This window comes from Echiichthys vipera, assembly GCF_963691815.1.
Source record: "Echiichthys vipera genome assembly, chromosome: 7".
NCBI classification, from domain to species: domain Eukaryota; kingdom Metazoa; phylum Chordata; class Actinopteri; order Perciformes; family Trachinidae; genus Echiichthys; species Echiichthys vipera.
In genome coordinates this window covers 7941722-8085900 of record NC_139832.1, presented here as the reverse complement: position 1 = coordinate 8085900, position 144179 = coordinate 7941722, and the positions used below count along the sequence as shown (strand labels likewise).

Sequence of the window (144179 nt, the reverse complement as noted above, 5' to 3'; positions counted from 1 at the left end):
TACAGCATACATTTTGTCGTAAACCACATTATATAAATATTATCAAAAATGTTTTGGGACATTAAGGTCACTGTTATGTCCTCATGGACACAATCATGTTTGATAAATTAGATAATTTTCCAAGACCACATCCTCATTTTCCCTAAGTAAGCTACTCTTCCATATTTTTCCACATTAGTCTCCATTTATGATTATGAAAGAAAGCTTGTCAAAGAAATTCCATATCACTCATTTTTCCACGCTGATTGCTGCTACTGAAGCATTCCAGACGAGCGCATGTCATTACGTCTACCTAATCCCACATTAGTCTCCATTACTGAGACATGGCTTAATGATTCCGCTATCTCCACAAATTAGGCCGCCACTGCTTTTCTCCCTTTCTATCTCTCTGACACACACACACATGCACACACGCGCACACACACACACACACACACACACACACACACACACACACACACACACACACACACACACACACACGCACGCACGCACGCACGCACGCACGCACACACACACACACACACACGCACACACGCAAGCACACGTGTGCTTTAAAAAGCAAAAAAATTTGCACACAAAGCCAAACACGTTTTCCGTTCATGCACGGCTCTACTCTTGAGAACTCCTTTCCAAGCCATTTAATGCATGCAGGACTTTACGCAGCCAGTAATGTATGTCTTAAACAGTAACGTCTAGCCTATAATGTCAGCCACATATGACACACATTTTATCGGCTGACTTACTGGTTAAACCCATCCAGCATTACAGAATGAATGTAATGAAATGTAAACATAAATCAGTTCATGGGGTCACTCTGTAAGGCAAGACTAAGGCAAGAGAATTTGGGTTGCGCGCGCACACACACACACACACACACACACACACACACACACACACACACACACACACACACACACACACACACACACACACACTCTAATTCCAAGGATTGATATGCTGTAGAAGACTCGTCTTGCCCGATATATTGTGGCTTTTACTGCTGTTGGCTTGTGTTCCACTTAACGCCCTGTACTTTTACACACACAGTATATCACTCACCTGCCTCTCAGCTCACTGCTAATCCAGTGGGCCAATGGGTCACTGTGAAAGCCCCTGACTGTCACCAGGCAGAGCAAATAGAGTGCTGGATCACATCTACAATACAGCTAAATCACACAAACCTTTTTGACTTTCGTAGGCTTATATCTACACAAGGGAACGCTACAAATGCATATACTATGCTGTGTATGTAACACAGGAACACACACATTTTGAGCATAAAACTTGAAATCATTTGACAATTTTCAGTCCTGGTTTCTTAAAATGAAGATTTAAAAGAAACGTGGTGTTCTCAAATGTCTTGATTTTTGTCCAATCAAAGGTCTAAAGCCTGAAAATATCCTGTTAACAGTGGCATAAACCAGAGTAAGCAGCAACCAGAGAATAGTTGGCCTTTTTGCTTGAACAAATAACTCTTAAATTTGGTGATTAATTTTTTTATTTGCTTACGGATTTATTTAAATAAGCATGTTTTCCTATAAAACAGTTTTGTTTGTTTGTTTGTTCGCACAGCAGAACTTTTTCTAAATAAACCAGTTCAAAATTAGCAAAGGAATGCATTGATAATAAATGATAATAATGCACTTCTTTCAAATTCAGCCAGTATCTCAGCCAGCATTATGCGTGTGTGCTGAAAAAAATCTGGTGTTGATACACAGACCTCTGTAAACAGGAAACAAATAAAGTAGCTCAGACCGAGCCACTCAACACTATTACGTTGGTGCTTGTGTACTTGTGGATGCATGAAGAGAAATACATACACACATACATATATATATATATGTATATATATTCATTGTCATACCTATAACAGACAAAACCCTCTATCCATGACGTATGCAATTTATATTCACATAAACCTCAACCTAATTCATATATATGGACAAAGTGAGGACCACAACAGAAGTGCATATTTGCAAGCGTGGTGGCACATCCAGAGGGACAGCAGCTGACTGATTCTGAAGGGAAGGCCTGAGTCATCCAGCTGTGAAAACAGATGAAGTGAGAGTCCAGACTCTTTCAATAAGACTGAGCTCTGAGCTAACACATGGACTAATGCAGTCCGGGAGAGCAGGGGATTGGCAAGTTGTCTATCCTGGTTTGCAGGTACACCCAAACACCAAAAAGGAAAACATTAATAAATGAAGAAAAATCACACTGGGTGGAAAATGTCTGGAGAAATTATTTTACTGTAGCTACTCAATTCCTTAAAGTTAAGAATGTCTCATGACACTAAGTGTTCCAAAGCATTTTAACCCCTTAGTAGTCACACACTTTCATAAGGGTGATGAGGGTGGGGGACTGGGGAAAGAGCAGGTCAACAGTAGATGTTACATAGAAGTGGTGTGCATCATGTGAAAGCTGAGGAACTGAAGATTACTTCATGGTGCAGCTCAGCACTGTGTGTCAAGTTAGTTAGTAAGTCATGAATCAGAAATAGAATAATGATAATCAAATTAAAATCAATTTTGAAAGTGTAGGCTTAGAACATATTGCTGTTATTTTATGATTTACAATCTCATGCTCTATTATAACTCATAGGTTCTAGCAGGAATTGGTAACAACGATTTGGTGCTACAGTTAACCATGTTTTTTTTACCACTCGAGAATTGATAACAATTGTCAAACCCTCTAAAACACCACATTGAGACACCCAGACCTGGAGGAACACCACAGAACAAGCGGTGATTTGGTGTCCAACGTTTTTCATTTGAAGATGAAAAATGATCTCACTACGATGAAATGGCTATAATGGTGAGCAACATCATCACACATAAATACAATTTGACTCACTGAATCCACAAGAGTCTCAGCTCCCCAGTCGGACCTAATTTATGACACTCCAAGACTGTTTATGGGCCCCTGTATGCATAAATATTCAAATGCAACTGCATTTTAGAACAGGCCAAAATAACACATACATACAATAACACACTACATGAGAAAAACTGATTGTTTTGCCCCAAACTGTCTGGGATTGTCATAAAGTGGGTACCTACAGAACCAATTATTTTGGATATCTTGAGTTCAGAGGTCAAGGGACCCCTTTGGAAATGGCCAAGCCAGTTTTTCTTGCCAAAATGTAGCCTAACTGTGGCGCCTTTTTTTTTTGCCGCCTTCCTAACAAGACATAGATGTTTAGTTTTAGATGATACCACCATCTTCATTATAGCTCTATGACTGATTCCACAAAAAAGTAGACCAGAACTGACTGCGGGCCATCTGACCATTATGAAGTCAAAGGCCTTTTTTCCCCCTTCAAACAGCATGTGGTGGGATAAACAAAATGTTCACATTCTTCTGTTTTCTGCAGACACTATTGTTGAAAAAACTTGGGCAAATAGATGTGATGGTATTCAACAAAATAACTACTTGTTTTCGAAGAACCACGTCATTGTGCAAAACAAGTTTTCTTGGGAATTGATTTTTCCACAAATGCAAAAATGTATAAGCTGAACAGGGTAAGTACTACACCTCAACACATCATAAAGGCAAAACTCACTTTTGAGCCAACATGGTCATTTTAGGCCCAGTTTATCTGTTCTGGCATCACATCCTGTCAGATTGTTGCCTTAAGTTGGACCTTCCTCCTGTGGCTGCAAGGCATGGCTGGTTAGTTATTGAAAACATCTCATCTTCCAGCTGTAATTTAACTCATGGCTGCACACAAGACACACAAGTATATGTGCACACACTAAGCAAGAACTGACACACGGGTCTTATACAAGACTATCCGGTTATGAAAGTTCTGTCAAGAGTACAGCTCCTATGATCTTAGGATGATTGCCATTCAGCTTGGTGGCTCGGAGACCAATAGTGCTGTCAGTGGGCAATGTCTGCCAGTGTGTGTGTGTGTTTCAGCCGTCCCAAACTCAGTACTAGTGCAGCGATGTGCTTTTGCATGTGGAATTATGTCACGCAAATGCCAGAATATTTTCCTTGTTTAATGAAAAATAAGCCCTCAAGGCTGAATAGGAAACTAAATGACTTGTAAAAGAGGTGTTTTTTGCAATGTGTGCCGCCTTGATAGTAAAGTAAAAACAGCTGAGAAGTGATACAGGGCAGGAAAATTAGTCTGCAACTATAATTTAGTTTTTAACATGGTCTGTGAATTATTGTAATATATCTGTATTGCAAGTCTGTCTTTAATATACAAATCACACTGAAAACCGCGTATTACCTTTTATATTCTTGCTGATTGCAAATCATGACTGTAACATCAGTTTCTATCCCACACTTGCCAGAAATGAAAACCACGTCCTGACAAAGGGTTGCACTCCATTAATAAGTATGTTAGAAAGGAGTTAAACACCTTAAATAAGTATAATTTATTGCTACAGATCTTAGTAGCTTAATGGACAGAGCAGGCATCGTTGTGGTTGTGATTCTGACTGGGGAGTGAAGGTGCACATATCACGCAGTCTGACACCTTTTCGACCTTTTATGAAGTGTTTCTAAGTGGAAAATGATTAGATACATTTAAAGAACTGTCAACAGGCTGTACACAGATGTGATTAGACAGACAGCTAAACCCTTTAACTTCTGCCTGAAAAAGTGCAAAGTGAGGACAAATTCAATCCCATAAGAGATCTCACAATCTCCTTGGTAGCAAATAAGCCATAAAATGCAGAGCAGAGGCAAAAATCTCCGGCATCTGCTTTTCAAAAGGGCCATAAGGGAGTCTCGACTTTCTCTTGGTTACATAAACAATGGAGCTTTAAAGTCCAAATGCCTTTACCAGTACAGCTACTGCCTGGCCACTGAGGCAGTTTCCTCCCCCTCCTTCTTTGCACAAACGTACCCTATAGGCCACTCTGGCTGAGAAAAGCTGCATCTCAAAACGACCAGAACCAAAATTCCAAAGGCTCGTAACTATACGCTTGGTAAGTACAAACATTTTCCCCATCAATTCAGAAAAAAGGGGATTGTGTGAAATATAAATATCACTTCATCGAGGTATTATAAGGTTGCAGGACGGACTAAATCACAGGGGAGGGAAATGAAGGTTACAAACAGAATCAACGTTGACAGAAAAAGCTAAATAAAGGATTTATGAGAGAATGAAAAACAAAAGCAATACGAAGGATGAGAGAGGAAGGACAATTTCATTACCCCTTGAGTGTTCCCAGCCTCAGAAAAGACACCCGCTCTTTGTTTACATCTTTCAGGCAACTCATTGTTTTTAACAAGGCAAAGAACTTTCCCGAAAGCAGAAAAATGAGCTTTGTTTTTATGAAAGAGCGAAAAGGAAAGTGAGCATTTCCCTCGATGTGAGCCAGCGAGCATTTTATAGAAGTGATAGTACATGTGTCTATGCATGTATGCATGCGTGGGTAGGGGCGTGTGTGTGTGTGTGTGTGTGTGTGTGTGTGTGCGTGTGCATGTGCGTGTGTGTGTGTGTGTGTACGCATGTGTGTATGTGCGTGTGTGTGTGCGTGTGAGTGTTTACACAGCTGGAAGTAGAAAGCGGAATCACTTCAACTGGCGGGGGTTCCTGGGGTGTCTGCTGTGATCCCATTAAAAGTCAGACAGGCTCTGGCACCCTCTCCAGAAAACAAGAGGACCTCACTTACCAAAATATCCCTGCATTAGAGCTCAAAAAACCTGGCCAAATCCCTACAAACCCCTGCTGAATTTACTTAGGGGGCAAATGGTTCCCTCTCTAAACTCCTGATAGCTGATTGCTCTGGCAGCATCCAGGTGGATCTGCTGAGTGGCCCACAGCCCAGTTTCCACTCCATTCAAGTTTCCACTCAGACCTAGACCTGCCTCCACACCTCACGCTCATCTCTCGTGCTCTCAATCCAACCCGCCTTCTTCACATAGTCCTCCTCAGGCCCAGTCCAACAGCTAAAAACGCTCCCGCCACATTGATTGAAATCTCATATGAGCAGGTGTTGATGTATCTATCTATCTTTCTGTCTGAATGTCTATTCTCTTTCTCTCCCTCCTCCCTCTCGTCCTCCCTTTCTGCTCTTTACCATAGCTGCCCCTGGAGCTTCCTGTTAGATGTGATTCACAATTGGAGAGGTATCACGCTGAGCATAGCTGTGGTGGGGATCAAACCAAACTCAACAACCCCACTCCTTGATTTATCCATCTCACTAATCGCTCTTCTGAGTCATGGTCTGAGTTACGGGACAGAGAGCAGCATAGCACAGTCCAGCATTACACTATCGATCCCCAGCCCACCACAGCCGCAGCCTGCCTGCATGCCTTCCAGTTTCCAGGAAAACTTACTGGCTACGCTACGATACTGGTGGGGATCGACAAGCCTCCAGGGCTCACTCACTTCTCCAGGCAAAGCTTTTTCACATTACACACACGCTTCAGGCAAGCATCCACGCCCCACCAACTCCATACATCAAAAAACAAAAGCAAATGCCTTGCAGCACAGCCTGCAGATCATGAAACCAAACAGGCTGCTCACTAATCTTCTGGTCACTGTCCTGCAGTCAAAAGGGAGGCCAGAGCCAATTAGCTGTGAGGGTGAAGTGGGGGGAAGTGGGACAGTGAAGGAGCATGCTGCGGTCCAGCAGGGCCTGTAATGTGGATCAAAGCAGCATAAAATGGACTAAGTCTCTGTTTCATTAGCCTGCTGTCCCAGCCCTGCTCTGTTTACAGGCCTGATTGAACTGCAGTGAAAGCAGATCACGGGCTGCACAGTTATCGTTTGTGCACCGTCCAGACCAATTAAAATCATATCAATACATAAAAAGGCTGCCAGATCCTGCAGGGGAAAACAGTGGTGTGGCACACAGAGTGAAGCACTCTTGCATGTAATTAAAGCAAAGACCAAGCAACTAAAATCACAGCATCGGATTCACACACTGTGTGAGGTTTGGAGAATTGTGGATTCAAATGATAACCACACTTAAATCACAACCATACAGACAGACAGACAGACAGAGAGCGTGTCAGTATGTAGGTCTATATCTGCATAAGTTTAGCTGAGTTTTAGTATCAGAAGCAACATTTTGGATGGGAAGATTCAATCCATACCTGTGCGGCCTTTAGTCTTGGCAAATCAGTCACGCGAAGGTCAAAACTGGGGCTGGGGGGACACAAAAGGAAAATGTGTTATGCAGCTGTAGCCAGATGCTGCCAATAAACTGGGTCATCCTCGGGCCATTTATACAAGTCTTCAGTACCAATTTCAGCAGCTTTAAAATAAGTTCTACGTCATCCATTAGTGATGTAAAAGCAAAATGGGCTTTTATTGCACTTAGCAGATTATGGACATCGGCCTTAATAGAAGACTGTAAAGATCAGTCGGACCAAATCTTTACTTACAAAGATAAAACCTCAATCCTCTGAAGGTGAGCTTAAATCCTATCTCTCAAGCTACTTCTCCAAATGCAGAGGGTGGAATCTTTAGCAGCCATAAACATTTGACAGGGTTTTACAGCAGAGATTAACATGTTTAAAATGTGGCATATTAATGTGGAAACTGTGATGATTTAGGGCAAGACTGAGCAAGAACAGTGGGGTACAATAAATCTGTCTTGATCCTGTGGGGCAATTTTTTTTGCAGCCAATTGAAGCAGCCACACTAAAACAAATTCAACAACTAGGAAGAAACAAGTGATTCTTGTAGTTTTTGGGTGGTATCTTTATGGTTTAATGCACTTATTGTAAGTCGCTTTGGATAAGCGTCAGCTACATGAATGTAATGTAAAGCAGCCTCCATTAATTTGAGCAGTCAAGACCAAGTTTGGATTTGTAATGCAAACATATTCAACTGGGAAGGTGCTGGGAGTAGCAATGGGAAATATTCAAGTTTAAGTTCAAGACCTTTATTTGTGCCTGAGGGGAAAGTGGTTGTGTTGGCAATAAAAAACTTTACAGGGAAAGACACACACACACACACAAAAAAAAACCATAAATAATACATAACCGAACCACCCACATAAAAGCACAAGGGTAAAAGGTGATCACACACACAGTACAAAAGTTACAAAATTACTAAAACATAAAATGAAAAAAAAAGAAAATTAAAACATACATACACAAAATATCTCAATAATGAACATGGTGCAATATTGACCAAAGAATTCAAAATCATCTGGGTGTATATAGAAATATAGAAACATATATATAGAAAGGGTGTATGAAGTGTCTGGAAACTGTGTATGAAGAGTGTATGAAGTGTCTGGAAACTATCACATCGAAGACAGAAAAGCCCATTCAGGAGCCGATTGGCCAGACACTGAATGTTGCCGGTGAGTGTTGTGCTATAATCTCCGTGCGCGTTTATCACCATTGTAAGCTTGTTGTTAGCAGTGTAGTCAACCATGGGTAGCATTAAGCTAGCTACCTAGGTAATGTAAATGCCATTGTCACAGTAACAAAACCCACGGGATGCTATTCAAAGCACTGGGATGTAGAGCTCCCCGGTGCCTCGTCAGTGTCTTTATGCCAGAATAAAACACTTAGACGCTTTGACAGAATCTTACTGCAGAACAATAAACTGTAATATCACAGATGACAGTTACAATAAATAAAAGATAAATACATTCTGAACAGTAAACTTCAGTGGAGATTATTAGAAACTTAAGTCAGAAAAAATGAGAGTGAAAGCTTTTGCACATATGCAGATTGTTAAACATTTATTTTATGTGAATATACACTGAATGTGTGTATGAACATCACTGGGCCTTGCCAAGAAAAACAATGATTAGACTGAAATCCAGGACAGCCTTGCTCACTGCCTGCCATAAATTGCAGCATCTACTTGGGTTTGTGATTCCATCATTCACTCATCTTTAATGGTGCCCGGTGGAGTTTTCTTGTAAACATTTATATTTACAACAAACTGCATTGTGTGTCTCCTTAATATATAAAGAAATGAGTGCATTCATATAATGAATTGATTTTTAAATTTAGCATTGTTTACGTCCATGTTTACCAGCTTGCAGTCTTCTTCTTCAGTGCCATTTTCTGTTCCTGCTTTGCAGCATATCTTTCCACTCAATCGTATGTAAACCAACCAGCACTCTCCCCAACATGTTGCTATTTGGTGCAGGTATGGCAAGCTATGGCATGCAAAACACCGGAAATGTTCCAGCCTGTGCCCGCCTCTAGCCTGCAGCCTTTACAGTGTTGCCAACAGCTGCATCTTACGGGACCTGTAGGCTGGCCTGGGCCATGCCGACCTCTGTTTCACAATACAAGAACTGTTGAATAATATAAATTATGAACTGCAATACAACTACTATACAACAGTGACATAAAGTGAGTGAAATTAATTCCAAATCATCTATTTTTAACTACTTCTGTCATTTAGAGGTCAATAGAATTATTTTTGCACAAAGCACAGAGCTTTGATGATTAAGACATCCCAAACACCTGCACACATTCCATTTCAACAAGATCTGCCTATAGCACCTAACTGTAGGGAGTAAACAGTATGGCACGCGCCTGAACTTATTCTTTGGGAAATATTCCTCATATGAAGCATGTCTGCAAATAAGTGGCTGACGGACCCTGTGCAGTCCTGTTTTGATAGGCAAGGAGTTGAGTGTTGGAGATGAGGATGTGTGTGAAAGATTGGGCCTGCTCAGAAGCCGCTGTGCATGAAGCCTTGGAACGCACACATGGAACACGTAATTGGATGAAAAACGGTCTCTCGTTGGACCAAGACAGCTTTCTGGCACGGTAATAAAAGCAAGAGTTCAGTCCAGGCTTATGTTTTTTGCTGCCTTCATTGTGTTTGCAGCACTTTTATTTGGTTAGCCCCTTTGAGTACTCTACATCCTCCCTGAGCCAAAGCATGCATAATGTCATGAACCTGTGTTGTTCGATAGTTTACAAAAAAAGTATAAATCCGGTGTAATAAAGGGTGGAAAAGACCTGTTTCCAGGAGTGAGTGAGTGAGAGAGAGAGAGAGAGAGAGATTGGCAGAGTGGTTGGCCGTTGTGCTGCTGCTGCTGCTACTCTCCCTCTCCAGTGTTGCAGGTCTCTTGCCAAGATGGACTAGTGCTACGCTCCTGGTTTTAGAATTTTATCACAACCACACACAAACACACAGCGAGTCTTCTCTCTGCTTGGCTTAACCCACACACTGACACTATCAGTGCCATTCACACATGCACAAACCAATGATGGCCGGGAGGAACAAGTCAGTGACATGCTGATAAGTATCACAACAAGAGAGGCAGCAGTTGCATGCACACAAACAAAAATAAAATGGTAATGTGTACGCCAGACATGGGCTGACATAGTCTATGTGATTTACAATCCATGGCCGCAGAGAAAGAAACCATATGTGTCAACAAGCTCTTGGTTTTACTTGCTTTTTGCAAGCCGGCTGCCATAATCAACAGAACATATTTCATTCAACTGACTCCCTGGGAAAGTTTTAATTATCTCTTAGAGGAAATAAAATACGAGCCCATTCCCTTTTAGTTATATGGGGATACTATCACATGGGATAGTGAACTACCCTCTGACCTCTGTTTGCATCTTTCACATGTGATTTGTTGAGAGACCCAAAGTGTGATCTTGAAATTCCCTTGGCTGTCTATGACGGCATAACAATATGGGAAGTTCTCTGATGTCTGATGAAGTCACTGCAACCGTAAAAGCAAAGACAGGATCGATGTCAATAAAGGAATCTGCTGTAAAACTCTTGAAAAAAACCTTTTTCTATAACAACAAAAAATGTGTTACAATGTTAAATCAATTTTAAATAAATGGTAAATGAATTAACGTGCCTGAAATAACTGTGATATGATGTAAATACACTGGAATTAATTCTACACCTATATTGCTGATACATATTGACATCTCATCTCATCCCAGCTCATCTTCATCCCCTTATCCGGGGTCGGGACACGGGGGCAGCAGCTTTAGCAGGGGACCCCAAACTTCCCTTTCCCGGGCCACATTAACCAGCTCTAACTGGGGGATCCCGAGGCGTTCCCAGGCCAGTGTGGAGATATAATCTCTCCACCTAGTCCTGGGTCTTCCTCGAGGCCTCCTCCCAGCTGGACGTGCCTGGAACACCTCCCTAGGGAGGCGCCCAGGGTTCATCCTTACTAGATGCCCGAACCGGCTCCTTTCAACGCAAAGGAGCAGCGGCTCTACTCCGAGTTCTTCCCGGATGCTGAACTTCTCACCCTCTCTCTAAGGGAGACTCAAGCCACCCTCCTGAGAAAACCCATTTCGGCCGCTTGTACCCGCGACCTTGTTCTTTTGGTAATGAACATATTGAGATGACGTCTTCAAAATTGACATTAAATTGATCCACTGGGATTGATTCACCTATTCAAAGTTATCTGAATTCTAATTTTATAGGAAAATAGGGACACTTGGTTTAAGTTCATCTTGACCTGGAGGCTTATGTTAGAATGAGTGTATGGGCATAAGAAAAAATAAGGCCTGAGGTTATATGAGGGAACATTTTCTGTGATGTTGTTTATCCATTGTGAACAATGAGGACAACAAACATAAAGGCATTTTTGATTTGGTTAATGATGTTTTCTTAGATGACTGACACGATCACTTTTGGCACGGAGGCCTTCTTGCATTGCTGCCATGTGACACCCAAACTAATGGGAGCTGAGAAGGTGCTCATAGCTCTTGCTTTCCTGGCTGCTCGCTTGTCCATCACCTCAATTGGTTACTTTTCTGAAACTTTATAGTCTTTTGCAGTCTTGCTACTAGATCACTGGCTCACAGCCCTACTTTTTCATGTGTAAACAGCAATTGCCAGGCTTTTTATAGATCATTTCAATCTGTCTTTAAACCACAGCCTTGGATGGACGATGCTTTCACACAACTACTGGAGCCATGTCTTGTTTATATAGAGGATACATCCAGCCCATATGAACCTTCAACTTCTCAGGCATGAAATTAATAAGCCACATGCTATGGCCGGATGATATTGCCAAAATGTTCTATCCCAACATAGGTAATGCCATATCTCAACTACTGTAACACCATATAGCATGTTTTATGGAAATTCAATAAAAATGGTCTATATGAAATAGCCACATACGAAAGCCACAGGATTTTCAACATCACAGTATAAACTAAATAGAAAACAATATATACAATTGACATTTTAATATGATTTTGAGGATATATTTTCTTTTCTAAAGAATGTGATAACGTCAGTCTCAAAATTGTAAGACAGACACAAAGCACCAGTCTGCTCCATGGAAACCCTTTTGTGAAGCCATGCAATGCTGTTAAACATTCATCGGGGTAGTATTCCCTCTTTTTGAGTGAACGTGAACAAGAAATGAAGTACAACAAAGTCACCAGAGCTAATGACATGGCGGGCCATTGTATTCCAACAGAGGGATCCACTTTCATGCAAACTGTCTCTGCATGCTTCCAAGTAAGTAAGTAAGGATAAGTTCAGTCAGGAACTTTTGCACTTTTTTGTAGCTGTATCTCTTATGCATCATGCCATTCACTCCTCTCACACATGCTCACTTATAATGCCCTTGCTGTCCTTGTCTGGGTCTGTTAATCCTGATATCAGGTGTTCTCATCTATCCAATAGCACAGCGACACACCGATATTGTTAGCCTATCATCCTGGTGCCTCTTTTTAATTATGGTTTTCTCTCTGCCTTTAGTATATCCATAATGTTAGGCCATTTAAATATGTTCTCCTCTCGATAGCTGTCCGCTGGCATTTTGTCATTTTGGTGTCAAAAATGGCACCTCCACCTCCTCATCACTGCCAGTTTTCGCAGCTTTATCAACCAGTCTCAGCAGAATAATCAGCCTCCACCACCACCAGTGTCTGGACTCCATGGGGAGATTTATCTCGCTTCTGCTCAGAGCAGACACCCCCCTATTACAAATGTCTCTGTAGAGGCTAAAATCCAAAGACTTTCTGTCAGGACTTAATTATCACATTTTATCTGACATAACAAACAACTAACTTTACTTCATTCCCTTGTCTCTCCTGATTGAAATGAGGCGTTATTGAAAAGTACCAGATAAACCACCTTTCACCGACTTACCTAAATCAGTTTCCAACACTGAGTATGATTTTATGGATGTCACCCCAATTTCCATACTGTAGGTGCTCAAATATCAAACAATTGCCAGACTTCAAATCAAAAGTCTGCCCTGGCTTTGATAAGTTTTCGCTACTCACACACAGCCACAAACATGCAAGAGTATTGGTGTCTTTCACAACTTCAGACCACACTTGGATAAATTGATTATTAACTGAGAATGTAGCAATAGATGGGGTTTAATGGCTTTATAGGAAATAAGTAAATGGTTTGGGCTTTGAGAGCTAGAACTGAAGTCTGGCTGTCATACGTCCTGTAAACCCAGGCACCTTTGGGAGGGTTGGTTTTAGTCACAGGTTTACATAAATACAGAAAGGTTATTAGAGAAAGCAGATTTGGAGAGGCAATGAAAAGCAGACTGTTGCTGACTGAAAAAAGTTTGTTGATTAACTCCACATTTGTATCTGGCACACACAGATACTCTTTTAATCTATTGCTATCTCTATTTTGAGTACACAAAACCAATAACCAATCTTTACACACACACACACACACACACACACACACACACACACACACACACACACACACACACACACACACACACACACAGCTAGACAGATCATTTTACAATCAAAGCATATCACGAGTCAACTGACATCACTGTATTGTGAACACCAACACCACAGAGCTGAGTTGCAGAACACTGGAGTTGTTTTTGAAAACAAAGTGTCATCCCGTCTTCAGGTTTAGGAATTAATGTTACAAAAGTAACAACAAAACACCTGTAGTGTCACCAGAGAACACTCTACAAGCCAAGGGTTTTACATAAGAGATCACAGTGAATGCACAATCTGAAACATTGTCTACACTTTAAAGCCACACAACAGAGTTGGGTTACAGTTTTGCTTCTTATAAATCACTGTCACAAAGGCATGTGAGGAGTATTGACTTGAACAGAAGCCATGATATAAATCTAATCCTCTTCAAGTGATCCCGAGGTTGGACTCTAGCTGTACCTAGTTGATCCCAGTTCTCGCTGAATTTACTGAAACCATGACTGAACCAGCATGACATATTGTTATTCCTTTTTCTAATTAGGTCAGAATACAGTTTTTTTCTGATTTATTATCCATCTGAGAATAAGACCCTGGTGTGCTTCAGTCCGACCTGCATCAAGAAAACACGTTCCAAGACCTTGTAGTGACCCTCAAGTCTTTAACACTGCTTCATTGCGCAGCTAACATGCAAGTACTTCTTTAAGGCTTGCAAGTATAATTGTAAACACATTGAAAACAAAGCTCTGAATATGTAGACTCAGGACTGCCGATCGATAAGAAAGAAAGAAACCCATTATAACTGCAACCTCTGGCTATTCTTTTGACAGAATGACCTTAGCATAATTTTTCTGCCAAATAATCCATGTTAATTATGATAAGCAGCCTTATTACACACCCTTGGGGTAAAAAAGAAGTTGCCACAAAAGGCTGTTCGGTTTGTGCTTGGCTGCAGGATTGTCGGACCATTCTGATTTATCCTGAAGTAGAAGTGATGTTTACACATTACTCGACAAAATTAAAGCCTGTTCCGATGAACACTGAAACCAATCAATCCCTCTACAGGCAATGGTCCTCACTAAATGTTTGCGTGAAAATACCATCTGTTTATAGATGATGATCAAGACTATGAATGTAAGCCATAGAGGGCAAAGCTAGTTCATATGAGGACACAGATAACATGTTTTTAAGCATGTTTTCCATACAATACTTCTGGGCTCATTTATTTGAGCTTCCTTCATTCATCAACATCAACATTCTTCATGTCCTCCAGCAACGTGGTTATCACGCTTGATCAGATCACAAATTTGCGAGATGTGCAAGTCAAAACAAATATCTCAAGTTATCATCATTATATATTTCTCTCTAACACAGACACATTCAGTCATATGAACTATTAGTGTAAGGTGAATCTGCAGGAGGCATCAAGGTCCTAAATCAATATCACGCTGCCATCCAAACCGACAGTAGCGATGGCAGCCTGAGGCCAAATCACACTTTTGCAGGAACAAAAACATTGCAGCAGTCTGCACAGAAACACAAACACCAAAAATACCACAACCTATCCTATCATATATCATTCCACCTGCAGAGACAGAGAAACTAGAGAGGCCAGGAACCTACACTACCACATACTACATTAAACCAGTATTCCCCTAGGAATCGTGGGCAGAATTAATGAAAAGACACCTACAATACTAAATGAGATTTTGGTTTATACACTAAATTTTAATTTAAAAAAAAGAGTTACAGGCATAGCTACTTAAAAATAAATCATTAGATTGTGAACTTGCAGTCCAAACCAGCTAGACCATTGATTTATGGAGAGCAGAGCAGTGGTATTGCACCTTTGGCAAGTGAGATCACTATTCTACCCCAAAGCGGCAAACACCCGCTCACCCGACGTCCATCCTCTAACCCCTTCCAGCCCCCTCCTGGCTACTGTACATAATGACCTACCCCGGAAAAGTCAGAACTGTTTGTCAGGCACTGAAACATAAAAAACAACACTAAAAGTGGAGGCTACTTTTAAGTTGCACCTTGTTCTGCCAAGACATTTAATTTATGACAAGGTTTGTCTACAATAACACATTAAAGCCCTATGAGACGGTAATACCTGTTTTTATTCCACTTACAGGAGGAGTATTCAGTGGAAAGTGGAGGAGAAGAGACATTCTGGTCAGAGTCGAATAACACTGCAAATGTACTCAAGTGGTTATTTGCTGCAGGAAGAGTGTGTGCTGGAGCTGGACAGCATGTACTGTATCTCAGAGGGAACTAAAGGCATTTGGTATCGTGGTCAGGTTGGACCCAGAGCCAGCGTTAAGAGTGTGCCTCATGTCTCAAACAATGCTTCTGAGTTACAGCGCATTGTTTGAGGTTAGGGCATGTGGTCTGGAACACATTGTGAACTCGCTTTCTGTGCCTCTTCATTTAAATCTCTGCATTCTCAACAAAAGAAAAAAGTTGACTCTGAAGTCAAAAGTTTAATCGGATTAACACTGTTCAATACACTCATTCATCTCTTTATGATGTATACTCCTCCATTTTGTTTCTTCAATGTCATCTTTGCATGAATGCTGCACACATGATTCATATATCTATAGAGGTACAGTATATCTACTAAGGATCAAGAAAGGCTCTTTGTCATGTGTCCAGCTGTGACACTGCAGTGAATTTATATACAGGATTCTGACAGAGCTTCAAAGAAACTGTGTTGGAGTTTTACTGACGTAACCTTGGTGTTTGAAAGATGCCAAAGGTCATAAAGTGAATTTATGTCGTTTTACTTTACAATGATATTACAGTAGCAACACAGCTGACCCCACAATGGGCGGTGCAGTAGTTAGCAAAGTCACATCACAGCAAGAAGGTCCTGGGTTCAAATCCAGAAACGTCTGGGAGTTTGCACATTTTCTCATATCTGTATAGGTTTCCTCCCACAGTCCAAATACAGTATGTACTAGACATAAGGGTCATGGCAGTCTGTCTGTATATGTTACAGTATGACATGTTCCCAAGTCCTACAGCCAAATTCAGGCTAAAAATCTGTTTCGATACAAACCAGTGGGCGACATCATCAGGACTTCGCATCCACTTCAGTATAGCCTTTGTTAACTGAAGTAGGGTTTGCAACCAGACTGCCAGGTTAAAGGATTTCATTACCTGACCACACTGTCCAGTTAAATTAAATGTATGCCTTTTTTTAAGGAGGGATTACTGTATGCCAGGCACTGTTGCCACTATCCTGATGCAAAGCAGGAATAAAAACTCAAAATGTTTAAATTACACGAAGAGCATCGTGGGTGATTTTGTTGCTCCGAACAATCATCAGTGCTGCCAACTCCCATGCACTGACCGTGAGACTCACACAATTGACATGTTTCCCATGCTCCCTCGCCGCTCTCTCGGCCAGGCTTCCCTGGCGCACCTGTGGTGCACCTGGGCACATGGTGGGATCAGAGGGAACCCTTTATTATAGGTGTGTGCAGTAAAGGCCGTGGAAGTCATGGCCCATTACATTCACTGCTTTCACCTGCTTTTATCAAAAAGCTATTGGCGAGTTGTTGTCTTGGACTTGGGACGGAAGCTATGTTTAAACTTTTGTTTTGAACCTGAACAATCTTTATCACATCATGGCTCATCACAGCCACACATTTATTTGTATTATAATAAAAAATGTGGGGCTCCAGGTGACGCTTTGGCCAGACTCGGTCAAGAAAAGATGACAAGCGCAGCCGTTATGCTGAGTGCTCTGTGTTTAGGATGAAGTTTAAAGATTATGTTTTCCTGGATTACCATTAGTCCTATGACCACTTGTAAAAACATAATGCACTACAATGGATGTACTATGGTGTTCTAATTTTAACAGGATATATAACCACTGTCATGGATTGTCCCTAACTGTAACTGCCTTTTCCCAAAGAGACAGCAGGAAAAATATACAAACATGCATCAGAGTTAATGTTTACCCTGCAGTGCAAACACCCAATAAACCTGTGTGGAACGTACAACTGAGCACTGGAGTATGTAAAAAGTGAATACACATAGTAACCGTGTACACACACACACACACACACACAAACGCACAGTGTTTTCAATGTGGCTAGACAGATCCTTTTACAATCAAAGCATATCACGAGTCAACTGACATCACTGTATTGTGAGCACCAACACCACAGAGCCAAGTTGCAGAACACTGGAGTTGTTTTTTAAGCATACTGGTGACTATTGACACTGACACTGAATTGGTTGGACGCCACTTATTGTAGAATTCATATTGTTCTCATATTGTGAAATACATTTAGGACCAGCTGCAACAGAAAATATCCATTTCAAGCATCAATGACAATCCCTGTGACAGCTAGGAGTCTGCCACATGGGCTCCGCCTGCCATTAGGGTGGGGGCTTAGTGAAAGAGGCTAGCAAAACAACATTCTCCAGCTATGCTAATTGGCATACTTTCACATGGGCTGGAATGCTATGATAACATCCACCTCCATTCCCAGAGGAGGCCTTGATCCTGCAGGCGTTTACTGGGTCAGGGGACCTTGATGTGGATGAAAGCAAGGTAGAGGGGCTTCATTATGGATATACAAAGAGGAGGATGGTCTCTCATTCTTGGACAGACACGTGGTATTTGGATATGTTGGGGGATGCTGATGCTTTTCGCAATGGTATTTGGATGCACTGGGGGATAGAGGGAGGCTCTGGCTAAAATTTCTGTCATTCAGGGGCCTCTGCTGTCAGGTAGCTATCACGCCCCATGCACAGTGGGAGGCTATGAGGCAGGGGGACTGGTGAGGAAGTGGGGTGGGTTTTGGGACAAAGTGGAGCCCTGTCTCTGCAGGGACGGTTACAGAGGCACAGGATTGATGGGGTGGTGATGAGAGATGGAGATGTCAGGGAACAGACACCCATTCAGAGTGGGACCAGTATGAGAGGCCTACTGGGGAACTCTGGGCCCCATCATCATCTCTACTCTGTGGCCTGGACTGGGGAAGAGAAATTGGGCTAGGGAAGAATAGAGAAAAGGGGGGACTGTCCAGTAGAGTTCACACACATCACCCCACTATGGTTATATTATTCTGGAACGTGACCAAAGTCAGCTGCCCCAGCGTCTACAGAGCCTACAGTATGTGTCCACGCAAGATGCTGTGAATCAATTACTTCTCTATGCTACCTAAGTAAAAAAAACAACTTCACAGTGTGTCATGCCTGTAGGTTGTGGAGAAAAAATAACAAACCTAGCTGGTCCCCTTGTTTGAAGGGCATGGCATTTTGGGTCACAGCTCCACCGCAGGGCCTCCAAGATATTTCTGTGAGAGACTCAGAAATGTGAGACTGATAAGAATCAGTGAGCTAAGGTCATACCAGGTACTCAGAGGGAGACTGCAGATGATATTCATATATGAGTCTAAGTAGGGATACTGTAATGGACATTGTACTACGATGAATCTACAGTGTTGTTGAAATAAACAATTTTTTAGGAATCAGAAGTGTCTTTGCTTAGTATAATTCTTGCAAGAAGGAATAACACAACCACAGAGTGAAGAAAAGGGAAGTTGTACTTTAGCTTGTAATGTAAAGATGTTCAAAGGCCAGCAGAATGTGTCAAAAAGGTCACCAGGAAGCATTCTGAGGGGGGGACACATACGTTTTCTAGCAGACACAGATTGTCTGAAACCAGTTTGTTCCAGACAGCGTATCTGTTTATGAGGCAGCAGTTCACCTATCTAAAATCAGGAAGTGTCTGTGCAAAGAACAGTTAAAAATGCATATGAGTACAAATGTTTTTTCCCAGTACAATACATCAATCCAACTTTGTCTCCCTCCATTCAAATACCTCAACTCAGGCTACCTGCTGATATGATTATCATTTTAACTGCAGTGTTTATCTTTTTACCAAAATCAAAATACTTTTCTGGATGGAACTCATAGAAACCAATTTGTGACAAGTGACATGCAAACAAGGTAAGTAGCGGGATTTGAACTGAGGACATTGCAATTGAACCGCCATTTTGATCATGTTTGAATTAGTCTGGCCGATAGCCAAACCAGTTAATAATGTCAGTATGGGTCCCAATAGTGATCTGGCGGAACAGATTGGTGCATACTTACATGTAAGGGTATGGTATAAATTACAACAGGAGATTAATAGACTCCTAAGAGGCCTTTCTAAATAATTACTCACAAGCTCTTTGTTAAATATTTTTTTCTCTGGTCACTCAATATTAATTAAATCGCTCTGTAATGCAATGTGTATTACACTTGGCTGTTGCCACAGACACACAGACATGGATGAATCGGCTATTGTTTGAGGTGCATGTGGCATATGCGTCAAGGGACAGAGTAACCAGAGACAGACCCTCTCCACATCCCCACTAGGGAGCTGAGCCAGGGAAACTCTAGTCACGTTCAAATAAATTCTTTCCTGTCCAAATTGACACCCTTCCGTTGCCATGGTGTGGCTTTGGTTTAGTTTACAGTAATTTGGGAGTCTGGGTGGCACAGGAATGTGGTGAGGGACAGAGGCTTTTGGTGCACTTAAGATGACTTATGTGCTCAAATTATGGGGTGGGTTTCCAACACTTATCACTTTTGAGGTTTACCTGCTTCTAGAAAGAAGCAAGTACTTATTTAAAATGGGTTAAATATACATTGTCAACAAAGCCACACTCCTGCACTGTTGATATTTAATCTCCCCTAGTTCTTGCTCTGTAATAAAGATCGTCGATTTCACTCTAATTATGGACCTATTGTTCTTAAATGAATAAATGTCAAAGTTGCCGTGTGTTGGTTAAAAGAACTCCGATTCTTTTTCCCCCTGACATTTCATACAGTGCCATTTAGTTGAACTAAAGGGGCATAAAATTACCCACTTTAAGGTCGGGCTAACTGAAGGTGCTAACCTCATGGGAAACATACTACGACGTGTCCAGAATCAATCAGGTCCTATTCGAAGTTGCCTCATGCTGAGCCAAACCCATTCCCAGCCAATGCAGCTGCTCTTAATAAAAATCAATAATCAACCTCACCAAACCGAAAACATCCAGCGGTGTTTGTATAGTTTGTATCAGGTATAGTATAGAATGTCCCACAGCAGGAATGAACATTCTCATGCTCACCAACAGTAAAGCTGGTGGAATCAGTTTGGTCCACTTCAAACAATTACAGACATACATGTGGTGCGGCCTTCATTTATAACAGGCAAGATCTAATAAACGTTACCCATGTACACAGGGAAGACAGACACATGGTGTTCATAAGCAACACCATGCTCTCCCTGCTAAAAGGTAATGGAATCCCCACTGCACGGAGAAATTAAATACATACATGGACATACAGTATGCACACATCCACAGCCAGATAGCATTTCTCTTACACTCACTGTCTCCGTTTCCCTGTCTCTTCCACACTCTTCTCCAGTCATATACTTATAATATAGATTGTCAGCACTTTCCGAATTCCTGTTTTAATGTAAAAACCTGCATTCAATTGGCTGATGTCTGGAATATAGCTCTTATTTAAGTCAGCGTCCATATTTTCCCCTTACAGGTAAAGGGTAAAGTGAGGACTATCAGCACAGTATCCCTACAAATGACATGCCTATACTAATGCAGAAAGCAGTATGTCCTTTATGTAGCAGAGGTCAGGGTAGTGGATGGGTGTGTAGCACATTTGACTTTCATGCAGGAGACAAGAGGGTAGGTCTTTCACATTTTTATTATAGTAAGCGTAACTAGCCCTAACAGTAACCAAGTGTACTAGCTGCCTTACCCTACCCATACCTTAAACATAGTTTATGTCCCTGAGCTTAATAATGCAATGCAATAGTTTCCATGCACAGCACAGATCGCATATAAAGTGAGAATTTTAAAAAAAGGTGGCTGCAATCCAGTGTTCTGACGGAATCAGAATTGCTGAATATCAACATGATTGTCTTGCAATAGGGTTGGCACCACCACATTTATATATGGTTTCAAACACATGACCAGGTGAGAAGTTTCCTTGCTAAGCAATGCACTGCTTGTGTTTTGCAGTCACATATCACCGCGAAAACTAAAGCAGTCTGACTTCACGCATAGAAACCCTATGTATTAGGGGAACAGGGCCAGCTATGCTTCATTCTGCTGCTAACATCAAACTGTTTCCACTGTCTGGAAGCAGGCTCCCAATGGAAGAGCTCATCAAAAAACAGCATTCACCAGATGGGAACTTCTACTCTACATTCCAAACCATCCACCATCTCCAACTGTGGAGTGCTGTTGATATCTGCAACACGGACCATCGGGGTTCCTATTGGTTTTAATGAGAGACTAGGCCGAATGTCAGTGATTATAAAGGAAGCCTATTATCATTATTACCATTCCGTATTTCCATATGCAGCTGCCCTGGCCTTGACCGCTTACAACCTGATTATTACAATAAATCTCTTCAGAAACAGAACGCAGAGCAGTTAGCTTCTTTATGGCTATTGGTCCTCGTTCCAAGGCTGATCACCACATAGAACAAAAGATCAAATGTGCAATGAGCGCAAGGCCGGGACAGTTAATCTCTCTATTTGAAAGACAGAAAAACATCGCAAGTCAATAAAACACTGAAGTAATGAAGTGTAGAGTTCACAGTGTGCCAGTGGAACAACCCAGCCTTGCAGTGTGCGACAACAAGGCCGAGTTAGATCCACAACAGTTAACGTTGATGCTGGAACATGAAGTAAAGCTGGATGACTCTGATATAGTATGCCTGCAGGAAGAAATACATAGTGCTGGCTTGCTGCTGGGAGATGAAGTGCTGAAGGAACAAGGCTGTTGTCTTTATGCCTGCAGTCTTGAGGAGAAAGGGGTATAATCCAAACACATGTGGAAACTTGTTGTTTTACTTCATTCTCCGTTGGCATCCTTTTTATATAACCCCACTGCTTAATGTATACTACACAGAGATTCAAGTGGAAACACCCAAATTCCAAGGTAGCAGCATTAAATCAAATATGTAGACACTCTTCAAACACACACACACATACACCACAGGGTGTTAAGAAATCATGTCCACATATTTCTTCAGGGGGAAAGAATCCTCTTAATATTTTTGATCCATCTCATCTACTGACTTGGATGCACAAAATTAATACATTTATTACGTTTATCGAAAATAAGTGCAACAAAACCTCACTCTGTCCCCCACTATATCTCTGATTCTCTTTTTGATTAATGCTTGAAACTAATCTTTTTTGACTTGAGTCACAGTGAGGACAGCACCGACTAGTTTCTGGTAGGTGCAGGGGAAATTTTACAAAGATATAGGCCAGTAAAACAGCAGATGTTATTAAGAACCGCTTTAATGGATCACAAAAAAATTAAAGAAAAACACTTGACCTGGCCTAGGAGAAGATTTATGTCCTCTGTTCTCCCCTTCTTTACTGTGGGACTACACCAAAATGGCACAAAGCTTAGAGTTGGTGCAGTGAGCTTTGAGCAGATTTGCATTTTTGCACACGGTTTGAGTTAATGACAATGTGTGTATCATTTTTATCTTGAGCCATTGCCTGAGTCTTTTGTGATGATGGGTGGGAGCCAAGGCCTGGCTCCACTGCTCCATGTAGGATCTGGCTCTGTTTACCTAGTCCTTATGGAGTCCAGATGGGCTTCCTATGACTCTTCTCTCCTTTACAGGCTTTCTGAGTCTGGACCACTGATTCCAGCAACCATTGCAGAGTTTGAAGGATCTCTTCTCGATGGGCAAGGAAGAACACCGATGGTTCTTAATTGGCAGGCAGGAGATGGTTGATGTTTCAAGTTGGATATCAATTTTATTGTGAAGCCCAGCTGGGGATGGAAGGATATGATCCAACACAGGAAGTGATGAAAAGAACTGGACTCCATTCCTCTGTGGGCTGAAGTTGCATTGGTGGAGGACTTGCAGCCTATATCAGTTCCATTAATCATGCAAAAGACAAAGGTTGATATGATACATTTAATGCAGAAAATAATCCTACACTGCAATCTCTTTTCACAGACTTAAAGTGGATTTTTCTTTTAATGCATGACTTGTTTGTTCCAAGTTTTACACTCTTTATGGTTAGCCTCAAAAGGAAACCAGGCCTTCCTCTCTTCCACAGAGAAGACAGGGGGCTTCAGGAAAAAATAAGCCCCTGGGCACAATGCATAGATGGTCTCTAGCCCAGTTTCTCTCTATGGAAAAGCACTCCTAATCCTTCATGGTAATAACTTCCATGTGCAGAGCCCCAATACTCCAAACAAAAACTGTAATAACATGGAAAAAGATTCATGTTATTGCACTGCATGTCATAATCTTTAAAAGCTGACACTTCAGCTTGACTGGGAGATGCACCTCTGATTACAGCTGAGGCTTTAATGTCAGGTCTGTTTGGATATGTCTCCAAAAGCCCCTCAGCACTCTGTCTCATACACATAATCACACATACAGTATGAACACATATAGTATGTTTGCAAGCCATCTCAGCCTTAAAACACATGCATAATGAATCTCAGAAAAATATATTTCCTTCATGGGAACTGCCTTCAGTATTCAAGTATAAACATATGGTCGAAGTTATTCTAAATCAATACTGACATAGGTTGTTGTCGTCCACAAAAAGGTACTGTACATACCTTCACTTGACTGACCTTTGTAATAAAGTCAGCACATAAACCCAACTGTGTGTCAAACCACTGCCTGTGATTACAAGCTGAACGCTGGAATGGACACAGCTGCTCTGTCACCCAACCAATATGTTTTTCTTTGTGACAGATATGATAGAATTGACACGCATCCAAATCAAATAAAAATACACCCGGACTTTGATTCTACAAGTCTTCATTCTCCACCCAACCTACTAATTTGCCACAGGCTGTTACAATTGCCGATGTCAATGTTATCAACCACTGATACCAGAGATAGACCCACATTCATGATCATATGCTTATATCAGTTGTGTACATAGAGCAAGTACATACACACGCAGAGCGGAAAAGTTCACCACAGACACACACATTTTATTTTGAAATCAGACTCTAGACCTTGAAACCTGAGATTGTTGGTCATGTTCCATGCACTGTCGCTAGGGAAACATCTGCAAGGTAAACACCTACGAATATGCACATGCATGTGTGCTCTATTAAATATCACTGATTGCACTCCGCTGCTTCCTCAATGAACGGGCCCTGCGGACACCTCTCTGCTCAGTATGATTTCTCCACACTTTCACCAACCACAAAAAACAAAGACAATGCTGACAGCCGTCCAGATTACACTGGCCTGAGCCAGGTCAGAGCATCACAGCTTCCCAACATATATTGAGACTTGTCAGCAGTGTCCTCGACTGCCGTGCAGTTTGGTTCCTTCCTCCACTTTTACTTACGGTTGGAAATTTTTGTGACACCACTAATGAACAGAAATATTTGATTTCTAAACCTCTGGGTTTAACTTGGGCCTGAGAACACTTTCAGCACAGAGCTGAGAATGAAAGCACCCTCACTTTGGAGCTGGATCTGTCATACAATAAGATTGGAGGCAGACAAATTGTATTTATTGCATTCATGTGGTGACAGACACTGACTTTATTTGTGTGTGAGCCAAATATATACATGTTCTTAGTAAGAGCATGAGCCACAAAACCGTCCTGACCCGACATTTAATGATCATGTTATTAATTTATGACAGAATGGGGTTCACAGAGAAAATGAACTGACATTTTCGAAGACAACCATGGTTTTGTATGGTCTCTTTAATCCCATCAGGGTCCTCACATGTGGCAGCACTTTCTACACATCCAGACTTGCATCCATGTCAAAAGAGCACTATGTAAGGGCTGTCATTGTTTTAAGACCAACCAAGAGACAGAACTGGCATTGGTTGATAGTTTGTGGGCTCAATGGAGGTAACGTTAAAGATGGTTTATTAATCTTTAGGGTCCTATAACAAAAGACACTCTGTTGTTGTTGTCACTTAATTTTCCTGAACAGATGATGTCAGGCTGAAGTCCGCTCTCAAGCCAAACCCACATCTGTGACAGCACAAAGCATCCAGCTCCAATGTAGCTGGTTTCCCTCATCACTCCTCTCCTCTGTTCCCCAAAACCAAAACAACCCATCTTCACCAGCTGCCTCCCTCACCAGTCGTAAAGTCAAAGTGACAGACTGTCTGTAGCACAAGTCGTGTCCAAGACTAAAGGAAGTAACAAGACCAATAATTATAATTGAAAGGAGGTATTCCACAATTTAATTGCATACATGGACATTTATATGCATCAACAGTTTAGCCAGTTGGAGAAAGGAGGCAAGTGGTGCTGACACTTTCCATGAGTCCCATTCATTACTTAACACCCATGTGCCATGACATTTACCCAGAACTCACTAGACTGGCCTGCAGCAGAGTGGCTGCTCAGGTCTTTATATGAATGATGGGTAAATCTGCTCTTAATGCATACAGTCATATGAACAAACACAGTCCTTCAGTCCACAGTAGTCCTTCTCACATATCAATGCCCCTGTTAAATCCTCTTTAATCCACATTGGTCTGTTTCTCTTTTTTCCCCATTGCCATTGCTCTGCTTCATTTAAAAAAGAATCACCTGGCATGAAACTGCTCCAAATTTTTACTTCAATGATTGTTATTCCAAAATCTGACAGATGACAAAAATACTGCACTCACTCAGTCACCCACCCACCCATTTCCAGCATTATGGCACGGATATTTCTGCACTGGCAGGTATAGATCCCTTGTGGCTACCTCTACCTCTTACATAACCCGCTGTCATGTTGCTCCAGGAATATTTGTTAAAAAAAGCTGTGAGCCATTGGACTACTGTAGCAGTGGAATGAGCAGGGTGTCCAGGTGCACTCAGTCCCCTTTCTGTCTTCTAGGACAACTACATCACCATCATTCTCCCAGATAACAATGGAATGATTGGATCTTCCTGAGCCACCAACCTGACTCCAAATTCCATCTGCAGGAGAATAGTGAAGGTATTGTTCCTTTAACACTCCAAAACAAACATAGTAGGCGATCTACCCTCTGCATTCCACTCTCAAATATGTCCAACATTTTGTCCTTAAAAAAATAATCACAAAAGATCATTTTCTTTTATTTTGACCTCAGCTAACAGGTCACTCCTACTTTTCCTGATTTATATCTTCTCTCCAATGCACTGTCCCTGTATTTTTTTTTCTTCCTATAAGCTCTGCCCTACTCCTTCATATCTTCCATTCCTTTTTGCTCTTAAAAAACAACAGCTCTGAGTGGTTTAACACACCCCAGTCAGGGTCAAGCAACACCCAGTGTCCACTAGTGACCTTGACAACAGCTGCAAATGCAAGTGCTTTGAGAAACACACAGTCAGAAGTGCTCTAGTTTGACTCACCGGATCTACAGTGCTGGGATAAGGCCTGACATCATGTCAGGCGCTCTTCTCTAGTCCTGCTATCTCCGCTATAGCACCACCAAAAATAAATGTGATCAGTTTAAAGAAATACAAACAAGCCAGAGCATTTTTCCCTCCTATCCCAGAAATTATACTGTAAGCGCGGTAGCGGGACCATACGCCAGTGCTGATACAGAGCTGTAGAGACTAGAGTTACGCTGACTGCCTACCCTCAGCTATCAGTGGGACAGAGAATACATACACGTATGTATGCAATTACACGTGCCAAATCATCCGTGTTGATTCAGCACAGACAGGCAAACAACAGATATTCCTGGGCAGATGAGTGTCACATCCCTAAAAATATACACTCTATACTATTCAGCATTTCTGACAGGTAGCAAGAGGTCCATCAAAGCCCAGATGTTAACATGAAAATGGATTATTTTTCTATGTAACTGAGATCATGTTATAAAAGCAGCTTAAAAAGGGGACCATGAATGGAAAAGCTGAGTGAATTAGGAATGGCATCCGTCCAGGCCTTCTGATGTGTGAATCAGTGGAGCTTGAATCAGAAAATGGAGTTCAGCTAGTTCACACAAATGAAGACGGATTAGGCGGATTACATACCAGCATGTCTTTACAGAGAAAATACAAACTCAAACACCTATTATACACTGCTATGTATCTTTCGTCCACTGTAATGGCATTTTCTTCATGGGTATAAAAACGGCAAATGTAGTGAGTGAACTGGTAACAGAAATTCCACAGTTTGTTTTTAGAGTGAGCACATGCCTCCGGTATGAGGCTGCATGAACTGATGTCAAGAGTGAAAGTTCAGAGGAGGTCACTTCAGAAGACCCCTTCTCAGAGCAACACTGGATGACAGATAGGACAATAAATATATAGGAAATATCCATTTCCAACCGTATTGGTACAGGACCTTATTGGAGAATAAGAGCATTTTTTTTTATTATCGTTTTGTCTAAGAGATTAAACAGCCCTCTTTAACACAGTGCGAGAAACGTCCCTAGTTTGAACTCCTAGTCCAGTGTCCTGCCAACATAAGCTTCAATCCTGCCAACACAAGCCAAGAAATTTCCCTTGAGAGTCAAAGTTCGAGAGTGTGACAATGGACTGACAGTAGGGGGACAATAGAAGAACTGTGGTTCCAGAAACAATAGGACAAAAATGTTCCGGGATCATACACAATATTGAGATATGACTGCGGTGTTGGGGTGGGATCTCAATGGAGGGATGACCATTGGGAGAAGGAAAGAGAGAGAAGCTGTGTAATGCATCTGTCTGAATGTGTTGGAGGAGTGCGAGTATCAGGCTGAGTGAGGACAAAGTGCAGGGCCTCATAAATCTACTGACAGGTGTCCCTTGCATCCATTCAGTGGCTGTTTGACATTGACTTGACCTACAGTAGATCATAAAAAACACTTTAAGTGACATATACAGGTATACGACATATCACAGAATGTGAACCTTATTTCTGATAGTTTCTTGGAATGTGAAAACAGTTAGATAATGTGGTCGAGGTAATCCAAAGTAAAAAAAAGAAAGATCCATTATCAACCCAGTGATATGAAGTAAGCAACAGTGTATATGGAACGTCCACTAAATCTTCTCTGTTGTGTTTGTGTGCATCCATGTGTGTGTTCGTTGCCATGGCTCCAATTATGAAGGACATTAAACACAAACTGATTACCGGCTTCATGATGCTGGCAGCATTCAGATATAAACATTACTGCAGAATTACAGAAGATATCCCCCGCTGTTAAGACTCATTCTTCTCCTAAAGATGTTTACTTCACCAGTATCATTATTAACCATTATTTCTCTATCATGGCTTGTGAAAATAATGGCGTAATTGACATAAACTGAACATTTTTTCATGAGTGTTAGAGGATTAAAAATGGAGCCTATTTAACCCCCACCCAATAATGAAGGTCGTGATGACTTATAAAATACATTATACTTGCATGGACAAATTGAATGCATTAAAGAAATAAATAAAGGATTTGAGAGTCACAGTCTTCCCAAGATGTGGAACAATGTGAAATTCCAACGTAATCCCAACTTCCCTTCCTGCTGTCATGCAGCATGCGTGCATTTGGCTGTGGGAAGCTGCAAGCTGTTACTAATTGATCTTTCTCACTCTGCCATTTATTTTATAATCCTTAAAGACATTTGTCACAGTGTTTTTTTAAATGAATATACTGTTTATTTAGACATCTGTTACTTAAGGGTTAAAGGTGGAACTATTGAGGAAATGACCATGATAACTGCTGATGCTGATGGGGTAATAACCAGGTCCTTCAGGTAATGACCCGGTCCTCTTGAGTTTCAACTCCTCCTTGTCACAATGTGTTGTACTGAAGTGCAGTTTGGGGTAGTGAGGGGAATGACTGGGAATTTGGGTATCATTGAGTTTTGTTTTTGCGTTTCGAGTGAGACCAGAACACAGCATGAGCACCCAGTCAGCGTAACACATTCAGACAAGAGTCAGTGTGTCCCTGGTCACTTGTTGAAACTCCACCAAGACTTTGACAGTGAAAAAGAACCATATGTGTGCTGAATGTCTACCCCCTTGTGGACAAAATACATATTGCTTAGCATTGTACAGTAAACCAATAACCAGAAGGTAAATGGAAAAACTAGATTTAAAACTAAACCCTGTTGCTGTTGAATAAATACTAAACTGGCAAATATTCACAGGTGCAGTTGGTTTAACAAAAGTGAATGTCATGTGAATGTCAAGGTATGTGACTCCTTTAATCCTTACTTCTGCCCTCACTGTTCTTGTGAATACAACTGTCAAAATAATATTCATCAACCTGGGACAAACCTGTGCTTTGACTGTTCATGCAAACATTGAAAAACTGTAAAGCATGCCAACTCCAAGCCCTACGGGCCCTACTGTAGGCAGGGCAACAATGTGCAGTGAACCTGCTTACCCTCAGCTGCAGAGAAATCACACTAATATCGCTGTCACCACAATGTGCTAACTTAAGACCCCTAGTCCAACTATAGCAGAAGTGCCCACACTCTTTCATGCACAAATAGATACAGTTTTCTTCATTCACCTCTCATATTCTCCTCTTTGCATCAGTCTACCTGAGAGTGAGGTTGGCATACTCTAGCAGGGAGATTTCTCTGAACTCTGATAAGTCTTTCACCGCAGACTTGAAAATATTTAGTCCCTTTGAAACAAGACTACAGAGACATATGCAATTTAGTGCATCATAAGGCTGTATGGGGGAGCAAAGATTTGGATGCCTTTGGCAACGCAGTTAGGCTCTGATACTGATCTAGGTGCCTACTGCTTACACAGTGACTCAATATGGTACAGTCTTGGCACAGTGGTGCCAATTAACCAAAGTAATCTCCTGGCACATTTTTCCTCAGTCAGGATGTATTTGATTTGTGTGTTAATTCTTTAAAACAGATGGATGGATGTTTTCTTAAATCCAATCAGTTAAATGTACTATTGCAATCTTCAAACAGCAAATAATGCATATGTACATCCACATAAGTAAATGTAAATAATAATAAGTCAAAGTAGAAATCAGTTGTTGCACAAAGCTGCTCTCATCCTAGTTTAACAATTGATGTAGAGAGCAGTGTGTGCAGCGGAGAGAGTGGCACACGGATGATATGAAATAGACTCCATTCTAACACCATATTGCAAAGAACAATCTAGTGTTTCAGCATCTTGCTTTAATCAGAGGAAGACAGATTCCAATCATTGCCCATTAAAACCCTCTCTTTTACAACTGACATGCAGGTGGTAGCACACATCATGCAAACAGGGCAAATAATGCTGTCATTCTTAGAAAGCTAACTCTTCTGTATGCAAGAGCATGGACAAATGCATAAAAGCATTTGAATAAGTTTCACAAGAGACAAAAAAAATTAAAAAATAATTAACAAAAGAGCTCAACTAAAACTAAATATCATGTGTGGCGAGGCATTAAGATCAAAGATCATTCCAATGATAATTATTATCAACTGAGCCAAATAAAAATGTGGGTGTAGTTACAATGCAAAGTAGACATCCATAGTAAATCATAGGCGAAGCTGGCACGGATGAATTAAACAACATTTGTGAGAGCATCTGTATTCGTGTATGATATGACTGTGTATGATGGTATGGATACCTGTTATCCAGTGCCAGTGCTATAAACCCACAGCACTGGCACAGGATGACTGGGACCCCAGGGGAACAGGCCCCTGCCAGAGTTCACAGCAACCCTGAGAGCAGAACACATCAATAACAACAAGAATAATTACCATCGGCATCCCTAGTTTGTAGCAAACTTGCACAGCAACCACACCAAGCACAGTGAGAGAGACGTGGGAGCTGGGTTCTTCTGGGATCTTGGAGCAAATTAAAACCAACGCTTTCTTTCCTGGGAAGGTCCCAGGGCCTTTGTTATCTGCCTATACACCAGTATGATTCATTCAGCTGTGTTATGGATGTTATTGTTGGCTGTGGGAAAGGTTCTTCTCATAACCAAGAAATACAGCAGAGATAAATGCCTTTATATCACTGTATCCCCATCCACCTGACATTTATGAGCAGTATTTGTGTTGATCATTTCATAACAGCTTGAGCAGGTGAAGCCCTCTTATTGTCCTGACTGAAGGCACTTTATTTCAGCCATAAAGGGATGAAGCCACTGCTCCAGATCCTACAGCCCCCCACCTTACCCCAGCACCAAAAACACACAAAGAATGCCACTAGCTCTCAATCATTTTACCTGACCCGGCCTCTCATATCCCACAAACCCAATCATCAGTGATTGTCAGTCAGCAGGTCTATAAAGCCTGGTGTTTACCCTGTCTAGACAGACTGGGGGACTGGCAGGCATGGGTATCTCAGTAGTATATAGCACCCAGTTTAACCACAGATGAGAGCTCCACTGTCATTTAAAACCGTAAATCAGCCCCTCGCACATAAACAGCCTATAAGAGTTGGGGTGTAGAAACCATTTGAAGAGTAATCTGAAAACAATGTTTCAAAGCATAAGAAGCTCAGCGAAGGAATTCTGTTTGATCAAACGGAGTAGCGCACTTGATTCCTGAGGCTTAACTGTGGGATGCAATAAATCATCAAGATAGTTTCTTGGGTTACCATACCATGTTTGTTAGCATGTTGGGTAAACATGCTTCTTGGATAAAGTAAGACAAGGTGGAATTGTCTTGGAGTTGAAGGTGAATTGAAACAGTATCAACCATGTGCTGCTCCACACCAGTAAACATTGCACTAAGGTGAACAGAGCTAAATTTTCACACTGGGCAAATATAAGAATAGTTCTAGCTGCGGGTAAAGCGCTCCTCTCTCTAAAAAACAAATATTATTTCCCCCCTTTAACTGGCCAAGCACTGACAGAGACATACTGTACTAGACCTCTCCTCAGTGTTTCCAGCTGAAACCTCACTCAGACCTCAATTTAACATGGCAAACAGTGATGCCTGGAAAAAATTATGCCACCACACATATTATCATATTAATTACCACCACGTATTTTTCGCTCACCAGGAGAAAGAATCACAAAATAGAGAATCAGAAAAATGAAAATGCTTTTCAACCAGAGGAATTTGTTTACGCAGAAGTTAAAATAAAGGGGGGGAAACAGGCTTAAACCATAAGAAATTTTTCAAAACACCACATTTTGTAAGATGGGCTTTGGAAAAAAAAAAAAAAAAGACCTAATTGCAACATCAAACATCTGCTGGAAGATGCAGGCTGAGCTATGTGATTGCTTTTCAAGAATACCAGACTTCTCATACTAAATATAGGGATGTGGCTGTATATTTGGGATTGTACAAATGCAGATAGGCACTGGGAGGGGGAATAACCTTCTGCACAGCTGTGACAAGTCCACTAAACAGTGTGGCTGCTGTTGCTATTATGCGGACCGATAGCGTCTGTCCCATCTACAGCCCTTTGACAGGAACCATTGCCATATCACTGGGAGGAAGTGGACCTGTTATTGTTATGGCCTCAAAGGCTTTGGGTGGTCCACATTCACACACATATGAAGAGAGACAGCAGGAATACGCAAATGTAACTATCCAAAACACTTTGATAGAAGTTCTCTGAACACCTGCAATTTCCTGTGAGAGCACACGCATGCAGTGCTTTCACCGAAAATTGCATATACAAAATTAATCTCTGGAATGCCTTTTTCCATGTAACCAATGCTAACTATTTAGATTTAAAACATTTACACAGGCAAACTTATCCATTGATGACTCACATTGCCACAAACACTACATAAACGCATACATGTGTATGGACATGGAGAGATACTGTATGCATCAGTCAGAGGCTAATATAGGTTCCACAGAAGTCTGTCAGTGGATGATGCGAGCTAGCAGAGATTTATCATGGCTTGAGCAAAACACAGACCTGTCCATACAACAACATGTTCAACCTTGCCCAAGATAAGCAGAACGGGGCAAAACTCTACACACAAGACACAAAGCTGAGCACATTAGCACGACAAATCTGTGAAAACACCAAGGTGCTGCTCTTTGCAGGTCTTTGTTCAGTCTTTGGTTACTTTTCTCTCTAAGATTTTAGCTCTAAAATCTGGCCCATTAGTAGCTTGGTTAAGTGTGTGCGGTGACATTTCAATGATGCATTTAAAGCTGTTGGGTTTTCAGGTTCACATTGCTCTGTTTAAAATACAATCCATCAGCACCCAACAGAGTAAAACATTACAGTATCCAGTTACCAGGAGAGAAACTCAAGATCTGAGAGGACACAGGTCTCACACATGCAGACAGGAAAGCACTCACCTCCCCTCAGACAGAGTGAAAGAGACATGCTCATATTGGCTTTAACAAACCTTTACAGCAGTCCTGCTCCTATTTTGTCATTCCCACGCACACGTCTCACACACACAAATACACATAGACAAATAGTGGCAATCAGTTGGAGGATGTCAGCCCCCAGACAGGAATTGCTCTCAGCATTTGTAACGTAGCTCATAAATCACTGCACACATTGGGGTAATGATCCATTTAGAAAGAGGGGTGAAACTTGCCTGTAAAATACAATGCCCCTTTTAGGGACTACGCCACACATTCACAGCTCTGCCTCCTGTCTGGCAGTGCTATCATTAACACCAGTATCACTGTGCACGGCTTTGTCAAAACCTTAACACACAGACGCAATGCATAAATATACCAGACTGGAAAAAGGTTTTAATGTTTGTGGCGGCTTCATTGGTGGTTTTGTTGGCCATCCCCTTAGATTTGCAAATAATTATGAGAATGTTAAGTTTTAATATTGGATTTCTGTGTCAAATAAAACTGATACATCTCTTGTCAAGTTTTTACATTTTAAGGTAAATGCCAAAATAAAAATCGAATACTGACGGGTCGCCATGATATCACAGTTCTAGTTCAGGAATTCTTCATTTCAATCTGAAAATATATTGTTGTTGGCATTTGTGATATGGTTATTAAAACATCTGATGAAAATCAGAGAAAAGGGAGTCTAGTCTGGCCTCCTTTTACTCTGATTTTATAAAATAGGACCAACTTGTGTTGTTAGACGATAAGCCAAAAGAAAACATAAAGTGAAAATATGACCCGAAAGTAGTGATAGACCGATATTATTGGCCGATATTTGTGTTTTTTAGGTGTATTGGTATCGGCCGATGCGGGCTGCTGCGTTCGTTTCATCTCAAAACTTAATATCATTTTGTTCATCAATTTAAAAAAAAAGTCCATCCACATAGCCTGATATAACAAAACACTGAAGAACATTTCTGCAAGGACCTGATAACTGCTGAATTTCTTTTTATTTAGATGCTTTACATTCAACTGTTGTTAATACTGTGTGAGAGGGGCTTGAGGCCCAAAGGAAGTAGATCCCAAAACCGATCTTCAACCTGATGTTCATATTCTGCGGATTTCCTCTACGTTAATTCCATCAATTATGTATTTAGCTGCAATCTGCAGACTATCAAGTTTTTGCAGGAGAAGCGGGGCACAGCCTACCTGGTAGCATTTTGGGGGTTTCCGATTGATTAGCATACAAACAGCTCTTTGAGGGCTAAGCATAAAATTTGATCTAAAGGTGAACAACAACAAGGGATCAGTTACCAATGACAGCATACTGATGAGTGTTTCCAAGTACTTGCCAATTGCAGTAATGCAATACCACATAAACATGTCAGTGTTTGTAAAACATGTATATCATATGAACACATAAAACTACCAGTGAATAGATCATCATCAGTCTCTTTATCTTGACAATTTCACATCACCACCACCATACCACTGCCCCCTAGTGGCTGGACCTGACATAACAGACCACCACTGTTGAATCTACTGGACTGCTCTCCCCCAGGGGCTGCTCAGCATTAGCCTGGCATCACCAAACTAATTGCAAATGTGTAGTAGAACCAATGAATCATGAGTTTGGCAGATTTGTCTGGTTTGCAGGCTACCTCAGCACACCAGTTTCCTTTATATAAAGCACTCAAGAGAGCTGTTAGGCTGTGCTGACAGTGTGTGAAGCTGCTTGCTGGTAAAGTCCAACAAGAGCTTCACAAGAATCCCTGTGACATCAATTTGCTAGTGACAACTTGCATTGAGCCTGACAGCAGCACCAACAATGGAAACAATGTTTTTTTTTACCAAAACGATGAGCATTCAAGAGTACAGAGAGCCATATTCACCAACATAGTGCTTTGATAGAAATCCTGTTTAATGGTCATGATCGGTAAAATCTAGACAAATCTCTCATCACTGCAGGTTATGTAGATTATGTTCCCCATCACAGGCAGGAATTTCATGTTTCCAAGGAGACTCATGTCAACTTCTTACCAGTAAATCATATAGTCTCTGCTCATTTTGCACTCTCTATTTGTATCATATCTCCATAGCTCTTAATGTATGATGATTTGTGAATAAACCATGGTGATAATACATATATTTACCTGTTCACAATTAACACCCAGCCTAAAAAATATCACACAATTTTCCATGTGCTACAAACCAGTGAAGGTTTTTATCATGCAGGAAGCACTGCATCTAATTTTCTACACTGGCATGGCGCCATGGAGGGAACTTTATCATGTTGTCATTAAGGGGAATTAAGAGTGAGCTTACTGTAGCTGTGTTGCCTTTTTAATATGGGAGAACCAAGCCTAAGCACCAAACAACCACCCCTCCCCCAACAATGATTCAAGACAAGCATGTGTTTATTTAAAGATGGCAGTGAAACAGTTACTGTCTGAACACAGATTGTTCAATGCACCTTTGGCACTGGGTCATGTGTACAAGCAATACAAAATAATAATAATTTAAACAGGTCAAAATAATTCAGCACTTACTGTGTGAGTTGTATCTCTTTCTGCAGCTGCTCTCTGTTGCTTGGTCACACACTCCTATCAGGGACAAGAGTAGAAAAAAATAGTCACACACTCAAGAGGAAGGGAGCACACACCATTGGCTCTCTACAGCACTCAATGAATTTGATATGTAAAAAAGACTGTATTGCAGCTGGATGAAAGACAGACACACATGACTGGAAGGCACATTATTTACTTATAAAAAAAGATACCAACAAAGCAACTCCTCTAATCCCAATGTCCCTTCCTCCTTCATGAGAAAGCTAACCATGGAACAGAAGGATTGCTTTATTACAAGTGTTCCTTGGACACACTTCAAAAGCTGAATGAAAACCCTGAATCAGTCAGACAAAACGCACATTGCAATACAAAAATACAAAGTCCATCAGGAAAATGACGAGAGAACGGCCCGGCTCATTCATCGCAGTGGTAAGAAACAGTACACTGGTGTACACTGGTATCACTGTTACATGCTAGATGCACGGCAACAGCTAATGAAATACATATGAGTTCCCTAATGAACATCAATATAAAGCCAAAAAAAGTCAGATTCCCTTGGAAGGCTGCATAAAGCGATGGCAGCCATGCTGTGTCAATCAAACTCAAGAGCTCCACAAGTGTTGAGGGTGCCAATAAAAACACAGCAGCTCGAACTGATGGCTCTCACAGTTTACTCTGAATCTGTGCCCGTTATCAATTGGGGGGGTTCTCAAGAAGGGCTCCAATCACTGTTATTAGTTATTCACGGCTTCACTTGAGGACAATAACATATCCAGTAATGCAATAAAAAGCAATATAACAGATGCCAGTGTTTTACAACTCACTAAAACAGCAAACTATTTGGTAAAAGTCGGCTTTACTAAATAGAAGACAGCAGGATTCTCAAACTTGGACAGCAGTAAGGAAAAGATAGACACAGCTGCTTGTGAGAGCTTGCAAGGTTCTTTGAATCAGTTTTGGTTTGAAGAACATTAAAAGTATCTTCCTAGCCTCCAGCGAAGAGTGATATATTAGTGGAAATGCTGCCAATGAGTCATATTATAGAACAGCTAGGCACCCCGTGTTAATTCCAGCTGAAGTCAGCCCAGCTGGATAGTGGCACTGCAATGTATCTCTGGTTAGGTTTGAAACATTTAAATCAAAACTGAAAAGCAAACATCAAAACTTTCATATGGATTTTCAATGTTGAACCAGCATGTTAGGGATGTGGCTGGTGGAGTTAGTGTGATTAGATTGTTTAAGTCATGAAGCAAATTAAGGTTAGGGCTAAAACGTCAAGGCCACCAACTAAGAACTGTAAACATATCACTCTTTCCTAAACAGTATCATCTGCTTGCACTTTTCTGACATGTGGTGATTAGCTTTCTGGGAGAGGGATCCCCTCTGTGGACACACAATTTGTATCTTGTGCAAAGCAATGAGGAAGTCCACAGGATGCTCATGTTCACGAAAGGACTCTAGGACATCTCAGGTTCTCAAGCTCTCTGACCATCCTTAGGAGAACACTACGATGATAGAACACAACAACCACATGTGGAAGGCATTGTGGGCAATTACAGTACAGTAGTTGAGACACTTACACAAGCTATGCAATATGTACACAGGAAAAGCCACAGCGTGCATCTCTGTCTAAAAGGGGATGGGGGGTGTATAAATGCTTGTAAACAAGAGTTAGGGTAAAACATGGTTCTCTGTGCCCGTAGCTAGAACTGCTTAGCTTGGGAGACAGGTGAGACACATAAAATAGATCACTTACAGGTGGAAATGAGGACACAACAAATAAAGGCAAGCATAAAGGTGCTTTTTGCAGGTTTTCAGCAGCTTACAGACCCTACAGACTTGTTGTTGAGGACAAAAAGCTGATGAGTTTGCCTTAAATCAGTGGATGGAAAGTGTCAACCAGACACTGTTTATTTACAACCATTGTGGTCTTGCCATCTAAATAATCATAGCGGTAAATGGGTACCCCTCCGTCAAATGAGAGCTTTCCAGTCAGACCCTCTGGCCACACACTGGCTGAATCTAAATTCATAATGACAAGACAACTGCACAAGCCATCTTACAGACACTTTTCTTTATAGACTGTGTTCTGAAAAAGCATTATCCTGTTTCATGGACATCGACTGAATCAAGGTGGATTGGCTGCGCTTAAGTGTGTGGTATTTGAAAGTTATTTCCAAATGGCCTCCTTTTTCAGGGTCCATGTACAGCACAATGTAACTCCCTAACCAAACACTAAGGATGTATCTCCAGAACAGTCAGAATAGATTGTGCTCAGCACAAACACTAGCTGCACATGACGATGCACTGCTGTTCTCTAGCACCGTGCCAGTGCAAAATAGTCACACTCAAGCCAAAGAACCACTGCCAAAGCCTGTGTAGCACTTGGATCTTATCAATTCAGTGTGAACATTATTCTCAGGTTACCATGAACTGTGGAAGCAGAAAGATATAGCCCTTAAACTTGTGGTTTTTTTCACACCCTAGAAACCAAATATCTTTAGCCTCCTTCAGTCAGTTTGGGCGATGACATTCACACGCTTGTCTTGGCTGGCTGGATAATTGCTGAGCATTGTTATCTGAGAATGGAGCTATTCACTGGGCGGAAAGTAATTTCTTCAGGACTACAATTAAAAAATGTATGTGATGTTCCCAGGGTTAAGTATGTAATCTGACAAAACAGAAACAGGCAAAACAAAAAAATTGTGCCAACAAATGTTCTAAATTATGAGAGGAGAAGAAATGAAGCACTGATTGTGGATTATGGCTTGAGTATGTAATGGTTCTTTGCACTTCTCTGACACTTGCTATCAAACCTTGTAGACTTATGTACAAACTAGTTCAATGCCTGTTGGGAATGCGTGTCTGTTTAGAGCAGGCCGATTGCTTGAAAAGAATGCTTGCATCATTCTCGAAACCTGCTCATCCAGTCGACTTACAAAGATTTCCTCCTCTTTATTTAGATGATGTGGCTACTAGCGATGCACCGATCCAATACCCGGATCGGACATCGGCTCCGATATTGACTAATTAGCTGCAGTTTTTTATTTTTTATTAATATCATACACCGCAATAAAGTTACTTAATTTATTTTTGCTGCTAATGTACACTTTGTTATTTGTTAATAAATCATATTAAGCACATTTAGATTTTTTGTAACAAGGCTAAATGTTTACGTCAAGCCTGATGCCTTCACTAACATGGCAAGGTATACGGTTCATTCATTCAACAGTAGTATCAGATCGGTATTGGGTATCGGCCAATATGCTTAGCCCAGGATTCGTATCGGATTGGATCGGAAAAAAACTGTATTGTGCATCTCTAGCGGCTATAGCACCTATTGGCCAGATGCCACTAAATTAGTAATGGTAACTCAGACATCATATTATACAGCTGACGTTGACAGCCAGCTATAGCAAAACTGTATGGAAGGTCAAAAATTTACCAAAAGTACCGTTTTTTGGCTCCAGAGATGTTCTGTACCCAATTGGTGATGATTGCTCATTTGTAGGAGTAGCAAAAAAACTGCTGTGGACACAATTCAAAATGGTGAAATCTCTATCTAGATGCAAACGGGGGTAGTTATACGGATAGCTTAGGCTAGAATTTTTGAAAAAAAATCAGAAACATTTTTGGAAAATAACAATACTCCCTTATCCAAAGAATGGATTCAAATAATATATATGGTGACTCAAACTGATCTCTGTTTCACTGTAGGCTTAAAAACTTTGGGGTCTCCTTCATCACGGACGCCTCCGGCTTCCCACCACCACCAGGGCGGCTAGCCAGAAAGACGAGCAGAGTGAATTGCCAAACAGTTTTTCTGTCATTTGATCATACTGCGAACCATTTTTCAGTGGAAAATGGTGGTTAGACGCCTGCAGCTGTTTTCCCCATTTCTCCTCTGCTTTCCCCAACACAGATCATTTAGGCAGATGTTCACTCCACCTGGGGTAGAACTGACGACCAAAGACCCCATGTGCTTATTATGGATATATGAAACATATCCTGTCTGTAAGAACTATCAGGTGAAGGGTGAGTTCACTCGGACAACTTCATGCCATCAAACACCCTAATCGCTAAGTAATCCACCTTTCCCTGAAGCTAAACACAAATTTATACACTGTTAACTGGAAACACACATACTTACAATACATCTAGTGTGTATGTAGCAGATGTTTACATTTACATATGGCGATCTAGCTCAAAGCATCTGTTCTGTACATCCCCATGATCCAAATTTCTTTCATCAGTACCAAGCAAGCCCAAGGATGTGTCCGCCCAAATCCCCAATCTGCTATGAACGCCCCTCTGTCCTCCCCTAACAAACCTCATATTATCCTAGCAACCACCCACCCACCTCTTCATCAGCAGGCTCCTGTGTCCCCTGCACTGATGCATCCAGGGGGACTCCAGGACTGCCTGAGCCTGTTATAGGGGCTCCTGAACCCCCACACACACCCACAGATACTACAGCCCTGTGTGGGCCTGTGGAGCCTTGGGCCTGACATGTGGAAGCAATCACAGCAGAACGAGATGAAATGATATATAGAACTAATAGAGATGGATCAGTAATGACCTAGATCTAATGTCTAATCAAAATACATTCACTCAGCACAAGCACTGACCTCATGGGTCTGGGTACATGTCTCAAAGTGGAGGCCCTGGTCAGTAATGACCTGGATCACATATCTTGTCATAACACATAGATGTGAGTGCCTCCATTATAAATATCAACCAAAACTACTGTTCACACAGAAACTCTCAACTCTAAAATAAGGCCATCCTGCTTATATCGAAAATATAAAGTATTTGAAAGTGGTTTAATAGAAAGATACATAAATGGCATAGAAATTCCTAGCTAAACTCTATTAAACCATTACCTGAGTTCAATCTCTCAATATGTGAACAAGCAGGCCCCCTTTCATGTCTTGCATACTCCTCAGGATGAGTCTTTGTAAGGATTTGTTTTCAGCTGAGTCAAATGCTTAAATTACAGATCATTATACGCTGAGGTCGACAGGGTTGGGTTGTGATAGCTGGTCCCATTTTTTGTTTTGGTTCCAGGTTTTTAAAGTCTTTAAGCTCTGTGTCTAACAAATCTTTATTTCCTCATCCTCTTTTTATTAGCAGAAGAGCATTGCACCAAACATTCAGACAGTTCACATAAATACTGTAGCAAATATGTATTCCATCTGGAAAAACTGTGGAATGTTATATTATTTATTATATTATTGTTATTATATATGTTCTGGCCTTCAGACGAAATGCAAACTATATCAAACTGTTGTCGTTTAGAATTGTTAAGGGTTTAAGGAAAAGTTACATTCTGGGAAATGCTCTGTTTCAATTCCTTGCCAAAGAGGGGATCATATCAATCTTATGGATAAATAGGTGGTTAACCTAGGTTAGCATAAAGATGGAACCAGGGGAAACAGTCTCCCTGGCTCCGTCCAAAGGTAACTATATCCACCTGTCTCTGTGTAAAACTGACAATTGTGGTTGTAGGGAAGGTTTTGTGGCAGGCATTTGTGTTTGTGTCTTGCTAGCTCCAGGAAACTACTGCACCCAGCTAAGAAATAGTCCCAAGGCCCACAAACACTGTACACCCACAACTTGATATTTTTTCACTGTTTATGCATTAAGACAAACAAGATAATGTGTCAGTTAGTGAACTTAGCTCGGTGGGTTTTTATAGCTTTGGAAAGAGCGAAGCTAGCTGTTTCCAGTCTTTATGCTAAGCTATACCCAGCTATTAGCTGTGGCCGTATACTCAAGCGACAGACATGAGAGAGGTATCATTCTTCTCATTTATCTCTTGGCATGAAAGCAAATAAATGTATTTCTCTAAATATTGAGCTATAGCTTTAAACTTAAATAGACTGATATGAGATTCAGATGGATTTGCATTCAACAAGCAAATTGGATACGGAATTGAGGTGAAATAAACTGCAACTGAAATTCAGATCTAGATGCAATGTCAAACTTTAAAACGCAAAGATACTGTATATGCAATAGTAAAATAGCAAAGTTATTACAATAATAATGTAAAGGAATAAGTCAAAATGTCTGTTTTTTGCATGTACTTCCAAACTGTGTCTCTACTTAAATTGACTAATGCAGGGCCTTTTTTTGCTTGGTCTTGACAGGTATTGCAGCTTTCTTGGGTACAAAAAGCTTCATACCAACACACACACACACACACACACACACACACACAAACACACACACACACACGCGCACGCACACCCGCACACACACACACACACACACACACACACACACAGGAATCCAAAGTCATGTTTCTGTCAATGTATCTTCAGGTAGCACTCTCTGCATCATAAACTAGGAATGTTTCTGAGCCAAAAGACAAAGAGAGAGCCAGCTCGTAATCTTCACTCCTCATTCATCTCCAACACACATTTGTTACCATCTCTTTGACAGCAATTGATCTTTACATGACATCAATAACAGCTTTGTGACCCAATTTTTAGAACTACGTACCTGAATGAACAATTTACGACATTCTGATTCCACTTATAAGATATAATTCATATGAGATATATTCATCTCAACTTTAACTGCAGATTGTTAAGCCAGGACCATTCTGAGAGATATATCATGCTCTATGTGGTACCACAGTTGGAAATATTGGCTTGATATATTCGGTTCAATTGGAGAGACTGGCTTGCTCTGGAGCTTGGTTAGAAAATAACACATACACGAAAACAGGAAATCTTAAATTTGACCTTTAAGAATGCTTATTGTGAGTGAGTGTGTGTGTGTGTGTGTGTGTGTGTGTGTGTGTGTGTGTGTGTTTTTGTGTGTGTGTGTGTGTGCGTTGTAACCAAACTCCTTTACCCACCGACCATGTAATCAAGAAGAGCTGAACCAGATGGCGGGGAATTTGTCTAAAAAATGAATGCTCTCTCTTAAGACACACACACACACACACACACACACACACACACACACACACACACACACACACACACACACACACACACACACACACACACACACACACACACACACACACACACACACACACACACACACACACACACAAAAACACCTATGGTACCACTTAAGCCATTTACTATAAGGCATTTTAACACAAATGTTTGATAATATACTCTATATTCTCTTTATAGTCTACACATACAATCCAACAAAATGTATTATCTCCTCAGATCTACAACTGTTGGTGACCATTATGCAATGGACCTTCTCTAACTATCTCACTGATGATATGCTGCCTTTTGCCCTGAAAACAAACTGGCTGACTTTGATGTTGTGTTTAGGGCTGTGAGTTCACTCAGTCCAGGCTCTGGGGTTTTGTTAATCCTTCAAGTTTACATCAGATTTCTCCCTGGGCCTTCTGAGGGCCACTGCCAGCCACACTCACTTCATCATGTTACTCAGCAGTGACAACACAGCCTTTGGGTGTTTCCTGATCTTGTCTCTCACTCTCTAATTGCACTAAACTGTTGCTGGGCCAAGACACAGCTGGGTACAACAACATTCACCTCATGTTCCTGGGCTGAGTAGAGTCGGACTGAGTGGTGCGGGCAGGGCGGACCCTTGAAATGAAAAAGGGTCTTGTTCAGTGCTGATTGCAAAGATAATTGTCAGAGCTGGAAGGCAATGAAGCCCCCTGCCTTTTCTCCGCTCTCCTCCTCTCACTCCCGTCTTCACTTGCATCATAAGTACCACAGCACAAACCTGAGCCACCGTCGTAAAGCACTGGACCCTGATTGGACTCGAACACCAACTCAGCTCTGCTAGAAGAAAGAGATTCGCATCATATCCTCCTCCATGTGTTTCCTGTGTTTTCCAGCTGAAATAGTGCATTCGATTTATTTCGGTGTGAGAGATTTAATGAGGATCTGCTTCTAGTTTTCTCTTCTTTGGGATTTGCCACACACTTTATGGAGGTCACTGAGGCAAACAAAGAAAAGTACATGACCTGACAAGCTGCAGAAGAGTCGTAAAGGTGCTGTGAAACAGACAGTATGTGTCGGACATGTCCTGTAAGTGAAAAACAAAACACTTGTGACTGACTGGGAGTTTAAAGTACTGAATAAATCTCCCTTCTGCCACATACCACCGACTCATATTAACCTATATATAACCTTAGCATCGTTCATGAGAGCTGTTAAAGTTGATGTTTAAACGTGCTATGTCAAGTAGTGTATGTCTGTCTCATGAGAAATAGCTTGGGTGTGGAGAATAATAAACAGATAGAAGAAGAAGAACATAGTAATTAGCCTTTACTGTGAAATTACCTCTTTAAATTGCTAGCCAAAACGCAACAGCAGTCGGAGCTATTTATCAAATATTTAGCTAAAACATAAACAGGATTTGAAATGAAAAGGAGGTGCTTCCAGTACCTAAATCAATTTATCATCTCCATCCATCCAGAGACATAAAAAGCACTAAAAACAAGTTAAATAATGAAAACCAAAGCTCCAATGAAATTATTCTAGCGTGACAGCGCTCATGTACTTAAGTTGTTTTCAGACAGTGGGTCATTATGGAGGCATTCTGTATTTTGAACTCCTCCACTACAGCTGTAAGTCACATCCAATCCTACTAACCACCTGTGCCATACACTATAGGTTGTTAACAGGAGATATATGACACAATTAATATAGCATGTTTAGCTAATGTCTAATATCTCAATAGCTACTATCATGAACACAGTTTTTTTTATACCGAAAATGGATTAACCTAACTTTAAAGACAGATTTTTACCAATTAATGTTTGTTCACTGCTTGCGAAAAAGATCGCAGCACCGTGATAACTTTTAAAAATGACCATCCCTGTCTTCACGAATGAAGTGAACTGTATGACATATCATAGAGCGTTTTCACAGCGCACATCACATTTTGACATGTCATAGCAGGAAAAGCACAGGTGTAATTGTTGGTAAACTTAAAAACTGCACTCCATTTAAGTAAACTTGTTCGAGGGTCCTGGCATAGTACATCCTGGTTCACTAGCAGGACTTAAAGGGACACTTGAGCAATCGTAAATAAAATTGGTTTCACCTGTGCTTTTCAAAGTCAAAATGTCTGCTGTTAAAAGGGTCTATTAACCTTTCTCACAACAGACGCATCACAGCAGGAAAAGCAGAGGTGTAAATAAAAAAAAGTGATGATGGCTGAATTCTATTTAGCGGCTCTGATTTCAGGTTCCTGTTATTGTGCAGGTTGGTTCACCGTCACTCTCACTGGGATACTTGAACAGAACCATCCTCTGCGTTATTAATACCAGCTGTGCTTATCCTACCTTTACAAAAGATGGTCTGTTATCATTTTTCCCTTCCTGATACCAATTCCAAAAACAAACTTGTGTATCAACTGATACTGCTTACCGATATGATACCAGTGCGTTAAAAATATCTATTATTTATTTTGTTATTATGGATGTAATATGATTACTATCATGGCCTGGATCAGGTTTGTAATACACGAACAATACACACAGAAAAAGAATGACAAAAAAAAAATGTTATTATCTATTTTGAGTTATTGTCAGTCATAACTGAAAAAGAACACAGATAAACTTAAAGTAAAAACTATTTCAGAGCTAAATTCCCTGGTATCAAATCGGTGCAGATGTGTGTACTCTGTACTCTGTAGAGTATCAGAAGAACTCTGATTACATGTCAAAACTGATGCACAGTTAGAAACACAATAAACAGGCCCCATCATCATCATCATCACATCCAGCTCCGTATTGCATAGCCACCTGTTCTTCCTCTATGCTGGGCTGATGGTCTGCGTGAACTCAACTGAGCGACTTATCTCTGCCGGGATGGGCGTAGACTCTCCAGGGACCTGTCCATTGCAGCAGTCTCATTTTGGAGTGAGGGTAGACTGAACTCTACAGTAACTCACTACTGCCTCCTGAGGTAAAAGTGGTATTACAAGACAGGACGAGTCGGGGCTAGCTGGTTAGCATGCTCATTTGAGTAGATATCTCTGCAACACAATACACTTTGTCTCACAACGTCAACACTTCTACATATTGTTGATGATAGTTAATTTATTATTGTTTTAAACAGATCGGACCATATATTACACATCGCACACACATCAAGAAACAGAATCACTGTGACTCACACCATTAAAAGTGAAGTCTACTCCTTATAATATACAATATGACCCCACTTTTTCCAACCTAATTTCCAGAAAGACACTTTATATCAGGCTAATGCAATACATGAAAAATGTAACCAGGCTTCCTCCTGGAGGGACTATTCCCAATTCATCACTTTTATCTGTCGCTCCCACTCTCAAGCCCATCTCTCCTCTAACTTTCCACTCTACACTATTACATGTGATAAGAAACAATAGGCTTATAAAAGGAAAACCAGGACTGAGCTGGCCAAAAGATGTGTTAAGATGCAAAAATCCTTTAATACCAATTGATCATGTCTCTGATAAACCTCCATGGGTGTATAAATTACTTCCCAGCTGGTATTTGTAATGTTAATTAGCTGACAACAACTACCTGCATTAACTTAACAGAGAATTGTAATGGTCTATTGGCTGTTACGAAAGTATGTCTGCGCTAAACATCTGTCAGTGGTTAAGTAAACGCCTGCCATCAGTAGTATACACGCAGGTTTTGTGATGCTTGCTGGGCCTGAAATGATTCTTCAGCTCAGACAAAACTGGAAATCATGTTGTAGATCTGTTGCTGTCCTCCTCCTCTTTCCTATCTCATTGTGTAATTCTCTCACCCCATTAAAATCTGTCTTAATCCATCTATCCATCCAAAAATCACTCCCTGACTGCAATGTGAGGGAAAATAACTTAATCTGCCTCACACTTTGAGTCTCTCTCCATATTTTGGCTTTCTATGAATATGAAAACTCAGTATCGCTCTATGCTTCTGTCATTTATACAGCCTGGATAGCCAGTGGCATGTTTAAAGACAGAACAAGGCTTTTCCATCTCTTATTCTCTAGTAACTCCATTGCTTGTAGTACATGGCACAAGGAGATTTGCTGTATATCAATATACCCTTGGGGTAAAGAGCTCATTTTATGAAAAATTATAAAAACTCAGAAAAAAACACAATAAAATATGTTTCTCTCCCCTGCATACATGCAAACAACCTGTAAATGAATGTGAGCTAGTCAGCCGCACACACTCACTCACACACACACACACACACACACAAACACACACACACACACACACACACACAATGTGATGCTCGTAAATCCTGATAGGTGAGTGTGTGAATACAATCAAAGACGGTGGGACGCAGTGTCAGACACTGGTGTTCAACAAATCCAGAAATCCAGAGTCCCTGTTTTCCTAGGCTGACCTCCTGGTAAGGTTGGAATGGAGGAAAACATGCTTGGAGTTATCAACCATTTATGGCTCCAGACAAAGCCTTGTACCGCATGCCACATCTGGCACAATCATATTTATAACCATAACAAAGATAAGAGGAAGTAAACCAAACACAGCCTCTCTCAGAGCAGCACTTACACATCTACTCAATGAAAAGCAAAATGGGTTTTCCTTTCATCACGTGAGAGCTTTCATGCAGTCGTTCTCCCATGGAATCAGAGTCGGCCTCGGCCCAAACTAGACGACCTCACTCAGTCCCTAACGTCTTTGAAAACAAAGGACCATTCTGGCATGTTAAAACTCTCAAAGTGTGAACATAAATACACTGCAAGACGCAGTCATTTCCGTCTCCGACCTATACTGTTAGAACAATATTTGTCTTTAAACTGAAGTTATCCCTACCCTGATTCATATACAGACATAATTAACCATGTTTTATTACTGAGTTGCTATCTGCCATATAGCAGTCCACGATAAGGAAAGAGGCAAAAGACGCCCAGTGTCAGGTACTGTGTTTCAAGTACTGACAACCAGGTCAGTGTGCTTCCTGCAACTGTAGCTCAGTATTCATTACTAGCCCACAAATGTACGGTACTGCATGTCAGTCTTCCCAGGAATCTTGTTATATGGACAGAGGCAGTGTTGATACCCATTTGGTTTCCTGCAGCTTACAGTAAACAGGCGGCTCTCAATAACTTGAATGAAATGTGCAAATTATGGGATTTGACGCTAATAAAATGTGTTACAATCACTTGCTCAAACAGACCACAGCGCTCATTGCATAAATGCCTCTGGTTCAACTCACACACTTAATATCTGCAAGTAAGTTCATGGCACTGTGACTGCGGAAAAAAAAATGGCCTCCTGTTTATTCTAGGACCCACCAACATTAACACTTAACAGTCACCATATCTTCAAATAAGTCATATCATGTATAGTGGAAGTAAAGAAAAACAAAAGTGGAGAATAAAAAGGAAAGCTCTCCATTGCCTACCTCATAAGCTGTGCACTGACTCCCAGAGGGCCACCTCAATGACGTTGTATGGGTTGTTGTGCCTTATTCAGCACTCCTGCCGTGAAATGTACCCCCTGGCATTATAGGTGATATTCTGGATTAGAAGGCTGTTGTTTTGACCTATATAAGTAGCTTATATATAGGTAACCACATTAAAAGCACACACTTTTGAACCTATGAATTGCAAAAAAAAATGGGATTATATTTAGGAAACGCTAAGTCAAATACATTCAACTTGCTCAAAAGAACCATTTAATTCATTTTGTTATTATGGCTGCAGTATATTCCCACAGAACATACAAAAAGGTGTTTTGTGTTCGCTATTATCCAAGTTTGTGATTTTAAACTCTTTAAAATAGTTTAAAATCTGTAAGTAACCAATGCTCTTACCGTTGTGGGTTACCTGTATACACACATATATATATATATATATATATATATATATATATACATTTATATATATATATATATATACACCTGTATACTACTCCTATAGTTGGAAACAACAGCCTTCAGATCCAGAATATCACCTTTAATGGGGGGGGGGGGTGCATTTCAAGGCAGGGGTGCTGAATACGGCACAACAGGTGTTATAGACGGTTATAGACCACAACAGGACAGTTGTGAAGACGTTTCTGTCGTTACCTCATTATTACCTATAAATACACAGTGTAATCCAGTATGTTAAACCCACTTTTGTATGAATCTTCAAACGCTTCTTTTACCAAAGCCTATTATAACACGGTTGGGGGTCCTTGGCATGATGCACCTGCCTTCAGTCTTCGCATTAAACAGTTGTCAGCCTGACAGCTGAGGCACAGTGTGAGCCGGAGGGCTGGGGGAAAGCCCAGCACAACAGTTGGACTCAGTTGCATTGGTTTCATTGTTAATGCCGGTGGTCAAATTCAAGTAAACACCGTAAAGAGCGGAGCGGTGGTCGGGAAGCACCCCACGAGCAAATGGTTACCCCCCCCCCTCCCTCTCCCTCTCCCCCCTTCTCACGTCATCACGTTTTAAACTCACCTTCCGTGCGTCGACGTAATGCGCATTTCAATTAACGCCGCAGACGCAGACGGCCAATAAAGTGTCAACTCACCTTCGACGCTCAAAAGGAGACGCGTTGACTCGAAGGTCCGAGCTGTCAACAGTTTGTTTTGAACGAACTCGTTGACCAGGAAGCACTTTGTGGAGCCGTTGCGTGGATGAGGTTGCACCCCTCCTCTCTCTCTCTCTCTCTCTCTCTCTCTCTCTCCTCACATCTGGTCCCTAAACTGAAGGAGTACCTCCCATCCCATCCCATCCCATCCGCGCAGCTCCACTCTGGACTCTGCGAACCCTCTCCTCTAAAAAGTGTTTGGACCATTTTTCACGAGTCATGAAATTCCCCCACGGTTGTTCTCGTTGCGTTGTCATTCGTGGGCTGTCTTTGAGGCTCCGGTTAAAAGAATAAAAAATGGATATTCTTCATCATAACCGCGGTTTTCCAGGTGACATAATGGCCAACATTCAGCGCGTGCACGGCTCTTCCAAAGCCTCGTGCTCGTTGACGCGGGGTTAAGTGCCGTCACTGTTAATACAAATGACGCGAGCCAGCGAGGGGAAGACATGCCATGCAGTATATACACAAATATGCATTAGTCATCGCAACAGACAGCCTAAAGAATACATATAAACATGCATTTGCACTGGTTTTATGAAGCTTTTGTTTATGTGGGGTCTGTATGCGTAACTTAAAACAGGCTTCTCTTAAAAGAAATAAAAAAGAAGATACTTTTTTAGTCAAATTCACTCAAGTCTCAGTCGTAAGGGGAGCTCCATATAAAAAATAATGTTTCTTGTTTTATAGATTTGAAAGAAATGCAGCTCTCAGTAAAGTATAAATTGAATTGTTAAGTATTCTTGGAATAATAAATCCTGATTTAGTGTGTGATGAAACTGTCCGTGCATGTTGGACTATTGGAAGACGCCTGTAGTTTTTATAATCAGTGGATTTCTTCTTCCCCCCGGATCACCCTGCTTTATTATTAGACTTAGATATTTAAATACGTACTCCTGCAAGAAGCAATATATCAGGTCGTACGCAAAGCAAAAACAAAAAAAAACAAGAAGGGATCATCAAAATCCTTTTAGCGTCTTGTCATCTTTTATTGAGCGGCCAAACAGACGGTTAAATTATTGACCACAGCTACAACTTTTGGACGTTCGACATCCAAAAAACTGACATCCAGCAGCCCTTTTCCATTTTACGATGCATGTTACCACAGCCATGTTGCTAAGCTTTCCCCGACTTGCTGCCATCTCATTTAAGAATAGAGCAACACATACATCCAGTATCCCCATCATTTAATGTCTGTAAACTCAAGTACTCTGTGCTCACATGCAACAGGAAACACAATGAAATGACAGATGTTTCTGAAGGCAACATTTGCATTCCTTGCTTGTGACCTTTAGGAATATTCAGCGAGTGAGAAAAACAAAATGTGTATAGACTGTGACACCACCGCTCTGGTGTAATCTGTCCGCTGGCATGAGACAGATAGAGCTTGGCTGTGGGGAGCTTTGTTTCCCCAAGATTAACAATTGCTGATTTATGATCCTGGAGACACATTCTGTTTGGATTTTTTTGCTCCAACAAATATGTTCACTCATCTTTACACATCCCGAGATAGCTCCTTCAGCCTTGTAAAGAGTCTGAGCGGGGGGAATTTTTTTGCAATTTGCAGCCAGGCGAGTTGCAGAGGTTAGTGCTTGCATGTTGAAGCAGATGCCAGCAGAGCTGCCGTCACTGCAGGAGAACACAGAGCTGCTGAGAGAAGGAAGGGAAAGATACACCGTCTGGTCTCTGTCCGTCACTCCACTCCTTCTCCTCAAACATGCAGTTGGCTTCCAAACAATCTCATCTCTCCATCTATCATTCATTTCTGTTTTTCAGCAGGTTATCTCAGAGGCAGCCAGAGAGAGGGTCCGTCGCCACGGTAACCGCTCTAGCTCCTGGATGAAGCCCAGGGTTGTAAAAGTGAAGAGCAAAAGGCTGTTACGAGCAGGGTCTGTTCCCTTCCAAGTCCAAGATTTAATGGAGGGGGTCACTGGGGGAGAGACAGTTGTCCAAGCCAACATTTTAACTCAGCTACATCAAGATTATTTTCAAGGGATGGACCAGCTTAGTGTATAATTTTAAAGGTGAGTAAATGGACTTTAAGAGAGTTTCCAAAGGAGAAAGAGGGAAAACACAAGTTGAGTGGGAGAAGAGGAATACGTAAGGGCCGGTGAGGGGAATGGACAAGATGAAGAGGCAGCGTAAAGGGAGTCAGAGACAGCAACAGCAGACTGAAAGGAAACAAGAGGAAGTTGCCAAGACTGTGGATGTTGTTTTATCAAGTTCATTTTGTCGCTGGTTCTTTCCCCACTCCAAAATACACCATTACATCACACTGAGCATGGGAAACTTCCCCAAACCAACACACAGCCTCGGAGTATCTCGTTTATCTCTTATTGCTGCCTGCAGAGATATTCATCATTCGCAAAGCATCACCCCAACACAACACAACAACACATTCTGCGTCTTTACTGACGGAAACACATAACCACTCAACGGGCTCAGAGTAGTTTTTCAAGAGACGTAATTACAGTTCAGACTCTGCGATAATGAGGCAAACATTAAAAAGTCTAAAAACCTTAATTTCAAAGCCTATTTGGTCAGGATTGCTGACAATACAGTGGCCTAATCCCATGGTTATTGAAGTTGACATGATACATATTTACTTCAAATATAGTAAATACATTAGCTCAACATGAAAAAAGACCTCAAAACCAAACCAGCATTTCACGCTCTCTTCAACTGTCTGGTTGTAATGGATGAAAGCAGAGTCATGTCCTGAAAATCTTTGAAGCCATTGTGAAGACCACGGGCGATGGAAATGAAGAGAAAACACAGAGAGAAACCAGAAATAAAACACACTTTTATGGCAACCACAAACATGTTTTATTCACATGAATGTATCTTTCACAGAGACAAAACTGCGGGGAACAAACAACTTCAAGGTTTCCCTAGTTCTCTACGAGCCACTTGTACTGTCTACCACTGGCACCATCTCCTCTATTTCATGGTCTTCTACCTCCAAAATGAAAGCTCCCCAAAACGTTCAGCATGGTACAATTAGATAAATCAAACAAACAAACAAACAAACAAACAAACAAAGCGGTGTGGCTAAAGCAATGTGAAAACAAGAAGAGTAACGGCAGGCAGGGCTCACAGCCGGGAGGCATAGTACAGACCGAATCATGGAGAGTGACAGGAGAGCAAACTAATCACAACAGAGAGAAGCTGTGCTCAGCTAAATCTACTTTCCACTGCAGTCCATCGTGACAAGTAATTTGGGGAAAAGGAGCACAGTACTGGTTGTTTGAGGTGGGATTCAGGGGTTTAACAAACCCTCATGGGGGTTTCGGGGTTAGCCGAGCAGCTTTACTCCAAATAACTCCACTATTTTCCAAAGTTGATGTAAACAAGCGTGTGTGATGATGAAGTGGCAGGGTGATGGTTGCATAAGCAGCATCCTTCCCTGGAAAGACAATAATCCCACTGTGTATTCTGCCGTGGGCCGGGTCCTTCTGGTGCTGAAAACACCAGATAGACCACAGCTGATGCCGGAACATGACGGTCTTTTTAAGTTCTCTGGACATTCCCACACTGACATCTGGTTGGAAATGAGGTGAGGAGTTTGCAGGGGAAAACAAAAAAAACAAACAAAAAAATGCTTCTTCCCTGATTCTTTATCAGTGACCTTCAGTATTTATAAAAAAAAGCTTGCTGACTTGATTGCTTGTCAGACTGTGTGCATTTGTCAACCTCTGAGACTTGTCAGGCCTGCTGGGAAGCAGAGTTCGGGGCGGTGTTGAACCAGATGGGGCTCTCAGGTGGCCACGGAGGTGACAATCTGCACCACTTCGCCGTTCTCTCTCTGGATGGCACCTTGGATGGCCTCTTTCACCTCCATGTCCGCCTGCAGGGCCGGGGCCAGCTCAGCAGCCTGGGACACATGAAAGAGAGGGGAGTGAAAAGGTGATAATTGGGAAGACTGAGAAATCTGATGTAGCATCCTGCCTGAGCTCATCAGTGTAACTAGAAAAGGCTGCGACACAAGTGTGTTTCCTGTGAACAGATGGAGACTAAACCATACCGCGGCCCCAGCCCGTGTCATTGTAGGAGACAAACAGTGAACGGACCAAAGATAGAAGGAGCAGAGGACTGACAAGAGAGATTAGAGAAGAGATATATCAGAGAGAAGAAAGGAGGAGACAGTTGGTGGAAGGGCAGAGAGTAAAGGCAGAGTGACAGGTGAAGAGAGACTTGACAAGTGATGAGATATTTGTATTTTAATGCTCTCTGACTGTCTCTAGGGTTGGTGTCAGACAGAGCGAGGTATTGTGTTTGTAAAAAACCTCAAAAGATGAGAGGTTCATGACTCAGTCCTGGATGATAACCACGAGGAGTGACTCACTCCTTCCTCAAATGCAAGCCAAAGGTTCCCTCAAACACACCTGCAGCATTTAATCCTCTCTCCAGCCCTGAATGCTGTCACTAGACAAAAGCACTGAATAGAGCACAGCTGTGCCACAGCAGCACACACAATGCAACAACACATGAGGCTGACACACTGTAACCACTGGCGGCAAAGAGGCCAAGTCAAACTCATATGGATCCATGTTTTTCACTTAGCATTTGAAACATTGGACATGTTGAACTGTCACAGTACAAGCCTTGTTTTCCATTTTGAAATACTCAAGGATAATGGAACCGGTGCTTTGAATTGTATGCTTGCATATTTGTGAGGAGTGTGGTCAAAGCAGGTTGCAAAATACAGCCACAAATTATCACCAACTCGCAGAAATGCCCTTTGAACTGCAAAAATATCCCAATGCGTGGTCCCCTACTTCATCTAGTTTGGGTAATGGAAACTATTAAATAAAGAGAGAGAAAAATGCAGAGATAAATAAATACAAAAGCCTAAGTAATTTTTCAAGAACTCGTATAAATGCTGCCATATGTTTGGAAACAGATGAGAGCAATTCTCTCCATTCGACACTTTTCAGGAAAGAGTGGAAAAAGAACAGAGCTAACCTTCCCCTGAACTTTGAACTGAGAGCCAGCAGTGTTTACACTTTAGGACATCAAAACCCAACTGTGATAACAACCCACCCTGTATCAGACAGGCCAAGCACCTACGCTTCCACGTAGGATACTTTACTAAATGGTCCTTTGCAATGTGTCTTTACAATGCAGGTTCAGTTTTTATTGGTCAATGTTTTGTCCTTATTTATGCATTACGTATTCTGTCTTGATAGATGTAGGTAGGGCCTTACTTTGTGAAGTTTTGTTTTTTTAAATGGAAAATCAAAAGAAGTGTAAGGATGTATCTATGTTCGTGGTGCTCACTGTCACACTGTATATTATGTTGGCACTGAAGTCTAATGAAAATCTGCTTTTGACAAGGTTAAATATTGTTTGAAAAATAAACACAACATTGTTAACAAGCAGTGTCATACTGTCATTGGCGTGTCCCTGCACCCTTACTGAACCCAAACTCACGAGAACAGAACACATGACTGATCAGACCTCTTCCTACTTTGTTGATTTCTGTCAAGATCTGTGTACGATCAAACATAAGGGGAGAAAATAGGCTCTTTTTAGACCTAGAGATCCATTCGAATACAACAGTTGAATAAACAAACAGTTTGATTGCTCGCTGCGCAAAGCAACATGGAGCACAGCCCTTGGAACACAGTGTATGAGGTGGCAATTATTTTGTATTTATGCTATCAGTTTGTGTATGATCCACACCCAAAACAATTAATCAATGAGATGCTTTAATCAGCTCTACACTCACAGGGGCAAGGAACCAATAACCTGGACAACTATGGACAACAAAGGGACAACAAGACGAGGTCTCACTGAGAGAGCAGCACTTTAGATAGAAAATCCCAAAACCTGGTGTGCGGCTGCAGAGATTTATATCAGGACGGGACCGGTATTTTACACAGCCGTAAATCATTTGAAGTTCTCTCTGTTTATACTATTACAACACAATAAGGACTCACATCAGGACTAGAGTGCACCCATTTGATCTTGGGACTTGATGGAAAGAAGCAGTTAGTTTGAAAATGCGATATTCAACATATTTGGGGAAAACAAAACGCAGTGAAACAATGGAAAAAGTGTGGTTCTTTTATATTCCTCACAGAGTTAAAGTGACCACTTCAAAGGCCACTGCGCCGTGTGCATGAACACCATCCTGATTCCACATGTGGCTGTTGCTCAAAAAGCGCAATCAAGGGATTTTAGGCATATCTACTAATTACTACTCTCGTCCTTGTAACACTCCAACCATTCCACTTTATTATGTTAAATTACTGTTTGTCCAAACACCCGTCATAATGACTGAAAGCTGAGTGTATTTGGTTTCAGCAAAATTATTACAACAGAGGAAAAGCAGACCCATTGTACCTGCAAGTAGTTTGGCTAAATTGCAGAAATTACACTCGTATATCAATTTCATCATTACAGTAATTACGAATGAAATATCACAAGATATATTCTGCCTAATTATGCAGCTGATCAAACCACTATAGCACAAAAGAAGGCAGGTGTCAGCCCCAACAACTAGAAACTCTGGCTGCTAGTTAGCTCCTGATTTCTCAATAGAAAGGAAAGACAAGAAGAAACAACAAAAAAAAAAAAGGGAAATAAGGGAAGAAGACAGTTATGGATTCCTAAAATTGGGAAAAAATATAATTAAGGACACAAAAGATTAGCTCGGTTTTAATTTTAGGTGAATTGAGCTAAATTATTCAGTATCAATGTCATTTAAAAACTCATTAAAAAGAGCAGCAGCAGCTTTAAAGAGAATGTATTTTTCACTTTACCACCAGTTCTGCCATGATTTATGAAACTGGGTGACATTTTTTAGAATTAATTATTCACACATATTTTCAAGCCAGACATTGCGGCACTATTCTTCAGTGTTTTGAGGCTTTGAGACTTGCACAGTGAGCGATTGTTCCTATTGGGAAAATGGGCGACAGGCAATGTGAGATGACTGAGGTGACACTGAGGCATTTCCAACACTGTGATGGACATGGTATTCTCCGGCTTCGGTCATCATCTGTACAAACAATCAGTAACTCTGTTGAAAACAAATTATGGTTCAGTTAAAATTATCAAAAGGCACAAAAGTGTTTCCGTGACTTTAAACAAACTATGAGTTGCAATGAGCACTGCAGAAAAAGAGAACTTTAATCACAGAGCTTCACCAAGGGTTCAGTTCCCTGTTTCACTACAGACAGGCTGATGCTTGACGCTGAGCTACTATGTAGGATCGTTTTTTTTAATCATATATCACAAATCATTTCTTTATGACTTGAGGTGGTGTGTGTTCTTGTTGTTTAGCTTTAATTGTTATTTTAAGACTCGTGTACTGTGTATAAAAAAGGGAGTAGTGAGGAACAAAGCTGAAATATTTTTTAACTGATGGGTTCTGGCTGATTTTATGTAGACATGTAGAGTTTAGACTTCCTGGTTAGGACTGAAAGCAGACTGTACATTTTAGTTTATCTCTGTTTCTTCTACACATCAAAGTACTTCAATAAGCAAAAATCTGGGGATTTGTATCTGGCCAAGCACTGAGTATGCAGCGCAGATTAATGGCATCACTGAAGGACGGATTCCTGATACCGCAGTGTGTAGCGCAGATTGAAGAACAGTTATTTATCATTGATTGCTTAGAAAACAAACACATCTGTAGTTGGAGTGATTGAGATTAGTATCCGCGTCTGTTTCCCCTCAAACAATAGATGTATACTTCAGCACTTGGAATGCTACCCAGTCACAAACAATCTGTGGATCTGTGTACACGTGTATGACAGCGTGGAAGGGGTTGTGTTTGTTGTTTTACCTGTACGGCAGCTGCGTGATCTGCCACGGGGGCTAGTTGGACATACTGCACTTGGATGTCAGGGGGGAGGGGGGAGCCCTCGACTGCTGTTGCCCCGCCATCAGCTGACGCCACCGCTATGAGCTGAGCCCCACGAAGTACCTAGGACAGACAAGGAGGGAGAGGACAAAAAGAAGAGTCAACCATGACTGACATTTCAAATCCGTCCTCAAAATATTCATCAGTCAATTCATCTGCTCACATTTCCACAAAATAGATCTGAATGAACCCCCCCTCATCTGATTCATCAAGCTGAATTAAAAAAAACAACAATCAGGGTGTAATGATCTGCAGTACACACTGTTGGAAACATTAAACAAATCCTCTTTTATGTCCTGTCTGATGTATATGTGTTTTTTTAATTTATTATAGCTTGTACAGTGTGCACACGCAGAGTGTCACAAAAACACACCAAATTACTTTGCAGCAAGGAAAGAGTCAATCGGCAGTATGTCAGTGACGGAAATAAACATTTAAGCCCTGCTGTTCTCACTGCTTCTCATACTGCCCCCTGTTTATACATTGAGTTGGAGAGGAACTTTATGGTCCATTCAATTCAATTGTATTTTTACAAGTTTTGTTTTCCTAGGCTCCATAACCTAATATGCTAGTTAGGAATCACTTTTATTTGGGTTCATTTAATTCAAGTCATATTTAGACCAAGAAGTGAAAGAAATTGGCAGAGAATGGAGAGTAAGACGTCGCAGGGGGATCTTAATCTCCAACAGCGTTGAAAGTCAGCCAGGCGATATTAGAGCTCTGTGGTTTTCACTTACTCATTACAGAGCAGCGCAGTGCAGCTGGAGTGTTGCTGGGTATTCTTATAGTATTCCTATAGATAGACTAGAACCACAAACACACGGGGCATCGTGTTTGTGTGCGTGTATGTGTGTGTGTGTGTGTGTGTGTGTGTGTCCTCGAACATGTGTATACACACAAACATGCTCTTGGATTAGCAGAGCACTGCTGTTGATTCAACAGACACACAAATTAACATGGAATCATCCTGTCAACACAGACAGAGAAACAGACCCAGGGTGGTAAATGTTCAATCAGCTCTGTGCTTGTGCATGTTCATTTTAATCAGGCAGAGGTTAGAGACCAAACCAATACCCTCCAGTGTGGTCCAGTGCTTTCCAATTTCACGATTCTCAGAGGGAGAGGGGTGTTACTGATTTGAAATAAAAGGCATTCCAGCATGAGCTGACAGCATGGTCGCATTTACATTTTCCCCAGTTTCATGGCTTTGGACTGAACACAAGCCTCCTTCAGTCTCTCCTGTCTGGCAGGTTTCAGATGTATGTTGTCTTTGTGTGCTTTCTCTGCGATGTTATGTCTCTGTCTCCAGCTTAGTCCTCTTCCAGCTGCACATCGTACCGGGACTGGCTCAACAGACATTAAAAATTTAAGGGAAAATATGCAAGCCTGCAGAAAAACCCAAACCTCACAAACCTCAATTACAGATGATATTTGTTGCCCCCTAACCCTTCCAATCCCAGAGTCCCACATTGCATCCCAACCCCCAGTCCAACCTTTGCTTTGAAGTTCTGAGTAAGTGACGGGCCCCCCCTCAACCCGCGGACATGCATCGTCATCTAAGAAACTTTGCCAGTTTCACCGCAAAATCTGCTGCCTCATCACCATAATGTGCCAGGCCCAGCCGGCCCGATGGAAGCTATTAGTCTAAGAAGTCTGCCTGACTCACCCGACCAGACAACCGGGACGCTTCAAGCGCAGACATCGATCGAGGCTGAAAGAGCTAGACTCTAAAGCACAATACTGTCAGAGCTGGGTCACATGAATCACTGTGTTAGAGGACCCATAAAACAATCCTAATCATTAGGAGCATTTGCCTGGATGGGTTGTGGTACCTGTGGTAAACAAATATCCGACCTGGCTTGATATTTTGGGAAATATGCGTATTCACAGAGGGTTAGAAGAGAAGATCAATACCACTGTTATGTCTTTCCAATAAATATGAAACTGGAGCCAGCAGCCAGTTAGCTTAGCTTTTCAAATAAGACTGGGAGCAGGCAGAAACATCTTGCTTGGCTCTTTCTAAGCTAAGCTAACCTTCACCTGGCAACAATGAATGAGCATATATTTCTCAAAATGTCAAAACTATTCCTGTGAATACACATACTTTAAGTAGCATTCCAGAGGTTAAATCCATGAAATTGATGCCCAATCAGTCAGCTCATCGACAGCAGTGAGAACCCAAATTTATTAACAGCTGTCAAGTGTTTCTTCATGGTAGATATCTATAGAGATCCATCCATATCCCCACACTTCATCACACTGTTCTGTTATTAGGAATCAAACACAGCTCCTGCCAAGTGTACATCTGTCAGTTGTATGGACGTGAATGTGTATGTATGTCTGTGTGTGTGTGTGTGTGTGTGTGTGTGTGTGTGTGTGTGTGTGTGTGTGTGTGCGCGCAAATCAAGCACGATCATGTGTCTGCACTCTAAGTGTATAATTAATGCATTTCAAGAGATTCTGTGTTTGATACTTGAGATCGTAAACACTTGTCTCACTCAATTAGAGTCTCAGCCTCCATTTGAGACCAGTTTGCATTCTCAGCTGTGAGGGGCAGCACACAGAGGCTCACAAAAGCATTTCCAGAGTTGGAACGGTGTGTGAGATCTCTGCAGCGATTACACAGGAACTTCTCGGCTCCACATCCTGTCCCATGACTCACTTTGTCAGAGCAACTCCTCTCCACGATTTGGGTGTAATGCTGTCATGCTTGGCTTTAAAGCATGACTCAGTAGAAAACAATCAAAAGCCCATTCTACGCTCAAGACATGGACATCCACTTCATGGAAGATGCCAAGAAAGTGTACTCAGAGGATAGATTTGTCTTTAAGTACATTTTGTTCCCCCATAACCATAAATTAAAGATTTGTGTCTATAATAAACACAAGATTGGAAATTAATATAAAATACCATTAAGGAACATTACGTGATGCTGTGAGTACTGATGATAATTACTCCTCATTCAGCTAATTGGACATAATCATCATTAAGCTGTTTGGCAATGATGGAAAAACAAAAATATTCACAAAAACGTTATCAAGGAAATGTTTCATGTGTTTTTAAGTTACTCTGCTTGAACAAATCAAGATTGTTAGGAAAAACTAAAACATTATAGAACAAGGTGAGGAAGGTTTGAGGGGGCTTTCTTGGAGCAGACAAGTCCCCCGACACTGAGATAACTTTACGATCTTGCCTTGATTGCCTAACTACCTCAGTCTTCAACTAAGAGTGGGGATGACTCACTTAAAATGCAGCCCAATATATTACTTTTGACGTAGTGGGCTCAATCTGTCAGAGAGCAGAACATAAGTGCATCGGTTACTGTTGACCTCAAAGTTTTAGGGATTGGGGCCCTTAAATAATCAACATTGGCTGACTGGCCACCCCCATGCTGAGGATCCAAAGAGCAGAGCAGACAGGCAGGATTAAAGGGCTATGGTACTGCAGTAGTGCATTACTTGAGAGAAGAGTGTCAAGAGCATCTTAAATTCTCTGCAGGCTTTGCTAGCTGCCATGGCCTTGAGAAAAAAGGGAAAGAAAAAAGTAAATATTTTGCTGATGCTGTAATGCTCTCAGTAATGGATCCAGGACACCAAGGAAACAGCAATGGAAGAGCGAAGATACAAAAAGTGAACAACAGCAGCTTAATGCAAAAAACACTCATGATTGCAAGACAAAGACTATAACCAACTGGGTAAACAAGGCTTTGTTAGCCAGCACCTCATCAGTGCCTGTCTGAGGAGTTAAACATGTACCTTTTCTCCGTTCATGTAATATGAAACCAGTTCAATTTAAATACAGGGGGCTTTAAGGAAATATGAGTTGTTTAGAAAAACAACAATGCCTCAGAATGTCCATCTTTATCCCTAGTAACCGTCTCAGAGTAATGCATCAATTAAAAAAAGATGCTTCCAAAATGCACACAACACACAGACTGGCATCCCGCAGTTTTGATGAACATGTCCTAAACATATTAGTTTAACTCTTGCAACAGTTAACAGCACCCAGCACCCAGCACAGTGGGGGTTGCTATGGGAACAGTACTGATCAGCAATACCTACAGTAGTTTCAAAGTTTGACACGGCATTAGAGACTCCTCTGCTCTGGGTGGTTGTTATAGGTCGAGCGCAATGGAATCTTTCAGATGTCATAAGGAGCAGACAGAGAGGGCTCCAGGAGCATGCAGGGAGAAGAAGGTGGAGGTTGAGCTACTTGACTTTCTCACAGATCGTCAGTCGCATTGTGCTGTCAGGAAATAGTGACAGTTTATTATAATACTTATTTTTCATAGAAAGTTACAGACTTCAGCTTTAAGTTAAGTTGTTTTTTTGCATTGAACCAGACTGGATAATGTTAACTTAACTGACATTATGTTCTGGCTAATGTTAGCTGATGTTAGCTAATGTGAGCTAATATGAGCTAATGTCAGCTAATGTCAGCTATCATGTAACGTTCTAGGCTCTATGTGAAAAACAACAGGTTGCCATAGATGTACGGTAAAGCCAGAGGCTCATAGCAGTCGTGCTCTCACATTGTGTACGAATATGAAAGGTGATTCACTGTTCTTCCATGCTGGTCGGCATTTTTCTTCGTCATTTAATGGCAGACTAGAACATCTGAAGGTGTATTTGCTGCCTCTCAGGTCCAGAAGAATGGCATCCAGCATTTTGGCATCAAGTTGGTAGAGAAGTATCATTTCTTGTAACATGCCTCACGTGTACTGAACTTTGTGCTAGCTTGTGTTAAGTTGCTGGCATCAATTCCCTGGCTCACAGGAAGTCTCAGTTTAACTCAGCTGTGAATCGGACAACACCATGAGTCAGCCACTTAATGTGCATGTGTGTGTTTGTGTTTGAGTATGTTTTTTATTTTAAAAGATTCAGCTTCACCCACGCTGTAATCAAAGTACACTGGAATCCCCCATAACACGAAAACATAAGTGCATAACCGTTTTCTTCCTGTGCTCTACGAAAAGAAGACAGCCGCACAAATCTGCTCCCTATCATTCCCAAAGGAATAACTCCTCTTCTTTCAGATCTGATGAAAAAAAGAAAAAAAAAAACAGGGAAATGAAAAAAGAAACATTTGGACTTTGGAGTGGCTGGAACTTCCTCTCAGCTTCACAGCCGCCAACAACATCTGCAACTGCCAACAGTGGACAGATGTCCAAGCAGGAACACTAGCTCCGGGTGGGTAGGTGGGGTAGAGGGAGTGGGGATAATGTCTGGCTGTGACTTGGCTATAAAGATGCCCATAGACACAGCGGTGTGCCGAGTGATTGTTTAGTGGAGACTGGGAAAATGAACACACTGGCCTAAATATGTCTTACTGCAGGCATTAACTCTTGGTTACATATGCCTTTTATTTTACCTCTGAGTCTGAGGACTATTGTGATTTCAGCTGTGTCTCAGTTCACAATATGATTGAATAGACAACAGAGGTCTTGTGATGCAAATAAAAAATGTCAGAAGTTGAAATCGAAGCCAAAGAGTATCATGCTTTGTTCCTCTATGATTTGAGAATTCTCTCACTTATTTGCAGTCATATGTTCAGACTTTTGACATGTGATTTTACCACGCATAACTGATATATAGCTGGGATCGGCTCCAGTCCCCCCCTCCCGCGACCCTGATAGGGACAAGCAGTTAAAGATGGATGGATGGATGGATGGATGGATGGATGGATGGATAACTGATATATCCATCTCCTGTCCACACTATTTTTTTTTGTGTGTTTGAAATGCATCCGTGTTATGAATCTTTGTGTCTTGCAGGACCCCTGACCTTGTAACCTGGCCCACTGCTTCCCATCTCCACCCACACACTGACACAGTTTCTACACCAGAGCTCAACACCTGCATCCAATCAAACCCTCCCTTGCATCCTTTGCTCCACAACTCCCACCAGCACACTGGGAGTCAGATTCAGACAGGGCTCAGAGAGGTTTTATGACAAAACCAGCTTGACTTGAATTCTGATCCAGAACCAGCAAATCAAAAGGGGAACGATGACAAAAATAACTGCCGCACGCAAGAGTCGGGGCCCCTCAAAAACAAAAAAGAAGGAAATTCCATTGAAGCGTCTCTCTGTTCTCTTGCACAAATCCAAACTAGGCCTGGCTAATTGATGGAGGCGTTTTTACAACGTCGGTAAATTTCATGATTTAAGATGATGACTTTATCGTGTTTCCCATTATCCTGTTTAATTCGAAAGATTCAAGAGATTACATACACAAGTTGTAAAACTCAACTAACAAAATATCACACTACACAAAGTACCAAGACATATAATCTAGTAATGAGACATAATGGCACAATGAAGGCCAAGACAATTTTAATTTTAATGTAATTTTTCTGACACAACTGCAGTGATACATCTTATTCAGTTTTTAGATCTGGCACTGTCCTCATCCAAAACAAATGGAGATGCTCTGGAGACTAGATTTTAAGACTAAACATGTCAAAATGACCACCCAAACATCTCTCTTAGAGAGGACTCAGTGGGTCTTGTAATCAGTACCTTTGACACACTGCAGCCAAGAATCCAACAGTTGTACTTTAAGTCTCAGATCTGCTTTGGCAGACATCTGTCATTTTACATCAGCATGAAGCAAACTGGAGCCTTTAACTTACTGAGAAATCAAATCATATACAATAACCTTCACTGCTGCCTGTAAACTTGCCAGTAATGGTAAAAACGGAAAGAAAAGGAACCTTTCAGAGGACTCTATCAAGTAACAACCCTTCTCTACCATCTGGCTTGTGCTTTCTCTGGCATAATTATTTGACAGTCACAATAATGTCCAGAATGGCCACAAAAAATGTAGTTGGAATTTTAAGAAACATCTTTATTTGCCTTTATGCAGGCTGTTCATAGGCTTAGTTTAGAGTATAGTTTATACCTCATAAGTGTTATTGTTTCCCCACTGCTAGTCAGGCTGCTTTTTTTCCAAACCCTCTACAGCGCCTTTCACACATGCACTGCAAGCCTGAAATTATCCGGCGGGGCTGTATATGTGAACACAAATATCTGATTCAGGCAGACCCTGCCAGCTCCCTAGAAATTGAATGGGGCGTCTTAATGACATTTATATCTTTTGCCAGCTGACAGCGGAGCAAAACAAACCTTGGACCGTGAAGAAGACTGGTGATTTACACAAAGACCAGGCTCCCTTGGTGAAGTGTAATTCTCGCCATGTCCTGCCCCTGTACGTTCTACCCAGGCACCCCCCCCCCCCCCCCTTGCCTAAACCAAACAGAGTATTTCTAGTAAGTGAGAACATATCTGAGAATCTCCGGTCATATGCTGCATGTGTGAAAGAGAATCGCCAGACCCAATTCTCCTGACATTGTCTGGGGTTAGTTTGTGAAAACTGCTTACTTTGCATCCATTTCACATTTTTGTGGTGTGTGTGTGCAGATAAAAAAAAAAATCATCTGACAGAAATCCGAATATGCCATTTCCATGCCAGGAGTCACTGGAAAGACTGATGAGTAATCCAGCTCTGTTGATCAAATTACGCTTGTTCTGATTGTGACGAATATCCTGATAAAGCTGTTCACATAAAGTATAACTGTAACCAGGTTAGAATTAACCTCAGTTCTACACGACACGAACTATTGCTGTAAGAATTGCCGTCCCCGTCAGCATTCTGTTGAAGTTGAAACTGATAGACGATGAGCATTGTGGGTCTGCGACTGGTGAGGCAGGGCTGCACCAGGCCAAGGCTGATGGTGAGTCACACTGAAATGCATCTATAACATCTGTTGCCTCTTACTCACACATCCCAGCCACCCTGGGCTCTGCCCACAAAGACAACGGAAAACACTACTGGGGGTATCCTCCTCTGCACTGCTTTGAGTTACAAACACATTCAGAACTAAGGATTCCCTGATCTATGGCCCTATATCACCAGGCCATGATGCCACAAGGAAACAAAACAGACCACTACTCCTTTGAAACAGGATCCACAATGAGACCTCTAAATCCTTGACTGCTTACGTACATCCCACTTACACTAAACAACATTGGTCATAAAACATCTTGTTTATATCTTTTCATCTCATTTTTACCCTCCCCTTGGACTGTTAATCACAGGAATCTCAACAACCCCTTACACATTAGAAACAACATTCTTGAGCACAGAGCAAAATTGGAAAACTCAGGCCACGGGCCAACAGTTTGATTCCAGCACAAATCACACCCTGATTCACCGAGCTTAACCGTGTTCAAAATTCTGCTTTGTGTGTATAAATGACAAATCAAGAGATACTGTCCTATAACACCAGAACTTTACTAAAGCTAACTGACAACAGGCACCAAGAAGCTGGCAAAAACACACACAACTGTAAGAGCATCAACATTTGTACAACAGTTCAGAGGAGTTGAGTTCAAAAAGCACTCATTTCAGTCAGTCAATCAGTTTCCTCTTCATCCTCTCACTTTTACTTGTATGGACCTTGTTTTCTCCTTCATCAACTCATCGACACATCCTCCCTCTGTGCACCAATCCTCTAACACAATATACTGCCTGTATTTTTCCTGGTTCTGGACTGGTGCTGTGTTTACAGGTTTTGGCAGCATGGGCGGAGGGACCGGTGGCGAGCTGGACTTTCTGTTCTGTGACCCAGTTCCCACACTGACCATAAACAATGCCGCTTGGGATGATCCAACAGATGCACCACAACATATGCTGACAGGAAGGGGTGGCAGAAGTTCAACTAGGGGGAGGAAGTGAGCAGCCTTCAGACTCTTAACAATCACGTCTAAAGCCCCCAGATGGGCGGCATTCAGGTTCATCATTGGCAAATATTGAAGTCTATAAATTTGGTAAAGCTTTATAGCCGCCTCCTGAGATGTGCTGGATTTCTCAGACTGACACCGTGTTGATTTACAGCTATCTAGCAGGGAGAGTCTTCTAAAAACTTTGCGCAGACTCAACAGTGGATTTGCTGCTCCTCTGTATTGTAGGTTTTATTATTACATTATTATGTTTTCGTTTCTGCTTTTACATATTTACAAAGGACAGCTACAGCAAAGATGGGTAAGGGGTAAAGGGGGTCATCCGAGGCCATTTGTATTTACCTAAGCCATTTGAGTAGTAAAGGGACCCCTTCACACTTTTTTTTGTGCTACCACGCGTGTTTTGTCAGATTCACAGCTCAACTGGTGTCAGTTTTCAATCATAGGGGGACATACATCTCTTCCAGACGATCGCTCTTTCTGGCTTTCCTCTCCCCGTCTTTTTTTCTCTCCTCCTCAGTCGCTCCTTTCATCTTCCAATCCTCCATTTGGTGTGCATCAGTGCAGGGTACAATCCCAGCACAGAGAGAGAAGGGCACTAAATAAGAGGCTATGAGAGACAGGGAGTGCAGTAAAGACCTGTTATTTTATAGTTTCATGGGCTCTGCCTTTTCTTCCGTCTGCATGAGAGGCTGGCAGAACACTGCGGATCTAGTTTCGTTCAGACGTTCAGCTGGCACAGTTGCACTAAACTCAGAGCTAAGTTGGCATAGACTGACACGGAAGCTGACGGAAACATCTGTAGCTGAACTGCACGTATTTGACGTGTGCATGAGCAGTAAGACAAACAGAAAGAGAATAGTGAGATGTGTGAAGCACACTGCACTGCTCATTGCAGTAAATCTCCAGTGACAATATAAAGCATCATGGGTAGACAGAGGGCAGACAGAGGGCAGACAGAGGGTTCAGACTGCAGCCCTCTCAGAATTTTAACGCAGTCTGTCTCCTCAACTACAAAGAAACCTCAATTTCTTTTGTCAGTAAAGCTGGAGCAGGGTTTGATCCCTTAACCTTTAACAAGGCCTCCAATCCTCTCACTTATCTTTTACTGAAAAAGAGAGCATTATGTAACAGTAAGCAAAGCATTATTAGTACCCGTGGTTTAGTGGGTTACTCAACAATGACAGAATTTATGACGATCATCCCTTTTAGTTTTTTTTTCGACGAGAGAGTGCAATGTAATGTATTGATTCCCTGATCAAACAATAATTTTTGCAATGAACTAATTGCACTGAAAATGCATGAAAACAATATCTCAACTCTAACATGGGGGCGATAAAGAAAGACGTTTAGAAAAGCATTGTTCAGTGATTACTACTAACAGAAACACATTTTGCAGGAATGACCTGCCTGAGGAGTCAAAGCTAGCAAAATCGCTTTAAAACTATTTTAAATCTCTTTTAAAAACCCATTTTTATAGACTTTTATCATCCAATTGATTTCCACCGTAATATGGTCTTAATGCTGTAGCACTTTTATTCTCAGGAATGGTTCCATGAGAGAATACCACACTGCTGATATCACGACAGTATAGAACAGGCCTGTGCAGAGCATTATAGCACTGAACATGGCGAGTAGCAGCCTTATAAACAGAACTAAAACAACCTGTCAAACCGATTGCCATATCAATTTCTCTTTTCCATGATATAAAGTAGTTCTTGTTGAAGAAACCTAGCATATCCGTAGATTACCTATAGTAGATGACGGTTGGCACACCGCCAGTTTGGAGAAACAGACAGAAGTACTGACACATAAGCTAAGCAAAGTCTGTCTGATGGTAAGGTAAAGCGGTGAAAATGAGCTGAAAGGGATTTTTTTTAGATAGCTAAAAATACACTTTGCTGCTGCCCCTGTAGCTACCGTGTCGGTACTCCTGCCTGCTTCTCCATCGGCTGACGTCATCAACTGTAGGTAATACACTGACTATAAATAATAACATATGCTATCAAACTTCAAAAAAGCTATCCCCATTTAACAATCCAATAACAATACTGTTTAACCGTGGAGAGTTAAAGATCAGTGATGGGAATTACGAAACCGCTTCCAAAATGAAGCCTCTAAGGCTCGATTGAGACTCATCAACTCAATGACACTTGACAACTCGATTTGAGATTTTCACCAGTAAATGAATAATGCCTCTTGCATTCAGAATGTGGCCAGACACAACTCACACAACCTCTCTATCAATAAATGAGATCGGATTCAAACGTGTGAGCCAGGACACTTTGACAATGACTCTCAATGGGAAAAATTCAGCAGAGAAACACAAATTAAGCAAGGTGCAGATATCCATGAAAAAAAACATGCACATAAATTAAGAGACCCTGATGGAGCCACAGATTGCGAAAACATCTGTGTGGAACCGTAGGTGCAAAAACCTCTTCATAATGGATCTTAATGCGGCCAAAATACGACCCGAGAGTGCTAACATCTGACAGTTAATGTGACCTGAAGTGATTGGATGTGGCAAGTGGCTTTTAAACAAAGGTGTAGCCACAGCTACAGAGCACAGGGAAGATGTAGAGAAGAAGAGAGTGAGATAGGCAGGAGAGGAAAACCACCCCAGAGAATCTTGTGTGATGAACTTTGCATGCTAGGTTACACCAACAGCCTCGGCACTATTCTACCAGATTATAAAAACAGTGACATCATGCATAGCCTATTTGATATAAGCCTCTCTGTAAACACACACATTAGACATTTAAGAAAGCACACATCAGGATTAAGTCTGATCTGTTTTGTCTTTGCCTGAGGTCCTTAAATTCTGGTCCAATATACACTACACCAATCATGATAAAGACATAATATGTGATTTGTATGCGACCATATCTGGTCAAAGTGCTTTATCACATTGAATAAGTGCTATCATACTGTGTTTGGTCCTGTTTCCTTGTTGTGTCTTTATGTACTTTCTGGGGGTTCATTAGATTTAAGAGCTGACCTAAGACTCAGCTGCCCTCTGCTCCATGAGAATCTGAGAACATACAAGTGAGGAGCTATGGTGTCACTGCAGTGTACCACTGCGTGTGAAAAGAACGACCTGCATCATAAAGTTAAAAGAATAAGTCACAGTGTGTTTATTTTGGCACTGCACATGTATCATTTTACAGAGCAAATCAAAGTATGAGCTGAAAAGAAAGGAAAAATAAAAGAGCTTTTTATTGGACTAGACTCCCAGACACTGCCAAGGGAATAGAGGCCTTTGTGCAACTTTTTGTTCTCGCATCCTTTGGTGTCTATCTGCAAGGAACTAATGCCTATACATATCCCACGCTGCTGTTTCAAATAGCCGACTTATACCCTACAGAACAGCTAAATGTGAAAAATATGCAAAAAAAAGCAGTTGAAATACTCTGTGAAGTGATATGAAATGTGTGTTGTGGTGCAAAATTAAAAACAAACTTTGGCCAAAACTTTCATGATCCTAGAGAGAGAGACAGAGGGATTCTGCCGTCAGGCTCGGCGAGCAGGTCATTCGAGGACACAAGCAGGCATGCCTGTTTATGAGTGTGTGAGAAAGAAGAAACGTGGGGATATGTGGTGACTGCTTCAATCAATTGAAAACACACACAGAGCTAAACAGCCAATAAAACAATACAAACAAAAAAAACTCATATAAAGCAGATGCATTCACACATCAGAAATGTGCACCCAGACGGATAGCCAATGGCGCTTTGAACCTATGCGTGAATAGGATGATTGAAATCTTTATCAGACTATAAAATACAACTAAGCAGCGGAAAACGGAGCATGGTTCCAGGCGGCGGGCGGCTTGTAACTCCTTCTTGCCCCCAAATTTCGACATATAACATAGAAGTCATGACGGTTGTCTTAGTTTTCAAGTGCAGGGATGGAGATCCAGTAATTCCACAGAAAGTAATGTTATTGTAATCACATTACTACTTACTTACTGCATTTAAACAAAGTAAGGAATGACCTAACTGAGTGAGCAAATAGGTGGTTACATGCATTACACTCTTAAGCCTCTTGATTCTCTTCAATGGCACAATATCTATGGAACAATCTAATTCTTCTCATTCGGCCTTCAGTTCATGCCAGACATTTCTGAATTATGAGTGCATATGACTGAGCCAATAAAGTGGTTAATATAACTCATAATGTCTGAATTGAAGGTAGTATTTTAAACAAATTTTTACTACAAACCTTGGAAGTAAGAGGTAACGTGGGTCTTGGTTGTTTAAGATACCGGTGAGACGAATGAAATACGACTGCTTTGAGTAACAGCTCCATGAGTTTCAGCTGCCAAAACGCTGCACAGCGGTTTATATCACTATGATGGAGAATTTTACAGCTCTCGAAAGGCATCACGGTGACAATCATTTCATGCTTTTTTTGGACACTCACAGAGTAAAAAGTAGAATGTTGCATGTACATTGAGAAGCCATGCAAAATGTCACTGTAGATGGGTATAATGACAATGAAGATCATTCTGATATAACAGGAATGTGCACTTGCACATATTTAATTGGCTAGTACCATGCCTTGCCTTCTGGTCACATTGCATTGCGTTGCTATAAACATTGATCCAAGCTCATCTTTTTTCAGAGGACAGGCCTGCGTGGTTGTTTTTTGTTTGTATTTGTTTTTTTAAATAATTAAAGTACCACAATTGTTTCACGGAATAAGAGGTAATGTAATGAATAGTGTAGCAACTTGTCTAAGGGGGTCATGAAAAAAAAAGTCAATAATTATGTGTAATTTTCTTGTAATGACCCCAACAGTGAATATGTGTAGCCTCCATTCACATTTTATTTTTATTTGGGGCTGTTACATAAAAACACCTGTTCTAATAAAATAACCCAAAACAGTTTAACCACCAGATGGGCAGCATGAGAGAGAACTTCCTTCACTTAAGTCCCGCTTCTAGACAAACATGATGAATTCATGAATGTGAAATTATGTGTTGGTCTGCAGGCGTCCATATGTGGCCTGTAATGGTCATACACAGGCAGGCTTTTGCTTTGATCCGATACTCGCTTGGATCTCAGCAGAAAGAACAGAGAAACAGGAAGGGCCATCGGTCCAAAACATCCAAGACATAGATGGAGGAGGTGAAAGGGACGGGCACAGAGTGTTGCTAGGGCTGTGTGAGTGTATGTTTCTGATTAGTATTAGTAGATTGGTATTATTATTACATCCAACTGTAGGATTGTGAGATCCAGATGAAGACTGCATGTCATTTGGATGTTGTATCTTTTTAGGTGATATGTCTCCGGTGTACTTGGGGAAAGCTTCAACTGACCACACCATCACAAGCAAAATTAGGTTGGTTGGTGTCTCCCAATGTCAAAATAAGTACATTTTCAGCTCAAGGTTCATTGTGGAGTTTTAGACATCTAGTAGGGCTATGGAGCTGTTTTTCTATTATATTTTGCCATCTCATGTGTGCGCCCGAAGGATGAAAATGCACACACATGCACACCCTAGTGACAATAGACACATTACTGCCATGGTGGAGGTAATGCGTCAATATACAACAAGGCACCAACAAAGGCAGGCAGCTCAAGGATACACTCAAAGATGATGTTTGATGAGTAACAATGGCTGTAAAAAATAACTTTAGTTTTTTTGCAAAAAAAATCCACAGGACCCTTTTTTTAATACCAAAAGTTAAGTTATATTTTCTGCCTTTCTGCCAGTGAGCTTATATATCTTTTATGACAGTGCAATACACATATTTAAACAATTGTATTCCCTCCGTGTATACTTCTGGTTTCTATCATGTTTTATTTCACCATTTATCCCATCCAGATGTCCTCGAAACAAAGGGGGAGATGAGCACAGGTTTAATGTTTGTTTGCCAGGTTAATTTGGCCCTCATGAATGCTGCATTGGCCAAGCTTGTAATACAGTACATTCAGCAAAATATTCTCAACACACACACATCAGGGTCACCAGTGCAATAGAGGATATGAATGTGACATCACCGTACACAGAAGTTAGTCCACTAACCAGGCAAAAACACAAACATTCAGCATCTGCCGTGTGCGGTCACAAAAACACGGCTGAAATGGTAGAGGAATCCAGCAAAACGGTAATATACTGTATATACTTAAGGTTGTAATGCACTAAGAGAGGCTAACACAAAACCACACATATCCGCCATTGCTTCAAAGATATGGTCTTAATGTATAAAGGTGAATGCAAATACATGGTTTATCATCTACAACATGGATTTAGCTAACAACCAATGTGCTCTTACCTGTCCATCCTGACCAAACTGCACCTGGTGGATCTGGAGATTTCCCTGAAATAGAAAGGTGACATGTCATGTCAAAAACCTGATGCCATAGTACATACACACAATCGTTTGGCTATTTTAACTAGCTCACATTAAGCTCCTAAAAATGATACATTTTGCCCATTTCTTGGCCGCTGTTTTTTCCAGGATCTTGAGCATTCAGGGTTTGGCAGAGAAGTTTTATACATGATGACATAAGAGTGAGAGGTGAAGGCGCTGTCCTTGTATATTTGTCAACGATTGTGTCATTTCTGGCTACATCAAGGCTCTTGTAAACTGAAACAGCAACCCACTCGTGAAAGCACAAGCCCATTGTACTCTCGTCAAGATGCAATCTCCATCGTAAAGTCTCAGAACACCAACAGTGATGTTTACAAGACCACATAAGAGGGGACATCATATAAGCCATATGTAGCCAACCCCAACGTTCAGTTGTTTGCTCTTGCTTTTATTTTATTATTTTATTTAAATTTTTATTTCACGTATATAGCAAAGGCTGTCAGAGCTGCCATATGGCTAGAGAGTAGTGTAATCTCTCAAACAGCTCATTTCCTTTTCAAGCTCGCTTAAACCAATGTCTTTGATGAAGGGGGCCCAGTCTTAATGAAAACATATTCTATGAGTGGCAGTTGGGAGAAGTGGGATTTTGTTGCTAAGCTTTGAACTCCGAAAAACAAACAATATCATGGAATAGGAAAGAGAGAGGAGAAAAAATTCTGGGCTCAGCCACAAAGAGCAGGAAAGGCTTTAGAGCTTTTCTGCCTCCAGTTCACTCTGTCTCTCTCACTCAATCGTGCATTTCTTCCTGTGCGTTTCCTTTAGCACAACTGAACAGGAAATGAGAAAAACACTTGGTCAAGGTGTCAATTGCTTTTGCATAAATGTCAAGCCGCCGTGCACGTGTGGCAGATATCATTTACACTATGTGATTACATGTGTATGTGTGTACATAGACTGGCGCCCTGAAAAAAAAAATCTCTCTTCCACATCCTCGCAAAATCTAACAATGATGCTGATGTGGAAATTTCTCTTCAACAGTCGGTGTGGTTTGGAGTTAGATCTTGATTTCAACTGGCAGGCCGACACTGTGTGCATGCAGAGTGCACGTCTGGTGGGGGACATGAGGCATCTGGGCATTATGTGGAAACAAACATTAAAACCTCATAGAAAAGCAGGCAGACATGAACATTATGGAACATCTGCTTTTGCTAAAATCCACTAATGATTTAAATGTTGTCAGGTATTACTCGGGTGCATTAGGCTTTATAGGGCAAACAGGAACATGCAGGACTAAAAGAAACCACAAATAATGAATTACTCTTACCAAACCTATTTGGCAGCTTAAAAATAATAGTTTGCCGCCTTCCTTGGCTCATCCTTTTCTTTCTTTTAGACGTTGACTTGCTCATAGTCTTCAAAATGTGAGTTGTGTAATCACAAATCTGATCACTGGGAAATAAGTGTAGCTAAAATTTAGAATTCTTCCACAGAGCTGAAGGGGGATCAACCCTAATTTGGCGAGCTCTCAACTTGACTTAAGAGGGATTATCAAAAGGAAACTGTAGCTTTGTAGAGTAATGAGTTTGGACAGCAATCCTAGTTATTGACCCAAATAATAAACAGGGAACTTAACTTTTTATTTTTGCACAAATATGTTGTGCATTCATGTAAAATTATATACCTACAAACATTCCTTTGTTCAACTCCTACATTTAGAAGGTAGATAAAAACAAAAGTCAAGTAGAGGTTACAGAGGTGGATCCAGGGTACATTTGCTGGATCTACATGCTTATGCAGACTTAAAGAATGCTTTCAAATAGCCAGGCAAATAATGCAAGTCATCAGCAAACCCAAAGTCGACCAAATTAAAAAACAAACTTTCAACACAACATGCTGACATTCCCATGCTTAAGTGAACAACATTATTTTTCTTCCCAGTAAACCACTTCTTTTTCAAGCACGAGTTCACTGTAGCAGTTTTATACTGTCTGGAGACAAAGTCTCCTGACCGACGTGTTTGCTAAAAAATGTTATGTACCAGGAAGAATGACTCAAGAAAAGGAGTGGCCGATTGTTTCTCTTTTCTCTCTCTCTCTCTCTCATTCTTACACAAACATAGACACACAGACACACTTGCCTCACTGTCCTGTGTGATCTGCACCTCCTCTCCTTGTGGTACCTGGGCAATGTGCAGCTGACCCTGTGGAATCTGAAACACAGATGAAGGATGAGAGGCAGCTGGAGCTGGAACAATTACTGTTATCTTTAATATAATTATCATACAATTATAAATTGTAGTTTAAGGATCAGTTGAGAAATGCCCAAGTCTTAAAACAACAGTCAGGTATTTATATAAAGATTGAAACTGGTGTTGGTATAATCATTCCTCCTCTTCATACTGGCCATTAGGAAATTCATTTCTTCAGAGCATCTAAATTAATATAAAGGGTCCGCAGTCCTTGTTTTATGCAAAAATGTAAAGCTTATATGATGCTTCAGTAGTCTTAGTTAAACGAATCAAGTGGATTACACTTAGATTGAAATCACAGGAAGGCACGGATATGAAGAGATCTCTTAATGGCAAGTACGAACCGGATGAATCATTAAAGCAAGCACTTTCAGTGTTTCAGTGTTGATATGAGCATAAGACTAGCCTGGGTATACTCATGCTGCCTCGCGCATGATTTCATTTCGCCGTGCTCGGCATCATCATCTTGAGATTTACGGTAGTCGTATTTGCCAGGTTAGCATAAGACTGTTGTTTTTAGACAAACTAGAATAGTCGCCTCACAGCTGCATGTTTCCACCAACCAATATAGTTGCAGTTTACATCCATGTTTGCCCAGACTCAAATAATACATGTAGTGAAAACTTTGTTATCACAACAAGTTATCACTTTATTGACTTGTATCATTCAAGTGAGAAACATCCAGTCTGATAGTGAGCTTAATCACATGGTGACATGGCAAACACCTTAATCTCACCAGGACCAATGAGTTTGTGGACTACCAGAGGACCAGGATAGAACACAAAGTTGTAGCCATGACAGTAGACAATTCTTCAAATATGGATTATGAGTAAAGAAGCCTTCTAAAACGTGGATGCTTCACACACATTTTATTGACCTGTCAGCATAGAACATCTTTAAAATTGCCACAGTTTCAAGATATTAGTCCCCAGTTCATTATCTGACCAAATGTGGAAATATGGTAAAAGAAAAACAAAACAAAAAAACTCCCCTTCTGGCTAGAAAAGTGTTTTTGAACTTTTTGGATCTAAAATATAATCCCTTTATCATTTTATCCTGTTGGGCGTTTATGTGAAATTTGGTTATAATTGTCTTATGAATTCTTGTGAGAATGTGATTAAAAACAATTACCAAGCAGCCCTTGCGTGGAACATGTAATGTGGCAACAGCAAATTTTGTTTAGTAATTATCAGGCTATGGTTACAGCGCTGAAACACTGCCGGTAAGTGTACTTAATTTCCTCTGCTGTATTAGCAGCGCTCATAAATTTCAGGCTCAGCTCCACCCTTTAATACTCTGCAGAGCGTCGGGAGGGTAATAACCGCACAGAATCATTCTCTCCCACTCCTCCACCTTGTCCTTAATTCATCTTCCGGCCTTTCCGCTTTTCCATCTTTTATGTGTGTCCGTGCCTTTCTCAGGCGAGTCGCCTATCATCAGTGTCTTCGAGCCCATGCATCGTGAATCAGCCTATTAACAGCAGAAACACTCAACTAACTGTAAATTATTAGGTAGCTTTGTAGCACTGCCATTACGGGTTCTAGTGGGTGTACCGATGAGGAGAGGTGGAGCCAGATAGCAGAATGAAAATGACCTCTCTGTAGTATGATCAGATCATGTCTCAAATCAAATGTTTTGTTGGTATAACACTGACTTTGTTTAATTACCTTGTGAAAAAACAATCATGACAAACATTGTCTCACAGATTGTGTGTATCTGCCACTGGCTGTTTGAACATACAACAAGTAAACAAGACTCGGCTGCTCTTACTCAATCAGTTCTGTTCAGTCACTTTACTGTCCCGGATCACTTAAGGTGTACAGATAGAAAACACACAATAAAAAAACCAATACCAAGTACAGAGCACTTTCCTGTGCATTCAATATGCAGAACACAGAATACTACACCAAACAATCGCTACAATGCTAAATTTACTTGTGCAATTTAAGAGTTATTGTACAGTGAATAAAGTAGTTTTTACTCCTACTGCTCTTGAGCTGGGGTGCTCTGAATCTACGGCCTGAGGGGAAGGTTTTAACTCAAGGTGAAGGGGGTGATTTGTGAAATCAAATACAGGCCTGGCCTTGCAGAATACCTGCTGGCCAAAGACAGCCATGAAAGGGGGTCTCTGGGATGCCACCTTACCAGCCACCTTCACTATATAGCTAAGGTAACCCATTAATGAATGTGGCCTCAATGATACATTGACCTAATACAGCGCACTTTAGTCCAGTCACTTCCTCCATGTAAGCCCACCCATAACAGGGTAGGGGGTCCGACTGTGACCTTCCGCCATAGCAGCTGTATAAGGTCATTCAATCCCTGAGCATGGGAAACGCCTTCACTGACATAGGCTGCATTATATCGCTGTATGTGTCACTGTGGTGGGTGGAATCATCTGTTCCCCTGCACTACAGACCCAGCTCTATGGGACCCTCATATGACAGCAGAGAAAGAAAGAAACACCAGAAAAAGGGAGTCAATTATAAGACACACATGTGATAAATACTGTGAGAAAGGGGGATAAAGACTCTTATTGTTATAGAATACTTGATACACAAGCTCACGATTCGATTCAATTTCCAGTTCAATTTGATTAATTAAAGAGTGGATTAAGGACATTTCATTCATAAATCCAATTGTTCTTGGATATGAAAGAGATTCTCAGAGAACTAATGCTGTAAATTGTACAAGGAACCCTCTAACATAATGCGTTCTTAAAATATAAATGTTTGAATTAAGAAATAATCCCAAAGCAGTTTTGAAATTATGCTTTTTATTTAACATGAACACACTACAGTTAACACAGTAGTGCAACTGTATTAACATGCTCGAGGTTAGAGGTCAAGGGATCACTTTAAAAATGGATGCATGACATGGTTGGTACCAATGGATTCCTCGAGTCTTCTAGTTTCATATGATTTTATGAATCGATATCTGATGGTTCAAATGAAAATCCATTTGAATTGGATTTTTTTTTGCTGCGTGTTTGCCTATAGATAAAAATGTTTGCTTATGCATTCAGCGAAAGATTGAGGGATGAAATGTCAGACACTCACCACTTGAACTTGTCCATCCTCGCCGATACGGTGGAACTGGACTTGTTGATTGGCCAGTGTGTAGTGCAAGGTCTGCTGTGTGGCGGTCTCAATGTGACCCGTCTCTTCTGCCAGGCCTCCCTCTGTTTAGGAGGACAAACAGTATGTTATTGGTGTGTTTGTGTGTACAATGGAAGTAGATCAGGAATACAGTGACAATTATTCCAGCACACATAAAAAAACATAAGGATGACGTAGCACACCTTACACATCATGCATCATACAACGTCTTAAACCTCCCTTTGAAAAAAACATGGAACATTCTCAGGCCATCTGCTGGATGATGACGTATTTATACTTAATCAAACGTCTTATTACATAACAAGGACTCTCCAGCTAAACATCCAAACACATTTGTGGTCTAGCAGCCAAACACAAACTCCAGGCATCAGTCTAAACACCCGCTATCCCACCAGCAGTCTGAAACCCCTGCATGGACCCGTAGCATCACCTTTCGCAGCTCCGAAACAACCTTAAGACATCAAGACCAGGGATGGAAAAAAAAAAAAATGGGTGCAGTTGAGAGGTGGAATCTTAAACAGTATTGTTAGCCTCCGAGCTTATCAATACCTTTTATCAATGCAAGTTTACTGACAGTTGCGCATTTTAAAGGCTTAGCAGCTGTACAAATATTCTCCTATTTCATCTGCACTGTTCCGGCTCAATCGATGAAAAACTGGATCGATAAGCAGAATCAATTAAGACTCTGGTATCAAGAAAATCCTATCAATTCGAATCCCTAATCAAGACACCATGTCAGCAGTCAAAGGAGTCTGTATCAAAGGCCATATACAAAATCACACTTTCTCTTGTAAGATGTCCAAATGTGGGAGAAGTTGTTGACCTTGCAACAGTTAACAGTGCTGAGAAAGTCGGTCTAAGCTGCATAGGAAAGGGAAAGTAGATTTTACATGATATAAAACATACAGCACATACATCACATATACCTTAAAAGTTCAGTTTTGTGTAATGTGGCTTTGAAAAGTAAGGCTGTCTTCCATCTTTCGTTGTTACTGCTGCGTATTGTATTATGTAAATAAATCTCAGTGCTGTTGTTTGCCAGAGGAGGAAGCAAGAGCCAGGTGGCTTGGGAAAACTACAGTTATGGTCTGAGCTCTCCTTGCTGGTTCACTGCTAAATAATGATTTTAAAAGCAGAACTGCCTCTTTCCGGTCCATTAACGTGTAATCTGATTAAGGAAGGAATGATTACTTGTGTGTGTGTGTGTGTGTGTGTGTGTGTGTGTGTGTCTTTGCATGTTTGCGCATGCAGCATCTGAACTACTATTTGTGCTGTGCACTCTGGTGGCGTGTGTGGCCCGAAAAGGAAGGGCCTGACAATCCACTCCTAGTGTGTGCTCACAGGATATTTGGGTTTCCCCTGCAGTCTTACTTTTCCCTGGTCAGAGGTGAGAGGTGATGGCTCACAGGGAGGGGAGGACAGCAGGCATTGTGTGCAGATTACAACCATCTGCACTGATACACACACAGTATCTGCATTTGGGCTTAGGTCTTAAAATAGCTTTCATGTAGCTGATGAAATAAGACCTGCATGAGTAGACTGTGTGAAATTTGTTTTTTATCTAGCTACTTACAGTCATTTTTATGCATCAGAAGTCATAAAACAGGCACTGTGAGAAAAAAATGGAACTTTGAATAATTTGACTTTTGGTGCAAAACAGCCAATGCATGAGAAAAGGGTGCATGTAAATTATGTAACTTGATAGTTCACTAGCCGTGACAAAACTGACCCGACTGAAAATTTGCACCAGATCTATTTGAATATATTTGCAGAAAGTCAACACTTCACTCCATCCCTTTTAAATTGGTTGAGCACCAGTTTAAATTTACAGATCAAAGTTGTGTTTTTATTTTTTCAAGTTGTGTAACTGCAAACTAGGGTTGGGTACTCCAAACATTGGAGCCGATACTGATGCCAAAACTATTAACTGGAATTCAATTCTGGTACCCGACAGTTCCTTTTTCGCCACTCAATTCTCCCTCTATTATTAGCTGTAAAAATCAATTTATCTTATTAACGTAGAACATTTCATTATTTATGAAGAACATTTTTCACACAAATTAAAAAAAAAGCCCTCCAGAACCCTCCCCTATAACCTACAGCCTGGCAGCCTGTTACCACGGCATCAAGAACGCTGTGTGTTAGCTGCAGAGGCGACATGGTCTCACTCCAGCTACACTGCAGTTCTGCTGTCTGTTCTGTTTGTGTGTTGGAGCTGAGCCCCGTTCTCCGTCAAACAGAGGAGAGGACAGAGAAGCTTGTGCATACATATGCTCAGGAAACCAGAAGTGTGGCACAAATTGTTTTGACATGACACGTAATTCGGTCGGTACCCTTTTCCTATTTTAATCCAGTTCTGTGTCATGACAATGTGGGCAGTGTGTTCAGATGGACATTATTTGGCCTGTCTCTGTGGCAGAAGTCTTCCTGGAATGGAGCATCGGAAATGCAAAATAAATTGGTAAAATATCCCTAAGATACTACTACGAACCAACTAATGTAACATGCCTCTCGACTGAAACTAATACAAACTGAAAACCAGTGATAGTGTCACTGGCCTATACGCAAAAGAAACAGCAGCAGATGTCTCTATTTCTCTTCAGTCGATTCTCAAAACTGTGCACCTTGTTTGTTTAGAAAAGAGCTACAGAAACGTAGCAACATTATCAGCTGATAAAGACTTAGAGTGGAGTCAGGCTGTTAGTAGTTTTCTAACACCATAGAGATACGTGTTAATGTGCTCACACCCAAAACATTTCACATTTAAAGTAATCTGATATCTTAAACACAAAGATAAGAAGTTTAAAGTTAAAATCAATGGTACTATAGTAGTTGTCCCTAAATGGGATTTTCAACTGTGATGCAGTGTTTAACTTCTCTCCAATTGTATACGTGATTATTTGTCATAATAATCCACTAAATATTTAGCATGTTGTGATGTGCCAAAGTTTCTGGCTTAAGTTGGCTTTTTGACAAACAGTGTGTTTGAATAGAATAAGTGAAAATATATAGCAAAAAGTAGTTTAAAGAAAATCAGTTGTCCTCAGTGTGTATAATAATGCAGCAAAATGAACACACAATTACATCCAGCCCCCACTGTTTGGGGGTACATGGGGTGGGAATATGCAGTTGCTGTTATGTATTCCTCTGGAGTTATTGAGTTCAGCAACATTTCTACATATAAACAACTACACACACACACATAAAACAAAACATCCTATAAAGCATGTGCCATGGCCATGATTCACGGACAGTTATAGACATACCGTACATGCTTTACATCCTCCTGATTATAATCTATGCTTTACCTGCATTCGTACCTCGTGGTGTGCGTTTGGAGAAGCTCTTAACAGCTAGACTCTGGCCACGCTGCTTGCGTCTCCAGGCAGTGCGACACTTTGAGTCGATGCTTTGCTTGATGCGGTACCAGTCTGATTCTGTGATGCCAAATTTGTGGAACAAGTGGCCTGTAGTGACAAAGAGAAGGCAAATGTCATCACATACTGTATAAATAAATATTGCTGGATTGGTTGTGAATGGGTGTTTAATATCCCCAGATTGATCTATCACTTCTTGGCTATTTTCTTTTCTGTGTTTTGTTATGTCCTTTTGCCATCGGAATGCTCCCTCCATTAATCTTCCCCCTCCTATCTGTTTTAAGTAGTGCAGGAAACTAAAATAGTCTGCTTTGAGCAATAGCGAAAGAAACGAGTAAACAAGACAGCAATGTGTATTTTCAGATGTCCCTGCAAACACTTACTTGAAGGTAACATCAGCAGCAATCCGGTCTTTAAAGCGTGACGTAAAGCCCTTTAAAAGTACTATTTCTAGGTTGAAAAAACAACAGAATTGTCTTTTTACTGCTTTCCTATCGTCGAAACGCTGTCTCACTGAATAGAGAACTGATCGTAAAAAGGTTCATAGGGTTTGGCCGCCGTTGTTGTTTGTTTGTTTTGTTAATCGGAGCGTTTGGACCCGGAAATAGTATTTTGAAAAGGGTGTTACGTCAGACTGGATACAAGACATACCAGCCAGTATAATTCACTAGTTTGGTTGTAGGCTTGTTGGTACACTTAATCCTGATCTCTTAAAAATGTCAGCATACCACCCTATATCCTACATTCAATCATTGCAAAGAAAAAATATATGAGGGATGCAAAAACTGAAGGAGATGTCATGCCCACTGTAACAGCAAAATAAACAAACTGCTGCAATACAATAGATATAGGCTGGACGTAACTAGCTGTCTGATGCACTTACCCTTTGACAAGCAGTGTTATTACAGGACTCTGAATGTCCCTCATCCCTCCCCCAGTAGAGGTATGAGCAGGTGAGACTGGATGCAGCTGTATTAAATGGCTCTCTACCTCAGTATAATGAACAGTTTAAAGGAGGTGAGCCGCTTGACAGCTCATTTCTACATAAATTAACAAGAAGCTACAGCCTGAGGGCAGATAATGAGACAGAGGGGATCTGAAGGGCATCTGCGGATAGTGGTATAGCGGTGTACGGCAGCCTTTTCCCACCTGATGGGACCTGTACAGGCAGGCAGGGCACTTGTGCCTTCATTCCTTTTCCTTTTTTTAAGACAGGCAGAATGAGTCACCCAAAAGTCAACTGGCCCTGCTCCAGCCTCTGCATACCTCCATATCAAGCCAAATCTGCATGTAACTACACACACTTTCACTGCTGAGAGGAAATACAGGTAAACAAGTACGCAAGCACTTGTGTATGCCACGGGGGGATATTTATTACCAAAACCTCCTGCAGGGCACACAAGCTGTACTCTGGAGGAAAGGCTAAAGCTAACAGAGCACCTCGTTACACTGCAACAGAACCATATAAATATAGTATATAGCCACAGGACCTTCATAAATATCCGTCCGTCTACCATCATAGCCCTGACTCTGCTTCACAAGGAATCAAAGAGTTCACTGAATTGCGGGCGACTCCATTAGGATTTTTCTACCAGACATGTGCTTGTCATTTACAGTCTGGTATGTTATAAAATGTGTTGCACATTAATGCGTGTGTGCAATGATGAATGCATGTTGTTGTAACCCGCCTTGGGAATACAGTATGCAGTCTATTTCTGTGTTCAATTCGGTGCCTCTTTGGAGTGGAACGAAGATGAAATGTGGGAAGGTCTCAGAGAGTTCATTTATTGCTGTAAGGGGGCGAGGATTTAAACCCCAGCTGACTGAGATTTATTAGCGAAAATGAAACTGCAGAAATCATGTAATAATCATAAGATAAACAGGGATTACTGTGCACCTCCTTGGCAGTTATGAGTGAGTCATGTTACCAGTTGGTAAATCATATATAAAAAAAGACCCTCATTTTTGTAAACCGGCCTATCATGGAATATTGTTTACATCACATCTCCAATTTCTCAGAAATCTATCACAAAGTGAAGCAGGTGGCATGATATTGATACACTTTTCACATAGGGATGTTAATGCTTAATCGTTTACCACACGTGCCTTATATTGGAGTAGCTCATTGGAGAGCTTTAGCACTAGCAAACTGGCTCTAAGCTGTCAACTATGTGTCTGACTGTCATTCTCTGTCTTGCTCCAGAGCTGTCAAGCTTGCAGGTGGATGTGGTGGAGACAGGCTTGGATGGCTGCAGATCTGTACTGGTCGACTGACTGACTTGTAATTACTCTCCAAGACGGGTGAGCTGGGACTCAGTTGCCTACATGTCTGTTAACGGTTATTGATTTGTTAATGAGGTTTGTCCATAAATAAGTCAAAATTAGCATCCCCATTGTCAATACTAGATGGTTATAATGTCATTGCAGGAGAACTCACAGCGAATGCCGTAGATCATGAGCGGGTCCAGCTGCTTCTTGCCATGTTTGCCCTGGCCAGAGAGGTTTGACATGGCCTGGACCTCCCGATGGAACAGGTAGTCCAGCAGCGTCAGTGCCATTTTCTCTGCTGTGCGGCAGTTTGTGGTGATATGGAGCATGTCAGCTGCAGACACTGGGCAACGAACTCGCATCTCTGGGTTGTTCTCATCTCCCAACCAGGTGCCCTCTGGGTAATCATCTAGAGGAAACAGAAGAAAGAACAGTTATTCATGCACAGTTACACGGGTCACTTTCAGCAAACCTGTAGCCTGTCAATATTACTGAGATTTGGGGCACTAAGTAATTTATATTCGGTTTTTCTTCACAGGTTGACTAACATTACACTGGTCCACAGACACTGACATACTTCATGTAATACAATAGCACACCCATGTGGCAGGAAATGAAAAGTAGGTGAATTGTGTGCAAAACTGAGCTATTATTAAAGATATTAAATAGCTCAATATGTGGGTTAGTAGTTTTCTCATAGCTTATGTTAGTTGTTAAATTCACCACACAAACAAACCCACAAATAAAGCATAAGCCACACTGTTCCTGAACGCCACATGGTATCATCGAGCTTATGCTGACTAACGGTAACCCACAGCTGCAAATAAATAAACATAGTTTGCCTTTGAAGATAACCAAGAACTTCCTAAGTCCAAAGAAAATAACCAAATCAAAAATCCAAGCAAAAAGCAACACATTAACAACAATGTGGACTTCATTTAGATTCGCCCATTTACAAATTAAGTAAAATCCAGACTGCTTGATGTCCTGGCGCCCTACATGACACATCAGCAGAGTTTGTTTTATATTCAATATGGACACCATGTGAAAGAGTCACGTTAGTCACGTTAAAGTCCAATGTTCACAAAACAATCAACAGCAATTATTTGGCGCACCTGTAGCTCAGAAGGTCAAAGTGTCCTTGGACTGGTACTGTAGCTCACTGCCAGTGTGTGTGAATGGGTGAATGAGAGGCAACATGTAAAGCACTTTGGATAAAAGTACTATATACTATAGAATGAGCAATTTAGCATTTGAAAGACAAAAGCAAGGCTGTTTGTTGTTTAACTAACAGGTTTAAGGCTTGCATTTGCTTTGCCTTACTGGAGAAATCTGGCCCAAAGGTGAAAAAATTAAGATATTGAAATCAGTAAAAGTGCTTTCTTTTTTTTTTTTTTTTTTTTTTACTGCCGCTCAGTCTATGATGATACTATTCAAGATTTGGCAGGGATTGGCTTCCAAGTTAATGCAGAGAACACAGTGTAATGTTGAATATATGCATGCGAGGAACAGGAGTTATAATCAGTGAGGTGTTCATTAAAAATACAATCTTGCCTTAAATTTTTTCAATACAACAAATGTGTTAATTTCCAGCCACCGACTACAGGGGAACAAGAGCAATAACGTACATATTATTTTCTGTCTAGATAATTAGGGTGAAGTCATACCTTCTGAATTGAGCGTGATGAGTGTGACATTTTGGCCATTTTGCGCATTGCTGGACTGGCCACCATTAGAAACAGTGTCACTGGCCTCTGAGCCGCTGTCTTGTTCTTCCTGACTCTCCTCGGGGGCTGGCACCTTTACTAGGATTGTGTTCTGACGCTTCCTGGTGATCGTGCTGAAAGGGAACACAAACACGTAATCAGTTGGTAACATACAGACTGATGATGGCAGTGGCCACATTGCATGAGGAATTCAAATTCTTCCTTAATTGCCTGAACTGAAACTGGTCACATTTGATCAATATTTTCCAATAACAACTCCACCATTGTTTCTAAATAGAGCTGAACAATATGGCCAAAATCTTCTATTCTGATATAGGTAATTTCATACCTCAATAACAGTATGTATTTCGATATAGCATGTTTTCTGGTAACTCAATAAATAAACAGTCAAAATGAAATAGCCACATAAAACCATTGCCATATACTATAGTCTGAATTTAATACACAGCAAATGAAAGTAATAAGAGTATTTTCTCATTAAGAACTAAACTGAAAATATTTCACATCAGATTGTTTAGTTTTCATGTGCTTGTCATTCAAAATATCTGGATCTGTGATTTATCACAATACGATTCCATTGAAAGACGGTAACTGAGCATATGAAATTATCGCCCAGCCCTGTTTACGAGGTGTTGTGTTGGGAGGGATTTGCACATTTCTGACCTCAGTCAACACCAGGCATATAGTGTAAATGTGAGCTACTCACTTGCTGAGCAGATTCTCCAGAGGGGTGTCTTCTTGGCTAGTGCCCTTCGGATGCTCACTGCTTACTATCACATTTGTTTGGGGAACAACACTGAAGGAGGAGTTAAGAACACATTGGTTAATTGGCACGTTTCATTGTTTATGGCATTCACAATAATGTTTTGTAATATCACTAAAAAGGCAATTTATCTGCATGATAAAAGACTTGAATGGAACATTCTCCGGAATAGAGACAATGTTCGATTGGTGCAAAATGCAGGAGTGGGCACTTGTATCTTACCATCGCACTTTGTTCCAAGTTTGAGTGGCCCCCTGAGGAGACCCTGCAACCATAGGAACTTGGATAGGACTCTTTGCATGCGGCACCATGCTGTCCAATTTGCGTCCGAGGGCTTTGCATGTAGCATCCAGGGAATGTAATTTTGATTCAATTCCTTCTAGTCGATGGCTGATTGATGCAGTGAAAGAGACCAACAGGTTCTAGAAACACAAACGACAAAATGTAGTTATGAGTCATTTAATTGACAAACCCCACATGCTCAAGTGTTAAATGTATACAAACATTTGAGCTTTGGACCGTGTCCATTATACACAGATGGTACCTTAATAAAAGATATGTCTTGGGTGCTGTTGTTGTTATTCTCCTGGCAGTTGCTCAATTTCCTTTTTTTCTTCTGAGGCTTTTCATCATCGCCTTCATGATTGTCCAACATGTCTGGCATGAATCACATATAAAGTCACCATTAAAAACAACACAACAGCCTCCTTTCCCCAATTAAAGCTAGGCTCCTGCTCCAATTTAAGGCAATAGTATTGAGTATATGATGATACCAAATCCTATCCCCATATACAGTGTTTAGAATACAGATTTTAAATAATACAGCCATACAACACACACTTAGCTTAGCGTGAGTTGACATAAAAACATTAGTGAGAATTAGTAAAAAAGAAATGTTACTGATTAAATGACCATGTTTGATAGCGCTGTACTTAACAATATATGGTCAAAGGGGCAGATAATATAAACACCCCGCAATTTACCATACACTGATTAGAAAAGATAAGAATAATATGCTCATAATGTTTAACACGAATCTTACCTGTTTCATCCTCCTGGTTAAAGTCCTCCACTGTTATTTGCACGATTTCATCCAAATCTTGTTCAGACATAGTTCACAACTGGATAAGATAGTAGGAAAACTTGGTTAACTTAATGAGAAAGCAAAAATATTCCTTCACTGGCATGCTTATATAAGGTAGAATATCGTTCTGCTGTGTCTGTTGCTGCTTCTCATTAATGGAGACAATGCCCTTAAAAGTTCACTAGTTTGCCAAAACAACTGAAGTAATCTCAAACTCCATATAGGCTACTTCATAAAACTTGTTTGAATGATTCAGGGATGCTTAAGAAAGTGTTTCTTACAGGAATAAACCACTCAATGAGCATCACATTCATGTAAAAATTGCATATTTTTAAACTAGGCCTACACAAATATTATGGCAAAAATATACTTTAAAGTTTATATTAAACAGAAGATAATATATTCAATGGCATGTACAAGTGGCTGCATATAAACAAGCTTTGAATGTCTTCAATAAAGGATTCAATAGTCACCATCTCCCATAGTTTGATGACAAATTACTTTTTAAAAACACTTTTAACAATTATTACCACAAACCCACCAACTAGTTTCCTAAACTTTATTTCCTTGCCTTGCATGTTTCTTTAATTGTGCTATACTTATGCAACCTTTATGATTATAACTATTTTGTTTTGTCTGTGGTTGTAGTTTTGATTACCATGTCGTATTACCGTTTTATACAGCTTTTCTGTCCCCCTGCTGCTATCCCATTCATCTAGGCTACATTTAAGGATATATATCCATCATAAGTCCATATCAGTAAGAAAGAGTTTTAATGTAACTAACTGAAATTGTACTTTAGTTACAATCATCCCATATATATGTGTGATAACATAACTGTACAGACTGCTATAAATTGACAAATTTAAAATTATGTGTATCTAATGAATTGTTTTATAATTTCTACATAAATAAGTATGATATTTTAGATTTATTTGAGCTTCCATTTGAATAGCTGTGCATCTTATGACATAAGAGCAGAGAGTTAAACAGTTTCTAAAAGTGGAGCAGGTCATATCTAGGCTAATACTGATGCATGCCAGGGCAGTCATCTTATAAAAGACCTCAGGCACAGTGACAAAAGCATTTCCCTTACAGTATGTGGAATAAAGGATGCATTTCACCCTTTATCAGTTAGTTCAAACTCAAACAAAAATGCATTTATCATATATCTGCACAGGTAATAAGCACAGGGGTACGTCAAGAAAAAATATCCAGAAATGACAATCCTTTCCTTCTCTTACTTTATTACATACTACTTTATTTTGGTTTCACTTTAATGCACTGCATTTTGTAATTGTGCTTTGGCAACACGTAAAAGCTCCTGCCTGTAATAGGGAAGGTTTTCATTGCCACTGTACTCTACGGGGGAATTGTTGAGTCTATATTTATCATAAACAAGTCATGGTCATGGAGTGTGGTCTTTACCTAGTTTGTAAAGTGTCCTGAGATAACTTTTGTTATGATTTGGCACTATAAATAAAATTGAATTGAATAACATATTTCATGCCAATAAAGACTTTTGAATTGAATTAATTCATATGCTCACCATCTCATGGATAAATCATTTAAATGTATAAACAAATTTCAATCACACACACACACACACGCACACACCTGACAAGACTGTTTATTATTGTGTTACACTGTTTCTGGACCGATTCTTTTACAAATTTTAGCTATTATATATAACTCTCAATTTGCTTGATGGTTGGTTTACATAGGCTATTATTATATTGTGTTATTATATAATTATATCTGTTATTGATGCTTTTGTCAATAGCAGTATCCTCCTTTGCTGCTGTAGCACTGAAAATGCCCCTAATGTCCCACTAATATCATAAGTGATATTGAAAAGCATGAAATAATGAATGAGAACAACTGACTTGAAACTGTATTTGAGGGGGGGGGTGATTCTCCAGATATGTAGCTGTTATCATGAACATGTCACACACACGCAGTCTTGTTAACCCGAGTTACCCAGGTCTCGTTCAGATTGGCAATGGTATATTCGGGTATATTACTCCATAGCCAAGGCGAATGGAAGGAGGCTTCGACACCCTAAAAAAAATTGTCTGAGTTTTGGATTATGACGCAAGCGCAATGGAACCGGAGCCGCGCTGTTGTTATGGTCCAGCAGATGGCGCTAAAATCTATCTTTCTTTATTCTATTTTCATTTTTAATCTCTATTAATACCACAAGTACAAATAAGTACTGTTATAGAAACCAGTGCTGTACAAGTCAAGTATGATTACTCTCCAGGACAAAGGCAAATTGCAGACCAGGTGTTACTGCGCAATCATCATACCCCAAAGCACTTTTTTTGTCTTGTCCCAGCCTACTTCTATTAGCCTTGTCCGCTAACTAGCGTAATGGCTAGCTATAGCTAACTGGGCGGGGGTCCGATGTGAAGTAACGTTACGTTATGTGTAAAATAAAATCCACCCGATGTAGTCAACTATAAACCTTGACGTGTTAGTTGGCACTTAACGTCACATATTTGAATTTAATGTATCATGGCAAACATAATGTCTAACTACTGCATTTCGGCAACACGTTAGCATCAACGCTAGCTATCGTTAGCTCAGTTAGCACAACTACGTTAAAGCAGAAGCAGTGCAAATGAGTCCATATCTACGCTAGCGCGGTTGTTAGCATGCTAGTTAAGGCCTAAAGGCCGCCAAAATGTAGCAAAAGTCGTCAACTGTTAGAAGAAATAGCAATATATATATTTTTTGAATCATCTTCTTCCCCCTCCACTGCTGGCACACGACACATGTACCGTGTAAGATTGGGTTATATTACCGTGTGAATGATGAATTCTCGTGTTGTTTTGAAGAGATTCCGATAACGGCGTCGTTCCTCGCGAGAGATGAGCGCCCTCGTTTGTTTCTCGCATGCAGAGGAACTGAGCAGGAGAACCGGAGAACCCAGTTGAGAGCAGGCTGCGGCTGCACCACACCACAGTAGAAGCCAAACGCAAACTCATATAGAAGGAATAAGACAAGACAGTCCTTTATTAGTCCCACAGTGGAGACATTTACATTGTTACAGCAGCAAAAGAGGAAAGTGCAAATCCCCAAAACATCAATACCTGATGGAAAATACAAAATGTAATAATAATAACGATAATAATAGCCAACCTGTATGTACATAGTTAAAGTGTGTTCACAGTGAATTAAGTTCAAATTAGCTTTAAAAAAAAGGTAAAATTAAGAAGGTTGGGGTGCATTAAAACACACAGTAGATCAAACCCAGTAAAATGATGGTGAAGCAGCTTTTTGTTAAACAATGACTCGAAGTAAATTATAAACTATATATGAACATAGATGATGATGATTATTACTATTTTTCTTAGAATATAATATACAGGCCTATAAAATAGAATACGTTATAATGTGCACATAGTTTCAAAACACAAAAACATTTCACATTTTGCAAATTAGATATGAAGAGATGGCTACTCTACAATAACATAGCCTAAAGTTTGCAAAAGATGAATGAATATAATTCAGATAAGACATTTAAATGATCTTAGGCCTAATTAGGTTATTTATTCAAATCAGACGTTATCATTCCTCTATAGATCTGTTATAACTGCAGTTATAGAGACATTCATTTATCATTGATTAGCTTTATTATTGAATGCTGTCCAGGTGATATGTTAATATTGTCTGTTGTGCTTATAAGCAATGTAATTACACAGGGTGCTGTATGCAGGGCAACCCATGCCAAGGACAAATGATCTCCAAAACCAAGCAAAGTGATCCAAGCAGATTATTTAAAAGTTTGGGGCCCTCCCTTGAACCAGGGCTCAGGACGACTGACCCAACTGATCTTTATACCTCCTCCTTCTTTTGCCACTCTACTCCCCTCCTGTCTTTTACTCTTGTAATAATGCTGGTTGTTAAGTGGCACATCTGTAATGTAAGCGTCTGCAGGTCTGGAAAGAACCATTGATTGTGGGGGGCAGGCAGGACAGGTGTCTCAAGAGCCACATGGAAGGGCAGCCTAAGGCCAGCAGATGGAGCCACTGGCATCTTCGGTTTCTGCTTGTCCATCCCTGCAGGGCTAGGGGGCTGAACAAAGATTTAAATTTGCCAAAGTGCTGTTCGGCATACAGGGTTTGTCTTTCCTCTCAAATACAGGAGGCAGGTTCTCTGGGCTCAGGACCACCACCTTCTGTCCACCTTTGCAAGGTTGATTAAAGCGTGACCACAGGAAAAGGGTCTTGGCAATCTAGTGCTGATCCACCTCTCGCAGGGTGGGGATCCAACCAGTCGGCAGACGAATGCATCTCTCTGTTAAACAGATATGAGAGAATGAAGGAATTAATGAAGAACCACAGTCTCAATATTTGGAGAAAAGACGCTACTCGTAAAAAATTCTGATACTTTATAATACTGGTTCAGCAGATTAAATATTCATGTGGAGCCTCTTAAGTACTGGCGTGTTGTTGAAACATATGCCCATACAGTCATATTGTTGGTCCTGGAAATGGGAAAATGGTAAGGCATAAATAAAGAAATTACTTGTATACATTTTTATAACTTTTGGGGGAAAAAATATATATATACTATAAGATGGTTCCAAAAGACAGAAGATAGGTAAAGATAGGCCTGCTGAGAGTCAATCCAACTTGTGGTTCTCTTGGTTCTTCTGCTCAGGTGCAACAGTTATGCCCTTTGGTACTCTGACCAACAGGCTCCTTAAAGATCTTGGAGAAGTTGGTTTACAATAGAATGATGAAACAACTTCAGGAGTGGGACATACTATACGAACATCAGTATTGATTTAGGAAAAGCTATTCTACAGAGAGGGCCGTGCTGAAACTGGCTGACAAAACTCATACTGCCTTTAATAATCATGAATATGCCCCAGGAATCTTCCTTGACTTATCCAAAGCCTTTGATACTGTGAATCATGAAATCTTAATGAAAAAAATAGTTACACTATGGTTGTATTGGAATAACGTATAAATGGGTTTATAACTAAATTCATAATCTCTAACAGTTTGTTAATATAAATGGATGAAAATCTGACAGGGCCATCATAACTTATGGGGTCCCACAGGGTTCTATCTTAGGGCCGCTCCTATTTCTTCTATGTATTAATGACCGGGCTGCAGCTTTATCGTCCCTGTTCCCAATACTTTATGTTAGTACTCTCCTACTAATTTATCTGTACTTATAGCCTATAAAGCCTCTATATAGCTTATAAAAAATCTAATTTTATAATATTTACATTAAAAAATATATATATTTTCAATCTAATTTTTGTTTTAGCATAGAAAATAACACAATTACTCAGGTCTCATCCACAAGATTTCTTGGAGTCCTGATTGATGAAACCCTAAGCTGGAAGAATCGTATTCAGGTTATTTGCAATAAAGTAACTAAATCCATTGGCATCATTAGCAAACTTTCAGCTTTGGTTCATCAGAATTGTCTATTAACTCTTTATTACAGCTTAATTGATCCTTATCACATAAATTGTAATACCACCTGGGGAGGGACGTATCCATCCCACCTTTTGAAGCTTTATCTTAAAGCAACTTAAAATTCTTTCGATTTTTGACATGAAACAATTCTTCACGTGACTTCATTGTTACTTCGAAAGTATTTTTCAACTAAATAGGGATGTACACAGGTATAATACATGACATGCCAACTGGCTACACCTCCCAAAGTTACGCACTGAGATCTGTAAATTTTCTATTCGATACAAGGGGGTTCAGATATGGAACAGCGTGACTGGAATTACAGCTCAGTCCACTTCTCTGAATAACTTCAAATGTAGACTTAAGACTAACCAGTCAGTGGAAACCTATAGGACTGAATATAGGCCCATCCTAAATATTTGTCTATCATTTGCTTGTGTATATTTAATGATGCCACTCTGCTTGCTTTTATCCTCTGTATACCTCTGTGGACTAGATGGCTTTTCCTTTTATTTTCTTGCATTAAACGACACTTGAGGTGAGATTTGTTTTGTTTTTTACTTTGTATGTCTTTGTTATTTATGCTGACTATGTTTTTTTGGTTTTGTTTATTGTGCAAAAATTGATAAATACATTTACAATAAAACTACAGTTCCCAATAGCCTTGGAATTGACCCCTGTGACTGTGGCTCATGGGAAATGTTGTTCACAGTGCAAACACCCTTACAGTAGCCGAGGATACTTCTATTTTGGTTAAAATGACAGTAAAACTATTCAAGCAAGCCAGTGATACAGTCGGCTAGGTGCGTTTTGAGCCTCGACGGACACACTATTTAAAAACGCGTCATGTTACAGCGTCTTCCCCAAAAAGACACATGAGAGAGACCCTCCCATGAGCCTTCTTTGAGCTATGGTGGCCACTTTAACAGGAGGCAATTAATGGGCGGAAGTGTGCTGTCTGTAGGTGTAATATGTTACTGTTGCGTTATGTCAACGACGGAGTCACGCCTTTACGCCGCAGGCCTACCCTGGTCAAAGTTATAGCGGGAAGCTCCTTCTTGGTTGGCGTCATTCCTCGTTGGCTTCCACCGTGCAGAGTCCCGCAGTGACGCAACCCACACAGAGCCGAGCACCATGAAGTTCCGTGCAAAACAAACTTTCTTCTCTCTGACGTCCGTCTTCATACTCTGCATACTCTGTGTTGCTGCAGACCTACAGGGTAAGTAAGAGGAACTACTTTATGTGGCTAAATAACATCGGAGACAATAGCCCGCTTTAAGACGTAGATACCGTTAAGAACATATTCAAGTTATAGTCCAGTAAAGCGTACCCATATGAATTAACCTGTTGTTGACTCGATGTTACCCTTTTTTGCATTTTATTGCGCCTTTATCGATGTCATCTTTTACCTACATGCTGACTGTGTCCAAAGGTGTCCCAGGGCAAAACAGGTTGAAGATTGCAGTTATAATGAATCATTTATTGTGTTGGTCCATGTAGATGCAGGATAACATGGATTTGTGCATTTGGGGATGGCTGTGTATAAACCATAGATAGTAAATAAAAGGTATAAACACATGGATTGTGTTGAACTGCAATGTGAACACTAAACCCTCAAGTTCAAGGAGATATCTCTTTGTCTTCCTCTGTTTTTCCATAATTTCTATTTCTGTTATAACACTTCACTCACATAACTTCACAAAGGAGCCATTGAGGGAAGAAACTTGTTAAAGATAAATATCCAGCATGCAATTTAGTCAAGTTCCTCAAACCACTTGTTTCAAGATAAAATGTCCACGCAGTCAGAATCTATGTTACAATCATGGATTGTGTAACAACATTGTTTTCAGTGGATCACAGTTGAACAAGGGTGGGGCTCTGCAACCTGGATAGGAGTGTCAGTTTGAAGGGAATGGGCAACTAACACATATGTTCATCAATGATTAACCACTCAATAATTGTTAGTGACACATTTTAATTGGGAAGGAACCGTCCCAGAGCTCAAAGTGGCATCTTCAAATTGCTTGTTTTGTCAGTCAGTCAATCCACAACCTCAACAAATTCAATTTCTAAATAACAACTCACACTTAAGGACTGAACTAGCTAATGTTTAACATTTTTTCTTGATAAACGATATACACTATTAGTCTATTATTGAACTTGTAGATTGTTAATTGCCTAATTAATCAACTATTTGTTTTAGTTCTAGTTAGTTCCATGTTTTTTAGTTGGTTCAACAAGATGGCAAAAATCGTCTGAAATCATATGAAAAGTCCGCTTGTCCACTTGTCACCTGCAACATAAAATGGAGAAATTATATTTGTAACTTAGCTTTAACCAGAATCAGAATCAGAATCAGGTATATTGCCAGGCAATTTTCATTGCAAGGAATTTGACTTTGATTTTAATGCCTACATAAATATAAACATGAACATAATCGAACTAAACATATGGCATTGAATTCTATACATGAAATATAAGTATAGCGCTCTTGTTTTTGTTTTTTTATGTAATTGATTATTTGTGTTATACTCTGATTCTGATTCAGTCCTTATCTCCTGACAGCACCTGAAGTCCACACAGCGCTCGGCAGTCTGAGAGGTCAGTATGTGAGTGTAAAGGGGAAGGACACTGGAGTCCATTCGTACCTGGGTGTGCCATTTGCTAAGCCACCCGTGACCCCTGCTCTGAGACTGGCTGCACCACAGCCTTTAGTAGAGGGATGGGAAGGAGTGAGAGACGCCACCAAGCAGCCGCCCATGTAAGGTCTTTATGTGCTTTAGTTGTTGCATACCACACTTGGAGAAATGATGTCCAATAATCACTGCAAACACACGTCTCTTTTTCAGGTGTATTCAACACAGACAGCTTTCTATAGATCTGGTTGAAAAAATTGGTGGCTTCTTGGTAGATCTCCCAGACATTTCAGAAGACTGCCTTTACCTCAACATTTACACTCCTGCAAACAGAGCTCACAATGCCAAGCTGCCAGTAAGTTGCTACAGGGCCGGAGTGATTCCGCTGAGTTTCTAAGGTTCAGATTTGAATAATGATCTCGGAGAAGTTGGCTTGATTGCTTTTGGAAAATCCTTAATGGCAATGTGAGTAATGATACCCATATACTGTATAGACTGCAAAAGATCTGATGTTGTCCTGTTTTCTGTTCCCATCAGTTTTATGTTCTGGTCAGATTCAAGTCTTTGTTTGATATTTGATGTAGTTTGCCGGAGATTTTAGGAGCTTATATAGAATATAGTAAAAAATGTGCTTCCCACTTTGTGAAAAAGATCAAGTTCTTTCACTACCTTATCAGGTCATGGTCTGGATCCATGGTGGAGGATTCGTTTTGGGGTCAGCTTCAATTTATAGTGGTGCCCCCCTGGCTGCTTACCAGGATGTGGTGGTTGTTCTGATCCAGTACCGTTTGGGACTTCTGGGCTTTCTCAGGTAAAAAGACTTGAATAATTAAGCACAAATTGAACATAATATGATTATAATCTACTACCATTGGTCTGATCTGTGCCACATGTGAACAAAAATGCATAAATTGTATGTTCCATCCAGCACTGGAGATGAGCAAGTATCAGGGAACTTTGGCCTATTGGACCAGGTACAAGCTCTGAGATGGATCCAGGAGCACATTCACAACTTTGGAGGAAACAAAGATCTAGTTACCATATTTGGGGAGTCTGCTGGCGGAGTGAGCGTATCCCTTCTGGTAAGCATCAATCTGCACGTGAAGCACTTTAAAGATTCCATGTCTTTTTTTAAAATTATGATCTAGGTCTAGGTGCAATATGAATACTGTGAAAGTATCAAAACAAGAACCAGAAACACTGACCTATCAGAGAGTACCGGGCTTTGTTGGGAGGGAGTCTTAAAGAGACAGGTGCTTAAACTGAGTGTTTCCTATGTATGTATGTATGTAAATGTACGTATGTTTCATATAGCCTATGTATATTTAGAAAATGAGCATAATAAGCTAGTTACATCCCTGCCAAGTAACTACTGTTCACACAACCTCCATTTTTCTTCTGTTTGAATCTACAGCTTCTCTCCCCATTGTCTGATGGCCTGTTCCACCATGCCATTGCCGAAAGTGGCACTGCTGCACTGGATTTACTGATGTCAAATGACCCACTACCCGTGTTGCAGGTTAGTTATCAATGTGTTCATTTTTGTGTGTACACATTGTTCAGTGCACAAAATTGAGAATATCACAACACATTTGTTTCTCTCAATAGTTGAGATGGATCCCATGTATCTCCCCCCACAGGTGGTAGCAAATATATCTGGCTGTAGCCTCGAAAGCACAGAGAAGATCGCCGACTGCCTGAGAAACAGCGATATTGACACTTTTGTGGCTATTGCGCAGGTGAGATATCTAATGTGACTTACGTATTATGTCTTCTGCAAGATGTCAATTAAATATTCACTAAAACGGCAATTTATCTAGTTTTGTGTCCCATTGTCCAGTTGCCATTATGACACAGTTGGAGTGGTTATATGCAGATGTGACAGATTGTCCAGAAGTTATATGTTGTTTAGTCTGTGGTTTATTTAATTAGTTGAGCGTAGATGAACTTACCAGGCTTTTAAATTTGTGGTGTGTTTCTCTGTTGCCAGTCGAGTGAGAACTGACTTCCTGTCACCTATGCCCCTACTTATACAACCCTGTGCACCTCATGACTGCCACCATGTGTCTAAAATAATAATGCAAGATGTTATGTTGGGTTTATCCAAACATTTTACACTTTTACACCTTTAATTTCTCAAGAATGAACAATTGAGAATTCCTGTCAATGTTGATGGACACTTCTTGACAAAACCTGTGGATGAGCTGTTCCGTGCACACGAACTTCTCACCATCCCGTTCATGACCGGCGTTAATAACGATGAAGGCGGCTGGATGCTTGCCAATGTAAGTGGGACTGCTACATTTTTGAACGAACAGCTTTCCGATTTCAAGAGCCCATGAAATACGATTTTGTTTTGCTTTTGGGCACGTCTGAAATGTTCATTTTCCTCCCGTTAGTTCTTTGGTCCTCCAAACTGGACAGAAGGAGTTGATCGGGAACAGATCGTGAACATGCTGTATATCTTTTACCCTGATGTAAGGTAGACGGGACTGAACATATATATACCATAATACTCTGATTCATTGTGCTCAAAACTCTGACAGCTGTCTTGCTATTTTTTTAAAGCCAGAAGATGCGGTCTTCAGAGATATGTTGGTAGATGAATATGTTGGAACCGGTGAAGATCGTGTGAAAAACAGAGATGGGCTCACCCAGATGGTTGGAGATATGCTATTCACCTTTCCAGCCATTAAAGCAGCTAATGTCCACAGAGGTATTTTATTTACAAAGGATTATACGGATAAGAACCACTGTTTAATACTGTAACACATTCTCATAAACAAGATATATCACACCCGTTCATCTTCTTCTAGATGCAGGCGCCCCTGTATATTTATATGAGTACCAGTATCCTCTCAAACTCGTACAAGCCAAAAGGCCAAGCTTTGTCAGGAGTGACCACGGAGATGAACTCTTCACAGTTTTAGGATTCTGTTTCACAACTACCCATGTCAAATTAGAAGGTAAGTGCAAAATAAAAGTACATATTTCAGTATACAGTACTACCAGAGAGCTTGTTTTTTTGTAGGCGTCCTCCAGTTCAAAGGTGTTTTACCAGATTATCATTATTTTAGGGGAATGCCTTGAAGAGGAGGAACAGTTGAGCAGAACCATGATGAGCTACTGGGCCAACTTTGCTCGCACAGGGTAAGAGCTCACTCCCATTACAAGTTATTTTACACATAATAATAATAATAAGACGAAGATATGTTTATAACTTGTGTATGTGTATGTAGGTCTCCTAATGGGGATGGTCTTGCCCACTGGCCAAAGTATGGAGCAGAAGAAGGCTACTTATCAATCGATTTAAATGAGCAGGTAGCTGCTGAGCACCTGAAGAAGGAGAAGTTTGTCTTCCTGACTCAAACGCTCCCGGAGAAGATACGACAACATAAAGAGAAGATGGAGCGCAGCGAGCTGTAGAACGGTCACCTCTTCTTTCTCCCTTTCATCAGTTGTTTTATTGATCCCATCTTTAACCACGAATAAGACAAAAATGCATTAAAGATACTGTGAACTAGTCTGGTAGTACTTTTTTAATAAATTGGAAGTACTTTTGTAGGGTATACGAATGCTTTGTTTGACATTAGGAATCGAGACCCAGATCAAAATGTAGCTTCAGGAAATATGTAGCAGAAGGGCTGTGTAGTACTGATCCCTCTATTGTGTTTGCCCACATGTTTAATAGTTTTCTAATAATCTGGATGACAATATAAAATAAATATCCTCTGAAGATTCTTGTGTTGTGTGTGAATAAATACTACTATGTTGGGTTTTCTCCGGGTACTCCGGTTTCCTCCCACAATCCAAAAAGACATGTATGTGTTAGGTTCATTGATGACTCTAAAATTGCCCGTAGGTGTGAATGGTTGTCTGTCTCTGTTCGTCTCTATGTGTGCCCTGCGATAGACTGGCGTCCTGTCCAGGGTGTACCCCGCCTCGCGCCCGATGTCAGCTGGGATCGGCTCCAGCCCCCCGCGACTCCGACAGGGACAAGCGGTTGAAGATGAATGAATGAATATGTGTTGTCTGTTTCCCTGACTCAATATCCACAATATCAGTCTCCATTAACACACAGTGGTTGTTGGTGTGAAAGGGTTAACATGAACTCAGGTCAACAGTTCAACAAGGGTTCTTCATAAGTCAGACACAGTGGTATGAAAGGTGAACATGGTTTGGTAAAAAGTGCGATTTTCCTGTGTATTTTGAGTATAAAGCAGATGTATATGCTATATAAATACTACGCAAGTATCAACACGCTCAATCCAGAGAAATGCACAAAGCTCGCATACAGAAACAGGGCCATTAAAAGAGTCGTCATGACTTGTGATGTCACGACTATACTGTGTACTGTAGGTAGAGGGTGCAGCTTAAAGTGCCGTTACAGTCATTCCCCACTGGATGGCGGTGCAGATGTGTTTTGGACATAAAAACAAGTAAACATGTTTTCAGTAAAAACACAAAATAAAATAATGAACCTGAAAATGAGCAGAATATGGTGCCTTTAAGGTTTATACTGACAACAGTGCACAGGCATTGTGTAATACAGGGCTGTCGTGTGAAGGGCTGCAATATTTTATTACATTACAATCTGGCAGAGGAATGAGATAATCCATTTAGGTGATAGTTGAGAACAGCTTTCTTGCATTACACCAATGGGATACACATACAAAGCATAGAAAAATAAGCAGATTAGACAAAAAGGTTCTTTTCAGTTTTGTATTTTTTATTACTGAGAAGAGCGCTTAAGCTGAAAAGCTCCCTGAAGTCTGATGTGAGCAGGTCATTAAGTCAAACTTGGTTTGTTTTTCACAAAATCAGGTGTACCGCATTGAAAAGAGTACAAAGCAACACTTTTTCGAAGGCAAATCATTCAAATAGCCGGGTACAATAGGAGAATGTAGAAAACACTTACTAAATTTGAGAGGAGATAAATAAAATGCAATAAAATTAAGTTGATGATGCTTTAGCAGACTTTTTTTTTTCTTGTTGCAAATGTTAGTAAAGCTGCAGTCTGATAGAAAAGTGCTGGCCAGTGGTTTTGAATGATTCACTATACTGCCCAGAAAAGTGCACTTGGAGTAAGAAAGCTACTGGGCAACACCATCAGGCCATAATGAGCCATACAGACACTTACTTGGTACTTTGAGATGCACTTTGAGCTATTAGTTTGTAAAATGTTCAGCTAGTCTGGTCTCAAGTTCAAAATTAAAACTGAAGCGAACAGCTTTGCAGATATAAAGCCAGGCAAACATGACATCAGCCGATCAAACAACAAATGAAATACATTACAAAGGTAAGAGAAGTTTCTGCTTCAGACCATCATTATATAAGCACAAACTGTATTATTTTGATATTTTGCTCAGCTTATGTATAGGTTATGTTATTCTATTGCACTACAATACATCTTTCCAACGTACATATTATGTCAGTTGTGTATGTTTGATGTAGGATAATGAGCCAGAGTGTATCACTATCTCAAGTTCAAAGGGCCAAAACTGGCTGATGTAGCTACAGTATTACATAAGACAGCAAACCCCCACTAACAATGGTTAGAAAATTGCCCAGTTGTAAAACTTACTCAATATTTCTGTTGGACAAATGACTTAAATTAACGTTACTTCATACATTTTTTTGTTATACACATAAATACTTAAGTCCTGTTTTTCACCGACTTGTTGCAAATGCAAAAACACCTGAGAAGCTGTCTTTGTTTTTTAAAAGCAAAAGAACAAGGTGTGCTGCTTAGTGAGACAAAAACGTCATGTTCAAATAATGTTTTTTATGAGTAGGGTGTGATTAGAGCTAAATAAAACGCAGCATGCATTTCAATGTGTTGAAACGTTCTCTAACGTTATATAGAATCCATTGGACGACGTTCTTCGAGCACTATCAAGTACAGACATGGTTTTAGAATCAGAGGCACGTACAGTTTGATTCATATCGAGTGGTATGAAATATCATTGCTTTTCTTTTGCAGGGAATAAATAAATAAATAAAAAGAAACTTTAACGTGACCTGTTTTCATGCTGCACGGGAGGATTCAGGTCTTACTGAGGTGAGATGATAAATGACTTTGGAGGCCTTTCAAAGTGCTTGCATGGGAACAGGAGCGTGAGTCAGGGTGATATAACTAGCCTAATTATATAGTAAAACCCAATATTTGTGAACAGATATAGATAGAACGTGGATAGCTATTGTGAAAGTAATGTTCAGTTCAGCGTAGCAAAGAGGTGATTCGTGTAAATTGTGGTGGAGGTGGTGGTGGGGAGGGGGGACTTAAAATGTAGTGCATCAGGATGTCCAGGACTGCATGTTGATCAGCATGGCCTCAAAACGCTCCATATTTGGGGCATGAGCGTGAGCTAGGTGGTCCGTCAGGCGACTGTACAGACTGAAAGACTTCAACTCCAGCCAGATGAAACCAAAGCGGTCCTCATCGAACAGCACAAAGAGCCCCGGGGTGCGCTCTGGGCTTGTAAAGCCGTGCCCAGCGATCAGGCCTGTCCCGTAGAAGCTGAAACGGAGGCATAACCATTTATCAATCAATTCATATTTTGATGAAACTAAAGGAAAATTTCACATCTAGGTTATCAGTATGAATGCATTATGGTTAAAATGTGCTGAAAAACGACTGATACCCACCAAGTTTTCTACTGAAAATTCTACTAAAATTAGCAGCACTATGCACCTTTTGTTCACATAAACTCTAACTTAACAAAATAACCTTTGCAGCGATTTGTTTAATGCGTGTTCTGAAGATAGGGTAAGCATCTTCGAGGTTTAAGGTTTTCCCCTTACAAACTACCAAATTATGACCACACGGCTGAAATATCTCCGTAGCGCTGTCATTGCGTTCCACCATGTTTTTATTGATGCAAACAAACCCAAGTGTCTGCACCTGGATCTGGGAGTCTGTTGCTGACTGTAGTGACTAGGTGTGGCAATCAAACAGGGTTTTAAACATGATTAAAATCTGAGATGGTATTACTAACTGTCCCAAATTTTATCGCGGTTAATCATTAAGCTGGTAACTGTTCTATTCCTAGTGGGCTGTACACTCTGTTCGAACAAGCAGGGAGTACAGGAATAAATATCAGATTAGATTTATGATTGCTACTCGTTTCCATGAAGCTTTATAGTAACCTCCCGTTGGATTAACGCAGCTAAATTCACTGGGAATCAATGATACGTCGTAGTTGTTAATCAGAAGTGTTTCTTTACATGTAGGGTTCTTATTTTGCATGTTCTTCCACCTTAGCATTGACCTGGAAATGTTCAATGTCAATAGGGAAGGGATGAACTGAGTTGTTTTTTTGCTTTTTAATGTCCTCATTGCATTCATATTTATTGTATTTTAGTTTCTTTAGGACCAAGAGGGCGGGTGTTAAAGGAAAAAACATAAAATAAATAAAAATGTATCTTTAATGTGTAATGCTTCTGAGTGTACCTCTTGTTTTGAATAAACATAAACACATATAATTAATAATTCAGTGTGTTTTCTTTTACAGCAGTAATAATGTCACCACTGCATGCAACCAAAAAAACACTTTTGCCAGTTACATTCCACTTGCAGGTTGCAATAATGGTGGAAGCCAAAATCACCATAATAATTGTTATATTGTGAATTAAATATCCTATTTCCTCATAGTTTTCAGCCAACACTCAACATGCATACTGACAAGCATTCATTAGAGGCCGATGTCAGCTGATTTGATGTCAGCCTGTTGGCAATGAACCTTTAACAACATACAACTTTATAACAGCTCATGACCATTAAGGAACATCGTGTCATGCTGACCTTTATCGGAGCAAAGGCGACTACAATCATTTCTTCCGTACACTGTGGAATTTATACTGAGAGAATTTTCCCTACAGCTGACTTCTTACCATTTCCTGCAGGTACGAGGGTAGACCTCGTTGCGAGCCATCACCCCCAGGGGCAGGACGAAGGGCTGGGCCTCAGGAGGACTGGTTATGTTGCTGGTGCCAGGCCGGCAGCTGTCTGCACAGGTAACATGATCTGCCTCCACACCTTCTGCTGCGCTAGCACCACAGTCGGCCCCCTCCGCTGCACCTCTTACTGTGGCAGAAGTGTCCTTGGCCTGTTGTTGATCTTCTCTCTGCACTTCCTCGTGTACCCCCAGTACCAGCCGGGACAGCTCCTCTATGTTGCGCTGGTGTTCCAAGTCTGGGAGGACCACAGGCCGTCTCAGGTCAACGTCCAAAGTGAGTTGCCCTGCAGGAACATTGGGGTCTCCCTGCGGGAAGGGGTAAAATCACAGTCAGCATCACTAGCTGATTCATTCTACAGGTTGATATTACACCCTCTAGGTAAAAAATGTTCCATTCAAAGGCATGTTGTGTGTAGGAGTACCTGTTAAAAGAATCTGGGCTGAATAGTTTGTTGTTGAAGATGACTTTGGGGACATTTAAGGGACATTAAACAATTCATAGGAAAGCAGACTCTCTGTAGATAATGATGATGATTATTCAATAACTTACAGTGAGCTTTGTGGCTCTCGCGTAACTCCCAAAGAAACTGAGCATGACAATCTCTAATCCATGACTGCCGTAGGTGCCTTTGAAGAGGCCTGGGTGCAGCAGGTCAGAGGGCATCGCAGGTGGCAGGTAGATCCTCCGGTATGTCAAGCAGTTACTGTCCAAAGAAAGCAGACAACGTCAATGGAACAACAACATGAATGGGTTATACAGTACTGTACATTCACCCACAAGTAAAAAAAACTCCAGATAGCGAGCCATTCTTGTAATTACTGTTTAACCAATAAGGACACCTGAGGGTATTACACTCCTTAAACAAAAGTGTGACGTAAGAAAGAGACTCATACTCATATTGACTGGTGTATATGAACTTCATCAGGATAAGCTCCTGCATGTGCTCATGGAAGATTTCTTCCAGTGTTCGGCCCCATTCTTCCTCCAACCATGTCCTGAACTCCTACACACACACACACACACACACACACACACACATACATACACACAGAAAGGAAACTCGTTTGGGAATTGTGACATTAAGTGGGCTTTTAAAAACATAAGAAAAGCGAATAGTTAGAAGATTTCAGGTAGAAACAGATGATTTCACCCACCTCCTGTCTGCCGCCTGGCATTCGGTGATGATCAGTCTGGTTACACTTGGTTGAAAATTCATCCTTCTTCCCAGTCTAAAAAAACAGAATATGACACATATTGAAAGATGACATTACTGTATTCACTTCTGCTCTCACATTAAAGTAGACTCACTAATCTGTGTCAACAATATCCAAATTATAAAGAGCTGGTAATTTCCTTTGTGCACAGAGAAGCCTTTGCGCTGTGTAAGCCCTCACCTGTATGTCTCCTTTGTGGGGACCCTTGTGTCCGTACATACACTCCACTATGGCCTTCTTGCTCTCCCACATGTGGATACGGAAGAGCGGCCGTCTTCTCATGGGATCCTCCACACGGGGGTCATGAGGTGGCAAATACATCCAGCCGATGATGAACAGTCCATCCACCTGAATGAAAAAATACTTTAAATAATTTATCAGCCACTGAATTTATCCTAAAATCATGATTCCTGCCAAAGCATTAGCTGCTGAATGTTGCCGTTGTTCATCTTGTAAATGTCTTGATTAACAGACAATACTTACCACAACGTTAAGCAATCCACCATAAGGTCCTATGTCAGGCTGCCATAAGCCCAAAATATGTCTGTAAGGATGAAGCACTGCAACACAAGAGCACATCACGCCATGCTTTATCAGTTTCTGTAATGCGACACCGATACTTTACTACGAACTACACTGTGCATGGTTACAAACACAAGAGGAGATGTTAAAACCCACAGACTCTATTACTATTATTCTCTACAGGCTTTCTATTAAACGTCTGTAGGATGGAGTCTATGAGATGTAAATCCAAAGGGAAGAAAGTGGAATCTGACCACGCTCCTGTATGCCAGTCCAAACAACACACACTGCACACCAAAAAAATCAGGCCTCCAGTTTCACACTTTATATAAAAGCAAACAGTGTTGAGGAGAATTATTCAAATGCAGCCGTTTTCTTACAAATGACATCTATAAGAGTCCCACTCACACAACCCCTCATGCTGCAGCCATCCACGTCAAGGCTCTTGTACATACAGTGTGTGTACACGTCTCTATAGTCCATGTGCTCGTAGTCTGGAAGGAGCTTCATAAAGCGCCCAGACTTCACCCGTGGGTTGACACCTGGACAGGCACAACACAGGCATGTGTAGAGGACCAAGGCGAGCTCAGGCCAACGCAGCCATCCAGTGATGGCAGTAATGTCTATTCAATCTATCTATTCAAAGAGCCAACAGGTGCCATCACTTTCCCTGGCATGTTTTGTGGAAACTGGTACTTCAAAATGAACTCTCAGATAAACAAATGAGGAACAGATGGGAGAGACGGCAGTATAAAAACAAGTTGTACGATGAGTCGAGTAGAAAACAGAAACAACATTCATATTAGAAAAGCAATCGCTGGGAGTGTTTTTGATCTGCCACAAATCAAAATCTATATAAGGAAGATACATCTGGATACCTACTTCACATATACAGAAGAAAATATGAGGGTGCAATTGCTAATGACCCTAGGAATTAACCAAATACCTTATCAAATCAATCAATGGCTGTTGAATCAGCAGTCAAACTCACGTTTAACATAGAGGTCCCGGCTTGATACTCCTCCCACTTCCATCTTCCTCAGGTCCTCCTTCATACCAAACTCTGCAGAGGGAAAACACGTGAGAGAAATAGGATTAGCAATACATTGGAGGTAATAAAGGCTATATGTGTAAAATATGCAGATAATGTGAATCAAGGTGTTGCACATGACGGCAGATCTACACCCAAATCAAAACTCTAACAGTGGCAAACGTCACATAAGCTCTGACTTATGTTGTCACTCTGAACTGAGAGCTGCAGAACAGAATATTTGCACGGCAGCCAGCAAGATGGACGCCCCAAGCTTAAACTCCAGTCAGCAGAAACAATGATCCGATCTTGTCCGATTCAAAGAGATTCTGTCTTACACACAGATGTCTTAAACACACAGCTGGCCTGAGGCATAAGCAGCCACCACAAGAGCCCAGATAAAGAACATTTTAAATGAGAGAGCTCATTTTTTTGGGTCATTATTTTACTTTACTAATATAATTGTAAGTTTTTGAACTCAATTGGTTTCCATCATTAGTAAAAATGCACTGAAAAGATGTTTTTGACTGAATTTAAAGTAAAATCTTGCAACTGGATGGTCTTATAACGCTTTTTCAGCTGTTCATCACACATCTTAAAGTCATTGGCTGTAACAGTTTATGTTTATATGTTTATATATATATATATATTATAGTTATGTGTGTGTAGTCGTAGATCTATTCAAGTGCTGTATTCATTGACATTGTTAGGGCTCGGCCATATGCAAAAAATCATATCACAATTTTTTTGACCATATAATACCTCAACGTCGATACTACAAAAACATTGGAGAGGTGAATATTTGTGCTTTCACAAAATATTTATACAGTAAGATTTTTGATAATGACTAAGTGGGTAAAAGCAAATAATATTACAACTAGAACTGTCTGGAAACTTTACTGTAGTACTAGTCTTTAAAACCAGGAAAAGAAACATGTGTGTAATATAACGATATCCAAAATCTAACACGATATTTGGTCTCTTATTATGCCATCACACATATTTGGTTCATTCAAAAATATAAGAGTGTGCCCAAATCACTAAAACTACTCCAATCCAACTACTCATGCCACTCAAAAACCATGCAACTTTTGTGTTTTGTTGTCGATGAATCTTCTGAGTACTCTTCCAATCAATAGATTTATTATTTAATCTACAAAATGACATTAAAAAAAAAATCAGAATTCAATAAATTATGTTATGAAACTGATAAAAGCAGTAAAGTCTCAAACTGGAGAAGCTGGAGTGAGCAAATGTTTAGTATTTTTCTGTAAATATTCTCGAGCAGGGTTGAAATGATGATATAAACTTCGTCAAGAGTACAACGTCTAGAGAGATTTCGCGACACCATATATTTTGCGGTATCTGCCCCTTTAACGTCTCTGGGTGTAGCAAGCTATTGTGTGACATGTTGCACATCAATGAGCAGAACTGCTTTGTGGTGAAAATGGATCTTTTATTTTATCCATTTATTTAACCTTTAATCTATCACAAAAGTTATCATATCACAATGTATCATGATATAAAACTACATGTGCCATAAAAGTATAATTACATTTTTATTGCCCACTCATATTTTTTTTAAAAATGAATTGATTGCGTGCGTATTGTTGTATATTGTATATACTTACGTTTAACCACAATGTCTGTCCGTTGCACTCTGTCACACTTAGTTATTGTCTGATATATTTTACGTTAGCTTTATTTTGATTTGATTTACGTTAGCTTATTGTCACTCTGATCCTTTCCCACCTTTGTATTGAAACTGTTGCACAATAATTTCCCTCGGGATAAATAAAGCTTCTTGAATCTTGAATCTTCTTGATAAAATGTTTCTATGGCTTGCCTTATCATTTCTGCAGTGTATCTCTATATTGTTCACAAAGACTATTATTGGTATCCAATTGCTTAGTTGTCATGAACAGTGCTGTTGCCTGATAAACAACATGGGGGGGGTGGTGGTGTCAAAATAATGCCCAGCCCCTCTAAAAGCTTAGGTCCGGCCCTGCATCAACAGTCTTATCAGCTGCACAGAATGGCTGACATTGGCCTAATAACACCAAATGGCCTTGGTATATGTCTCACATACATAAGTGACTAAAGAGCCGCGCTAATCTCCTTCGCGGTTCCCGTACAGATCAATAGAAATGCTTTTAGGGGAACGCATTTCCCAGGAGCCAGAGCTGGACTCCGAGTCTGACACAAATAACCTGTCGACTAGAAAGTATCACATACAGTCTGTTCAACGCGTCATATTAATATGACTCAACGCTTTATTAAGCAGGTAACGCTTAAATAATCCCCGTGTCCACTAATCGCTATATTTACCTTCCATGCACCGCCGTCTCCAGATGGTTTCAGTGTTGAGGATTTGCTGGAATTTCTTGCAGACGAGGGCGACATTTGGTAGTGCTGTTCCGGGAAGCAAGGATAATATTTCCACTAAAAGCTCCGGCGGTAACTCCGATAGCGATTGCGGGTGTGGAGGTCCCGTGCTTGTGCGAACCAGAGACCCTCCTCTGTTGACATGACCGCTGCCATATCCACAAGCGTCACTCGGCCCTGCAGTGGCGGCGCCGCTCTCCGGGCCTCCTCCTCCTCCGTCGCTTTGCCTCTGACCCACGATCCGCTCCTCTTCTTCCTCATCCATGTCGGAATCGCTCCCCTGGTCCTGCTGGTTCTGCCGCTGTCGCCTCCGGCACCTCCGCGACTGACCCACTCCGCAGAGCCTGGCACACACAGCCATCCGTAGTCACCAAACAGGCAACATTACATCACTACAACACATCTATCAGCTGCAGTCTGGCTGATCTCCTCCTGCCCGTGTGAGCATGGGCAGAAACACTCTGACGTCACATCGGCGCTGCGCACGTAAAGAGCGTAGCAACCCTCATTCCCACCAGAGCGTGTTATTGTTACGTAGTTTTATGAAGAAGAAGTCTGAAACTTTATGTATTTATGTGTGTGTATGTCGGGCCTGTGTGTGTGTGTGTGTGTGTGTGTGTGTGTGTGTGTGTGTGTGTGTGTGTGTGTGTAACCTGAATAATAATAATAACAGAAATTATAACAATATATAATAAAAAAAATTTAATTTCCCCTTGCAGGATTGATAAAGGTCTTCTTCTTCTTCTCCTCCTCCTCCTCCTCCTCCTTCTCCTTCTGCTTCTCCTCCTCCTCCTTCTTCTTCTTCTCCTTCTTCCTCTTCTCCTTCTCTTTCTTCTTCTTCTTCTCCTTCTTCCCCTTCCCCTCCTTCTTCTTCCCCTTCTCCTTCTTCTTCTCCTCCTCCTCCTCCTTCTTCTTCTACTTCTTCTTCTCCTTCTCCTTCTCCTTCTTCTCCTCCTCCTCCTTCTTCTTCTACTTCTTCTCCTCCTTCTCCTTCTTGTTCTTCTCCTTCTTCTCCTCCTTCTTCTCCTTCTTCTTCTTCTCCTTCTCCTTCTTCTCCTTCTTCTCCTTCTCCTCCTTCTCCTTCTTCTCCTTCTTCTTCTCCTTCTTCTCCTTCTTCTCCTCCTCTTCCTTCTTCTTCTTCTTCTTCTTTACAAATACACTAACTGCATCAAATCATATGATGAACATCACATTAATAACAAATAGACGTAACGACAAAATAAATACATACATAAAAACTTCTAATAATTTAAAAAAAGGGAAAAAAGTAAGATACTAAAGTTATTAAAGTGGGAGCGGAGATTCTTCTTCTTTATATACAGGCAATGCCCTATTCTAGTTGACGTGTGTAATGCACATCTTTTTTTCAAAATACTTCTTTTATTTTGTTTTATTTTATTAATTCATCAAAATGTACAATCATAGTCAGACATACAAATACACACTATAACATCAGAGGGCAGAATAAATCATATACAGTATAAATAGCCTACATAAGACATACAGACAGATATGCATACAACACAAATTGACACAAACTGTAATAGAATACACAGTTAAATTATATATAATTCATTATATAAAAAATAAAAAGAGGATAAAGTAAATTAACCGGTATTACTTCTTCAAGGGACTTCATCCAAAACATTCTTATGACAGTTCTTTTTATTATCTTTTATATATTATCATGATCTTAAACCGTACTAGAAAATAGGAAATAAGAATCGTTGCTTGAATGAAAAATCCCCAGTAAAATAAATGTTACGCACACACCCTCTGTGGGGAATACAATGGTATGACATGAGGAGCTGTGAGTTCAGAGACTGACGGTTCGATCCCCGGCAGAAACATGTTTCTCTCATCCATAGACTAGAAATTCTTAAAAGATGTTGAGAAAATATATATATAATATAATATATAAAATATCCCTTCATGCAAATATGAGTCGCTGATATCGATTTCAGAATTGTAATAAACTATGATAGTAAAAACTAACATTGGTCTGTCTCAGTGGAGCTCTTAACACCTCACCTGTCAATATTTGGTGGAATAATTATTAACGTCATATCATCGCTAACCAACTGCCCAACCACAAATAACGATAATAAGAAAAGGTATCGAGCCAGCCAGGTGTCGAACCTACAATATTCTTATCCACAGTCAACCCATGGATGTATGATGAGTATATATTCACTAACCCACAATACTAATAATTAAATAACCTGTGGTAATCATTGTAGTGTAAATATAACTGTGTTGAGTTGGGCACTAAGGTTATAGCTTTTCAATGAACTCAAAGTCTTTTTACAAAACAGAACAAACACAAAACAGAATTCTCTCTATTCATTGATTGTGAATGGTAGTTAGAGGACCAAATATTGATTGACCAAATATATGACCTGTATTAATTATTGAGTGATGTGGCCTTTTAGGGAATCGAATGGGTGCAAAAAGGTCATATTTTAGAGAGAGACAGAGAGAATGACTAATTGATTCATCAAGAGACATACAGCAAATGATTTGATGATGGAAATAATTGTTCATTTTAGTACAAGGTTATTTAACAAGGCTAAATGTTTGTGTAAAGCCTGATGCCTTTACTCACATGGCAAGTATACTGTTCCTTCATTCATGAGTAGTATCAGATCGGTATCGGAAAATACGCTCAGCCCAGGTATTGGATCGGAAAAAATGGATCGGTGCGTCTCTATTCTTTTTACAGTGAAGGATTGGCTCCGTAACATATTTCGAAGCACTTCAAATTCATTCACTTACACACATTGGAGTTTCCAAGTACAGCCACACAGTCTGTTGATGGCGAACATCCCCACTGCACAAAAGAAGGTGTTTAGTAGTGCCTTGTGAAAGGGAACAGCAAGCATTACTCATTTTTTTTTATAGATTCATTGTAGAGATGTGGGAAAGAATCTAGTGCTACTACTACTACAAATGAATTATCATCTAAAGTTGAAAATTGGAAGGCTATAGTTGGAGACATTAAAATGTTGAAATGTTGAACAACAATGCCCTCTGCTGTCCACTTACAAAAATTTAAAAAAATATGGCTGACACTATCCTCAGCGTCCATTTCCACCCTTTATTTGAACTAGATATAGTGTGCAAATCCCTACAGCGAAAAGTACAGTTACATACACAGTATTAGGGGACAAGTATATAGAGTGAGTCTGTGTGGTAACTACACTCAAGACTGTCTCCACATTGTGATGTTGCTAGAGGCGCAGGCTTATTGCTAAGATTTTAACCTGTGTTCAACATTACATTTTCTTATAAGACATAGCAACACGAATTCGTTATTAGTCAACAACAGTTAGGTCAATTTAATTTTAACTTATTTAATTTTTAAACTGAATTTAAATAATGGAAAAGCTTGTGAAAGAAAAATAGCAACCTAGCAGAGGATGGTTTCGATCCATCGACCTCTGGGTTATGGGCCCAGCACGCTTCCGCTGCGCCACTCTGCTGCATACTGTTCAACGCCCTCACAAACTTTATATTTCTGATGATGAGCCATGGTTGGAAACGTTTTTGTACAACTTACGCAACAATTTCCATTTCTTACTCAAGTACAAAAGAAAAACCAAAAAACAGGAGTTGAGCGTGGAAAGTATAGTCAAAGTCATAATCTCTGGTATAATACATTTGTATATACCTTTTCAACGGAATTCCATTGCTAGGCAACAACCTTGTTCGTTGTTAACTTCCTGTCAGCTGTTGTCGTTCACACACACTGCAACAGGAACCAAACTTGGACACATTTAGAAAGTTTATGTTTACATCTAGTTTTTGTTCTTCTTCTTTGAGTTCTGCGGGCAGTTGGCATCCGTTATCAGCCTCTCAGGAAGTGCGCCAATTTGACATAGTGGCCAAACTGTTGAATTGCAATTACCGCGTTCTTCATGGTAATACGATGTCCTCTGACCTGTTGCTTTCAAATTACTAACATCCACCACCTCTGGGGCAGTCCCTGCAACATTAGATGCGTACGCACACACACACACACATACACACACACACACACACACACACACACACACACACACACACACACACACACACACACACCAGTGACGTGCAGTCAGGGGAGGCAGGTGAGGCTGCGCCTCCCCTGTCATCATGAGAGAATAAAGAAACGAAATAATAAAATAACAAGTATTAATATTTGTCCTCTGGACTATGATTTTGGTGTGGTTCTTAATGTATTTTGACCGTTTTTATAGTAAAAATGGCAGAAAATTCTGTATTTCCTATTTAAATAAGCGGAGTCGCTTCGGATGCGAGAGGTGAGGCACAGACAGCCGTGCCTCCCTCCAGATTGCGCAATCACTCACAAACTGTATTGAGCGCGTGCCCTCTGCGCGTGCTTGTTACCATTTCTGTGTATGTTTCCAATATGATGGTTGAGGACACTTTTATGTAATAAAAGCATACGTCTTCTTTTCCATGGTGCTCAGTAATGTATTTTACGTATGTGTGTAATATTTACATCTTATTGATGTGACATAAATCCACAGGGAAAATGCTTGGCTTGAGGCAGGCACTACCTCTGCCTCAAGTTAGGCGGCGATAGTGAGCAGCCTAATAGCCAGCAGGTCACGGTGAACTCTGACCTGTGTGCAAAAAGTAAACACAAGAAGTGTGCTGTGCGATGCTGTAGAGCTTAGCGACAAGCTGTCATTTCTCGCCCTGAAAATGGAGGATTTGATTTCTAAACTAAGAAATTTTTCAAAGCTGGACTTTCAGTCAAAGCGAGAAGTCATGTACAAGTAAAGGTAAGATATACTGCAATATACAGTGGCTCTGGTGTTTTAAAATGGTTTTCAGCATCCTATTTGCTCCTATTCTCTCATCCTATCCTATTGGCATCCAACTGTATGTTTGTAAATCTGACTTATGAGTCAGTGCCTCCCCAACCCCAACCCTCACTGCACGTCACTGACACACACACACACACACACACACACAATTGTAAACACAGACAAACACACACACATGTTGAAAAAATTCCACTGTCACTCTTCGGGCTGGTTATGAATCAATGGACATACATTGCTGTTGTGTACTTTATTGCTGCATATGGTGAGATATATCACAGGTTGGTTAACTGTTACACTTCAGAACAGAGATGCCTTTTTAAAGCATTTTTTCCTAAACAGGGAAACCACTCGACCTATTGAGTCATTAGCAGAATGAAATTTTATAGTACAAAAGGACGATCTTTTTCTGCCGTTTCATTGTCCCACACTATCCACTTACATTTAGACAGTTATACAATACTTTGTCCCAACAAAAATAATGTATATGGACAGGTTCTACATGCAGACTTGCAGGCTTTGCCTTTCTATATCTGACAAATGATGAAAGCATTCAGAAAACATTCTTGTGTCACTTGCCAGCCCCCGTTTTCTGACAGCATGGTGCAGCCTGTGTCCTGGATGGATTTGTCTGGCTGCCCTTCTTCCCATTTGGTAAAGGTCAGAGGTCGGTTCTTCATGTCAGCCTCAAAATTCCCCTCGGATGTTTTATTGTTGACATTGATCCAGGCTGTTTTGTAAACTCCCCCGAACACTTGAGTCAGTATGTTGTTCTCCTCCTCGTTCTGGGGCAAAGCCAGCTCCAAGCCTTGTTGGGAGCAGAACTCCACCGCCACAGAGAAAGAGTCTCTCTCCTTGTATGACACAAAGAATTTCTGACCAACTCTTCGGACAAAGTCATAGTTTATAGCTGAAGAAAGAAAACAGCATGCAAAGCAGGAATAAATCTGTGTTTTCCATTAACCCCAAACTGTATTATCATCTTCTAGCACACCCAGGTTAAATACAGGCTTATGTCCTCTACTTAACCATACTGTGTTACATTTAAGGTTTAACTTCCAAATCCAACGTGCAAGAAAAAACTGAATAATCGTATTAAAATGATTTCACTCATTGCTCCTTTCTCAAACATCCAAGTGCATAGGAGATGAACGAATACATACTTAAAAGTACTAAGGTACATTTAACGTTAAAGTTGTAATTAATCACCATCCACATGCTCACCCCCTACAACAAACAATGGTAGTCCTTGAATTAAGATACTTACCCAGGTTTAACTTATCAATGCTCTTCTTTAAAGGGGCATCGTTCTGGCAAACAACACCAGTGGGATCTGGATTAAGCAGAGTAGGTTCAGTTACCATGTGCAATACTGTAAATTGGTACTCACAGATGTGAAATCCCTTCAAATAAAAAAAAATCTATCATTTCTTTTCCTTTTCCTTCATGCCACATTATAATATCATGTAAACCAGTGTAAAAGCCCCTGCAATAAATATTACTACTATGGATATTTACCGTTTGTTCAGGATGTTTCACAGAGGTATTAATTCACCTCTGTGGTCATTTAAGGTTTTTTGTTAATGGACTCTTTTCTTATTATGATTATGACTTTTGATACTTTACTGTGACTCACTTATTGATGACTAATCATTTCAGCGTTTCATTTATACCAACTGTTAGACAAAATTCATAAAGCCCGTAGGTGTGAATGGTTGTCTCTCTCTGTTTGTCTCTATGTGCCCTGAGATAGACTGGCGTCCTGTCCAGGGTGTACCCCGCCTCACGCCCGATGTCAGCTGGGATCGACTCCAGCCCCACGCAACCCCGACAGGGACAAGCGGTTGAAGATGAATGAATGAATGTGTCAAACCTGATGACGTGACATTTAGTCAAGTGTGTGTACATACGTATATATTTTCTAAAAAAAAAAAGAAGCTTACCTCTACAAAGTCCAGGTTCTCCGGGCATTCCAGGTAGTCCAGCTGAACCTATGTCCCCCGAAGAGCCGGTAAAAAGAAAGTAAACAAGACTTAAAAAGCCAAAGCCACACTAAGTTTGATGGATGAAAAACAAAAAGACAACTCAATTAATTGCGGTCTCCCTAGTTGGGCATGCATTACTAAGTCATTACTAAGTCCTGTTGTTACAAGTCAAAAGGGTTTAAACTCTGGCGACCATGAAAGTATTAAGAGATTTGAATGTCAGCCTTCCTAATTTTTTGGCTAATCAGTTTCAGCCCTGCATGCGAGAAACACTCCTTTCCAAACAGTTTGCAAATCTGCCTGATCAGTCACCCATGGGGGAAAGAACTTCTCCATTGGGGTTACAGTTACGGTCCTTTCCTCGTAGGCTGAAAACCGCCCTTTCAGACTACACCTCGACACCCCATGCTAGGACTTTTTTCCATCTTATCTGTTTTAAAAAATGTGCAATTGAGTTTTCTAACATGCTTTTAGCTACTTATTTGGAAGGGTTATTGACAATTGTTTAATGGCATCTAGCTCTTAGAGTTTAAAAACACAATTGTAACTTCTTTTGGACAAAAGGCTCGTCCAAAAAATACACGACACAAACCTTTTTCACCCTTCATGCCCGCTTGACCTCTTGCTCCAGGAAAACCAGGATTCCCACTTGGCCCTATTGGCCCAGGTATTCCTGGAAAACCAGGAGGTCCTCTGGCACCAGGAGGACCAGGAAGACCAGGAGGACCGGAAACAACCTGCATGTAGCCAATAGTAGCCAACTGGCAGAGGATGCCGACTAGGAGAAACAGCTTCATCGTTTCACTGCAGAACTGAAATCTATTAAAATACAATTATTATTTTTTCTATTTACAGGCTCCTGTCATCATTTATAACCAAAAAAGTGTAGAAAATAAAATAAAATAAATAAGTAAATCATTATTTCACGATAATAACATTTGCCCCGTACTGCAAATCATGTCTCCAGAATTCCCCATGTTGTTGAATCACTTACATAGTAATGACATTTTCTAAGTGCATAGTAAAGTAGTATACAGTATAGTATTCATAGTATGTCAATGACATTGATCTAGTAGGCGATAAACAGAAAGGAACTTACAGTACAGGTGAAGAGTGATCTGGATGTGCTGCTTCTTTGCTCCTTCAAAATGAAATGTGGGGAAATAACACTTTATGCCAAATATATGGGAGATCCAGTGAAGAAGAAATTAAAAACAGGTGAAACATATTTTTTACTGGAAATGACACAGAAATAAGAACCAGAGCTTCCCAGTGGTCTGAGAAAACAGAGCTCTGGGTAAACAGAAAGAACATTTCCATTCCAACACATGACACAAGGTTATTTATTTCATGCCTTCTTTTCCTGATCAATGCCAATTTTAAGTTGTTTTATGATCCTGGGATATGGCCTCTTCTAAAGAAGCCATATTTGAAGTATCCATCGACTGAGAGGTTTGAATTTTTCAAGTTTTTGAGTTTAAACCTTTGTATTTATAACAAGTCTTAATTGAAGGCGTCAACAGGACATGCAGAACACTCACATTACAGAACATTTGTGTGTCTTGTGTGGTCTTTTAAGATCACTTTAATTAATTTCCCTCAATCATTATCTGTGTATCTGTGCACAAAATCAGTTTAGTAAATTATGAAACGTGTGTAAAAGCCAAGGAGATTCTCCATTAGATCAGCTCAGTATAAAAACATTGAAACAGTTTTCTCTGCCGTCCCAACCCACCAAGAATCAAACACCTATACCGTTCTTTAATTGAGACCCAGGACATAAACTTATTAGATAAAGTCTTTTTTTGAAAGAGACACTTGCAAGGGACATGACGCTTTTCTACATCTGACAAATGAAGAATTCAGATAACATTTGTGTGTCAAACTCCTCCCCATTTGGTCGCTCTTTTAAGTATTCCCATCTGCTTTTTTTTATTATTATTATTGCTGACGTTGATCTAGGCGTTGTGTAATAATCTCCAAAGAACTGTGTTGGTGGATTTCCCAAACTAGGAAATAAATTACAAGTTCTTTCACAATCATTGCAAAGAAATGCCTCCAGTAGTTTCCAGCCTGTTACAACAGGCTGAGAAAACAGTTTAAATTTAAGAAATATGAGGGATCCAGCAGAGAGCAAATGAAAAGCAGGTCAAAAATATTTTCATGAGATATGACACAGTTTGGGGCTACACGGTGGTGTAGTGGTTAGCACAGCGAGAAGGTTTCAGGATTGAATCCCGACTGGGGTCCTTCTGTGTGGAGTTTGCATGTTCTCCCCGTGTCTGCGTGGGTTTTTCTCCGGGTTCTCCGGTTTCCTCCCACAGTCCAAAGACATGCACGTGTTAGGTTCATTGATGACTCTAAAATTGCCTGTAGGTGTGAATGGTTGTCTGTCTCTGTTTGTCTCTATGTGCTCTGTGATAGACTGGCATTCTGTCCAGGGTGTAACGCGCCTCACGCCCGATGTCAGCTGGGATCGGCTCCAGCCCCCCCGTGACCCCGACCACGGGATAAGCGGTTGAAGATGAATGAATATGACACAGTTAAGAGAAAATGGAACCAAAGCCTCCCTCTTGTTAACCAACAATAGTCAAAAGTGAAACAATGTAAAGGTCTGTACCGACAAGTTAAAACACATTTCGATTCAGATATACAATGATGCATTTCTTAGTGTAATGTTACAGTAAGCTAAGGACCGAGAAGCCGAATTTAGACAGGGAAGGGTATGGAGTAAGACAGCTGTCAAAAAGATGTGTCCATGATTAAAAGATTCGTCCGTGATTCTAACCATTCCTATTTGTACATAAAAAAGTTGTACACAAAATTCTGCTGTCATACACAAGTCTGCGAAATTGTTCGATTGTTTTTATGTGAGTATGAATCTAAAAGCTGTGAGTACAACTCTAATTTCCACGACTACGAAGTCTCCCCTGTGAACACAAATTCAGTTTGTGGGTAGGAGTAGAAAGTGTTGAAATGACGTCACATAGCTCTAAGGCAGGTCACGGGGGAAAGTAATCGAACACCGAATGATGCGCCGAAGCCGAGGATGGCTGACAACAGTGCAACCACTGACACCGCCGGTAACTCAGGGGAAGCATCATCACAGCAAGTGATCAATAACACATCCAACATTTATTTATTTTTATTTAGTTATGTATCTATACACTTTGCTGAGAAAAACTGTATGTTTTCAGAATCCACCATTGTAGCTATACATGTATTATATTGCTCCTGAATATGTCTGTGCAACAATAATGAAGCCATGCAGATGATGCAAATATAATGCAATAGGGACAAAGATCTGAGATAATAGTTTTGGTGAACTGTAACATGCAGTGGTTCCTAATCTGAAATACAAGAGCTTTCTATAACTGACAAATGATGAATGCATTCAGAGAACATTCTTGTGTCACTTGCCAGCCACCGTCTTCTGACAGCATGGTGCAGCCTGTGTCCTGGATGGATTTGTCTGGGTGCCCTTCTTCCCATTTGGTAAAGGTCAGAGGTCGGTTCTTCATGTCAGCCTCAAAATTCCCCTCAGATGTTTTATTGTTGACATTGATCCAGGCTGTTTTGTAATCTCCCCTGAACACTTGAGTCAGTATGTTGTTCTCCTCCTCGTTCTGGGGCAAAGCCAGCTCTAAGCCTCGTTGGGAGCAGAACTCCACCGCCCTGGAGAAAGAGTCGCCCTTCTTGTGGGACACAAAGTATTTCTGACCAACTCTTCGGACAAAGTCATAGTTTATGGCTGAAAGTAAAGGGAACAAGATGAAAGAAATCAGAACTAAATGAAGAAGGAGAAAGCATTTCCTCTACAACCTCAAACAGGTATTATGATATTAGCCCTCTGGTCCTCAATCTCTGTTCAGAAGTCTTTATCAAAACATATTTAGTATTACACGTTTGTTCTTCCTCTGACAGTTAAAAATGAGACTTATTTAGTGTCTTATGGAGGTGAAATACATTCATCCATGTCTTTCCTGTTCAAAATTAAGCCATGTTGTAATATTCACAGTTTTTAAAGATCCCAGGATTGCCCCTTTAGCCAAGTGTTGCAGCATTTTGCAAAAAAAAGGCTTAATATGAGTAAGGACAGAACTTATTTACATAAGAAATCTAATAAAGCAGTGTCTCTTGAACAGCTGAATGAATGTTCATCCACATGCACTCCCTCCCTGCAACAGTCCTTGGTAATGCTTGAACAGAATACTTACTCAACTCTAACTTTGCAAGGCTGTTCCTTAAGGTTTCCAGGTCCTGGCTGGAGACACCTGGATCAAACAGATCAAGTTCAGTTACTAAAGTAGAAGTAAGTTGACTCTGAGTCCATAATTTGTCAGGTGTACACCCAAATGAAAAAAAAAACCTAAAGTTGCACAAGTTCTCTTCTTCTTCTTTTTCTTCTTCTTCTTCTTCTTCTTCTTCTTCTTCTTCTTCTTCTTCTTCTTCTTCTTCTTCTTCTTCTCCTTATGGACAAATTTTCCCTGATTTGCATAATGCAAGTGTCTCAGACTGAATGCAGATTCATTGATGATTGAAGAAAAATTCGATTTTAGGCCTCCAGATCCACTTATCTGTAGAAAAAAAAAATGCTTATCCCAGTTAAGGTTGTGGTGGGCTAGAGCCGACCCAGCTGAAATTGAGCAAAGGAACACTCATTTTCAAAACTGATCAATTAACCTCAGACCTGCATGTCTTTGGATTGTGGGAGGAATTCAGGATTACCATTTAGGATGCCTACAAAGGCATATTATGAATACTTCACACGAAAGGGCCCAAGATGGCTGCCAGGTTCAAACTTTGGTTTTATTATGCACTGCACAATGTCTATAATACTTTGTCTTCATTACACATTCTACATCTTTACATTCTTCGAATTAACACTAATGTACAAGTGTCCACCCCTTGCGAATTCATCTACACCTCTCTAACAACTCGTGAGTCCATGTGTGCTGGGATTTCTGAGACACTGACATTTGTTAAAGTTCTGTCCCCTCTGCTGCTGCATTCTGCATATTAGTAAATGACAACCAGGAGTTACTCAACTCCTCAAGGTAATGTTAGAAAATATGCTCTCTGTGATATGGAAAATAAATAACCTTTTCCACAGAATACAGGAGTTCCAGTCTGTCCACGTTGTCCAACTGGTCCAGGCGCCCCACGCTCACCTGTGTTGAAGAGATGGAAAGACAGAAAGTTCAGAAACACTTTTGCAGGTCAAAAAAGTTCCTCAAACCAGTGAGCAGAAAAATATTTAAATAATTGAATATTAGCCCCTTTTTGTGACAGTACATGACATGTAACAGGCCAAAATACACTGTGCCCATAATCATCATCATCATTTGAATTTAATTTTCCCATAATTTTCTCAGCAAATGTCACGTCAATCCTTTCTCTGTATTTTACGATGTTTGGGGTAAAAGTTGACAGTCAGAACTTAGGGTGGCCTTGTGAGCAATCTCATCTGACACTGTGAGTCAAATGAAGAAACTAAAAGGAAGGTGACTTCAGAGGCTCTTGTGAGATGGGAGAGAACGCATCTGCCTGTCCAACATGGGGGTGCCAGAATTTAGACAAAAGCTGGTCAGAAAGTGGGTTCCAATGAGTGTGATTGTGGAAGTCAGAATTACCCACCAGGTAACCCACGTGGCCCTCTGGGACCAGGTGGACCTGAAAGCTGGCTATAGCCGGTGGGAGTCATCAGGCAGAGGACGCAGAACAGTAGACACATCTTCATCTTCAGAATGTAGAACAGCAACATATTTATTTGACAGAGAGGTAAACATTACTTTGACAATACTGATTGTCACTGGGATCAAAATATTCTGAAACAAATACATATTTTAATATTTGAAATCTACTAGTATTTGAAATATAGTTAAAGGTTGAATATGTAGAATATTAGTAAAAGCTATAATTAAAAAAAAAAATAATACACCCATGGGGCGTTTTGAGGGGTACAGAATGAAAGTATTGCTTTTCCATTAAAAATATATTTAGTCTGAATTAATATTTTAATTTTTTTTTGACGGGCTTGCTAATGACTTTCTGTCATGTTCTCTTTACATTGTACCAGCCATTAGCAGCCGGCATGGCTGGTTGCCAGGGTTGTCTGTTGTTCAGCGCAGCTACTCAGCTGACTTAAGAGCTAGCTAGCTAATCGATTACACATCATTCAAAGAAAGACTTCCAGTTGAAGACTGGCTAATGTTAAATAGTGTTGTAAAATGTACTGATTAGTGGAAATGAGTCGTTACCCTGTAGATTCATCACTTGACATGGCGCAGGCTGATCACTTGACACACTCGGCAACGAACCTGGCAACCCGACTAATGGAATTGTTTTCTGTTGTTGCGACTACGATCTTGAGACACTAAATGGCGTTGCTCTGCTCATTCTCCATATTCAACCTTTAATAATTTGCCTATTTTCAGGCCTCAGCAGGAATATTGTTTTATCATAATTTACAACCAATCATTCAAAATCACTCAAATGAAATCAGTGTAACTCAATCTTTGACAAATAAGAATGACCCATTATTAAAAATGATGTGTCTCCAGTAGTTCCCAGTTCATCGTAACACTTCAGAAAAACTCATGGGATTTTGCAATATATACCCAGAGGTGCTTAACCTGTATTTATTTTCCAAAATGCAAAGTAGAATTATATTATCCCATCTATGTGCAGCACCAAACATGCAGTTGTCAAGTTTAACAGGTTTTAATAAAACTAAATCTAGTAAGAAATATCAATGAACAGAAAGGAACTCACTGTATCCGAGGAGAGATCTGCAGGATGTGCTACTTCTTCGCTATTTCCAAAGAAATGTGATTGAGAGTGTGGTTCAAGTGCATAGCATGCATGCTTTCAGTCCAGAGTAAACAACTGACCTTTTTGTGGATGGTAGTGCTGCAATTTTGTATGCCTCTGAAACAGGAGAACGTCTGAGACCAGGAGCCTCCCTCATGTGTTACCAACAAGGCTGTGAGACAAGAATGTATTGCGGAGGGCTTTTCTGTATTTTCCTTAAAACACACGCACACATGCCACGTCCAGATGTCATCACAAATATGTTAACATACCACTGCCTTGACCTCTTTGGAATAAAACTGAAGTATGAATTCTACATCTCTGTGTAAGAAAAATTCTTTACATTCACCAAAACACATTGTGTAAGGTGTAACAAACGTGGTGAGTGCATTTCCATCCTCAAAACATTTGAAAACTGGATTTCGTACATTATTTTAAATCAGGCAATGTTTACACGCATGTTTGCCAGCTTTGTTTTTATCACTGCCTCATGGATTCATTGCTATTGGTGCATTACCACAATCAAGTGTCTCTGAGTTTGCAAAGTGCTTTAGATTTTGTAAGGAAACAACAGAAAAGATCTGCTATTAACTCATTTGCAAACCGATGTTTTGATGAATGTAAAACAAATTTGGGATGTGTTCCTGATATTAACTAAGGCTCATTGTACTATGTATGGTTTTGTTGGCAGCCAATCACCTCAAGTGTTCTTTGATTGAACATGACATGTGATTGGTCCACTAGCTACAACCCATAGAGTATGTATGGTGGGGAAGAAGAACATGGTGTTTTTGATGGAGTTGGCAGTTCAGTGTGCTGAGATGCCACCAAAGCGTTCGTAGCATGGCTATCTTACGATCCTGTGACGTCTGATGAAAATGAACGCATCAAATTGAGAATTATGTCTTATGAGGAACTCTATTGTTATCAGTATCACTGTAAGGGTTCGGATATTTATACTGTTATCAAAATTTCTTCAAACCATATCCAGCCCTGGACAGTTTGCAATTGTCCAGGTGATTTCATGGTATTCTCAGTTTCTGCATTAAATATTTTCTCTATTGCTGTGACAAAAACCCAGACAATTGCAGAACCCTTTCAAAAGATCTACTCTGAAGTACTGACATCTAACTCTTCAGGTCAGTTATTGAGTGTTGTAAGTTTTCTGCTGCATTAGTTAACGTCCAGATTGTCATTTTACCAATCCTTTACACTTTCTATTTTCTTTTCAACAAATAAATTAGCTAGGCAGCAAAACCAGGAGTCTTCAAATGAACGAATCAAGCCTACTTCACTGCTTTATACTTTATTGTGACATACTGTATGCTTTCAGAACTCATTACTTTCTAAACATGTATTATATTGCTCCTGAATATGTCTTTGCAACAATAATGAAGCCATGCAGATGATGCAATTATACTGTAGTAGGGACTAAGATCTGAGGCATTAGTTTTGGTGAACTGTAACATGCAATGGTTCCTAATCTGAAATACAAGACCTTTCTATATCTGACAAATGATGAAAGCATTCAGAGAACATTCTTGTGTCACTTGCCAGCCACCGTTTTCTGACAGCATGGTGCAGCCTGTGTCCTGGATGGATTTGTCTGGCTGCCCTTCTTCCCATTTGGTAAAGGTCAGAGGTCGGTTCTTCATGTCAGCCTCAAAATTCCCCTCAGATGTTTTATTGTTGACATTGATCCAGGCTGTTTTGTAATCTCCCCTGAACACTTGAGTCAGTATGTTGTTCTCCTCCTCGTTCTGGGGCAAAGCCAGCTCTAAGCCTCGTTGGGAGCAGAACTCCACCGCCCTGGAGAAAGAGTCTCCCTTCTTGTGGGACACAAAGTATTTCTGACCAACTCTTCGGACAAAGTCATAGTTTATGGCTGAAAGTAAAGGGAACAAGATGAAAGAAATCAGAACTAAATGAAGAAGTGAAAGCATTTCCTCTACAACCTCAAACAGGTATTATGATATTAGCCCTCTGGTCCTCAATCTCTGTTCAGAAGTCTTTATCAAAACATATTTAGTATTACACGTTTGTTCTTCCTCTGACAGTAAAATGTGAGACTTTATTTAGTGTCAAAAGTCTGATTCAGATGGGATTAGTTTATTGTAGGGACGTGGGACAAGCTCCTTTTCACCAGATGTTTTAGTCCTGTCTGAATGTGCCACGTTAGTTATTATTCTGGAGCTTGTCAGTAAAAATTAAGGCGACTTTCACCTTCTCTGAAACGGTCCGGAGAAAATCCTGATACATCCATCCGTGATACATTTACATCACATATACTAATATATGACACCAATAGCAAAAGCACAATATAAGTATGGGCAGAAGTTTTTTTACACAAGAAATCTAATAAAGCAGTGTCTCTTGAACAGCTGAATGAATGTTCATCCACATGCACGCCTTCCATGCAACAGTCCCTGGTAATGCTTGAACAGAATACTTACTCAACTCTAACTTTGCAAGGCTGTTCCTTAAGGTTTCCAGGTCCTGGCTGGAGACAGCTGGATCAAACAGACCAAGTTCAGTTACTAAGGTGGAAGTAAGCTGAGTCCATATTTTGTCAGGTGTACACCCAAATGAAAAAACAACAACAACTAAAGTTGCACAAGTTCTCTTATTATTATTATTATTATTTTCCTTTTCTTAACACACTGAATGATGTGTAAACTAGAATTTGCTCAAATTTCCCTAATTACTGAAATGTATGTACCTTGATGCACATGTCGCAGACTGAATGCAGATTGATTTTATAACTAAAAAATTGCATATCTCTGTTGACGTGGCGGTGGGCTGTAGCTGATCCCAGCTGGAATCGGGCAAACGCAATGTCTATAATATTTTGTCCTCTTTTTTTTTTTTTTACCAACAAAAATAAATTGAGATTTTGGTTAAGATTACACTTATCAAACGACATTTTTCTCGTGTCTTTTTTAGGTCAACAATGCTGCATGTTGATTTTATAAAATATTTTACTCTCTCAAATATGACCTTTTCCACAGAATACAGCAGCTCCCATCCGTCCAGGTAGTCCAGGTAGTCCAGGAAGTCCAGAAACTCCTGTATTGAAGGGTTGGAAAGATAGAAAATTCAGAGACATTTTTGCAATTGAATATGTTCCTCATAAAACATATTCAGATAACTGAATATTAGCCTTATTTGTGAGAGTACATGGCAAGTAACAGAGTGGCCAAAGTACACTGTGCCCGTCATCATCATCATCATCATCATCATCATCATCATCATCATTATTTTTGCATGTTTTTTTTCAGCAAATGTCATTTTATGATAATTGGTGTAAAAGTTGACAGTCAGAGCTTAGGGTGGCCTTGTGAGCAATCTCATCTGACACTTTGAGTCAAATGAAGAAACTATAAGTAAGGTGACCTCAGAGGCTCTTTGGGAGATGGGAGAGAACCCACCTGCCTGTCCAACATGGGGGTGCCAGAATTTAGACAAAAGCTGGTCAGACAGTGGGTTCCAATGAGTGTGATTGTGGAAGTCAGTATAACCCACCAGGAAACCCTCGTTGCCCAGGAGGTCCTCTGTCACCTCTGGGACCAGGTGGACCTGGAAGCTGGCTGTAGCCAGTGGGAGTCATCAGGCAGAGGACGCAGAACAGTAGACACATCTTCATCTTCAGAATGTAGAACAGCATAATAATTAATGGAGCTATCATCTTTTTTGTGGCTGTTAATTGTGTGGTAAATGGGCGAGGACACCCCCTTAATAGTTATTACTATTATCCAAAAAATTTGATAAATGTATCTTAAAATGTGGTGAGAGCAGATTTGGAGTCATTCATTTAGTCAATGTACTAAATCTACTTTTTATTTTAAATGAATTGAGTCAATGTACTATTTCTACTCTGTAAAGTGTCCTGATATAGCTTTTGTTATGATTTGGCACTATAAATAAAATTGAATTGAAGTGGTTCAGGAGAAAAAATGACTAAACTGGCCTAAACTAGACCAGGGTAGGCGAGACTTTCTAGTACAGGTAGACATTATTTACTGATTGTCACTGGGATCAAAACATTCTCAAACAAAAAATATAAAAGGACTTTGAGATCTACTAGTATTTCAATAAGGTGCCTATTTTCAGTCTACACAACCATTCATTCAAAGTCAGTCCCATGAAATCAAAAGTGGTCATTTCAGAACTATTTGGCAAATAAGAATGACCATTAATTAAAAATGATGTGTCCAGTAGTTCCCAGTTCATCGTAACACTTCAGAAAAAACTCATGGGATTTTGCAATATATACAGATGCACTGGAGTTTATTACATTTATTTTCCAAAATGCAAAGAAGAATTATATTATCCCATCTATATGCAGCACCAAATATGCAGTTGTCAAGTTTAAGAGGTTTTAATAAAACTAAATCTAGTACCGAACAATAATGAACAGAAAGGAACTCACTGTATCCGAGGAGAGATCTGCAGGATTTGCTACTTCTTCGCTACTTCCAAAGAAATGGGATTGAGAGTGTGGTTCAATTGCAAAGGCTTTTAGTCCAGAGTAAACAACGGACTTCCTTGTTGATGTTGGTGCTGCAATGTTCCCATGGATGGTTTGCCAGCATTCTTTTTTTCTTCACGGCACTGTTAGGCTAAGTTGCGTACACACAGTCACATCCAAATGTCAATAAGTGGACGTTTATTTTACAAAGTGTTTTTAAATTTCTTTCATGGTAAGAAAACAACGAAAAAGATCAGCTGCTGACTCATTTACAAACCATTGTTGATGAATGTAAAATGATGTGTTCCTGATACTGACTAAATCCACTACAACCCACATCTTAGTAATCATAAAAATCATCTATTTCTGTTCTGTTTAATGAAGGATAATGAGTAAGATCAGTTTGCACATTTATCACCAGATTCATATCTCACATAGTCAAGACAGAGACTTAGATATGTTTGCAATGACACAATATATATGTATATATCGAGTGAATAGTACAGTCATAGTATTTGAAGACATTAGGTTAGAGCAGAGCTATAGATGGCGATATTTCCCCAGTAGTAAAACTGTAGCTCCTTTAATATGATGGTCCAGTCAGAAAAAAAAACAAAGCTGGAGGTATTTCAAAAGACTTCAGCTCCAGAAACCACTCGCCCCACTGCACCACTCCAGCCCTGGTTATACAAACCCCCAGAAATGCCCTTGTAAACCGCTAACACATTCTCCCACTGTCAGTGTCAGTGTTAGATTATCTTGCTTCATTTGAATCACAACCATCAGACATGTTTCCCCCACTGAGTCATTATGTTTATTTAGTGACTTTAGTGTAGTAGAGTGTAGAGTACCTGCTGCCTGTGACCACTATAAAGATGTATTCATGTCATTCCTTAAAACTGTAAATGACCCAAATTTCACTCAATAAATATTTTAGTGGGATTGTTTTACTTTTGTTTCTGGTAATTAGGCTATATACAGTATTTTACAGCATAGCATGTGCATTGCTCTTTGGGGTGCTCGGCTCGATACCTCGCTTTTGCTACACACACACACAGCATTTTAATCAGCACATTAGTCTTTATCCAATATTTATTCTTACAGATACAGACAGCGTTGTCTATAACACTGGGTCAAGCTTTGTTGATCAATATCTTTTCAGGATCAGACTAAGGATACAGTACACCCCTGTCCATGTTTCCTTAGCTTGGAATCACCGTCATTCACAGATTAACACAGGGAAAATATATAAACGCCATAATTTGTGGAAATATGGAAAACCATGCCATGCATGTAAGTATGCTATATATCAAGTTAAATTTATTTATTATTCTTAAAAATATCACAGGCTTGTTTCAGAGTTGTAAAACAGAAACCTTTATTGACAGACACATGCCTTATTAACAAACAAAGTCTGGCACAAATGTCAAATCACTACAGATCGTCATTAAGGAAACTTGGACGGAAATAAGTCTTTTCTAACACAAATAGAAAAAAGTATACTGCTTGAGGATGAAAGTAAAAAAGGTATAAAGGTTAGAAATTGTCCCACACTTGTAAAGCAGAGAAGTACAAGCATCACCAAGCCACAGCAGCAGGAAACTCTAGTGGAAATTTAGCCGCTGAAATTGATATTGTATGAGTTGCTGCTATGGCTGCGGTAATATCTGATCAGCTCAATGAACTGTGGGAACACAATGATCATTACAATAAAGCCAATAAAGACCATGACAGAGCACAGGACTGTGGCCCAGATGTTGAGGCAGCGGGCAGTGGAGCCGTAGTGTTGGGCACCCTCCAGATCTCCAACCAACTTGCGGTCTCTGGCCTGAACAACCAAAGCACACTGATGTTAAAAGTGGAATTCAACATCAAAGGAACGTAAACTGCCAAGGTTGTAGGCTCAATGTCATCCTGCAAATGCTTTAGATTCATCTTTTTTCAATAATGATTGGCAATAACAGGACATTCAACATGAATGAAACTCACCTTGATAGAGAAGACGAGAGCCGCCAATCCAAGGCAGCAGAGATTTGAGTTGACAAAGCAGCAGAGGGACCAGATGATGTGGTCGTTGGGGGGCTCACTGATAATGTTCACAGTGGTGAACTGAACTGCAGGCTGCCCAGGGAATAAATCATCCCTCCCCTGCAATGCAACATTCTCATCAGGCTGATCTGTAGGATACATCGTCCTCAGTTCAACTGTAGTTTGAAATGTGGGCTGCTGAAGTTGCGTAAGAACTCAACTGTCTCTGTGAGTGTTGATTTCCTTTTGAAGCTTTTGAGGGTTAACACGCCTGTTTTTTTTTTCTCATCAAAAGTCAATGACACACTTGTGCCGGCTGTTGCTATGGCAAATAACCTGCGGTGGGCTGCATTACTTTTTTCTTTCTTCAAAAATTGTCATTGTAGGTTTAGGAAACAAAACTATTTGGTTAGGTTTAGGAGAAGATTGTGATTTGAGTTCAAATACAAATTAATGTTATGGGGACGCAAACTACGGTCTCCTGGGTGAAAGTTGTATTATCGACCACTACAACATTCCTCCTTAAGGTGAAGTTTTCAGTCTTTTAACATTGCTCCTTGTTGTCTCATTGTTTTCGCTCTTCATAAGTCATCTTACTATGCCTCGGTTTCCTACCGAGCTAAGCAGGAGAAAGGCCATACCGCCTGGCGCCTCGTATTAATGGGAGTGACAATCAACCGACAACGCCCATTCAGTTTTTGGCCAAATCATCTCTTATCACAGTCCTTGTGTTGAGCCGTTTGGTCAAAACGTAACATCAAAATAAGATGTTTTTACTTAATGTTACAGTGAAAATGTAGCACTATACTTATTTCAAATAATGAGTGTGTATTATTTTAGCCACAAACTGTCACATAGACAAAAAGTAGACTAAGTTTCGATCATTGATAAATGAAAACAAATCCGTTGCTGACACACAGGCCTTGCAGACAGGCTGGTATATAAACTTGACTGCAGGTGGTTGAAAGCAGGACCGTGGCCAAGATGGTGAGGAAGCGGGAAGTGGAGCCACAGAGTTGGGCTCTGGCCCAGAATAACCAAAGCATATTGATTTCAAGGGAAGTGAGAAACTGCCAACCTACATGTAGGCTAATCTCATGAACTCCTGCAAAAGCTTTCCATTCTTGTTTGCTTTATTTTCATTATGAAGTAGACTGTGTCACATTAAAATTAAATGTTTATAGTCAATCAGTTCAATTATATTTGGATTATATTGCATGGTACGAACACAATCCTACTTTAAAAGGAACATAAGAAATGGAGACAAATTAAAGCTGCTGATAGGGTTTTGATTACAAATTAATACAGGCACTAAAAACACATCTCATCTGAACTTGAACATTAATAAAAAAATATGTTACATTCAGATCAAGAACATTTGAGTTTACAAATACACAGTCGCAGATTACACACACTTGTTAGCATCCTGTTGGGGGTTAATGTTATCTCTTCTCAGGATGACGGAGATTAAACATGATATCTTTAAACCTAAATAATCAGACTCCTCCTCAAACTCTGTCTGATGTGTAATATGCCACAAAAGGGGGGATTTATTTTGGCAGTTATGAATTTTTTCAGAGCAATTAGTCAAATTTACACCTTGAAACATTCAGTCTCTTTCTACAGATGAATAAATGTTACTGCAACATGAAACAGAGCAATGTATAACTGGTTCCAGTTTAAGGTTAAATAATCTGAATTGATTATTTTTAGTACACAAAAAGGCACTATTGTTTTAGCTGCAGTGGAAATAATTCCTCATCTTGAAACCTTCTCTTCATGAACTGCATATCAGAGATGTGACTGACAAAGGGCATTTCATAGGAATTTCTGCTCATTTCAACTGAAACACGGCAAAATACGTTTCATTATTACGCTGAATTGTTTCTGTGACATCAAAAACGATTCATGATAGCGAAAACAAAAACCGGAGCCAATCCTGCATAACAAATCAAGGTGTATGTACGTATGTGTATATATACAGTTTATATATTATTTATTTGAATGACCGAAGACGTTTTGAAAGGATTTGTTTTTAAATCGCTCAAGAAAGAAAAGGGACGGCTCACCATAACATAGTGGTGCACGCACAGCCTGAGGAATTATTAGAAAGCGATCATCTCTCATTGTACTTACAGCAGTTGGTGTTCATTTATTTAAATCAATCAAATGCAAAATTCAAGTAAAAAAACTTTTAAATGACTTTCAAGGCCTTTAAGGTGGCATGTCATCGGTCAAAATCTATGTTTTAATTGAATTTTTAAAAATAATCACGGTGATTTTTTTCAAAATGTTCAATCTTTTGAACATTCAAAGAGTTCAAGAGCCTTATGAATATTGCTAGCTTTATGAACACAGAAGAAAATTATCTGTTTGTTTGGATTGACTGAATAATAAATGAACTAACCCAAACCCTGACACCATGACACCACAAGGTTAGTATTTCAGTCTTGTCACTGACAGAAATTGGAAAGTAAAGTCCAATCTTGTTACTGGTAGAAGCAGTTGGTAATCACATAAGTGCATTTGCTCTTGGTTAAATGAGGGGGGTCCCCCGGTGGAAATATAAGGCATCACATCTTTGATGATGCGGCAATGGCAGAGGCTCCTGGACGGCTGTAGACATGCACAGTTGTATTCTGAGAAAGAGAAAGTGGTAGAGACAGAAAGAGAAAGACAGCATTAGCTATTTTAATGTACATCATATACCAACACACTCAATTTACTGATGGCATTATGAAATACATAAGATATTTAAAAACCTGCCTGGTGTCTGTATAACAACACATTCTACAACTTACCTCACCATGAAAATATATTTTCCTATATCTATACATATATCTGTATATTTAAATGACTATATTTAATAATACACAGTGGTGTCACAACCTTTGTTTGCCCTTAGTGTATAGAGGGTTCGGTCAGTCAGTAGTACTGACCTCGTATTGGGAGTGTATTACAAAGTGTCAAAATAACGATGACATGGATCCGATGGCTACAACAACATCAAAGAAACTGTGAAATAATACCCAGTTATTTCACACTTTTTCTTTGAATGTCAGGCTAGCGGCTCGGTGACACTTTACTTAGTGGTGCTTTGAGCTAAATGCTAATGTTCACATTGAAAATGCTAACATACCAATGTTAACAGGTAATGTATATAGTTTTTATAATCTTAGAATAACATGTTAGCATGCCAGGGGATCACTACAGTCATTCTATGTGGACCATGAATGTCTGTACATCCAAATGGCATCCCTGGAAGATGGGCTTTTACTTGGATGGAGACCTTTTATTAGCCTGGAATGGGGCAGAGTTTACCTTCTTGGCCTCCGCATTGTACTTGTTGAGAAGCGTCTGAACCCGGTTACCGTAATCTGGATGGACAGCCTTCAGGTTCTCGACCTACATAAAAAAACAAACAATGAGACAATGAGACTTAAAGACCCAGGAAACATATGTTCTCAATCAGCTTCTTACCATAAGTAACTATTATCTACCAGAGTAAAAGACATTTTTGTTACTGTATCTCTGTTTTCATTCGAGGTATTCGTGCTGGTTTGAAGTGGCTCTTTTAGAAAAAGGTGATGTCACATCCATCTGTACCCGAATCAGGATTCAGCAACATTTCAATCCGAATTTGATGACAGTTGTTTGGGTTTGATTTGTTCGACAGCGACCAGACGAAGCAGACTGGCATTTAAAGTGTTCTTGTAAAGGGAGTCTTAAACTATTAAAAAATATATTGTAAGGTTTAATTTATTAGCTGGTGATTGTATTTTTGTTATTTATTGTTATAGAGATATACTTAAAAATAGAAGCCGCATTGCTTTAAAAGTTTTTCAATATGCAATTTCATAAATTCAAAAAGGTTGACAAAGTCTCTAATTTGGTGGATCTTTTTTTAATTCAATTTCAATTTTATTTATAGTGTCCAATCAGAAAAAACAGTAATCTCAGCACAGTTTCCAGTAGGTTTAGACCACTTTGGGAGAGAGGACACTATCTGCCTCTACAGCCATGAACTGACCTACAGTTTTTTGCTGCCGTTAAGTTTTGTGGCAGGCGAAGGCTTCTGCCAGCGGATTACTTTTACCGAGCCTGAGTCAAGCCACAGTCACAGGCAAACAACGGCAACAAGGGTAAAGAAAATGTATTATTACAGAGCGGCAACACTGAGGGCTGGTTGGAAACATGTCGGAAAAGGCAACAGCGGCGCCTCACTGCTGTGTAGTGAATGTATTCAAACAATGGAACAGTGTTTTTCCCGTATTAATTTCTGCTGCTTTATATGTGTTTTTTAATTTTTACATCAGGACAATTTCTTAAAGATTGAATAAAGGAGCATGCATACAAAAAATATTTGTAAAGCACTTTGAAACTGCTTTGTGTATGAATTGCACAACATAAAAACAGTTAACTCATCTTACAACCACATGCTTCCTGAGCCAGGCTCACCAGTACATTCAGTTTTCAAAAGGCTACATCCTGTTGCGTGGTATCTCGCAATGCATGCAACACCAACCCAATAGTTGACCATTTCAAGATGTAAAAATAAATGTCTACTAATTTTAATAATGAATATCATTTGAGCATAAAAGGAATTAAGGTGATACTATAAAGTGATGTACTACACTCACCATGCGTTTTTGGATGAATAGTTGGGCTCCCTTCAGGGCCCCTGCCATGTTCTGGCAAAGCCGCTGGCGCTCATCTTCATTCAGCACCTGCGTGTAGAAGGTACGGACCTGAAATAAAAAACACACACAAAAAAGTCGACAACGTGGTTAAAGTGGATCAAATCAAAAGGAGAATAATTTAGGTGAATTTCAGAAGAAATTGCAGTTTAAAAAGAGATATAAGTAGTAGAAGAAATATATCTTTGTCCCGTAAATGATAAATTAAGCTGTTTGCATCACTATACAGTATATTACAATCTGTTAACACAACATTGGAATATGAACACCATATACAGCTGTTATGTTACTTTATTTACACATCAAGAAAAAAATGATGGTGTCTGCCTCTTGAGAGAATTATTTGGCTCTTTAGCTGCTAAATGATCCCCCATGTTCATTAGCTTGTTGCAAAGTTTGTCAGTCTGCCGTTTGGTACTGGGCAGGAAACGTATAGTGGGTTTAACAGAGCTTTGTTTGCTCAAAGCAGCACTGATGAGAGCAGTGAGGTCAGAAAAGGTGATGGCCAGAAAACAGAAACAAAGAGTTGAAAGAGGTTAAAACTCTCTGTAGAGCTGAGGTGGGATTACCCTCTCTAGATTTGGCAATATGAGTGATATATTTCACATACAAGTAGTCATTCCATCTATTGTTGACATAAAAACATTCACTTATGCATCCTCAAAATAATATTGAAACTGAAAGAAGATAAATACCGAGGTGCTTTCATAGAAAAATAATGAATTCTTGACACAGACAAAAAGGTTTCTGCCTTTTTTTATGCCATTGATAAAGCCAACACTTCTCACAATAACAAATCATAAATTAATTATTATCATCATCTCATGATCTCATCTCATCTTCAACCACTTATCCGGGGTCGGGTCGCGGGTATTAGTAGTATTCGTAGTAGGTTTCTTTGAACTAGATTACAATTAAAAGGTTAAATTAGTTTTACCGTTTGTGAGGAAAGTGGACCAAGGCTTTAAATTGTGCCATATTCTCTGAACATCATGGAAACTTACCCCATATTTAAAACACACTGACAAGGCTGTTGCAAACGATATTGCAAGATGTTTGAGTTTTAAATAATAGGAAGGCTGTTTAAGTAAGTCAGCAGGGAGTTAAGAAAGAATAATACACACTGGCCCTTCTGGTGACCTTAATACTCAGGCACAACAAAACTACTTGGCAACAGAAAGCATGATGTTATCTTTACCTGTGTAACATTATCTTCATCGTCACTATTGTAGCGTCCCACATCTGGAGACACCTTGAACTTGGACTCCACAAACCGAGGCTGCGTCTCTGGGGCACTGAAGCTGTTGGGATAGTAGTTTGGAGCTCCACCTTGAGGCCGGACAGAGAAAACACTTGTGAATCAGTGTCTGTTTGGGAAAACAAATCTGCAAAGATCTACGTAAAAGAAAAACATTCTCACTACTGCTTATCAGTAATAAAGGCTTTCTAAAGTACTAAATTGCTATGAAGTGATTAACAGTCCAAATAGTGACATCTGCTGGGAAACTCTTGGTATTGCAAGTAATGCCTACGCAGGCACAGAAACACGCACACAGGCTGGACTATGACCTACCTTGGTTGTCAAACATGCACATCGGACCATCACGCTGGTAATTGGTCACACGGGCCCTGAAGGGGCAGTTAACAGGGATCTGAAGGTAGTTGGCTCCCAGCCGGTGTCGATGTGTGTCTGGGTAGGAGAAGAGACGACCCTAGGAAAAGACACATGGACAAGACTGAGCAATGTTACACAGTAGGTCTCTCTACTTTCAAAGAAAGAGTCAAAACTAAGCCTGTCTGAGCAGTTCATTCCCATGCATTTAGTCTAGCTTAATATTACTGGAAGGGAAAGAAAAACATCCCACCTCGAGTATCACAAAATAACCACACTGAGATGTTGGAGCAGGCCCTTTAACAGGACCACAGAGACTTAGACCGGTCTACCAAAGGTATATAAAGTTACACAACATTTTCATGGAATGTTCTTGTTTAAATAATTAGCAGTTTTCTGTGTCTAGGTAACATTAGTATGTGATTGGATACTGACAGTATATAAAGTTAAAAAGTTGGTAAATGCTTTTGTTCCAAAAATAATGAAACAAGGTGCAATTTTTTAACAAACATTATCTGGTCACTACAAACAGACAGTATTAGCGGTTGGTGTTTTTATCACATTTATGTTATGAATGCAGATTTAGCTATAATAACCACAGACTACGCTTTTTATTTACAATGTAATGCCTGAAACACATGTCAAGACAATATGTGTTGTGCTGTTACCTGCAGCATCTTGTCGGGGCTCGGTTCGATGCCTGGTGGCATGTTGCTGGGGTCATAGGCCATCTGCTCCACCTCTGCAAAGTAGTTGACTGGGTTCCTGTTGAGCACCATTTTGCCCACGGGGATCAATGGGTATTCTTTATGTGACCACACCTGAATGAGAAAACTCCTTTAGCTGAAAAATACTGCACACTACTGCTGTATGTAACACACCCAGGGGAGAACAGTATTTGAGATGTATGTAGCTGCCCTTCTTAACATCCCCTCATTTTATATTCATATAAATATTCAAAAGTAGACATCTTATGTTGGCCCCTAAAATTGCCACCAAAACATCTGCATGAAGATGTATTATTACCCTTAAAAATGAGGCTGACAGGATCAAATATTTTAAATGTATATTTTACAGCTGCCAAGGGATGTGCAATTCATCAATAAACAACTTTTATATAAACTATGAAAATATATAAAGCAAAACCATACCACAGAATTCTTGTATACAGCAATACGTTACTGCAATAGAGTGATAAAAACGTTTATGATAAAAAGGTTGGAATATACTGTAGGTTTTTTTTTTTTTTCTCAAACTAAGTCGAACTTTACAACCCAGTGTGTTCTGCTGTGAACGGATGCAGTACCTTGGTAAGATCGAAGGGGTTGAACTGGAACTTCTCGGCCTGCTCGAAGGTCATGACCTGGATGTAGAAAGTCCAGGATGGGAAGTTGCCATTGGCAATGGCATTGAACAGGTCTCCAATGGCATAATCTGGGTTGGTGGAAGCCAGTCGGTCTGCCTCCTCTACTGGAAGATTCTTTATTCCTTGATCAGTCTGAAAAAACATGATACTTGACATACTCTAACTAATCAATGCCTAAACCTCAGGAGGTGGATCTATACAGTTAAATGAGAGTTAAGCCTGGGGTCAATCAGACCTTGAAGTGAAACTTGCAGTAGAAACGCTCGCCATCAGCATTGACCAGTTTGAAGGTGTGAGAGCCGTAGCCGTTCATGTGACGGAACCCATCAGGCAAACCTCGATCGCTGAACAAGAAAGACACCTGCACAGGGGATACAGGATAGAAGAAACAGATTACAGCAGTTATTAATACAAGCCAAATAATTCAAGAGCTATCATACACTGCAGCACTACATTACTTGTACACTCCTCTGTACACTCGAATATAATCTGTCGTAAACAACAGCATCAGGCTCTGCAGCAGCTACCTGATGCAGACTCTCAGGCCTCAGGCTCCAGAAGTCCCACACCATATCGGGGTCTTTCATATGGGTTTGGGGGTTGCGCTTCTGGGAGTGGATGAAGGATGGGAACTACATGTGGAAAAGGGGGATAGTCACTGTGATATGTTTTACACAAAAATGTTGTGTAATTCAATAACATTGTGGCCCAAATCAAATTCTGGCCCACACAGCACCCTACACTCACTCACCAGCAGGGCGTCCTTGATGAAGAAAATGGGGGTGTTGTTTCCGGTCAGGTCCCAGTTGCCCTCTTCAGTGTAAAACTTGACTGCAAAGCCTCTGGGGTCTCGCACCGTGTCTGCCGATCCTGATTCACCAGCTGAAATAAATTAAGAGATAACATTTGACTCATAAATTAGTAAAATAATATGTTAAGATTCCACAGACATTGGTAAAGCTGTTGTTCATATTTTAATGTAAAGAAGGCTTCTCAGGGGCGGCCGGTGGCTGAGCGGTTAGAGCAGTCACCCCATGTAAAGAGGCTGAAGGTCCTCGAGGCAGAGGCTGCGGAATCAACTCTGACCTGCGGCCCTTTGCTGCCTGTCTCCCCCCTCTCTCTCATTTCCTGTCTGTCTTATGTATAAAATCTTCTCAGATGTGAGAATTTGATGCTTTTTATTGTCCTACAGACTGAATATTGTATAATGTTGGTGATATAAAACAATTAATTTGAGACATCAACTTGGACAGAATGAAGGACCTCTATGTTTTATAGATCAAACAATAATGACAATAACCAGTAGATTGATTAATTAACAATGAAAATAATTGTTAGTTCCTGCTCTGAAGTACATTTGGTGGCTCATTCATCAGATCAACAAAAGCTAACAGAGAAAGAGGAGAAGAGGTTGTCCAAGCTGATGAAATGAGTGCAATCTTCCAAAACACAAGTGTGAGCGGTACCATGCACTTTCTGATGCAGCTCATACTAATCTTATAAAGCACCCGTCCAATGACTTGCCAAACTAGAATACTCTGGGCACAACCCACCTGTTGAAGAACAAGATAACCAGTGAGTCGCCAAACTAACAGCAACTGTAGAAATTTCCTATACTTAAGTGAATTACTATATTTACTCATTTAATTATTTTTATTCAAATATTTATAGAATTTAGAGATTACATCAAAATGTTAATATCTTTGGAAACTACTCATATGAAATAAATCTCTGTCTGAATTTTTCTAAACATAATTGTTCTGTAAAAGTGCAAAACCAATAATAGCACTTGCTTTACTCTTGCAGGCCAATCTAACAAATAATGCACGATTCAATTTGAGAGCAGCATTTTCCAACAGACTTCTCTCATGGGAAACAAAATACAAATACTTCATAATAAAAAAGCAACTATAAAATACTACTGTTTATTTAAGAATATTATTACATTTAGGGAGTTAGCCTATGGCAATGTATGAGAATTTAAGGGACAATTACTGATATTTCGGGGGGGGGGGGGGGGACAATGATATGGTGATAGGGTGTGACTCAAATGTAATCACATGACCTAGTTATTCTTACCCACAGTGGAGAAGCGGATAGCGATAGGTGTAGTCTTTCCGACATGCTCGAACACCTTGGCCTTGCAGTAGCGAGAGATATCATGTGTCACCTCAAAGTAGCCAAACGCTCCTGAATCATGGAGGGAAAATAAGAAAAGTCATTGTTTGGTTCACACATCAGCTCAAACATGTCTGGGTCAAATATTTGTGGTTGACTGCTCAGCCTAGTTGAGCGTTACATCACCATGCACTGGAAGGAATACAGCTCCTTAGGAAGCCGTAATAATAATTTGCTCAATATCTGCACGGTCTTTGACCTTGATCTGAAAAGCCTGCAACAATTAGCATTTGTCTGGAGCTAAATCCACAAACAAAAATGACCCTCAATTAGGGATGCTCGATATTGGCTTTTCTGCCGATATCCGATATTCCGATATTGTCCAACCCTTAATTCGATATCACCCGATACCGATATATGCAGTCTTTTTACACCAACATTCATCACATATCACCTATTATGGAATTAACACATTATGCCTAATTTTATTGTGATGCCCCACTGGATGCATACATAAATGCAACATGGCTTTTCAAATATAAACACAGTCTGTACAAAATAAGTTATTGAAAAAAGTGCCATTCATTTATTTGTTTGTGTTTTTAGAGAGAATCTTTTGCCTCAAACAACACTACAGACAACATCACAACAAGGAAGATGCAAAGCTTCAGTCCATAGTAGTAAACAAACATAGTGCTCTTTTTCCACACTGAGGAACGACTGAGCCGTAACTTGGCAAATAATACAATCAATAAATTAGCAGTCAAGCTCAACATGCTGACCTGTATTGGATCTAACGGATACAGCACCAGAAATTAGCTTCTCGACGTGACAGTAAACAATGCTGTACAGTTCAGGTAAGCACTGGTCTGAGAAACATTCTGACTGGGCGTTATACAGACATAACGTGGCTCGAGGAACTCCACACGTTTGGTGAATCCGGCATCTTGAACGATAGAAAAAGTCTGTTTCTCGGTGTCGGCTGTTGCTTCTTTCCATCACTTTGCTGCACAGATGTAGCGTTTAACTCCGCATGATTCTTCTGGAGGTGGGTGATCAAATGTGATGTATTAAAGGAAGACGCCTTGTTTCCTCCTCTCATAACTAACGCCTTGCAGTCATTGCAAAGCGCACATTTACTGTTAGTAGATGACACTTGGAAATACTTCCAAACCACGGACATCTCATGCACCGGGCGAGCAAGCTTGTTAGCCACGGTTAGCAACCTACGAGTGAAGCATGTTGTTGTTGTTATACGTCATCAAGCACGCGCCTGTAAACGGCCCGTGTTGCATTCAGGTACACTCGGAAATGCTGACGCCTACAGAACTAACATCGGTTGTAAAAACCCGATACCGATAATTCCCGATATTACATTTTTAACTCAATATCGGCCGATAATATCGGCCCACCGATATTATCGGACATCCCTACCCTCAATTGCTTTTTGCTTACTTTTTTGTCAGCTAGTTCTGTTGACTTTGGCAGGTTAATGAAGCTAGGAAATATAATTTCTTCAAAAAGGTGTGAGCTCTTTCCAATGTCAATAACTATAGTGCATAAAATGGACCATTATGCTCTATGAGCAAATAATCTCAAGTGATCACTGATGAGGAACATGATGAGATTAATCAGTCATTTATGATTGACAACACAACCAAGGTCAGTGGAATTTGCTTTAGGTACAGCACGGTAGGTAAGCTCAGTGCAGCAGTGTTACGTAATGACAAAGAGACAGATGACAAGCTAATAGGCATATGACTAGCACAACAGACATCATTCACACAGTACAACAAGATGAAACTATCATACAATATTAACAAGTTTGACAAATATATTTCTTATTGCAGTAAGGAAAAAGCAGTTGTTAAAGCAGGGTTGTTTGTTGGGCAGGGACCTACAGTGCCTCCTAGAGGACATCAGCTGGTAGATGTGGTGGGGGTCCTCTTTGACTGCATATAAAAGCAGCGTTTCCCCTACCATTATATAAAGGGGTGCTCTCCCCTTGAAGGTGAGGTTAATTTAATTTAATTTAATTTAATTTTCTATGTAGCGCCTGTTGTGAATTCTTCGCATTCAGAGATTTTTACATTTTAAAATTGTTTGTTGCAAAGTCACACTATATTTCTGTTTCCTGTTAATGAAAAGAAGAAGAAGAAAGAAGAAGAAGAATTCGTTTATTCATCCCGCAATGGGGAAGTTCAATTTTCACTCTATTTTTTAATACACAAATACACACACATGCTCAGACAGGAACTATATACATGCAACTAGTGGAGAAATGTTAGAGCTAGGGGGCTGGCAGTGACCGGTGCCCCGAGCAGTTGGGGGTTATGTGCCTTGCTCAACAGCACTTCGGCAGTACTCAGGAGATGAACTGGCACCTCTCCAGCCACCAGCCCACATGCCATTCATGGTCCACACAGGGACTCGAACCAGTGACCCTCCGGTTCCCAGCCAAGTCACCTATGGACTTAGCTACGGCCGCCCCAAAATTGCCTCAAGTCTGTAAAATGTACTGTATTTTACAGGGAATCTACTAACCAGTGCAGTATAAATACTGTATTATGTCTCAGAAACCGTTTCACATTACAAGCAACTAGAGCTGGGTATGAACCCTGAACCCTTTTTTTGATAGAATCACAATTTTGACCAGTAACATATGGAGGTAGGAGGATGTGAACAGAAAACAATATCCGTTTTGCAATAAGAAACAATTAGGATAATAAACTGTTCCTAAAATGTTTAACCTGATAGCCAACACACAGGTGACACAGAAGAAAGTAATGCAACACTCACCTCCTCCTTTGGCATGCACCACTCTCTCTGGGATTCGTTCCCTGTCGAAGTGGGCCATCTCATCTGTGAAGACCACATCTTGGACGAGCAGAGGGCCCCTCGGTCCTGCAGTCTGCAGGTTCAGCTTGTCTCCAACTGGATGGCCAGCCCCTGTGGTCAGTGTGTCTGGCCGCTGTTGCAGACAGATTCAGCATTTAAAAACAAACACTCATACACAATTACAAAGCATTTTGTGTGTACATTTTAAAACCATGTTGCAAACGAATCACACTATATGTTTATGATTGGCAGAGAGCCCAAGGTGACACCTTTAGATAGATAGATAGATAGATAACTTTATTTATCCCCGAGGGGAAATTAGGTCATCGTAGCAGCGGTACAGAGCAATCAGAAGTACTAAAATAAGATAAAATATAAAATACAAAATACTAAATATGAACAACAATAAACTAGAATAAAATAGAAGTACAGTATTGCAGATAAAACACTATATTAAAATGTGCAATGTGGATTTTAATGTGCAAGTGAGATAAGGTGCATGTCAGTGATAGGTCACTATGAGTAGTGAGGTCTTGTTTTGTCAGACAAAAAAAATAACATACAAAAGAAGCAATCAATAATTATATTTATGTACTGAGACAGTTTGCATGAGAGACGAGTTGACTGACAGTAAGTGTGTTCATTTTCAAAAAACTAGGGTAAGGAAGCAAGCAACTGCATGCACATTTCTGCAACTGGCATGCCACTGATGCTTGCAGTTTTGCCCAAGAAGTTATTCAGTGAGATGGTCTGTTTGTGTTTGTGTGTATGTGTTTAAGTGTGTATGACTCCAGGAAGGATAGCCAGTGCTTCTGCTAATGATACAAGGGATCCTTATAAAAACAAACAAAGAAACAAACCATATCAGTGTGTTGAGATCACATGAACTATCAATATGAAATGATTCCCCCTCCACTAGTCTTGCAGCTGTAAATATCTTTCAAAGGTTCACTCTGCTTAGCATGAGAATTATGACAACATTTAGACTGCCCTGGAAAACTCTGCACATCTGCTAAAACAGCAGGAATACAAGAATATTGGAGACAAGTTACTCCCAACCAAACTAACATGAAGAGGTTTTAAGGTCGTGGACTATAATATTTGCACTGGTTATATAACCCACAGGGGTAAAGTTCAATAACAAACATGCCTCTGGAGAGCGGCCTAGTTGCTTCACATCTTTGCTCTTAAGCTGTGTGTTTATTTCATGTTGAAACGTTTGGTGGTTAACAGTTTCTGACGCTTTCGTCGGGCTTAGTTTAGTTAGCATGTAGCTTTAGCAAAAGACCTGGCATGTTTGCTAGTGAGCCCTTTACAATAACAACGGCTATAAACAGCCCCAAATAATACAGTTAACAGAGTTTACTCTAAACATATTAAAATGTCTGCAAAGTCAGGCGTCGGCGTTGAACGCTAGCTCGCAATACAAGCTAGCTGTATGTTTTGGCTGTTGACGTTAGCTGGTTACCTTAAACGACCTCTCACCCATTAACGCAAGTCAGGCAGCGCCAAGCATCAAAACACTTGTTATAATGTATGAAATGCAAAGTATATACGGACCTGAGAGGCCCTGTCCTCCTTCCATTTCTTCATTTGATCGGTAGCTTTATCTCTGCTGTCAGCCATGTCTACAGGTCGGTGTCACTGTGCGTTTTGACCACACAATCAAACGTTATCTTTGTTTTATCCTGGTGTCTGACTGAATTCTTCCTGGACTTTGCTCAGCGTGGCCCCGCCCCCTCCGACGCCCCCTCCGCTCTGATTGGCTGAGAGGAGTAAACTGACCTACTTCTGAGACAAGAGAAAGCACCAAACCAGAAGTTGTCCATTGTCTGCAGTATGTTATCATTTCGCTCAGCTTTCACAACAACAAGTTTCAATGTGCAGAAGTCTTAAAAGAGCCTGACTTCAAGATCAGGTATTAAAGCAGGACCCACCTTCAATGCCTTTATCATAACACTTGATAGGCAATGGTGGAAAGTACATTTACTCAAGTGCTGTAAATTAGAAGAAGAAGAAGAATTCCTTTATTAGGATAAGCAAATGGGGAAATTCAATTTTCACTCTATTATTGTTTTTTCCATTTTACACACACACACACAGGCCCGAAATACACACACATGCTCATGGACAGGACCTATATACATGCAACCAATGGAGAGATGTTAGAACAGTTGGGGATTCGGTGCCTTGCTCAACAGTGCCTCAACAGGGCCCAGGAGATGAACTGGCACCTCTCCAGCTACCAGTCCACAGCCCAGTCACCTATGGACTGAGATACTACTGCCCCCAGTTACTTCAAGGGGCTTTCCTCAACATTAAGAGCATTAATATAGCAGCAAACAAATATTTGCTATGTGGTGATATAGTGGAGTAATGGCAGTCTGAGCAGAGAATGTGTGTGTTGTAATCCCAGTTTCTCTGTTTATTTTGACAGCCAGTCCGGCCAGAACCAGAACGATCTGTGGAAGCAGTCCAATACCTATTTTTTTCAGTATAGGAACACAGGAGTACAGCTCCTTTAAAGTAAAACTTCCAAGTACTTCTACTTTACTTTATACATTTAATTAGCACATTTAGATTATCAATACAAAATATAAATCAACTAATAAATTATAATTTTATTGTTATAGGTTGAGCTACCCAGCAGTATATAAAGTAATTAAAATTAGGTCCACCTTTACCAGCTGCAACATTAAAGTGATGTGGACATTTCTGCATATTGAGTACTTTTACTTTTGGTACTTTAAGTATGCTATATGTTTTGCCCATTTTTCAAGCCTTGATTATATAGGACAGACAG

The 144179-nt window shown here is 40.4% G+C and overlaps 7 protein-coding genes across 9 annotated transcripts; 1 reads left to right on the top strand and 6 right to left on the bottom strand.

The window, feature by feature from the left end:
• Window positions 1-52780: 52780 nt before the first annotated feature.
• Window positions 52781-90312, bottom strand: banp (BTG3 associated nuclear protein). Of its 2 annotated transcripts, none has more exons than XM_083917349.1 (13): window positions 90239-90312; window positions 87391-87469; window positions 86893-87005; window positions 86571-86770; window positions 86292-86381; window positions 85526-85698; window positions 84028-84267; window positions 81522-81680; window positions 78154-78275; window positions 74984-75055; window positions 72808-72852; window positions 57706-57846; window positions 52781-53784 (listed from the first exon to the last, which is right to left on the bottom strand). In XM_083917349.1, the coding sequence occupies exons 2-13, from the start codon at window positions 87458-87460 to the stop codon at window positions 53668-53670; spliced, it is 1542 nt and encodes a 513-aa protein (XP_083773475.1). In that variant the 5' UTR covers window positions 87461-87469; window positions 90239-90312; the 3' UTR covers window positions 52781-53667. The 2 variants fall into 2 exon arrangements, with proteins under 2 accessions (XP_083773475.1, XP_083773476.1); XM_083917350.1 differs by having other exon boundaries at window positions 81534-81680.
• A 3444-nt stretch (window positions 90313-93756) lies between these two features.
• On the top strand, window positions 93757-99247 carry ces2b (carboxylesterase 2b). Its single transcript, XM_083916274.1, has 13 exons — window positions 93757-94092; window positions 95439-95634; window positions 95723-95864; window positions 96187-96320; window positions 96438-96591; window positions 96924-97028; window positions 97150-97248; window positions 97651-97794; window positions 97909-97986; window positions 98078-98225; window positions 98326-98475; window positions 98587-98659; window positions 98749-99247. The coding sequence occupies exons 1-13, from the start codon at window positions 94008-94010 to the stop codon at window positions 98933-98935; spliced, it is 1695 nt and encodes a 564-aa protein (XP_083772400.1). The 5' UTR covers window positions 93757-94007; the 3' UTR covers window positions 98936-99247.
• Window positions 99248-100136: 889 nt separating this feature from the next.
• Window positions 100137-109046, bottom strand: fbxo31 (F-box protein 31). 2 transcript variants are annotated; one of them, XM_083916222.1, is made up of 10 exons: window positions 108563-109046; window positions 106196-106267; window positions 105660-105746; window positions 105166-105242; window positions 104863-105030; window positions 104623-104697; window positions 104362-104471; window positions 104018-104171; window positions 103403-103773; window positions 100137-102029 (listed from the first exon to the last, which is right to left on the bottom strand). In XM_083916222.1, the coding sequence occupies exons 1-10, from the start codon at window positions 108978-108980 to the stop codon at window positions 101807-101809; spliced, it is 1755 nt and encodes a 584-aa protein (XP_083772348.1). In that variant the 5' UTR covers window positions 108981-109046; the 3' UTR covers window positions 100137-101806. The 2 variants fall into 2 exon arrangements, with proteins under 2 accessions (XP_083772348.1, XP_083772349.1); XM_083916223.1 differs by lacking the exon at window positions 105660-105746.
• Window positions 109047-113686: 4640 nt separating this feature from the next.
• Window positions 113687-122247, bottom strand: LOC310949065 (uncharacterized protein). Its single transcript, XM_083916398.1, has 10 exons — window positions 122211-122247; window positions 121074-121176; window positions 120539-120607; window positions 119654-119710; window positions 118806-119187; window positions 118119-118175; window positions 116029-116255; window positions 115395-115442; window positions 114719-114784; window positions 113687-114361 (listed from the first exon to the last, which is right to left on the bottom strand). Exons 2-10 carry the CDS (start codon window positions 121174-121176, stop codon window positions 113979-113981), a joined length of 1392 nt encoding a protein of 463 aa, XP_083772524.1. The 5' UTR covers window positions 122211-122247; the 3' UTR covers window positions 113687-113978.
• Window positions 122248-123539: 1292 nt separating this feature from the next.
• Window positions 123540-126742, bottom strand: LOC310948803 (mannose-binding protein C-like). The gene is made up of 5 exons (XM_083916049.1): window positions 126679-126742; window positions 125772-125892; window positions 125247-125315; window positions 124703-124759; window positions 123540-124134 (listed from the first exon to the last, which is right to left on the bottom strand). The coding sequence occupies exons 2-5, from the start codon at window positions 125890-125892 to the stop codon at window positions 123752-123754; spliced, it is 630 nt and encodes a 209-aa protein (XP_083772175.1). The 5' UTR covers window positions 126679-126742; the 3' UTR covers window positions 123540-123751.
• A 1590-nt stretch (window positions 126743-128332) lies between these two features.
• Window positions 128333-128907, bottom strand: ifitm5 (interferon induced transmembrane protein 5; the record flags this gene model as incomplete). Its single annotated transcript, XM_083916397.1, has 2 exons — window positions 128333-128545; window positions 128707-128907. The coding sequence occupies 2 exons, from the start codon at window positions 128905-128907 to the stop codon at window positions 128333-128335; spliced, it is 414 nt and encodes a 137-aa protein (XP_083772523.1).
• A 1006-nt stretch (window positions 128908-129913) lies between these two features.
• On the bottom strand, window positions 129914-143080 carry cat (catalase). Its single transcript, XM_083916224.1, has 13 exons — window positions 142937-143080; window positions 141338-141509; window positions 138500-138610; window positions 137172-137302; window positions 136948-137052; window positions 136656-136781; window positions 136361-136552; window positions 135723-135875; window positions 135016-135154; window positions 134641-134771; window positions 133386-133493; window positions 132067-132150; window positions 129914-131384 (listed from the first exon to the last, which is right to left on the bottom strand). The coding sequence occupies exons 1-13, from the start codon at window positions 143000-143002 to the stop codon at window positions 131319-131321; spliced, it is 1584 nt and encodes a 527-aa protein (XP_083772350.1). The 5' UTR covers window positions 143003-143080; the 3' UTR covers window positions 129914-131318.
• Window positions 143081-144179: the final 1099 nt, after the last annotated feature.

Excerpts from the sequence above, each read along its gene's own strand:
- LOC310949065 (XM_083916398.1), bottom strand. The coding sequence starts at position 121,176 with ATGAAGATGTGTCTACTGTTCTGCGTCCTCTGCCTGATGACTCCCACC. Across the intron at positions 119,188-119,653 it reads CCTTGCAAAGTTAGAGTTGA|CCATAAACTATGACTTTGTC; the intron begins GTAAGTATTCTG and ends CTTTACTTTCAG. Across the intron at positions 116,256-118,118 it reads TTCTCGGTCCTTAGCTTACT|ATTTCAGTTCTGCAGTGAAA; the intron begins GTAACATTACAC and ends GTATTTTAATAG.
- LOC310948803 (XM_083916049.1), bottom strand. The coding sequence starts at position 125,892 with ATGAAGATGTGTCTACTGTTCTGCGTCCTCTGCCTGATGACTCCCACT. Across the intron at positions 124,760-125,246 it reads TGCTGTATTCTGTGGAAAAG|CTGTCTCCAGCCAGGACCTG; the intron begins GTCATATTTGAG and ends TGTTTGATCCAG. Across the intron at positions 124,135-124,702 it reads CCTTGCAAAGTTAGAGTTGA|CCATAAACTATGACTTTGTC; the intron begins GTAAGTATTCTG and ends CTTTACTTTCAG.
- cat (XM_083916224.1), bottom strand. The coding sequence starts at position 143,002 with ATGGCTGACAGCAGAGATAAAGCTACCGATCAAATGAAGAAATGGAAG. Across the intron at positions 138,611-141,337 it reads GGTGCATGCCAAAGGAGGAG|GAGCGTTTGGCTACTTTGAG; the intron begins GTGAGTGTTGCA and ends TCCATGATTCAG. Across the intron at positions 134,772-135,015 it reads GTGCATGTTTGACAACCAAG|GTGGAGCTCCAAACTACTAT; the intron begins GTAGGTCATAGT and ends TCCGGCCTCAAG.
- fbxo31 (XM_083916222.1), bottom strand. The coding sequence starts at position 108,980 with ATGGCTGTGTGTGCCAGGCTCTGCGGAGTGGGTCAGTCGCGGAGGTGC. Across the intron at positions 106,268-108,562 it reads GAGACGGCGGTGCATGGAAG|AGTTTGGTATGAAGGAGGAC; the intron begins GTAAATATAGCG and ends TTCCCTCTGCAG. Across the intron at positions 103,774-104,017 it reads CGAGAGCCACAAAGCTCACT|GGAGACCCCAATGTTCCTGC; the intron begins GTAAGTTATTGA and ends CCCTTCCCGCAG.
- banp (XM_083917349.1), bottom strand. The coding sequence starts at position 87,460 with ATGTCTGAACAAGATTTGGATGAAATCGTGCAAATAACAGTGGAGGAC. Across the intron at positions 72,853-74,983 it reads AGATCACACAGGACAGTGAG|GGAAATCTCCAGATCCACCA; the intron begins GCAAGTGTGTCT and ends TTTCTATTTCAG. Across the intron at positions 57,847-72,807 it reads AGTTTGGTCAGGATGGACAG|GTACTTCGTGGGGCTCAGCT; the intron begins GTAAGAGCACAT and ends TGTCTGTCCTAG.
- ces2b (XM_083916274.1), top strand. The coding sequence starts at position 94,008 with ATGAAGTTCCGTGCAAAACAAACTTTCTTCTCTCTGACGTCCGTCTTC. Across the intron at positions 94,093-95,438 it reads TGTTGCTGCAGACCTACAGG|CACCTGAAGTCCACACAGCG; the intron begins GTAAGTAAGAGG and ends ATCTCCTGACAG. Across the intron at positions 97,029-97,149 it reads ACCCACTACCCGTGTTGCAG|GTGGTAGCAAATATATCTGG; the intron begins GTTAGTTATCAA and ends CTCCCCCCACAG.